The sequence below is a fragment of the Canis lupus genome, chromosome 23, assembly GCF_003254725.2.
Source record: "Canis lupus dingo isolate Sandy chromosome 23, ASM325472v2, whole genome shotgun sequence".
NCBI classification, from domain to species: domain Eukaryota; kingdom Metazoa; phylum Chordata; class Mammalia; order Carnivora; family Canidae; genus Canis; species Canis lupus.
Genome location: NC_064265.1, coordinates 8,795,489 through 8,935,615, shown reverse-complemented (window position 1 = coordinate 8,935,615; position 140,127 = coordinate 8,795,489). Strand labels below are relative to the sequence as shown.

The following is a 140,127-nucleotide window of genomic DNA, read 5'->3' as shown; positions in this document are numbered from 1 at the left end:
GGCTCCCCACAGAGAGCCTGCTTCTCCCTCTGCCTGTGTCTCTGCCTCTCTCCGTATGTCTCTCATGAATAATTAAATAAAATCTTTTAAAAAAGAGAGAAAAAGAAAGAAAGAAAGAAAGAAAGAAAGAAGAAAGAAAGAAAGAAAGAAAGAAAGAAAGAAAGAAAGAAAGAAAGAAAGAAAGAAAGAAAGAAAGAAAGAAAGAGGAACACAAGAGAGGTGGGAGGGAATGGGGCTAGAGGTTAGGGTGTAGGCCCAACTTGGCATTGCTAGGACAAACCCCATGCCCAGCTGTTACAAGCGAAAGTCTTGGCATATCTGGCACTAGGAATATCTCCCCAGGGCTGGCCTGAGCCCAGCTCCCCACCTATCATGGCCGAAGGCCTGGAGTAGAAGGCAGACTTTGCCCCAGGCCACAGTCTTGCCCAGTAAGAAAGCTCTTGGGGCAAATCTGGAGCCCCAAGGTAGGAGACCAGGTCTGAGCCTTCCCAGATGTAGAGACCTGTGGAGGAGGAGAAGCAGACCTGGGGTCACCCTGAGAGGCCGGCTCAGCCCTCAGAGGCCAAGTTCTGGCACACTTCTTGGGGTTCAAGCCTGACCCTAAGTCTGGTTGTCCCAGTTCCAATTCCGCCCACACCCCATCTCTGTCCTTGCCCTTTAGAAACTGAAGCCCTAAGGAGTTTCAGGCCAGGCAGGGGCAAGGGCGGGAGGGCCAGGCGTCAGAAAACCTTTGGGTCTTGCTACTACCTTACAGAGTGCCCTGGAACAGCTCCTTTCCTGTCTCTGGGTCTTAGTTCCCCTGTCTAAACAAGGAGGGGGTTAGGTTCCTTGACCTCTGAGGGTGTATAGTTCCAACTTTCCCGGGGCTCCATGATTCTAATACTTTGTGACGATAGCAGGGATTGTGGAGATTCCTGGGGTCAGTGGGTGGGGTGGAGCTGTGGCCTACACATGCCATCTGCTCGGGCCACATGGTTGTGACAGGACAGGGAGGCATGGTTTAACTTTGTTCCTCTCAGAGCCCAGAGAGGAAAAGAACCCCCCAGAGCATGTGAGGAGACTTGGGCTACAGGTTTTAGTTTTCCCTCTTCAGGGCTCTGGTGTCTGGTGTGCAGACTGGATGGCTATCTCAGAAGGGGGGTGGCAGGGGCTCCTGGGAGCTCAGTCAGTTAAGGAGCTGACTCTTGATTTCGCTCAGGTAATGATCTCAGGGTCCTGGGATCCAGCCCCGAGTCTGGCTCTGTGCTCAGCAGGGCGTCTGCTGCAGGATTTTCTCTCTCTCCCTCTGCCCCTGCTCCTGCTCGTTCTCACACACTCTCTTTCTGATATTGATAAGTAAATCTTAAATAAAACATAGGAAGGGGGTGGCAAACAGGTCTCAATTCACCCCACTTCTGAGGTGGAAGAGGAGGAAGTTCTGCCCCCCACCTGTGCCCCGTGTCCCTAAACCTCCCCCCACCACCAGGCCCCAGCTCTGGTTGTCCTGCAGGCCAGGCACCTGATAGCAGCTCAGGAGGCAGGGGGCAGGATCAGGGAGCCCAGGACAGAGAAGGAGATGAGCTGGGTGAAGGAGCCCAGGTCCCAGTGACTGGGCCTGGGCCTCCCTGCTGAGCCCTGGGCTGCTGGGCCGAGGCCAGGACCTCAGCTATATTTAGCATGAGTGTGGAGCAGAGCAGTGGGTCAGGGGCAGCGAGAGGGGGGACATGCTTCCCATTCCTTCCTTACTGTCCTCTGGGGACTGTCAGTACACCTGTCACAAGACAGATAAGACACAGAGAGGACAGAGACCAGAGAAGGGCTTGAGGGGTGAGAGGCCATGGAGGGGTGGGGGAGCTGAGGAGAAGCAGTGCCTTGATGGAAGCTGATTGACATGAAGAGGGAGAAAGAGAAGCATAGGAGTTTGGGACTGGTCGCCTATACTGGGGAAGATTCTCCATGAGCGAGGGCAAGGCAGGCTCTGCAGTAAGGTCTCTGTCCACTGCCTTCCCTCCCTGTGGGTGTCACCCTCACACTCTGCGAGGGGTGGCTGCTGGGGAACAGAGGGGCACCACAGCCAGTAAGAAAGTTTCACACCCCCTTCCCTTGTATTTCTTGCAAGCAAGGCCCCCAGTAGGGTCTAGGAGCTAGAGCCAGCCCAGCCTGTCCCTCACCCGCCCAGATCGGATTCCTTTTACACTTCGGTTTCCTTGTCTTTAATTGTGAATGGTTGGACTAGAAGGTCCTTGAGATCTCCCTGGCTCCCACTTTCTGAATCTTGGGGTATGGCACAGAAAACTCCCATCCGGGATTCAGAATCTGGCTCTGCAGACCCGTGAGATGGCTGGCAAACAACTGCCCCTCACAGAGCCTCGGCCGCTTCTACTGGCATAGGCTGCGGCCCCTGCTAAAGCTCCCCCTGACCAGAGGGATGGAGAGGAGTTGAGAGGCAAGAGGTTAAAGGCCAGACAGGTCTCCCGGCAAAGTGGCAAGTTCGCCCTCTGGTGTTAAGAGAGGGAATTTCTCCTCCATGGGAAATCGTCACCAGTTTAGGGCCCTGCCTCTCCTGGTGCTGGAACCCCATAAGGCAGGATTCCGTCCGGGGGGTTCACTAGGAGAAACTGACTTTAGTAAACAAAGGTGAGGATGGAGCATGTCCAGCTTGCCTCTTGGAGGTTTAACCCCTGTAGGGCTAAAGGACAGAGTTGCATGTACACTGTACGCTGCTTGCTCTCTAGCAACCGGGTAATTCTGGGGATGCAGGACCCACTTTAATGGATGGCTCCATATGCCCTAAGTTCAAGACTTTTCACATACCAACCATGCAGGTGGCAGAGTGATACCCAGGTGAGGTCTGGAGAGGGAGGGAGTCTCTAAACACAGGTCACCGCAGGACCACTCTGCCCCCGGGCCCGGCCCCCTGTCATTTCTCCCAGCTACCAGCACCATCCTCATCTCTGCCCCTTCTCCTCAGAAGGATGGCCAAAGCCCAGACGCAGGCAGCCCCCATGCCGACCCTCCCGACGGCCGCTGCAGAGGACCTGCCCCTCCCACCCCCCCCAGCCCTGGACGATCTGCCGCTGCCACCGCCCAAGGAGTCCTTCTCCAAGTTCCACCAGCAGAGACAAGCCAGCGAGCTCCGCCGCCTCTACAGGCACATCCACCCTGAGCTCCGCAAGAATCTGGCCGAGGCCGTGGCTGAAGACCTGGCTGACGTCCTGGATTCCGAGGAGCCCACTGAGGGTGACGTCCAGTGTATGCGCTGGATCTTTGAGAACTGGCGGCTCGATGCCATTGGGGACCGTGAGAGGCCGCCTGCCAGGGAGCCCGTGCCCGGTGGCAATGTTCAGGCCACCTCCCGCAAGTTTGAGGAAGGCTCCTTTGCCAACAGCACAGAGCAGGAGCCAGCCGGACCTCCGCCATCCGGAGGCGACGTTCGTGCAGCCCGCCAGCTGTTTGAGACAAAGCCGCTGGATGAGCTGACTGGCCAGGCCGAGGCGCTGGAGGCGGCGGTGAAGGAGCCCGAAGCCAGCGGCGATGTCCAGGGTACCAGGATGCTCTTTGAGACGCGGCCGCTGGACCGCCTGGGCTCCCGCCCCTCCATCCAGGAGCAGAGCCCCTTGGAGCTGCGCTCGGAGATCCAGGAGCTGAAGGGCGATGTGAAGAAGACAGTGAAGCTGTTCCAAACAGAGCCACTGTGTGCCATCCAGGATGCAGAGGGTGCCATCCACGAGGTCAAGGCTGCATGCCGGGAAGAAATCCAAAGCAATGCAGTGAGGTCTGCCCGCTGGCTATTTGAGACCCAACCTCTGGATGCTATCAACAGGGACCCCAGCCAGGTGCGGGTGATCCGGGGGATCTCCCTAGAGGAGGGGGCCCGGCCCGATGTCAGTGCAACTCGCTGGATCTTTGAGACTCAGCCGTTGGATGCCATTCGGGAGATCTTGGTGGATGAGAAAGACTTCCAGCCATCCCCAGACCTTATCCCTCCTGGTCCAGATGTTCAACAGCAGCGGCATTTGTTTGAGACCCGAGCCCTAGATACTCTCAAGGGGGAAGAGGAGTCTGAAGCACAGCACCCACCCAAAGAGGAAGTAGTCCCTGGTGATGTCCGTTCTACCCTGTGGTTATTTGAGACGAAGCCCCTGGACACACCTAGAGACAAGGTCCAAGTGGGTCACCTGCAGCGAGTGGGTCCCCGGGACCATGAGGGGCTCATATCTGAGCATCTATCCAGAGATGGCTCCTCAGCAGCATCCCACTCTCAGAGTGCCGCCCAGAGGGATGGGGTGAAGGGGGACGTGAAGGCCTTCAAGAACCTTTTCGAGACCCTTCCCCTTGACAGCATCGGGCAGGGTGAGCCTTCAGCCCATAGGAGTATGAACAGAGCAGAAGGAACTGATTCTACTGGGCAGTCCCAGGACGTAGGGTCCCCAGTATATGCCATGCAGGATGGCAAAGGCCACCTCCATGCCCTGACCTCTGTCAGCAGAGAGCAGATAGTTGGAGGCGATGTGCAGGGCTACAGATGGATGTTTGAGACACAGCCTCTGGACCAACTGGGCCGAAGCCCCAGTACCGTGGATGTGGTACGGGGCATCACCCGGCAGGAAGTGGTGGCCGGAGACGTAGGCACTGCCCGGTGGCTCTTTGAGACCCAGCCACTGGAGGTGATCCACCAGCGGGAACGGCAGGGACGCCAGGAAGAAGAAGGAAAGAGTCAGGCAGGTTCCCAGCCTGAGGCACTCCCTAAAGGTGACGTGCAGACCATCCGGTGGTTGTTTGAGACATGCCCCATGAGTGAGTTGGCAGAGAAGCAGGGGCCAGAGGTCACAGAGCCCACAGCTAAGGCCAAGCCCCGGTCCTGCACCTGGATGTTTGCGCCCCAACCCCTGGAGAGGCCAGAGGGCTCCAGGGAGCAGCACCTACAGGTTAGCCAGATCCAGGCTGGGGAAAGACAGACAGACAGACATGTCTTCGAAACTGAGCCTCTGCAGGCCTCAGGCCGTCCCTGCGGAAGAGGGCCTGTGCGATACTGCAGCCGAGTAGAGATCCCTTCGGGTCAGGTATCTCGGCAGAAGGAGGTTTTCCAGGCCCTGGAGGCAGGCAAGAGGGAAGAGCAGGGGCCCAGGGTCCTCCCCGAGCCCATCTCTGTGGGCTCTGTGCACAAGTTCACCTGGCTCTTTGAGAATTGCCCTATGGGCTCCCTGGCAGCCGAAAGCATCCGAGGGGGCAACCTCCCAGAAGAGCAGCCCACAGGCCCCTCGGGCAGCAGGGTGCCCGAGAGGCAGGAGACCAGGGCTGAGGGGACCCTGCGGACCCTGCACACTCTGCCCGGCCTCTTGCACCACGGGGGCATCCTCATGGAGGTCCGAGGCCCGGGGGAGCTCTGCCTGGCCAAGTATGTGCTCCCAGGCCCGGGGGAGGGGGGGCCCCGCGTCCGGAAGGAGGAGCTGGTGTCTGGCGAGCTTCCCAGGATCGTCCGCCAAGTGCTGCGCCGGCCAGATGTGGACCAGCAGGGGCTGCTGGTTCAGGAGGACCCAGCGGGCCAGCTCCGCCTTAAGCCACTGAGGCTGCCAGCTCCAGGCGGCAGCGGGAATATTGAAGACACAGACTCTGAGTTCCAACAGCTGCTGGCCTGCGGCCTGGGGACCTCAGTAGCAAGGACTGGGCTGGTGATGCAGGAGACAGAGCAGGGCCTGGTCTCGCTGACTGCCTACTCCCTGCAACCCCAGCCGAACAGCAGGGCCCCTGAGAGGGGCAGCGTGCAGCTGCTGGCCAGCTGCATAGACAAGGGAGACCTGAGTGGCCTGCATAGTCTGAGATGGGAGCCACCAGCCGATCCAAGTCCAGTGCCAGCCAGTGAGGGGGCCCCGAAGCTGCCCCCAACTGAGAACATCATCCATGTTCCCCCCCTGGACCCCAGTATGGGGCTGGGGCATCTCAGAGGCCCGGGGGGCACCTCCCACCTCCCACAGACCATGGAAAAGCCAGTGCCTCTAGCTGGGGAGAAAAAGCAAGAAGATAGTCACACTGGGCAGAAAGGGATGGCAGCTTGGGGAAAGTCCGAAGAAACCACTACTACCCCCCTGGGGCCTGGGGCCCCGGACCTCCAGGCTGCCATGCAAGACCTGCGGATGGCCACCGCCGAGGCCCAAAGCCTGCACCAGCAAGTTCTGAATAAACACAAGCAAGGCATTAACCCTGGAGCCACCTCGGCACCCCTGGAGCCACCTCGGCCAGCACCGGCTGTGGCCACTGTGGCTGCTCAGAGCCACACTAGGCCTATGGCTGGAGGCAACCCCAGGATCCCGGCAGCCCCCAGAAAGGTCAGTGGGGAACAGAAAGCACCGCCCAGAGGGCTGCCTGGGGGGTGGGTGACTATTCAGGATGGCATCTACACTGCTCACCCTGTGAGGACCTTTGAGCCACCTGGGGGTGTCCAGCCTTCTGAAAGAGAGCCCCTCTCAGTGCAGGCTCCCAGCCCACTCCAGGAAGGCCCAGGCCGGACTCTGGGGCCTGGGCGGGAGGAGCCTGGGGGCGGCACACAGACGGCCTCAGGACCTCCAGAGAAGGCAATGGCAAGAGATGGCCCAGGAGGGCTCCAAGCTGCAGAGACCACCCTGAAGGTTGCCTCTTTAGCCCACCCCCCTCTGGCCTCTGGGCCTCTGCCTGCGGGTGCCAGTCTGCACTCCCGTAATGCCTCTGTTCCCCCTCCTCCTCTTCTCCCAGCTGCTGTGACGGGACCTGACTTCCCAGCCCAAGCCCGCCTTGATGAGGACTCTATCCGGCAGGACTCCAAGCTTCTCCCCTCCCACGGCAGCCCTGCCAGCCAGCGGACGCCTGGGGAAGCACAGACAAGGACCCCAATACTGGAGCCAAAAATGCCCCCAAGGAAGAAGCCTCCGCTGCCTCCCAAACCTGCCCACCTAAGCCAGATCTGCCCTCCTCAGAGGCTGCCCACGCCCTCAGCTCTATCTCCCAGCTCCTGCAAAGAGTCAGGGCAAGGAGAACACAAGCCAGGTGAGAGAGACGCAACCACCCTTCGGCCAGCCAACATTCCCACCACCGCAGGCCAGGGATGCGTGTCTCTGTCTGGAGGCCCCAGTGAACAGAACCAGCCCAGCCCCCAAAGCGGCCCCAGCACCATGGCTTCCAGACCTACTGAGAGCCAGGCTGCCAGATGCCATGACCAGAGCCCTAAGTCCCCCAAGTTCTCGGCTCTCAGCAGCCACCCTCCCGTACCACAGGAGGGTCCCCATCCCCCAAGAGAGAGGCCCACAGCTGGTTCCCAGCAAGGGGCCCCTGAGAACACGGAGATTCTGCAGGGAAGCCAGCAAGAGCTCCAGGGCCTGCTGAGCCAGGTGCAAGCCCTAGAGAGGGAGGCCACAAGCAGTGTGGATGTGCGGGCACTGAGGAAGCTCTTTGAAACTGTGCCCCAGCTGGGAGTGGCCCGCCCGGCTTCTGCGGCCCCCCACAAACCCAAGGCCTCTGTGGTGCAGGCCTTTGGGGAGCTGACAAAGGTCAGCACAGAGGTGGCCCTGCTGAAGCAACAGACACTAGCCAGGCTGCTGGACATTGAGGAGGCTGTGCACAAGGCGCTCAGCTCCATGTCCAGCCTCCAGCCTGAGACTAACACCAGCGGCCATTCCCAAGGACCGTCCAAGGACCACAGTGCCTGCAAGAGCAGCGACACAGATGGGAGTAAAGCCAGACCTCACTGCTCCAGCCAGGGGGTCAGAGGGCAAACTGCAGTCAAGAACCAAACCCAAGTTGCAAGCCAGACTGAGGTCCAGAGTCAGGCCAAGGTCAGAAATCACACAGAGGCCGGGGGTCAGGCAGCCTCAGTCATCCCTTCCCCCAGGAGGCCAGAGACATTGAGAGAAGACTCAAGCCTCCCTGGAGCCTTGCCTTCCAACAGAGATCCATCTTGTTCCCCAACCTTCATCTCCATTGAGTCAGCAGTAAGGAAGCTTCCAGAGGCTCCCAGCCCCAGGGGCATCTTTGAGGTCTCAGTGAAAAGCACACACCTGGCACAGGCTGGACTCCACCAGAAAGGGCTCCAGGACAATGCTGGAAAGAAGGAAGTCACCCAGTGCCCTTGGCAGCCTGAGCCTGCCCCCGCCTTAGCCAGCCCTCTGCCCACAGGGCAGCAGAAGAACGTTCTGGAGCTGCAGACTGGACTAGATGGTTCCCGGTGCTATGAAGCCACAGGAACGGTTACCCAGCAGTGTGATGGGGTGGACCAGTGCAGGAGCCCGGTCCTCCTGTCCTCTACCACGGTCACGGAGCAGGCAGAGATGACCAAGGGCCCAGGCCCCCACCTCGAGCTCCACGCTTCACCCCTGCTCCGGCAGTTCCTGCGCAGCCCAGCCAGGCTCAGCGGTGCACTGGCAGAAGCTGAGACAGTGCATGCCCCCTGTGGCTACTCCCAGCCGGGGGCCCAGTGAGCTCCTCTGCCTCCACCACAGCCTCCCACAACCTTCCACTGGCACCACAGCATCACCCTGCAGGGCCCTGGGACCGAGGTGGGCACATCCTCCTGTGCACATGAAGCAAGGACCAAGAAGAAAGGGCATCTTCCTGGACGTACAGGCAGGTTCCCTCTCCTCAGTTCCATCAGTAGGCTCAGTTGTTGCAAAAGGTGGGGAAGAAAGGTTGGGAAGAGCTCCGCCAAGTAGCATGGGCCTGGGAGTAGCACGGGTGCTGGTTGCTGCTTGGAGGATGGAATATGTACAGACACGTGTGTTCCTCACACAGGCCTGGCCCACAGGTCGACCCTAAGAAGGAGCCCCCTGAGTGATCCTCCCCTCTCAGCTTTGTTTTTTCTATTATGAGTCAAAATGTTCTCAGCCATCTGCTCCTTAATTCTTGGAGAGGACAGGGACAACTGGACCACGGGATCAGTCTCTCTGTTCAAGGTTGGTCCGACGGCTCTAGAAGCCCCTTCATCACTAACTCCATCGTTCAGCGGGTCATCCTGGCAGCCCAAAGGTCACACAGAAAACCTCGGCAATCAGCAAATGTCCCTAAAGCCAAAGATGCTGCCTCTCCACCCATACTGCCCTACACTCTGCACCCCAAATGGAAAGGATACAGTCTGAATAAACACAAGTTTTAGTCTGTCGTCTGTGTGTGTGTGTGACAGTTTGCACGTCTGTTCTAGAGTCTGGGTTCCCACTGTGGGAGAAAAGATACCCACGACCTCCAGATTCCCCCTTTTCTTGGCAATAGCAGTGTTGCAAAACTCTGAAAAAGCCACCCCTTCTTTTACCACCTTGGCTGGGAAACAAAGAGGCTCTGCACATCCCCCTGCTCTTCTTGCTCCCTTTTCCTGCCTTCCCCAGCCCACTCATGCACAGCTGCCCCTCAACCTCTGGCCTCCCCGCCTGGAGGTTGTTTGTGACATCATCCTGGAGTGAAATCTGACCAGAATCCTACTCCAGAGTGAGAGAGTAGCCGTCAGGCCTGGGAAGGAGGGAGGGTCTCAACCCAGGAGAACTCCAGTGGCTAAGATGGCTGGGCCCTCTCTCCTGCTCAGGCCAGGTGCTGTGTGCAGAGCAAGAGCTTCTGAGAAGGGGAGTGGATGGAGCTTGCCCGGCAAAGCCAGAATGATTTAGTGCAGGGCCCTTTACACTCTTTCAAAAGGCACTGAGTGCCTGCTGCATGCTAGGCCTGTTCTAGGCAGCAGGGACACAGAGGTGAGGGCGTATGGGGTCATGATTTCAGGGAACTGACCTTCTAGAAAAAGGAGACAGAGAGACCATGAATAAACAGGAAACACCAGATGGTAAGGGTAATGCGCCTGACTAGGCCAATCTTCCACTCTAGGGCAGGAGAGTGTTAAAATACGGTGATGTGACAATGACAGGTGATTGCCTTAGAGGATATGACCAAAGCAAACCTCTCTGATAAACCTCCCCTGAGATCTGAATGACAAAGACCTAGTTATGTGAAAATCAAGGGGAGCCATGTGCTAGGCAAAGAGAAGATCACATGCAAAAATCCAACGAGGGCAATAAGTGTAGCTCCTCAATTTCCTGGATACCCCTCCATCTGCCTATCTCCTCCTCCATCCTGCCCCCCCACAGGGTTATGTGGGAGCTTGTCCACAGTTTGCTTCAGTTGAACAGGTAAGCTCCTATCCTAGTGCCAGCCCCAGAATCAGCCTTCTGTATACCATGTCCCAGGCCCTCGTTGCCTGCTCTTCGCATGCGTGAACTCCCCTGGGGAAGCAGGTCTCTGAACCGGAAATAGCTGGTTCCCTGTGGAAGACAGTGGTGTGTGGGAGCAATTAAGATACCAAATCTACCCCCTGGGGGCTAATATCTAACATCTCTCTGGGCCCCTGGCCACTTGTCCTCCCTCCTCTGCCCTCTGTGTGATCTCACTCAATTAAGGGCCCAGCAGCTTACAGCATGACTGTTCTCGTTCTCATCTATACAATGGGCACGATTACAGGGCCTACTCTTGTGAAGATGAATTACTATGTGCAGAGTGCTTGGAGCTCTCTGTCTAGCATCTGGAACTCAAACACGTTAATTTCTTAGTATTATTGGTAACTATTAGTTTTAATATATCCTTCTCACCTCCAGGTGGAGTTCCTGCCTTATTCATCTAAGTATCACCGGTGCTTATCAAAAGTGCCTGGAAGGCACTGTGCAAATGTCAAATAAATGAACGCACGGATGAAAGAAATGATTCGTGAATTCAGTAATTCATCCGACTAACATTTACTGAGCACGTGCTTCATGCCAGGTTCCATTTAGGAGGCTGAGGATAGAGATGGACAAGGCGGAATTTATCCCTGACTCCAGGGAACTTGGGTTTAAAGAGAGAAGACAGTGTATTAAAGCAGATAATTTTAGAAGGGAGCGACCCTGTGAGGGGAATCAAAACCAGGTCAGGCCATGAGAAGAGGACTGGCCGTTACTTTAGGTCGTGTGGTCAAGGGAAAGCATGTCTGAGGAGGTGAGCCTGGGGACGCCGGAGCCGGTCCCGACGACTGGAGGTGGCACCCTAGGGGGAAGAGGTAGGTGGACGGGTGGTGAGCACGCGGGCGGCAGCGTGCACCCAGGGGAGCAGCCGCCGCTCGGTGAGGCCTCGCCGCGTGCCGCGCACCTGCCGCCGCACCTGCCGCCCGGGCCCAGGCTCCACCTCCCGCCCGGAGTGGGCGGGGCTGGGAGGGGCCGGGCCGCGGGCGGGGCGGGGCGGGCGGGGCGGGCGGGCAGCGTTCCCCCCCCCGCCGTCTCCAAGGGGACGGTGACGTCACCCGGGCCGCGGGGTGGGGGCGTTCGGGCGGCTGCAGCCGTTGCCCGGAGACGCCGGGCGGGCGCGCAGCCAGGGGCCGGCTCCGCGCGGCAGACGCTGGACGCCGGTGCGCGCCGTCCTGGCCGGCCCTGGCTCGGAGCCTCCCTCCGCGGTCCGGGCGGGTGCGGGTTCCGGGCCTCACCCAAGTCGCGGCCCCACCCGGGGCCGACCTGCCGGGCAGGGCGCCTCCTCCCTTTCCGTCACTGCCCGTGGCTGCTGCTGCTGCTGCTGCGTCCGGAGTTGTCCACCGGTCCCCACCTCCACTGCCGCCACGCTGCCTCGGACCTCCGCCCATTCCCTGTCTCCTGGGCCGCTGCCACAGCCTCCCAAGTGGTCTTCCTCGCCTCCCCGGTCCGTCCTAACAATCTGCAGTTCACCTGGCAGCCAGAGCTCGTCTGAGAGTTTACTAGATCAAGTTGTTCCCCTGGAAACATCCTCCAGTGGCTTCCCAGCTCACTCAGTCTGAAATCTAACTCTTCTCTGCCTTCAAGACCAGAATGATTTGTCTCTGCCTTCCTCTCCCGACTGACTTTTTTGCCCCTACTCTCTTCCTCACACACATCTCCCTAGTTACATGCCTTGATTCTCACAGAATCTTTACAAAACTGATTCCTGCCTCAGGGCCTTTGCACTTGCTGTACCCTCTGCTTGGCAGTCTCTTCCCTCAGATCTTCAGTGGCTGGGCTCCTTATCACTCAGATCCCGTTTAAATGTCTCTCCAAAAAGGCTTTCTTGAGCCATCCCTCCCCTCTCCTATTGCACACACACACACACACACACACACACCTGCCCCCATCAAGAGGCCCTCCAACAAGTTATCATGTTATTTCAGGTTTTTATGAAGACCTCTCACGATAGGAAATTATCTTGCTCACGTATTTGCTTATTGTCAGTGTTCTCACTACTATTCCTGTATAGCAAATCACCTCAAACGTAGTGGTTTAAACAACAACCATTTTATAATAGTCATTAATTCTGTGGGTCATGAATTTGGACAGAACACAGTGGAAATGGCTTGTCTCTGTACCATAATGTATGGGGCCTCGCCTCAGCTGGGAAGACTTGAAGGTTGAGGTAATTTAACAGCTAGTGTCTGGAAACATCTGAAAGCTCATCCACTCGTGTCTGGCAGTTGATGCTGGCTCTTGGCTGGGATGTCAGCCAGAACACATGTGCACAGCCTCTACACGTGGCCTGGGCTTCCCCATGGCATGGCAGTCTCAGGGTAGTTGGATTTCCTACATTTCATCTCAAGGATCCAAAGGCACATGTCCCAACTAACAAGGCAGAAGCTGCACTGCCTTGTCTCACCCAGCCTTGGAAGTCACACAAAATCACTTCTGCTGCATTTTGTTGGTTACAAATGAGTCACAAGTCTGCCTCAACTGAATGCAAGGGGTATGAGACACTACCTTTTAATGAAAAGAGGCAAAGATCTAGAAGAACATGTGGCCATTTTTGGAGGGTGCCATGTCCATCCACATGGAATCTTCCCCCACTGGAATATCACCTCCATGACAAATCATTTCTCATTCGTTTATTGTTACATCCCCTGCGCGTGCTAGAATGGTACCAGAGCACTCAGTAGGTGCCTGACCCATGTTTTAGAGTGAATGAAGGAAGGTTTTTCTTTCCAGGAGGCATCGGAGCCCAGCTCTTCTCCCCATAAGCGTATTTCCTGCTCCAGTCCTTGATTTTAGCCTGGTCTGCTCTGGAGGAAGCCCAGTGTTTGCATTGGAAGATGGGAGTCAAGTACAGTTGTTTGTTTCTTTGGCGGGAAGGGGGAGTTATTGGAGATTGGGAAAGCCAAATGAAGTTCTGGCACAGTATTCTACTGTAAAGGCTGTTGAAAACCCAATCTGACTTTCCTCATTCTAAACTCTGGAAGTGCCCAAGAGAGGACTGCAGTTAGTCCTGCGGGCCACAGGGAGAAGGAAAGTGACCCAATGGAAATAGAGCTTTGGAGAGGTGCCTGGGGCAGCAGAGAGGGGGGTGGGGGTTGGAATGCCTAGTAGAAGCTACTGCGGAGATCTGGGCAATAGGCGACTGACTCTGAAGCCACCCACAAGCCGGTTGTGGTATGCACATTTTCCCTGCTTTGTTATTGGGGAAGAACTTTCCATCTGATCTTCCCACAGTCCTGAAGCCCCATACAGTTTCTTCTCTTTGTTTTCTCCCTTTTCCCTGAGAATTAGCCCAGACTTCTCTTCTTGATCCACCTCCTCACATCACTCAGCCCACTTTCCAAATCTCTCTCTGCCTTTCCCCACAGTTCCATCTCCACCGGCGCTCTGGGACTTGGGATGTCCTGTTGCAGCAACAAACATCCCGATGTCCTCCCCACCTCCGGTGACCCCTCCAAACTGTCAGCCCTCCAGCCCAGCCCTGCAGGGATTCTTCACCAGCTCTAACCACAAAATTCACATTCCTTAAGGTCATTCAGGGCTCTTCCGGTAAAGCTGCTACCTGTGTTTATAGCCTTTCTCCATCCACCCCCACCCCCAACCTCCTAATAGTCTATCCAGGGTGTGTCACCTTGGTTTTGCCCAGAGCCAGCTTACTCACTGGTCACAGCAGCCAGGGGGCCTGGAGCCCACAATACTTTTAAGGGCCCATGAAAATGTTTTAACATCCTCTACAATCAGAAAGGGAAAAAAGGGAATTTTTAGGTAGAAAAAAAAACTTTTTTTTTTTAAAGATATTTTATTTATTCATGAGAGACACTGGGAGGGGCAAAGACAAAGGGAGAAGCGTGGGGAGCCTGATGCGGACTTGACCTAGGGACTTCCAGGCCGATGCCCTGAGCCGAAGGCAGAGCCCAACCAACTGAGCCACCCGGGCCTGCGGAACAAACTGTCTTAATACTTATCATTGCCATATTAGTCTTCACACCACCACAGTCATAAAATCTATTTTTAAATACTTCTTGTATGGAGGAGGACTCCGCTCCGAGGCACCCTCTTCAAGGAAGCAAAAGCCATCTAGAGTGTCCTCCTCTGACCTCTCTCAACCCTGCGCGGTCTGGGAGTTTGGGAAACTCGACGGTAACTTTCGGAGCGGTCCCTCCCTCTCCGCACCGCACTGTGGGTACCTGCAAGCCAACAACCACCCCCACCTCCGCTTCCTCCTTCTGGGGACCTGGTCCCCACCTGCGGCAGAGCTGCCACCCCAGCCGCGCGCCCAACTTCCGAAGACAGTTCAGGCCGAGGCTCGAGCTCGGGGCCCTGGCGGGCACCCGGGCGGCCCCGGAGGGTGCGCGCGGGGCGGGGCCTCGGGGGGCTCGGCCGCGGCCCGGCGCGCCCGCCCCGGCGGAGGAAGGGAGCGGCCCCGGCGGCGCCCTCTTCTTCCCCAAAAGCTGCTCACTCCTCCTTCCGCCGCACCCCTCCCCCCGTGAGGGTTCGGACGGAAAAGTGCCGCGGAGAATTCCCAGAAGGTCCCGGATGTGAAGTCACCGGCGTGAGGTCACCGAGCCTGGTTCCAGGAATCAAGCCTGGGGGAGGCAGGGAGGTGCCCACGCTCGGCTCCCCCCGACCCCGCGGCAGGGGTGGTCCCGGACCAAGGGCTCCGCTCCTCCCGCGGCGGGGACTGCCGGGTGGACGCCCGCGGGCCGAGCCGTGTTAACCAGGATCGGTCTGACGCCGCCTGATAGGGGAGTGGGTGGGGACACGGGAGCGACCCCCTGGGGGCGGGGAGGGCCGGCGGGCTGGGTGAGGCGGGGCCTTCCAGGCTGGAGCACAGCTTCCCTATCCCAACAGAACTTTAAAGGCACCTACCCTTGAACCTGACGGTTGCGCGCCTGGGGATTTGTCCTGCAGACAAGACTGCAAGGATAAACTCCCAAGGTGGCTCGTGGCAGCACTGTTTGTTGATAGACCGGAACGTGACTGGGAGAGAATCAAGAGTACCGGCCCTACAAGCCTGAAGTTGTCCTTTACCAGGATGGGGAGGACGGGGAGGAGCCAGGCTTTTAGTGAACAGGGTGAGGGAGCAGTAGTCTCAACTACTTATGTGGGCCAGGAGTTCAGGGGTGATAGAGATCTCAGAGTTATTTGGAATCTGTAGCAGAGATGTTTCCAGAGGGAAACAGCTGATGCACTTGGATTGAGAAATTTGAGGAGGGATTAATAAAAGAGCCTTTTACACAAGGGTAGCAGGGTGTAGAGAAACCAACAGGACAAAGTAGGACCCCTGGACCAGTAGCGATGGGGACTTGACCATCTTTAGTTCTAATGGGGGAAAGGGGAGAGTTGCTGGCACCTGGGGACAGAGAGAGTGAAGTGAAGAAGGCAGTATCTAAACTTGTGTGGTTTCCTCCAGGGAAGGGGACTTGCTTTTGAGACACAAGTTTGGATGTTGCACACTGACCGGAGTGGAGAGCTTTGGTGGAGGAGTGTAGCTAGTCCCTGGCAACCCTACATGGAAAACATATATCCTGACCTCTCTCACCTCCCTCTGAACTCATGTCTGTGTTGGCCAGCGGTCAAAGCCCATGGAAAGCCAGACAGCTCAGCTCCCCCAGTGCAGAGCTGGGAGGAGGGTGGAGAACTGGTCTGGGCCAGCAAATGGAGGAATGGAAGAACCCAGCACAGGGGTCAGTGGTAGGGTGCTCTGCAAGGCCACGGCCGGAGAAGAGGCTGCTTAGGAGGTGAGCACAGGTAGAAAAGACGCCAGGGTCGCTGCCCTGGAGCCCTCTGATATTTGGGGAATGAGAGATAAAATAGAACCAGGAGAGGGTCCTCCAAAGCTGCATCGATTGAGACAGGAGAACAAGGAGAGCCATGCTCAAGGCCTAGTGACAACAATGTGTCTAGTCGGAAAGAGGGAGGGAGGGAAAGAGCAGGAGGGCTGGGATATATATACCCCTTTAGGTCAAGCAGGACGAGCGATATATATGTCTGTGGGGGCAGGGTATGAATAATGTACATACATTGCTTCTAGAAAAAGGCAAAAAGAAAAAGCCCTGTTAATATGCTTCTAGCAGAGACCTAGGATAGGCAGAGAGAATGAGACTCAATTTTTTATTTTCTTCCATTTTGGATATTTTTAACAAAGTACATGTATGAATTTTATCAAAGGGAAGAAAAAATAGTTGTTGCTTTTTTTAAGAGTCTTCCATGATGGATGCCTGGGTGCCTCAGTGATTGAACATCTGCCTTCAGCTCAAGGCATGATCCCTGGGTCCTGGTATTGAGACCCTCAATGCGCTCCCTGCAGGGAGCCTGCCTCTCCCTCTGCCTATGTCTCGGCCTTTCTCTCTCTCTCTCTCTCTCTCTCACAAATAAAATAAGTAAATAAAATCTTAAAAAAAAAAAAGTCTCCCATGGCAAGAGAGATATAATTTTACAGAAAGAGCAGATCCGTAGTTTTCCCTAATAATAACTGGAAGACAGTCTTGGGGTAGCACTGGGACTTGAAGCAAATGGACGGGATCCTGGGAGAGGCGGGGCTGAGGAGTGTTGCTGGAAGAATCTCCCTGTGTCAGTCCAGCCAGTGCCTTTAGGAGCAGTGACCTCGGAAATCTGGTTCGAACTATGTTCTGTTTGCACTGTAATCCCCTCCGTGACTTGCCCTGCCCCCCTGCTTTGCACAATCCAAGACTTCAGGAAAACTTAATCCTTCACATTTTAGTAACTTTTTAGTAATTTTACATGTCATGCTTTAAGTATTTTCAATCTTGTATATTAAAAAAATAAATAAATCCCCTTCCTTGGAAGAAATCGCATAAGCTTGGATGTAGTCATCTTGGAAGACAGTGATTGCTCATAATTCTCTCTCTGCTGAAGCTGTGCTTGGACAAGGTATTTCTTTCCTGCAGAGCACAGAATCCTTTGGAATAGAAGCGTGTATGTGTGTGTGTGTGTGTGTGTGTGTGTGTGTTTTCCGATTAAGAATCAGCTTCAAGTGGATATTACTTCAGGATCATGCGCTGATTCTTATCCCCATGGCGGATCCTGAGGACAGGGACCCAGCCTGAGGAGCCTCAGGCCAACTTCAGGAAACTTCTCTGAACCACTGGAAGTCGCATTGGGAAGCCCATGTCCCCTCCTTTTCCTGGAGCCCCCTCCTTGGGCTGGGAAGGGGTACTCCCAGTCTGATAGACTTGAGACTTTTCTGATTTGGGGTTTCCCCAAGAAAGAGGCCAAAAGAGGGAAGGGAGCCGCCAGCCTCTCTCCCCCATCCTGGGGACTGACTGTGACATGCTAATCTGGGTTCCACTTCCCTCTCCATTTCCCACTCCTAGAATAACTGAAACTTCTCAATATGCCCTATGCCTTTGAGTCTCTTCGTCTCTGTCCTGCTGAAAAGAAATTTCTGTAGGAGGAGAGACCTTGCGTGTGTTACATGCCACTACTAATCAGTGACTACAGGAGTGTCTGGCACAGGTTGGTAAACAGCATGCATGAATGCCCAAAAGGACTTGTCCACAGCACTACCTACATTTCAAGAAGACTCTACTAACCATCGTTCACTACAATCTCTGTCATGTCAGAACTTGGTTCCTGACGTTGGCGGCCTCCACTTAGTGGTATACCAGAGCTGGCACAAGCTCCTGGAGAGCTGCCTGGAGTGTGCCCATCTCTTCCCAACTTCTCTTGCAGTGCCAGTAGTTTGAAGTCAACCGAGGTAGGAGAATTTACACTGTGGAAATTGGCAAACGCTGCAAATCATGATTTCCCCCACCCCCACCCCCAACTGATAGTTAAACATTTACCAGAACACTACTGCCTCCGATCTTGTTTCTGCCACTTACAAACTCAGTGATTCAGAGGAGTCACATGATCACTCTGAGCTTCACTTCTCCAGAATATGGAGATCCCATAGTATCTACCTAATAGGATTGTCTGGAGGATTAAATGCAAATAAATAACATTCTGTAATGTGTTTAGCACAATGTTTAGCTTCTGGTAAATACACAGTACACTTTAGTACGGGTTCCGGGTATCTTTGGCTGCATAACAAACCACCCTCAAAACTTAGTGGCTTAATATGCACTTATTTTGCTCATGAATCTATAATATGGTCAGGACTTAGTAAAAGCCCATAACTGGACAGGCACAAAGGCTGGGATCATCTGAAGCCATGTCCACTCATATATGTGGCATTTAAGGCTGGCTGTCAGGGGCCCTTAGCTGGGGCTTGATCAGAACACCTACATATGGCTTCTTCCTGTAACCCAGGCTTCCTAGTAATCCAGTGGCTGGGTTTCAAGGGTGAGTGTCCCAGGAAACAGCCAGGCAATAGCTATATTTACCTTGGAAATCACACAGTTATCACTTCTTCCACGTTGTATTCGTGAGAAGCAAGTCACCAAGGCTGGCCCAAACTTCAGGGAAGAGGAATTAGATTCCTCTTTTGATAAGAAGAGTGTGAAAGAATTTATAGACATGTTTTTAAACCATCACAGCTGTTATTATTGTGACCTTTAGGATACTATAGCTTCTCATAAGTGAATTATCCCACTTCTTAGCTCTCTCCAGGAGGGCAGGGATCCATTGATTCATTAAGATCCTTCTCCCTCACTGCTCCCCAGGTGAACCTAGGGCCCTGTTTGGGGCAGAGTTCAGTAAATATTATAGAAGTTTATTTCTTCTTGCAGGATCTGGCCCTGGACATTTGTGCTCTACTGAATGACACCCCTGTTGGTCTCATAGAAACCAAGGTGAGAGACCTGGGCAGGGCACAGCCAGGAGGGCAGGTGGTTTTACCAGCAGGACCGTGACCCCGAGAGCCTCTATTCATCCTGGGGTTGTGGGTGACCACAACGGTAAGTTTGTGGCTTAAGCAAACTTTCTCACAAGCCTGCTGTGAAGATGGAATGGCAAATAACTGTCTGGGAGTCAGATCATGGGCTCATGATAGCATTTCTGTCTTGGTGTTAGGTGTCCCAGTCTGTCGACTGAAGTAAGAAAAGGTCTGTGGGTTGGGTATTTGGAATAGATGATCATATTATTTATAAAGCTGACCTAGAACCCAATTTCCTCTTCTGGAAATAGTTGACAGGGTCGCAAGCTTCTCTCATAGCAAATGGGGAAAAAAGCAGAAAGAAATCTCTCCTCTTCTGCTATGGACATGAATCAATCTCACAGTATCTTTGAGATCCACGGAACTAGGATCAAAGAGAGAAGCATGTGTGTGTGTATGGGATGCTTGGGGAGGACTTCTTCAGGAAAGACTCAGGAAAGAAAGACCCAGAAAAACCTTCATTTAAATGGTAGAGGCAGAAAGCAGGAGGCTGGACAATAAGCTGGAGGGGCTCAGGGTAATGTAGAAGTGCAGAGCAGTCAGGCCAGCCCATCATCCACCCCCATCCCTTATTCCTCAAGGTCCCTGTGTGCCACATCTGGGTCAGGAGTTCTGGTCAGACCCTTCAATACAGCCCCTGAACATATTGGGGCCGCCTCCTGCACTGATTCCATCACAGGGAACTGGGCTGCCTGTGACCATAGAATGACCACCGGCTCTGGACCTTAGGCATTTGTAAAATCAGCAGAGTCATCTAGAAAACACTTTCCTAAAGTGTGTTCATGAATCTCATGGCCAGCAAGGAATTTCAGAAAAAAAAAAAAAACAAAAAACAAACTATCTTGGGCTCATTTCCCCCAGAAGTGGACCCTGAAAGGCACCTGGGTGGCTCAATGGTTAAGCATCTGCCTTTGGCTCAGGGTGTGATCGAGGGGTCTTGGGATCCAGTTCTGCATTGGGCTACCCAAAGGGAGCCTGTTTCTCCTCTACCTAATGTCTCTGCCTCTCTCTGTGGGTGTCTCATGAATAAATAAATAAAATCTTTTTAAAAAAAGAAGAAGTGGACCCTGAGACAAATATTTGAGTAAAAGTGTTTCACTTGGGAGGTGATCCCATTAAGTACTAATGGAAAGAAGGGGAGACAGGGAAGGAAATCAACACAGGGTGCATTGACGAGTGTTTGCTGCTGTCAGCAACATGGCTCAGAGAGCCCCACTCTAGCCCACTCAGTTTAAGGTCCACATCTGGGGCATTAGCTCCCTGGCACTTCTAGCCTGCCCTGTGTGCCAGTTGAGCATGGTCCTGTGACAAGAGAAACACCCCAAGTTGAGTGTCGCATGTGTTTTCAGTGAGAAGCCATCAGCGTATGTGGGAATTGTGAGTACAACAAGACACAACTAGTACAAGACACAGCAATTTTGTTCTTGTACATTTCACAATGAGATAAGTGGGGCGTCTGGGTGGCTCAGTTGGTTGAGCATCTGATTCTTGACTTGGGCTCATGACCTCACAGTCATGGGAATCAAGCCCCGCGTAGGGCTCCACACTCATTGTGAAGTCTGCTTGAGATTCTCTCCCTCTCCCTCTGCTCCCCCCTCAGAAAAATAAATAAATCTTGGTGCAGCTCTTTCTGCCAACAGGTCCTGTCCCCATGTTTTAATAAAACTACTCTTTTTGTGAATAAATAAATCTTTTTTAAAAATGTGAGATAAATGATGATTTCCATAAAAATCCATTACTTTGCAATAATTATCATGGTTTTGTAGGTGCATCTGGGCTACAAGAACTTATGTGGCTAGTTTAGTTCAAGCTCATATGTAGTGAAGAGAATGCCATTAACTGTAGTTCAACTTGCTAAGTAAGATATTTTCAACCACGTTCATGTTATTGTTTACATGTTATATTCCCATTTTATTGTCACTATTGTATGGTAGTGTGGCCCCAAATCATAAAGACGGAACAGTAGTTCCAAAGACGTTCATTAAAGCAAAAAAGCTGTATTGGAAGTAGTAACAAAAGTGTGCAATATCAAATGCAACCATATATATATATATATATACCAGGATAGATGAGTATGTAAAAGGAGATGATTTTACACAAGTAGAAAAAAAAGCACAAATTAGTAAGAGATGTGAGAATGGATATCTGAAAATAGGATTTTTTAGCTGGTAATGCATTTCCTCTAGTCCCTGAGGCATCATCTATTATGAAACTTTGTTAAATAATGGCATGAGGCCCACTGAGACTTTTGCATCATCTTCACATCAGGCCCTGCAAGCTAAGTCAGAACACCCATCTAATCCTTCCAGAATATGGGTGAAATAATCATGTCTGTGTGATAATGATGCATCTTGCCACTAAAGACAGAGAAAAGATCAAAACCAGAGAAGCACCATTAAAGTTGTCTAACTTACAGTGAAAACCAACACACAGTTCAAACTGTGGCTTGTAAATTGAGTCATAGGCTACTGGGGAAAAGCAGAGCAAGCTTTTGGCAAAATTACTTGATCAAATAACACTTTCGGATGTCACATAAAATCAATAGCACATAGTGTGAAAGAGCAATTTCTATCCTGAGTGAGTGCTGGCAGACAATTGCTTTATTGTTGAATAAAACCACTTGTGGCCTTGTTCATTGTCGATCCAGAATTTATTCCATCCCTTCTTTCTTGATAACAGATTCCTGATTTTGATCCATGCACCAACGTCTCCAGTCTCAGGCAGTTAATTACAAGTAGTCTAAATCAATCATAACCAGCTCATTTCCCACTTTCCCAGTCTCCCTGGCTGCTTTAAGAGACCACAAAACCAATTCTGGCCAATGAAATACGATGGGAAGTCTGCTGAGGGTACATCTATGAAAGCTTTTGTTTTTGTTTTTAATAAAATGGGTATACATGCTGGTACCCTTCTTCCCCCTCTTCCTAACTTAACCATGGTCATGATGTCTGGTGATGGGCTGCCATCTTATAAATATGAAGCAACCAGCACAAGGTAAAGGCTGAGAGAATTCTAAGACATCAGCACTGGCATTACTGAATGTCAGTGGCTGCCTACTTCCAGCCTCCCTGTTACAGTACAGAAAGAAGTAAACCCCTGTATGTTTAAAGCCACTGTAATTTGGGTTCTCTAGTACTGGTAGTTGAAAGCATTCCTAATGGGTGTACCCCAGATGTGTCAGCTCTCCACATATTTTCAGAAAAACATGAGGGAAATGTACCTGATGACTCTGTTCTATTTATCATGAAATTCCCTTGCAAGATCAGATGAATGAGCTTCTGGCTTCCAGGTGGGGTTAGCTATGGGGACCCTAGCAGGAAAAGGAGATAGAAAAGAGTGAAAATGGGCATTCAGGCCCTTGGTTCCCTGCCTGTGAATCACCCTGCGTTGGATGAGTTCTTCAGTGGGGCCTGCTGGGCCTCCCAAGGTAGCCAGCCTCCTGTGCTCAGTTCTCTTCTTTCTGGTGACCATGCCCTTTCCCTTCAGGCCTGTTGATGCTAACAGCTCTGTGGTACCGTCCAGCTATTGCAACATCCCCCGAGGTGCTCCTACACCTACATGTTTGTAAATAGTCCTTGTAAACAAGCCTTCCCCAAATCATACTACTCTGAGTGTGCCTTTATCTGTTGGTATGCTGACTGACCTACCAGCATCCATCCATAGCTTTAAAAGAAAACACGCGCACACAACTTGCATCAGAGTACAAACCACACACCACGGTATTCACAAAGACCAGCTGTCAGGCAACAATCTGGCTCCTGATCTCGATATGTGTGAAAACAAGCAGCAAGAAGAGTCAATGCACTCAATTCATGGCCTCTCTGACTGTGTCTCTTCAAATACTGTGCAGAGAAATGGACAGCGAGTACAAGACACTGTTGAACTAAGCATGCTGGCTAGTGGGGAGAGATTCACATGAGGCTCTGAAATAAGACACGACATACAGCATCCTTTTGTGGCACTGGCAGCTCTTGGCTATCCATGGCTAGTTTGAGCAGCAGGTTCAATATCTTGATTGCTCTGAACCTTTGGCTTCAGGGTGGGACTAGAGCCATTTTTCATGTTGAGGCTAAGGTATCAAGGATTTGAAGACAGAACTGGGCTGGCAAAGGCTCAGCCTTTGAGAAGATGACTCCTTCCCTACATTTGAAGAATTTTCTTCTCTTGGCAGAGAAATCAATCAATACAAAGGCAACCACTAGAAAAATTAGAAACAGACTATAAACTTTCAAATCATCAGACAAAAATACAAACACATGTGCGCACATACATGCATATCAAAGAAGACCGAGAAATACACATGGTAAAACAGAAAACAGAGGAAGCATTAAAATGGAAAACATAGCAGAGATAAGATGACAGAATTAAGACTAATCTATTAGTTATATCAACAAATGTAAATAGGATAAACCCATCCTTACGACAGAAAAAAAGACTCTCACATTGAATTGTAAAACAATCTCCTATTGTATGTTGTATGGAAGAGATGTATCTTTACCAAAATAACTTAGAAAACTTAAGAAGATAATGTAAACCAAGTTATACAAGAAAATACCATCAGTCAGGGTTAAATGGAAAATGAAAATGTTAAATGAGACACAAGGAAGCTGAACAGGAGAGACAGCAGGACCCACATTAAGAATCTAGTTTTTAGGGCAGCCCTGGTGGCACAGCGGTTTAGCGCTGCCTGCGGCCCAGGGGGTGATCCTGGAGACTGGGGATCGAGTCCCACGTAAGGCTCTCTGTATGGTGCCTGCTTCTCCCTCTGCCTGTGTCTCTGTCTCTATGAATAAATAAAATAAAATCTTAAAAAAAAAAAAAGAATCTAGTTTTTAGATACCACTATGCACTTTTATAATAGCTTCAGGGATGCCTGGGTGGCTCAGTGGTTGAACATCTGCCTTTGGCTCAGGTCCTGATCCCAGGGTTCCGGGATCGATTCCTGCATCGGGCTTTCTGCAGGGAGCCTGCTTCTCCCTCTGCCTGTGTCTCTGCCTCTCTCTGTGTCTCTCATGAATAAATAAGTGAAATCTTTTTAAAAAATCTCTATGCTTCAAAATCAAGAATAAGATATGACAGTTCAGAATAACAATATACAGATAATACAGGTAGAAACTGGATTGAGCACAAGAAGACAGTTTAATCGACATTATCAGCTCATGACTTATCAAGAAAACAAATGGTAAGAAGGAATGTGGAGAATCTGAATAGTAATTAAATGTGATTGAACTTGAGAGGCCAAAAAACCCCAAACAAACAAACAAAAAAACTTCAAAATACTAGCAAATACAAATAACAATATCTCAAAAGAATCATCCATCATATCCAAGTAAGTTCATCCCAGTAAAGCAAATGGTTCAGTAATATTAGAAAATCTCAGGCAGCCCGGGTGGCTCAGTGGTTTAGCGTCGCTTTCAGCCCAGGGTGTGATCCTGGAGTCCAGGGATGGAGTTCCACATTGGGCTCCCTGCATGGAGCCTGCTTCTCCCTCTGCCTGTGTCTCTGCCATTCTCTCTCTCTGTGTCTCTCATGAATAAATAAATAAAATTTAAAAAAATATTAGAAAATCTCTAATAGAACATATTAATAGATCAAAGGAGAACTATATCTCAATAGATGCCGAGAAGACATTTGACAAATATCCCATCTCCATCCTTTATTAAAACAAACAAAACTGTAACAGACTAGCAAAATTATGTATGATTGAAAATTGTACAACTATTAGAGACGAGAAGAGAATTCGGGATAATGGCAGTTTCCAAGATTAATATGCAAAACATCCTTTACATAAAAAAATACAACTTATCAGAAAATATAATAGGAAGAAATTGCAATTACAATAACAAAGATAAGATATTTTAAAGACATCTGGGGTCTTTACATAGATAATACTAAAATTAGGGAAACTTCTATCCTGTGCTTTTGAATAGAAAGAACACAATATTGTAAAAATGTCAGTGCTTCATTAATTTATTAATTCAATATGATTTTTTTTGGTCAATGTGATTTTAATTAAAATATTCACTGTAGTTTTGTTTGTTTGTTTCTTTGTTTGTTTGTCAGGTGGGGAACTTGTCCAAAAAAAGTGAAATGAAGCTCAAAAGGGCAAATAAATATGAGCCAGTAATGTCCTGCAAGAGAAGAGTAACACGGTGGGGCTAGACGTATCAGAACACATTATGAAATTATAATTTGTAAAGCAATTTGGTACCCAGTGATGAAATAGAGAAGCCAGTGGACCAGAATAGAAAACCAGATATTTTATCTGTTTAAGTAAGGTGACGTTTAAATTAGAAGAAAAAAGTGGCTGAAAAATTAATCATTTTGGTAAAAAATAAAGTGGGAATGCTATTCCATTCCTGAAGTCAAAATAAATTCCAAATGGATAAAGGATTTACATATTAAAAATAGACCATAAAACTCTGGAGAAAAGAATAGATGAACTTATAACATTATGATAGGGGATGGAGCACATAAAACCCAGGGTCCCTAAATACTTAAGAAATTTGACTATGTAAAAATTTAAAACTTCTATATGGTAAAACATACTATAAACCAAGGTAGAAAACAAAGCCAGAATGAATGCATCATGAGTGACAGAGAGAAGGGCTCATCTCCTTAATCCTCAAAGATTTAACCCTATATGAAATATGTAAAGAATATAAACCAGCAATTTAGAGAGAAATGTAAGTGGCTTGTAAAAGTCTCCACTTAAAATAAATAAATAAATAAATAAATAAATAAATAAATAAATAAATAAAAGTCTCCACTTTACTCATACCTAGAGAAATGCCAGTGAAAAAACTAAGGCATCTTCTCCGTTTTGTATCAGAAGGGCAGAGATTAGTATGTTTGATCACACCCAGCACCAAGGAGAGTGTTGGGAAAGAGGCTCATTGGGATACCCTGGAGAGTGAAATTGGGGCAGCTTCTGGGGAGGGTAATTTGGCAATATCTGTCAAAATCCTTTGACCCAGAACTCACTGCTCAGATTTTTAATCCACAGATCTCCATTCAAAAGTCTTCCAGTTTGGACAAACAAGAGTGTTCAAGACTTGTACTTGAAGACAGTCCCCTTTCTTGGGTTTTGCTTCCCAAGACCTTAGCTCCGTGCGTCCCAAGCCCCTTTGTGAATCCAAATCCACTCGAGGGCTGGTGAAAGACAGGTTGCTTGGCCCCACTGCCAGAGTTCCTAACTTAGTGGGTCTGGGGAGACCCAAGAATCTGCATTTCTAACAAGTTCTCCGGTAATGCTGAGGCTGCTGGTCTGAGAGCCATCCCTTTAGTTTGTTGTGGGGGCTAGAGTGGGTGGCAGGATTGGGGCCTAAAGGGGTGAGTTCCTTTGAGAGGAGGAGGATGAGGCAAGGTGGAGTTGAGCAGGACTCCCCAGCCCAGGACTGGGGAGAGGAGGAGGTGGTGGAGAGGGCTGCTCAGAGAGGGACCTTTGGGCAGCTTAATTCCCATTCCCAGCCTCGCTAAAGACTCCTTCCACCCCCACCCCAACTCAGCTGTTTCTGAGATAGCAGCTACTCTCTGTGAATCCATGGGCTTTGGCGAGGAGCACATTAGCCACGAGCAGACAACATGGACTGAAAATCAGAGAGCCAGGCCATCCCTGAGGTGCCCCCATTCCTCAGTCAAGCCCCGGAGTTGGTGGGATTGGGGTAGCATACTGGAGAGCATCCCCAACGAGTGAGGTAGAAGTTCTCTGGTGGACTCAGCTGCTTTGATTTGATGTTGAAAAATAACATCTTTCAAAATATGGTGCTGAGAAAACTGGATATTCACAAGCAAAAGGGTGAAGTTAGACTCTGACCTGACACCATATATAAAAACTAACTCTAAACAGATTGACGACCTGAACACAAGACCGAAAACTGTAAAACTCGCAGGTGCAAAATAACATGAGGCTCCCTGCACTTAAGGATCAGGGTTGGAATAAAATTCTTACCCATCTAAGGAATCTAAATAGTTGTACATGACCTGTGAGCACCAGGTATCCCTCACTGGTCAGGCTGACTTCCTGGTGGAAGGCAGAGAACAACGGCATCCTTGTTCCCTGATTGCCACTCCCTCCCTCTCTCCTCCTTTTATCAACGTGAAACTTACAGCAAGGTATACAAATCTGAAGCGTAGAACTTGAATTTTTACATATGTGTGTATCTGTCTAACCACTGCCCTGATCCATATAGAGAACATCTCCAGCATCCCAGAAGGCTCTGTTATGCCTTTCCCCGTCAAATCCCCCAAAGGTAATGCTCTCTCTCACTGTTTAGTTCCACTGCTTAAACTTCATATAAATAAATGGAATTACAGTTACTGCTCTTTTGAGCTCGCCCTCTTTTAGTCAATATAATGTTTTAAAGATTCACCCTGTGGTGGCATGGGGCAAGCATTTGTTCTTTTTTATTGTTATGTAACATTCCACCGCAAGATAAATCAGTTTGTTTCCATTCATCTGTTGGACATCTGAGTTGTTTCCAATTCTAAGTTATCAGGGATAAAGATGCTATACAATTTTTGTAAGTGGCTTCTGGTGGGCGCAAGCACTTTGTTTCCCTCTTGGGAAAGCACGGAGAAATAGAAGTAGATGATCATAGAGCTTACCTATATTCAGCCTTACTAAGCACAGCCACGTGATTCCAAAGTGATTACATCAATTCATCAACGGAAAATGCATGACAGATTTGGTTAATTCTCAGTTTTCCCACATTTGACATTATCCTCTTTAATTTTAGTTTTTCTGATGGGATCATTCCTTTTTAAGTTTGAAAAATATTTATTTAAAACTAGTAATAATTGTTTTATTTACCTAAAATGGGTGGTCCAGGGATGCTGAATGTTTGAGAAATTTTCTGCACTCTTGTAAGTATTCAGAAATTCCCTGAGGATGTGTGGGTGTGTTCCTGCCTATGTATGTGCCACAGTCACAAATGGATGTTGCTCCAGACCCCACCCTCCTTGCCTTGGAACAGACCCTTCATTTCCCCATGAACAGGAAGAGCTTAGTTGGGATCCCAGAGGGAGATGTTTCCCATCACCAACAACATCTGGGGAACATCTGGTGAGCCCATCCCAGGACAGGGAGACACTTTACTGGAGAAAACACATCACTTATTTGATTATTTTTTTTCTCCTATATTTTCTTATTCTGTCCTTCCCTTCCTGCCCCTCAAACCCTATGACCCATTGGTCTCCCTGCTCTAAGCCCCCACTCCAGCCCTTGCCAACTCCCTGCCCTGGTCTCTGTCTTGTCCAGTTTCTCCGATACACTGCCCAGCAGGATGCAAACCTGGGCAGCCTGAGACTCCCCATTAACTCCAGGGCTCAGCTCAGCTCTGCCCAGATGATCAGCAGGCAGCATCTTCTAGAAAGTAACTCAAGGAATGTTGAAGCTGGTGGGGTTCTCTGGTCCAATGCCTCCATATTACAAGTTGGAAGACTGAAGTCCAGAGAGATAGAGAGGACTAGAACTCCACTCCACTGTAGGTCATAGAAACCCCTTTCTCCTGGGGACCTGATCAGAGGATTTAGAGGCAGGAAGGAGGCAGCAGCAGAAGAAAATAAAGGATTCCTTGGAACCAAAAAGGTCTGCAGCCAGCAGAAGCCACGAGGAGGACAGGGCTGAGTGTCTGAGGGGGTTGTGGTGGGTGGGTGGCCACCTGCCATCATAGCCGTAAGGGCTGAGTCACATCTAATGACTGATACCCAGCTCTGGAGCCTTTAAACTCCTTCTGAGCTGTTTTAGCCACACCAGTGGCTTCAATGTACCACTGTGTGCTGATGAGCCTTCCATTTCCACTTCCAGTCCTGCACACACCTAGAGCCCCAGCTCAGCTCCCTGTACCCATTTACCAGGTACACCAAATGTATTCAACAGGTTCTTACTGAGCACTGAAGAGAGTCAGACACAGCCCCTGCCCTCCCATTACCCCCAGACAACACAAAGAAATGCACAAGTAAACCACACAACCGAGTGCAATGTAGGTGCTGGCTGGAGATGAGCATCTTGGGAAGTCTGAATCAGGATGAGGAGGACACAGCCCCAAAACTGATGGCCAGCAAACAGGACTGGAGTGGTTATCAAGAGGTGTGGGTGGGAGGGCAGAGAGAATGCTGGCAGAAACTTAATGAGATTTAGAACAGAATACCTCACATGTAAATTAAAACTACGTGCAGCTGTACCAATATTACATGTACAGTGTGTAAATAAAAAGACGTGTATAGCTATTACAGACACTTAAATGGAGGAGCAGGGGAGTGGGGGATGGGAGCACAGAGAGAGACAGGTGAGGCTGCCAAGGTGAGCAAGGGCCAGATTATTTGGGCTTTGTAGGCCCCACAGAGTTGAGCCTTGAGGACACTGGGAAGTCACTGGAAGCTTTTCTTCAGCTGTCCAGACACCTACCTCTACAGTTCCCCGGGGCACACACACTCAATACAAACGCAAAGGACAAGAGCTATAGCTTCCTCCGACCTGCTTTCCTTCCATTTTTCTTCCCTGGAAAGGTAAAGGGCAAGCCGACCCCTTCTGGCCCACTCCACACAAGCACCTGTGGCTCAAGAAAGGCCCTCACCGACCTCTCCACCCCAGAGCCACCCAGGCAGGAGAGGTCACCCCCACCCCCCACCTGAAGGAAGGTAGAAAGGAATCCTGAGGGTTGGGCTAGTCAGTGACAGCATTCATCTAGGACAGTCAGAGAAAAACCCAGAATGCAGCGGGAGCAGGACTGGGAGGGGGAGGGTCAAGCTCCCACGAAGGCTCCCTGGAGGAGGCAGTGCAAGCTGAGACCTTAAAGGCTGTGAGATTCTGGTAAGCAGCGTTCTAGAAGGCAGACAGGCAATCCAGGCGAGAGGAGCGCTGTGTAGCAAAGGTGTGAAGGTAGAAACGCTCAAGGGAGACGCGAGGGGGGTAAGGTCTGGCCTGAGGTTGGGAAGAAGGGCAGGGGATGGTCTCCAGGCCAGGGCTCGCTGCCGGAGCATGCACACACTTCCCCCCGCGCAATAATGCAGGGAAAGTTGGCCCCTAGTCAGGAAAGGCCTTGGCGGGAGCAGAGAAGGCAGTGGGCCATTTTAAGTGGCCAGGGTCTGGCTCGGAAGAAACCTTTTTTTTTTTTTTAAAGAAGGGATGGGGTGGGGGTGGTTGGGGGAGACTGTTTCCAGGAATCCCCAGCTCAGGGCTTTTGCAGGGTCTCTGGTCCGTAGCAGAGGTGAAGGTCAGACCCCTGGTGACCTCCACCCCCTCCCCGCTACCTCTCTCCCCTCCCTGCTCAGGTTTCTCTCCGGCCATAGTTTACTTTTCTGGCAGATGGGGGGGGAGGTAAGGAGGGCGCAGAGGAAGGACGTTTAGATTGGATGATAGCAGCTGGCTCGGGCGGGGGGCGGGGGGGGTGAAAGCCTGGAGACGGCCTCGGCCCTGCCACCGCCGCCGGGTGGCCTTCCGGACGCCGCGCCGCCCGGGGCCTCAGGCTACCCATCTGCGAATGGGGGCGGTGGGGCGAGGGGGGATCTTCGCGACCCTGCTCTGCCGGCCGGGAGCGTCCGCCACTTCCAGAGCCGGGGCGGGGGCCGGGGCCGGGGGCGGGGGCGGGGCGGGGCCGGCGCCCGCGCGGGGTCAGAGTCCGCAGCCGGGCCCCGCTCCGCGCCGCCGCCGCCGCCGGGCCGGGCCGGGCCGGGCTCGCGGCGGGGGAGGCGGCGCCTCCGGGGCGGGGCTGCCGGGCGGCCTGGCGGGAGGCCGGGCGTGCGTCAGCGCGGCGAGCCCCGGAGTTTTCCACTGACGAGGAGGGCGGAGCGGCGGGCGGGGCCGGGCGCAGCCAGTCTCCCGCCGCCGCCGCCGCTGCCGGACGCGCAGAGCCGGGGGCTGCGGGGCCGACGGCTGCCGGCCGAGCGCGCACGGGGCCGCGGCGCGGGGGGCGTCCCCGGCCGGGACGCGGGGGCGGCGGTGCCCGGGGGGCGCCCGGATCGCAGGTGAGCGCGGCGCGGCGACGGGCCTGGCGGGCCGGCACCCGGGGAGGGGGCGCCCGCGGGGGCGGGGCGGGGCGGGGCGGGCTGCGCCCCCGCGCCCTGCCGGCTGCCCCCCGCCGCCCGGGGCCCGCGCCGGGTGGGGGAGGCCCGCGCCCAGCCCGCGCCGGCCGGCGTCGGGGGAGGGAGGCGGGGAGGCGGGGAGGCGGGGGTGGCGGGTTTTCCGCTCCCCTCCCCCGCGCCGCCGCCGCCGGGACCCCGAGAAGCCGAGCCGGGCGCGGTGGCAGCGCCGAGGCGGGCGCGGGTGTCGGGGTGCGCGCGGCCCCTGGAGTTTCCCTCCGGCCCAGTTGCCGAGAACTTTTCAGAAGTTCCTCGCGGGGCCGGAGCAGGTGACATTCGTCGCCTTCCCCCTCGGGCTCCCGTCCCCGCCCCCGCCCCCGCCCCCTGCGCGCGGGCGCCGCGCCCCGGGCCGGCGGGGGCCGGGGAGGGAGCGCGGGGGAGCGCGGGGGAGCGCGGGCAGGAGTGCGGCTCGTGAGTCACGGACCCCGACGGCGGGAGGGGGGAGGGACCGTGCGGCGCGCTCACCTGCCTGTCAGCCGCCGCCGCGCGCAGAGGCCACGGCCGTGAGTCACGGGCGCAGCCCCGCCGGACAGCCGCGGGCACACGTAGGCTCCCTCCCACGCACTTCTGGCTTGCCCGGCACCCACTTCCTCGCGGTCCTCAGTTTCCCCTCCCCGGGGCCCTTCCACAGGCGCGCACCTTGAACGTCCCCGCCCCAGCAGCCGCCACACTCTCAGCCACTCCCGCGCCCCGCACAGCACACAGTGGCCCGCGCTGCCGACCCGGGAGGAGCCCCGCGGCGCCCCCGCCCACCGCACACCTCGGCTCAGAGGTCTCGCGGCCCCCGGTGCCGGCCGCCTCCGCTCACCCCCGGATCCTTGACATCACTGCCTTCTTCCGTCTCCACGTCCGGAGGTCACCAAGGCTATTCCCCTTCCCCTCTGCCCTCCCCATCCTGTCATCGCTCACCTAGCCCTGGCTCGGTGCCCACTAGTCACACCCCCCTAGGCCGGAGCCTGAGCCATCTTTTTAAAATGCAAATCTGGTATTGTCACTCCCTACTTAAACCCTCCGGTGGCTTCCAGTGGCCTCAGGCTAAAGCCTGCTCCGCCCGCCCTGGCTCCCGAAACCTGCCCCAGGATGCCCCTCCCCCTCCCCCTGCTGGCTCTCCCTCACACGCTGTGCCCCCTCTGAACTCTTCCCACCTCCCTCCCTCCTGGAGACAGCTTTTACCCTCAGCCTTCCCCCTCCTGCCCCTCCCCTCTGACCACCATCCCAGCGCTCACCGAGGAGCATGCACGCTCCTTGCCCTTAAATTCAAAAGCTGCAAGAGTGCAGTCCTAGTGTGGCTCTTGCTCCCTGTGTGCCCAAGTGCCTGACCGTGCTTGGCGTGTCACAGGAGCTCCGTCTTTGTTGAATGAATAAATGAATGGATGAATGAATGAATGTGAATGAAGAGGGAGGGCCTTGCTTAGGTGGAGGAAGCAGTGGCTGTCAGGTGCAATTTCCCTTCTGCAGGAGCAGTTGGCCTCCTGTAGCCAGCAAACATTTGGCACCTACCCAGTGCCAGGCCCTGGAGGCCAAGGCTGAGGAACTGCCCTCCCCTGGGATCACTTTCAGAGGGATGGGGGGATGGGGTGTAGTAAGGCTTCCTGTCTGCCCTCTTTGTGCTGCCCAGGTTGTTTTGCTAGCCAATCCCAGTGGGGGCCGGGGGTACTCAGAGGTGTCCTTTCCTCCCAGGAAGTAGTTCTTGAGGGTCTGGGGCCACATGACTCCAGGTGTTGGGGGGAGCTGGCCTGACCAAGGCCTGGGGCTCTGAGGTTAAAGGACACATTCTTCAGATTCCCCGAGGAGATTGCAGGCAGCTGAAGGTGCCCTCTCCCCGATATCAGCCCTGGTGGGGGTCCTGGGGCATTGGGGCTGCTGAGCTCCTGGAAGAGGTGACTTCCCAGAGGCCTTGAGATAGGCCCCTGACCCCCAAAGATGATCCATTTTCCTGGTGCCCAGGGTGAGATGGCCTTCCCAGGATTCACAGCGTGGCCTGAGTGTGTAGATAGTTGTGGGTAGAAGAGTGGGGAAGTGTCACCCCCTCATCCTAAGCTGTCAGCTCCTCTGTGCAATGACAGGAGCTGACACCCCCACCCCCACCCCCACCCCCACCCCAGGCAGATCCCGGAAGAAGCCTGGCTCTCTTTGATTCGGGCTGGGGCCTGTCTCTGGGGCTTCTGGGGGTGTGGTATTTCTGTCTGAGCCAGCTCCTGGGAATTGCTTTTCCTTCCTCCAGGACCCTAGGAGAGGGCCGGTGATGGCCCTGGGAGCAGAGCCACGGTTGGGATCCTTATTCCTGGGTAGCTGTTCAGGGCCCCTCCCCCCTCCTCTGACTCACTGTCTGACACTTTTCTTGGACTCTTTCACTATCTCTCATTCCTTCTTCTGACTTGGCCTGTCCTTGTCTCTGGCTGAGTCTTTTTCTCATCTTCTGCCTCTGCCTCTGTCGGCCTCTGGATTCCCAGGTGGTACAGGGAAGCGCCAGATCGAAGTGCTGCTCCTTCTCCCTCTACCCCAGAGGGGTGTTGGCGAAGAGATTGGGTCCTCATTACATCCTAGGTCTGCAGACCCTGCTAGGGGTTCATCACTAGAATCTGTAGCATGGCTGTCGCTTTCTTGGGGTCCCTGTTTTCCTGTCTGCAGCCTTGGAGCATATAATGACTTCACCTTCAGTTTCCGTTCTGTAGACATGCCCGAGGCAGAGCCAGGGTGTCTGGCTTAAATCTGCTTCCTTGGTATCTATTTGTTTACTTCTGGGGAACAGGGAGCCTCCTGAGATGCCTATGTTGGCACCTGCCTGCAGTCTGGGCTTCTACTCTCAGAGTCGCCCCTCCTGTGGCTTAAACCCCCTGGTGGAGGCTTTAATTGACAGGATCAGGAGATCACACTGACCAGTCACCCCCAGAGGTCCACCTCTGCTGGTGTTGAGGTGCCTTCCCTGTGCCAGATTCTGTTCTAGGCATGGGTACTGAGTTGGCCAGGCAGTGAGGCCACAGCAAGACCTCGAGAGAAGGGCCCCGATAGGGGAATCCCTGGGAGCCCAGAGAGGCATGGAATCAGGAGTGAGGAGCGGGGGTTTCAGGGAGGCCCTCTTGGAAGTGACTATTAAGGGAGAGTAGGCTGGGTTCCAGCTTGTGCAAAGGCCAGGAGGCCGGCAGGTCGTAGCAATTAGGGGAACTGCAAGTTCAGCTGGAATATAGTGAGGGGAGAATGGGGAGGCAACAGCCAGGCCTACTTCAGCCTCTCGTGGAATTCTAGGCTTGATCCTAAGGGCCAGCTTTCCTAAGCACGGGGGTGGCAGGCAGAGATGTGGTTTAGGAAGATCACTGTGACTGCAGGGGGATGGCAGGAGCAGAAGCAGGGCATGTGGACAGTAGTGGTGGGGACAGAGACATAAGGATAATAGATTGAAAACTGAAGGAGACATATATAAAATACATAAAGCATGTGAATCTTAGGTGTGCAGTTAGATGAATTTTCAGTTTTAGACATTCATGGAACCACCAGCCAGATCACCAGAGAACTTTCTGAGAAACCCACCTGACCCGAAGTGCCCCCCACCCCTCACCGTCATTGTCCACAGTGTATATCAACCCTGCCCCCCCCCCCCCCCCCCCCCCCCCCCGCCAATTCTGACTTGTGTCATCCCTGAATGGGTTTGCCTTTCCTTGAACTTCATTCACTTATATATTCTTGTGTCTGGCTTCTTTCATTCCACGGGACATCACTGAGATTCACATGTTGTTGTGTCCGGGAGCTCCTTCGGAAGAGCTCCCAGCGTAGAATGACATGTTCCCTCAGCACTTAGCACTGTGCTAAGAACTTGACATGTATTGATTTACGTACACCCCCCAACCCTATGAAGTTCTAAGACCTAGAATCAGAGACACAGGGAGCTTAATAAGGACCTTGACCAGGCTCAAACAGTCCAGCCATAGCCAAGCTAGGGTGCAATGCAAAGGCAGGCAGTCTGGTTCTGGAACCAAGGTTCTTCACAGTGTGCTGATGGCCTCCCCAGTGCCCACTGTGTCTGTGCCTAGCCTTGTGTGCATTAAGTGGCCTGGCATGTACTTGCAGGACTGGGGGGCCTGGATGTGGCTGGAGGGAGAGGGAGGGGATTGACAGTGGCTGCAGGTTTCTGGCTTGAGTAACTGGGTGGGTGGCAGTGCCGTTACTAAGATAGGGAACACAGGAAGAGGAACAGATGGCACGGTGGGGGGGGTTGGTGGGGAACAGAGACAAGGGGTTCGATTTGGGGCCTCTGGAATTTTATGTTTCTAAGGGACGGCCAGGCAGAGATAAAAAGTGGGGATTGGGGTTTGGGCGTGTGATTCCGCATCCGCCACCCTGTAGACAGCATCTGGAGTTGGGAAAGGATGAGGTCTCCCTGCGGGGCTGGTAGGAGCAGGGTAAGTGGGTGTGGTTTGCCCACGGATGTTACTGTGTGTCTCTGTGGGTCTGCACGTGTGTGTATGTGTGTGCCTGGCTCTGGGGCATGAGTTCCCTCCTCTCCTGGGAGAGCCTGCAGGTCAGCTGGGAGCTGGGTTGTTTTTGTTTGTGGTTTGTAGGGGGTGCGGGTGCCAAGCCTGAGAAACTACCCGCTGAGAAGCCCCCGGAAGCACCTGTGCATTCTCTTCCCCAGCCCCAGTGTGAAGGTTAGCAAGGAGGGGAGTTTCTCTTGCTTCTCTCTTGTCTGGGAAGAGGCCGTGCTTTGTGCTTCTGGAGACTTTTATCCAGTAAGTCCGCTGACCGCACACCCTTTAGGTCTGGGATCTAGAGACTTGCTAGTAGGCTTGGCAAGGGGGGAAGGGGTGTTTAGAAGGGACACCTGAGTAGGGGAGTTCTGCAGCCTTTTGGTTGGTTTTTCCTGTTCTCGTTTCCTGTGATGACAGTGGGGGAGGGGCTTCCCAGCCCTGGGGCCTCCGCACCGTTTCCCCTTCCTCCTGGTGACCTCCTGGGGCCTGGGCCTGGGCCCTGCTGGACACCGAGAGACAAGGTAGCTCAGCCCTTAGAACTGCATCCTTTGTCCTTTGGGGATTCCCAGGGATAGTTGAGGCCGGGGTGGGGGGGTGGGGCGGGTGGGGCAAGCTAGGGTGCAATGCAAAGTCCACTCCTCCTGGCCGAGGCCATCCGGGTTGTAGGAGGCTTTCAGCCCCCCAAGAGGGAGGCACAGTAAGCTCTGTGACAGGAGATAGCAGGACATCCTCTTGACCGATCAGTTTCACTAAGAGTTGTTGGTTTTTTGTTTGTTTTTCAAGGGGGAGAAAAATAATTTCCATAGGAAGTTAATTCAAACAAACAGGGTTAGATATTGGAGATGTAGACAAATTTTTAAGATCAAACAGGAGTTGTCAGAGAAACATGAAGCCCAGCCAGGCCTGGAGGCAGGGGACTTCTGTGGGGCGGGAGTTTCTGAGGGAAAGTCTGAGTGGCTCTGTCACAGGAGAGGAGGGGCTCCGGAAAGTCCTGTGTCTGGGAATCGGGGCCAGTGTCAAAGCCAGCCTGTTTCCCAGAGTACCCTGGTCAACCTGGCCCCAGAGAGACAGGAGGGGAGAGAGAGAGAGAGAGACAGACTGTGTGTGTGTGTGTGTGTGTGTGTGTGTGTGCGCGCGCGCAGGCTGGTGTGTCTGTGGGTGTGCTGCGGGTTGGTGGTGGAGGAGGAGGAGGAGGAAGCAGAGCCTCCGTACATGGCTGTGCAGGCTGTGGCAGACGGCCTCACACACACAAAGGCACACAGATGCAAGCCGTGTGAATCACCCAGCCAGTGAGTCAGCCCCCAGGATTCCTGTCGGGGAATGAGCGAGGCCAGGCCGAGGTCTGTCAGTCCATCTGTTGGTCTGGGGTATGCGTGTGTGGAGGTGGGCTGTGGGAGGTGGTGGGGAAGGTTCCTGGTGGTGTCCTGGGAAGGCTCTTGCGCAGAGGTGGTGGGAGTCGGCAAGCGCCAGGATGAGGGTCTGGGCCTCAGTGCTCTGCCGGTGGCAAGAAGCCTCCTGGAGCTGTGCCCCCTGCACACAGAGCCGAGGGGGCCCGGGTCTCCTGGGAGGGTCAGGGCGGAGTTGACCGCGGCCAAGCACCCACCGCCTGCCCTCAGGCCTGCCGCTCAGAGCTTTCTCCTTTCCATTCCAGGCTGCCAATGCCCAGACCCCAGAGTACCCCCGGCATCACCATGACTGGGCCACTGAAGAGGAAGTTTGACCAGCTGGATGAGGACTCCTCCTCGCTCTGCTCCTCCTCCTCCTCTTTGTCTTCCCCGGGCCGCCGTTCTTGCTCCTGCTCTCCCAGCTCTTCAGTCTCCCTGGCCTGGGACTCGGATGAGGAGGGCCCCTGGGATCACTTGCCCTTGCCTGCCCGTGACTTCTGTGACTTCCGAAGTTTCACGCGTGAGTCCCCCACCCCTGGGAGCCACCACACCCCTTCTTCCTTCCTGAAGATGAAATTGGGAGGCCCCTGACGAAGCTATTCTGGCCTCTGGAGGTCGTGTCCCCACCTTGGCCACTTCCTGTAACACAGGGGTCACTCGGGAATGCCCTCTGTCCAGAGGCACGTGGGCCCAGCTAGATTCACCTTTGACCTCAGGACTCCCTGCCTAGCTCCCCAGGGTGGCCCTGGGGCCCTCTGGCTCCAGCTCCTCCTTATGTTCCAGTTTCGTTTCTCTAGCTTGCACACCTTGTCCTGCCAATTGAATCACTGGAGTCCCACGCCCCACACTTCTGCACTGTGGGGCCTGTCCAGCCAGTCCCTCTCCTGTCAAAATGCTGTTTGGCTTTGCCTGAACATAGTGGAAAAGTTTCTTCCCCAGTTATTTTTCAAGCTGGCGTCACTCTGATTTCAAAATGACCAAGACAGCCCTAAAGCAGTATTCTTCAACTTTGTTTTCCATTATCGCTGCCCCCAACCCCATGGAGCCTTTGTTAGACATATTTTTCCTAATTACCCCTGCCATGACATTTTAATACCCTGGCTATGGTGTCTTGTTTATGTAGTATATCTGTGTATCATCCATAGAAAAAAAGTATGATTTTTAGCACACAGGACCTGACAGTATGTTGACTAAACTGTGGGTTTATCTTGGCAAAATGAGAATGGTTTAATATTTATAAAATCCAATCGTAAAGTCTACCCAATGACTATGTCAGAGGAGGAAAAATATGAGAACCACTGTAGATGCTGAAAAATTTTGTTTTTAAGATTTTCTTTATTTATTCGTGCAAGATACAGATTGAGAGGCAGTAACATTGGCAGAGGGAGAAGCAGGCTCCCTGTGGGGAACCTGATGTGGGACTCGATCCCAGGATTCCGGGATCACGACCTGAGCTGAAGGCAGACACTCAAGCACAACATTTGATAAAATATAATGTTCCTTCTAGATAAGACCCTTGGTAAAATAGAGATAAGTAAATTCTATCCTAAGTGATGAAAAATATGTATCTCAACCCCAAAGTTGGCATTTTAATTGATGAGGAAATATTGGAAGCCATCCAACTAAGGAACAAGATAAAGATGCTGTCACCACTAATAGTTAACATTGCTTAGTAAGTGCTACCCAGTTCAGTTTGCAGTGAGAATAAGAATTCTATGTATTGGATCAGGACAGGCAAAATATTAAATTGAAATACAATTGCCAATATTCATTTGTTTTATGGTAACTACTTATGGTTCAACCCAATAAAAAGTAATAGTATACCAATATTTGTATAGAATATACCAAATGTGGGGATCCCTGGGTGGCTCAACGGTTTAGCACCTGCCTTCAGCCCAGGGCGTGATCCTGGAGTCCCTGGATCTGGATCGAGTTCCATATCAGGCTCCCTGCTTTGGAGCCTGCTTCTCCCTCTGCCTGTGTCTCTGCATATCTCTCTCTGTCTCTCATGAATAAATAAAATCTTTAAAAATATATATACCAAATGCATAGCTTACTAATCAGTATACAGTTCATAACTTAGAAAGGCAGTTCCAAATAACAGCCTTCTAAGCCTGTCACAAAGTGCAAGAAGCTATAAAGGAAAAGATCAATATATTTTAAATTTCATGGCCTTAGAAGTTATTTGGTAAAATGCCTCGAACAAAAATAAAAGACTAAAATATTTCAAAGATAAAATATTAGATGATCAGTGTCTTTAATATCATATATAAAGAGCTCCTACAAATCAATAAAAAAACTATAGAAAACTGCATAAGGAACCTATAAATGGCCAGTAAAGATGGGAAAGATGTTTAATCCCACAGATGCTGTCATTTGGATTGGTAAATAATGGTAAGCCTGTGTTGACCTAGGAATGGCATTCAAATTTACCATTCTGGCTCTAATCTCAGCCAGGCTGGCTCTTAAATTCAGATCCATTTCTTTTTCCATTGTGGGAGGTCAGAGCGGGAAATGTGAGGAGAGGCAATTGAGCGTCATCTTCCTGGAGGTTATGCAGTCCCTCATGGAGAACTAATGCCCTGCCCCTTCCCTCCCTGCCTTCTAGCCCTGTCCATCCTGAAGAGGGCTCCCCGGAAGCGTCCAGGCCGCGTAGCCTTCGATGGCATCACTGTCTTCTACTTTCCCCGGTGCCAAGGCTTCACCAGCGTGCCCAGCCGAGGTGGCTGCACTCTGGGTATGGCCCCCCGCCACACTGCCTGCCGCCGCTTCTCCTTGGCTGAATTTACACAGGAGCAAGCCCGGGCACGGCGTGAGAAGCTGCGCCTACGCTTGAAGGAGGAGAAGTTGGAGGCTCTACGGTGGAAGGTAGGGAGACCTTCTGCAGAGCCCGTGCCTTGGGCCGGCTTCTGAAGGCCTAGCCTGGAGGGGTGGAGCTTTGGGGTGGGGGCCAGTTAGCTCACTACATACGCATTTAGGGAAAGAGGCCCCTGGAGCCAGTATTGCTCCATCAGGGCCTGTTGACTGGATTATCTGCAGATAGAGTGGGATGTGGAAGGGCCTGCGTTTGCTGTGGGGGCTGGGGGTGTGGTGCCTGATGTTGTCTGACCACACTGCAGGGGGATGTGGAATTGATGGGACATCAGGGGTCAGTGAGTCGGGTGGGCTGTGGGGGGGGAATGGGGGGGGGGTTGTGCGCAAACTGGGGAATGGCAGGAACAGGAGATATCTTTACAGATGCCCTGAGGGTGGTGTTCCTGGCCTGAGGGTTCACGTGGTATCCGAGGTTCCCAGCCCAGAGTAAGCATGCAGGGAGCATTTGTCAAGTGACTAATGGTTGTGGGGGCCAAGACCCTCACGTCCCTCCTCTCTCCCATGCACACAGTTTGCGGAGTCTGGGGTACCCGAGACGGAGGCGAGCCTGCCACTCACAGTGGACGCCATCGATGACGCCTCTGTAGAAGAGGACCTGGCTGTGGCCGTGGCAGGTGGCCGATTGGAGGAAATGACCTTCCTACAGCCCTACCCGGCCCGGCGGCGACGGGCTCTGCTGCGGGCTGCTGGTGTGCGGAGGATTGATCGCGAGGAGAGGCGGGAGCTGCAGGCCCTACGCCAGTCCCGGGAGGACTGCGGCTGTCGCTGTGATCGGGTCTGTGACCCTGAGACCTGCAGCTGCAGTCTGGCAGGCATCAAGTGCCAGGTGTGGGCCGGGAAGGGGAGCTGGAACTCCAGGGCTCCTCCAGGCTCCGTGGGATCCCTGCTCACACTCTGCTTTCTCTCTGCAGATGGACCACACTGCGTTCCCTTGCGGCTGCTGCAGGGAGGGCTGCGAGAACCCCAAGGGCCGCGTGGAATTCAATCAGGCCCGGGTGCAGACTCACTTCCTGCACACGCTTACCCGCCTGCAGCTGGAGCAGGGGGCTGAGAGCCTGGGGGAGCTAGAGGCTCCTGCCCCGGGCAGCCCAGCCAGCCCCGCTGAGCAGGCCCTGGCTCCTGCTTTTCCTCTGGCCAAGCCCCCTGTGAGCAGTGAGCTGGGCGAGAACAGCTGTAGCAGCGACATGACCGACTCGTCCACAGCTTCGGGTACAAGTGAGGCCCCCAGCAGCGCCACGCACCCAGCCCTGCCTGTCCCTGGCTTCCAGCCTGACGTGGATGATGACAGCCTGGCCCGGGTCCTGAGTCTCAGTGACTCTGACCTAGGAGGAGAGGAGGAGGAGGAAGAGGAAGGGGGGGTGGGGGGCCTCGACAACCTCAGCTGTTTCCACCCCGCTGATATCTTTGGTACTGGTGACCCTGGTGGCCTGGCCGGCTGGACCCACAGCTATTCCAGCTCTAGCCTCACGTCGGGCATCCTGGATGAAAATGCCAACCTGGATGCCAGCTTCTTCCTAAACGGGGGCCTTGTGGGGTTGGGAGAAGGAAGCCTCCCTGGCACCTCGGTGCTGCCCAGCTCGGACGCTGGCCAGAGCGACTCTGTGGACCTCAGCTTGTCTTCCTGTGACTCCTTCGAGCTGCTCCAGGCCCTGCCGGACTATAGTCTGGGGCCTCACTACACCTCCCGGAAGGTGTCTGACAGCCTGGACAACCTCGAGGCACCCTGCTTCCCCTTGCCTGCCTTTTCTCCACCAGGGGACGCTGGCGCTTGCTTCCTGGAGTCCATCATGGGCCTGCCTGATGCAGCTGCCGAGGCCCTGACTCCCTTTGTGGACAGCCAGCTGTTTGAGGATACTGCCCCCGCGCCTCTGGTGGGGCCAGTGCCTGTGTGAGGACAAGGGTACCTCCCACGGTCCCGAGAGCCCCAAGAGCTGCCTTGTAGTAATAATGGGGACTCCCTGAGGTCTGTATGTTAAGGGTTTCCCTTTGGCTGGCTCATCCATGTGGGCACTCCTGATTTTTGTGCAACACTCTGGATTGATTTATTTATTTTTGTAACTTTCTGTGCTGGAGAGAGGGCGGGGAGGGGGCTTTCCTTTTCAGCCACTTGGCCCCCCACCCCCACCCCCCAAAGCCCATACAGTCTCTACTTCCACTTCCACGGTGTGTGCCAGGAACAGGAGGAAACAGGGCTCCTCTGGAGCTTTGCAGACCCCTTTTTGGTCTTGTGTGATGTTCCTTAGCCCGAACAATACAAGGCTGAGATCAGCCACTTCTAATGGCTTCTCCTGCTACCCTGAGCCCCAGACCCACCCAGGTGGCTGTATTTTCTGGACTGTGAAGACTATAATTTATTTCCATAATTTATTTGGAGACTAGATGGCACAGGCTTCTCCCCTCTGGATGGGGGGCCGTGCCGGGGTCAGGGTGGGGCACAGACCCCTGTAAGGCCCTTTTGCCTTGTAGTCCCACAACCCTGCCCTGCCTGGGCTTTGGTATAAAGCAGGTGTGAACCTGGGCCCTATGTCTCCTGGGGCAGATGCCTGGCTCTTGGTGGGTGGCTGAGGACAGCATTGCGGTAGGGGGCTGGGCCGGACTGCTCAACCGTGACCAAAACCCGCTTCTGCCCCACACAGCCCCCTCTGCTTCCTGTCCTCTGCCTCCTCATCTTCCTCCCTGAAGGCCACAGCCTTTACCTGGGCCAGTAATGTAGAAGGGAAGCAGGAGGCCCAGAGAGGGCAAGGGGCTAACCTTGGGGCCCGCAGCATGCCCCTGACTACTATCTCAGGGCTTTCTGGGCACTGCCTGCCTGCCTGGGCCACCTGCCCATGCTCTAAGGTCAGTTGGCTGGGGTGAGGGGTAGCCCCTTTGCAGCTCCTATGCCCTTCATTTGCTGGGGTTGAGTTTTGCATCCTTATTTCTGTATCGTCCTTGAGTGTTAGAACTATAATTTATTCATTTTTCTCTATGTCTGTGCCAAGAAGCCCAGGCTCTGGGCCTACCTTCTTGCCCAGGAGGCCTTGCCAGCCTGTGTGCTTGTGGGAACACCTTGTACGTGAGCTTACAGGTACCAATAAAGAGGCTCTATTTTTAACAGTGCGGCCTGCACTTTGAGGAGTTGGGAGATTGCGGTGGGGGGTACACCTTCAGGACGTAGCAAGGAGGGAGGGGGGATAGGCCCTGTGGGGCAGTGTGGACATTGAGGCTATGTTGGGGTAGGAGTGGGGGGCACAGCACAGTGGGCCTACTTCCATGCAGCCTGGTCACATCGGAGACAGGAAGCCAGCTGGGAGGTTGGCACTCCAGGTGGAGCCGGTTTCCCTCTCCCAGAACCCCTCTGTCTCCAGTGGTCACCTGGGATGGTGGGGAGCAGCAGAGCAGTCTCCGGAGACAGGGCTATCTGCTTAGGCTATTCCCCACTTGGTGACACTGAGCTGGGTGGGGCCTGACCCTGAGGGCAGGGTCCCCCCAGTCAGGGGCAGGCACCAGGATGTGGCTGGTGGAGGCCTTCTGTGGGGCTGAGCAGCTGAGGGCCCTGGGGACCAGAGCTGTAGGACCTCCTCCATCTGGGCCAGCCAGACCCGTCTGACCTGTCCCCAGCAGCCTTGTGGCCCGCAGGCCAGAGGAGCAAGCCACACCCTGCCCTGGGGAGTCCCAGCCAGGGCCTGAGGAGCAAGGTCCTTTCTCCCTTAGGAATAATGATTTCCAAGTGCTGGAAGTGAGGACCAAACAAGACCAGATTTGAGTCTCTTTCTCACTCTAATGCTGGGCCTTTTGCTCTGTGCTGGGCTCCCCTTATTTCATCTCAGTGGCTTACTGGGTAAGAGTATGGACTCAGAGTGCCAGGTTCAAATCCCAGCTCTTCTACTACGCAGCAGAGGTGACTTAGGCAAATCACTTCCTGTCTACTACTACTGTGTCTTTATGTCCTCAGTACTGTGCAAATAATAATGCTGCTCGTCTCAAAAGCTCGTTTAGTTCGCACATACGAGTGCCTGGGGTGTGTAAGCCTCGCGTGCATGTTTGTAACTTCGTTTTGTTTTCATAGTTCTGCCTCTACTTCTACATTTTATTCTTTATCAGTTCTGACACTCTTTGGGTGTCTGTCTCTTGCCTCTGGACATGCATGGACATGGCCACCTGGCCATGAGAGGACCCATAGCATGGAGCCTGACCTATGGGCAGCCTGTTCCTGTAACCAGCGTAGCCAGGGGACAGCCTTAGGCTTCTCAGGGTGGAGTGTCCTGGTACATTCAGTTGTCCTGTCTCCCCTCTTGCTGGTCCCTGGGAAGCCTCTTGCAGAGATTGCTTCAGCAAGCATAATTCAAACTCTGGGTCTCTCCAAGGGCTCTGAGGCCCTGCTTTGATTAGCCTGGCATTCTGGGCAGCAGCCCCTGAAGGCTCCAGTTCCCTGGCTGGAAGCCCCCATAGTCTCCTAACCCATGGACAGCCTGTGGCTGGACCGAACCTGCTGGCTTCCCTTCCAATGCAACAGTATCACTTCCTGGCTTTTTTTTTTTTCTTTTTAGATAAATGAAGACAATTTAAGTTTTACACCAATAAAAATGTGATTAATGTACAATCCTTTACAGCATCATTCTCCATACAGACAAACCTCTCTCTCAACAACCCGCCCCAAGAAACCAGATTGTAAAGCAGATGCTAGTAAAGGGACTGGTTTCCCATAGGAAAGGTGGTAGTAACCTGGAGAAAGCATTCCAGATCATTGACTCAGACCAAGAGGCCATGCATATGATCAACAGGATGTTATAAAAACAAGGCTCAGCTATCACTAAGGACAATTTTTTTTTTTTTTTTTTTTAGATTTTATTTATTTATGAGGCAGAGGGAGAAGCAGGCTCCTGCAGGGAGCCCGATGTGGAACTCAATCCCAGGACCCTGGGATCACACCCTGAGCCGAAGGCAGACAACCACTGAGCCTCCAGGTGCCCCAATTCTGTCTGTTCTAAAAGCAACCTCTACCTGTTCAGTTTCCAAACTGGTCACTGGACCACATCTCTTGAAAATATTGCCATAGCTGCATTCCACTCATAGTATATCGCTTTATATCAATTTTATCAATATGCTTAAAAATTAGAACCATTCTGAGTAACAGCACTCATGAATTCATGAGGTCATCATGCTAGTTACTTTTATCTAAAGATCATATTTAAACACCTAGTTATTAAACTTTAAAATATTTGCTATCATCAGCAGGGATTTGTATCATGGTTTGGGAACATGCAGATCGAGTCTAATTTCCTGCTACAGAGGGGGACACTGAGGCCCGAAGAGCAGAAGGTCTTGGGAAATTTATACTCCTGAGTTCCTTCCTCTAAGGCCAGACTGGCCCTTTATTGCCATCGTGAAAAACAAGGAGAGAGGTGTTGGGAGCTGCAGCAAGAGTGGCCTTCGTCACCCTCTTCCCAGTTACAAGTGACATAATTCATCTAATTAGGGACCACTGCTTTCATCCCCCAAGGTGCTGAAAGGGCTTCTGGAGGATAAATTTGTCAGTGTCTTTTATGAAATCTGAAGAGGGAACTATTTTTTCTTGGGCCGTATTTTCCTGCACCAGGCATGGGTAATCGATTGTGTCCCAAACCAGTGAGGACTAGCAGAGGCCAGCCGAGGACTTGGGGAGGCAACAAAATGTATGGACAGTGAGCCAATGGCCCTCACAACCTGCAGGATGGTGGTCTCCCTCACCCAGAGCCTCAGTGAGGACCTTTTGAGCTGGTCCTCCTCTCTGTGCCACAGCTGAGCAGGATGGTGTGGGCAGGGGGTAGGGAGGAGTGGCTGCTTCTTGAGCTCTGGGAGTCTAGAGACCAGATAGGAGAGGGGAGGCAGGGCAGCCCCGGTGGCATAGCGATTTAATGCAGCCTGGGGTGTGATCCTGGAGACCCGGGCGGGCTTCCTGTATGGAGCCTGCTTCTCCCTCTGACTGTGTCTCTGTCTCTATGAATAAATAAAATCTTAAAAAAAAAAAAAAAAAAGGATAGGGGAGGCATTTATAAACTGACATAACAATATTAAAATAGCTGTAGGAAATTTTTAAGGGCCACCTCTTAGTTCCCCTCTGCTCCCTTCCAGAGCTTGGAATAAAAATGCAGCTCAAAAGAAGGTGCTCTGAGCCCAGCATAGGCAAGGCCAATTGCGAACTTCTTTCTCAGAGCAAATTGCTTCTTGTGCCTTAAAAACAAAGCTTTGGGGGATCCCTGGGTGGCGCAGCGGTTTGGCGCCTGCCTTTGGCCCAGGGCGCGATCCTGGAGACCTGGGATCGAATCCCACGTCGGGCTCCCGGTGCATGGAGCCTGCTTCTCCCTCTGCCTGTGTCTCTGCCCCTCTTTCTCTCTGTGACTATCATAAAAAAAAAAAAAACAAAAAAAAAACAAAGCTTTGGGATGCCCCTTAGACGAGATGAGGCGTGATTCAAATAAACCACACACATTACAGAAATGGGTAAGAATATGTCATTTTTTAATCTCTTCTCCACTGACCCACTTCCTGACCCTTCCATGAAACCTGCGTAGGTTGATGGCTTCCACCCGCCCTGACTCCCACTGACCACAGCTATGGCCTCAGAGACCCTCGGGCCTTTTCCAAAATTTCTTCTCTGATTTTGGGGTAGTTAGGATGCTCTCTGAGGACCTGGAATGGAGAAAGGAAGAGTGTGCAGCATCAGGCCAGGGGTGCCCGTCTCAGCACCACGACCAGGCCACTGCACCAAGGTCCACCCCCCACCCCCCACCCCCAGTGTCTCACAGTGCCTTACAATGGCTTACATTGTGGCAGACTTCAATGGCCTCCACAAATCTCTTGTCCTTCAAGTAGTTGAAAGCGAGCTTGAAGCCTGTCAAGGGGGGCACAGGGCACACAGACAGTGGCACCCTAATGGCCCAAGAGCCAGGGTGCTGGTCCTCCTGCCCAGCACCCTCCTCGCCCATGTGCACCTTGGCCGGTTGCCTTACCAATAGCGGGGTTGGCATGATGACTGTACTTCCAGGCCAGTTCGTAGTTGGTGGCTGCGTCTTTGTAGGACTGCTCCTTCTCCATGATGAAGCCCATGTACTCATAGGCCTTGCAGCAGGACTGCAGGGAAAGTCACACCCGGTCCCAGCACAGGGGAGAACCCATGGCGGGGGCAAAGGAGGGTGATGAACCGCATTAACCCAAACCTCTCAGGGAATCCAGCAGCATCTCCCACCTTTGTGAGGGGTCAACTGTGCACCCCCTCCTGGCTACCCTGACCCCCTGCATGACCCCTTTCCAGGTCTGACCCCCAGGCTCCTTGATTTCTTGAACCCTTCCTATCTCTCTTCCATCTCATATTCCCCTCTCAAGTCTGCCGGACCCTGTGCGCCTCCTCTTGCCTTGCCCCCCCCCCCCCATTTCCACTGGGCCCTAGCTTGTCTGGCCCCCCTTCTGCCCCGCCTCTTGTCATTGGGTTCCAACCCGCGTTTCCTCGGCCCTGACGCCTAGGCACCGCTCCTGGCATCCCCGCCTCCCCCTGGCCGCGGTGGGGGGCCCCCTGCCTTGTTGTACTGCACGCAGCTCCGCAGCAGCTCCGAAGCCAGGTCGAATTTGCCGCCCTGGCAGTAAATGTCAGCCAGCAGGAGCCAGCCCTTCTCCAGGTCCTCGGCCTTGGCCAGCGCCCACGGGGCCTTGGCCAGCCGCTTCAGCTGCATGCGCGCCTTGGGGACCTGGTTCAGCAGCACGTAGGCCTGCGCCACGGCCACCAGGGCGGAGACGCTGTCCTGCGGGAAGCGGGCCTGAGCGCGCTGCCCCCCCCCCCCCCCCGCCTCGCCCCCGCCCGCCCGCCGCGCCCACCTCGGCCTGCACCATCTGGGCGAAGGTGCGCAGCGCCGCCTCCATGCTGGCCCTGTCCCGGGTGGCCAGCAGGCAGAGGCTCTGCAGCAGCCGCAGCTGGGTCTGGCCCGCGGCCGAGTGCGGGTACGACTCCCGCAGCAGCTTCTCGGCCGTGCGCACGCCCTGCTGCTCCGCGTCCCTCCTGTCGGTGGAGCCAGGCGTGGGGCGTCGGAAGGGACGGCAGCCGCCCTCGCCCGCCGGCGCTCACGAGGCCTCCCCCCTTCCCTGGGTGCTGCCCTGCCCCGCCCTCCCACCCCGACACCGCCGGGCCCTACTTGCTCTCAGCCACCAGGTTCTCAAAAACCTCTCCGCCCACGACCTCGTTGTCCGGGTTCAGACAGATCTGCACCATGTAGTAGGTGGCACTCTGGCCCCAAGTGCTGTCCTTGCGCGCTTTGTTTAGGAACTTCAGTGCGTCGTTGGGTTGCCCGATGTGCCTGGAGTGGAGCAGAGACATACCAAGCACCAGAGGGGGAAACTGAGGCCCTGGGAGAGCAGGGAACGCCGCAGGGCTGCTCCCCTGCCTCCCTGATCTGCGAGCTGAATTTCTGTGGAAACCCAGCGTTTCTGTTAAGAAGGACCACACCCTCCCACCCACCCCCACCCACCCCCACCCGCCCGGGCCATTGCGGAACTGCCCAACACCCCCCACCCGCCCCCCAACTCACCAGCAGTAGATGCCTCTGCAGTAGTTGAAGCCTGGCTCTAAAGGAACGCGGCTGGACACCCTCTTGGCCAATTCAAAGAAGGCAGGGGCATCTTCAAGTCTGCCACTTCTCCATAGCAGATCAATTAGTTTATTCAATACCAAAAAATTGTCTAAAATAAGAGAGCAGAAATCTCCAGGCTGTGAATAGCCTATAGCTATGTCCAGTTGGGTGCCGCGGGCTGGCAGGGAGAAGCCAGGGGACCAGCAGACACAGAGCTTTGGGACTGAACGGGGACATCCCAGCAGCTTCAATGTCTCCACTGGTCTCCAGAGTTGAGAGGATAACAACAATCATACTGAAAAGCAGTAATAATAGCAGCTAACACTCACAGAGTGACCTAGCAGGAAGTGCTTTGACCTAGATATTAACTACATAACCAGGTGCTTGTTTTTCCCATTTCACAGGTGAGGAAACTAAGACATAAAGAAGTTATCTGCCAAAGGTTACACAGCTGGTAAGTAGAAGGGCAAGAGTTAGGCGGCGGAGTCTGGCTCCAGGACCTGCACTCCTGACACGCGCAGTCGGTGGGCCTCTGCAGAGCTGGCGGGGGGCCTGCAGGGGCTCTACTGAGCCTTGGGTGTGGCCCCTGTCCCCAGCAAGAGGGGTAGTTTGATACTGCAGTGAGGGGGAATATAGCTCCCTTTCAGGGAGAATTTCCAGCCACCTCCGGGTGATGTGACCTCAGAAGCAGGCCACGCCCAGTCCAGGGGCTGTGATGTGGGGACAGACAGGCTCTCCTGGGTTCAGTGCCAAGCGCTGCCCGGCCTGAGACCAGGAACTGGCCCCTCAGACTTGGGAAGGGCCAGCATGTTCCATCGGGGCTTTATCAGTTTCCTGTCTCTCTGGAAACAATCAGAGAGGAAGGGGCTTCCTCTGTCCAGTCAGGAAGGAGGGGAGGGGGCCCATCCTTGGGGAGAGCAGCCCTTGCAGGGCGGGGTACTGAAGCAGGCCATCTCAGTGGGCAGTCTTCATGCAGGCAGTTACCTGGCGCTTTCTCCAGGACTTGCTGGTAGAGATTGATGGCATCTTCGTATTTCTGTTTTCTAAACATCAGTTCGGCCATCATCTATCAGAAAACACACAGTGCTCCAGAGTTCCGGACAGAAGTTCACATGGGCATGGTGGGGAGGGGGGGTGAGGATGCAGATAAGTAGGGAAAGTAGGAAAGGACTTCCAGGGTAGCCTCTCTGGGCACTGGGAGAAACAGCCACAGAAGGAGCCCAGAGGGTAGAATCTGCCTGGGGTTGGGGCAGGGCTGGGGTGAGGACAGAAGCGAAAAGATAAGCCCAGGGGTAGACCCCAGTGGGACCCTTTGACAGCCATCAGAGGTAGCCTCTCCACCCATGTTTGAGAACTGCCAGCCACAGGCAGTGGAGGCAGAATGAGGGCCCCCCCCCTCTTCTGTGGAGTGGCCCTGGCAGTTGTCTGGGTGTTATGGAGGAGAGAAGCCAGACAGGAGAGGGTTTTTGCCACACACTTCTTTAAACCCAGGAACCTGTCCCACCCTTGCCTTCACCAAGTGTGGGTGTGGTTTCCTCTGGAGTGAATCAACCTCATAGCCTCCCCTTGGGTTGGCTCAGGAGGCTGGGATGTTGCCCCCTGCTGCCAGCCCACCCCTCCCATGTGGAGGGCAGCAGGCCCAGTGCTCAGTCCCCTCCACCCGGCAGTCCCTGCCCTGGGGGTGGGTCAGCCAGGCATCTGAGTTAGGGGGTGGGAAAGCAGCGCCTGTGTGATCCTGGGGACCTGGGGAAGGCAGGGAGAAGGTTCTGTGGCCCCATACCACTGAGGCAGACTCGTGGTTCTTCTCGGTCTGCAGGATGACGGCACAGTGCTGCTCACACAAGTCCAGGTGCCCCTGGAGCATGTAGAGCTTCGCCAGCTCCAGCACCACCTGAGACAAGACCAGATATAATCAACCAGTGAACACGGTGGGAAAACTCAGATTGCTGTCTCACTCTTTCATAATCTATTTCTGTTAGTTCTGCCTTCAGAATATGTCTCTAGCCAGCCCCTTTCCCCCACCAATATTCCAATCATACCATGTGTTTTACTAACTAACCTCTGAAGCTTGGGGTCTGGGTCACTCGCACTTACCCTTCGGTTTGGCTCTGACCTAACCTCCTCTGGGCCAACTTCTGAGCCCCAGACTCTGGGGCAGGTACCTATATTCTGAGTTCCCACAGTGGGCAGGCCCACATGTGGGCATGGAGCATGGAGACCTGGAACCACAAATGTGCTCATCTGTCCCCCTGCCTGAGGCAGTCTACGGGCAAGGGCAGGTCTTGGCCCACTGTCTCTGAGGCCTAGCACATATGAAACATCTGTTAAGTGAGTGCATGTTGAATGAATGAATTGAATGAATGAATGGCTCTGCCACTAAGCTCTTCTTCCGCTCTCCTAGTGTAGGCTCCAGCCACCATCGCCTCATCTGGGCCATGCCACCCTTACGACTCTAAATCTCCTTGGGGAGACTGTCCCCTGGCAGTCACAGCTCTGTGGCCCCACCTCACAGGGGCCCTGAAAATGCCAAACTGACATGACTTTCAGCAGCGTCTTCCCCACCCCACCTCCCACAAGTCAGTTTTGCAAGTGAAGCTTTCCAGCCTTGTCCAAGGGCTGTGATGGCTGAGGGCCCGGGGGTCAGCTGGAGCAGGCTCTCCACACCGGGGGGCCTGGGGCCCTACATCTGCAGCTCCTCAGGGAGGTACAGGGAAGGACCTGGCCTCTGCCCTTGTCAGGGGACTCTGTAAGGCATCATGGCTTGAGAGAAGGTACAGGCTCTGGCTCGGAGGAGCCCACCTTATTGTCAATGGGCGAGTAGACGAGGGCATCCTTGTAGGACCGCGCTGCCTTGGCAAACTGCTTCTCTGCCAGATAGTGCTCCCCAAATTGGACACAGATGGAGGCTGCCAGTTGCTTCTGGGAGGGGATCATCTCTGGCTGCTCCAGTGGAACACGCTTCAGTATCCGAGACTGGAGGTCCATGGCCTTGGGAAACCAATAAACTCGGGATCAGAAACTCAGAGCCCAATGTGCTAGGCCTCAGGCCAATTGACAAAAAATCTCTACTTTTTGGACCTGTGGTCGGGTCAGCAGATTATCAGAAAGGGCATCTCAAGTGCCCTTGAACCAATCTGGGTCACTCCAGACAGGCCAGGCCACTGCTATGTACCCAAGAGGCAAGCTGCTCTGCCTCTGGGGCAGGAGTAGAAACAAAGGCACCCAAACAAAAACCCTATTGTACTGTACTTGTTTCCCTTTTTCCATCATGCCCTGATACTTACCATGTCTAATTTGCTCTGGCGGTCCTAAAGGTAGAACATGCACACAGTAGGTGCTCAGAGCAGGCTGGATTTTAAGAGATGCATTTGTTCTGAATACTGCCCCGCTGGGAGTTTGAGGCAGCCTCCGCACATATTTTCCACAGCATAAAATGATCAAGTGAGTAACCAGGGAGCACGGGAACAAGAGGAATTGATGATGCCACGATTAAGTTTTGGGCTTTCTGAGTGGGAATCCAGTGGAAACCAAAGGAATAAATCGTCTCGAGCAGTCAGACAGTGGGCTTTCCTGCTATTACTGAGGAATGTCCCCCTCCTCCCCCGGAACAAGTGGCAGGCCACACCCTTGCTAGAAAGAACAAGGAAGGTATGGGTAAGAATGGCCAGGAAGTGCCCCATCGAGGCAGCTTAATGGGGAAAGAGCTTCGGCCAGAGCAGGTCAGACCTGGTTCAAATCTCAGCTCCGCCACTTACTAAGAGTGTGACTTTGGGCACATTTTTTAACCTCCTGGAGCCTTATCTGTGAAATAGAAATGTCACAGTGCTTCCCTCAAATGGCTATGGCGAGAATTAATAAGAAAGCAAAAAGCCTAATATAGCACTACTCAATGCTCGGGAGCTACTGGCTTTATCCAGTATTGTCACCACAGCATCCTGTGGACACGGGCACCTTCTTATGCCCTGCCTTCTCCAGCCAAGCCCAGCCCAGGTGGCCTTAGGGCACTTTGGTGGATCATCAAAGAAGAGCGCAGTGCAGGAATAAATGGAAGGCAGAGGTCTGAGGTAACCCAGGTCCTCTTTTGAGTGCCAGCCCTGGAGCCTTCCAGACCTGCAGTCCTCGCCCTCCCTTTTATAGCTCCCGTCAGGAAATGGCAGATAAAGAGCTGGAGTCTGTTGTCTCTTGTCAATTACCTTGTTTAAAGTTTCCATAACATCTTCTTTTTTATGACTCTTATAAACCTTTGCCAGCAAGAGCAAGTACTTGACATCGTTCATCATGGATGGGATGTCTTTGACTGCAAAATGGAAACTCAAATAAATCAGTGTTCTGGAGCCCCTGGGAAGCTGGGGATGGGCGAGGGAGGGAGGGGCCTGGGCTCAGGACCCCTGCATCATTCTATCATTCTGCAGGAGAAGAGAGTGCGGGTGTGGGGACGGGGGCCAGTATGCTGGGGAAGTGACTTTAGGACGTGACCTCACCAGAGTCATGTTCCAGTGCCTGTTTCAAAACTTTTTCTGCCTTGTTGAACTTCTTTAACTTCAGGAGCAATTCAGCCAGACTACAGCACAGAAAGTCCTGCCCACTGATCTTCTGGGCAGCCTCATAATAATTAATTGCCTTTAGGTGAACAAGAAATGTGGCATTGGGTCTGGTTCTACCTTGGAAGGGCCTCATGTTGTGTTCCCCGCAGCGGCCACCGCACCTGCGTGTCCCTCCAGGACACAGAAGCCTGAGATGAAAAGGCCCTCCCAGCTGGCAGGGAGCTCAAGCTGAGCAGGTGTGTGTGTGTGTGTGTGGCAAGGGTAGGGCTGAGGGGGTGGGGGGGTGGAGGTGAGTGGCTTCAGAATTCTCTCCTTGGTACCTCATTCAGCAGGGAGCTAGGGTGGAAATGCAGCTCCCATCCAGACCCTCCCACCCACACACCCTCCTCTCTCTTCCCTGCTAGGCTGCCCACCCCCCCACCTACCCCATCCCAACCTTGCCTGACCTTGGCGTACTGGTGGGTCTTCACATAGGCTTGCCCAATCCTGCTGACCAGGGAAGCATCATGTGGGTTCTTTCTATAGGCCTCGTCATAAACTTCCAGGGCCTTCTCAGGCTGGTGGGGAAAGTGTCCAGAGGTTTCTCTCTCTCTCTCTCTCTCTCTCTTTCTCCCCGCTCCCACTGGAGACATGAGACTGAGGGGCTGCTTGGCAAGGCCATGAGGCTTTCACTCACCTCCTGAATGTTCATGAAAGCATCACCCAGTAGCAGGCTGGTGTGGGGACCAGGCAGATGTTCACAGAGCTCCCTGCAAAAGTAACCAAAAACTTAGCTCAGACCTATGCATCCTTCATGTTTCTGAACCCATCTCCTTCTCTTCTTTTCCACTAATTCATCCATTCATTCCTTTATCACTCAATAGTTATTGGAAGCCCACTGTGCATGAGGCACTGGGCTAGCTACCTTAGTCTAGGCGCTCATCTGTTTTCTGGAGCATGCCAGAGCTTCCGCCCTTCCCTCTGGCCTCCACTTCTAACACTGTAGACTTCTCTGCATACGCAGGCATCCTGCTTTTTCTAAAACTCCAATATGACCACGTCACTCCACTCTATTGGTTTCCCACTGCTCTTGGCTTCGCCTCCTTCACCCTGGCCCACCAGCACTGCATCCCACTGGGATTGCCTAGACAGAGTTTGTTTGAGGGAGGGGCTGGGAAGATATTTTTGAGGCCCCCATGTCAAATCGTAAAGACAGGGCTTCTAATCCCAGCTCTTCAGCATCCTGCTCCTCACATTGGCCACATCAAGCCACTAGACATTTCTTCAAGGAGAGGCAGAGTCAGGGGCCAGGGCAGGAGTGCAAATGAGAGGCCACACAGGACAGGCAAGCAGGACAGATTCAGTTCTCTGTCTTCAGAACTCAGCAATGAGCTGGCCTGATTAACTTATCACATTCAAGTTCTGACCCATGGGTAATTCCATACTTGCATCTGACACAGTTGGAGGAGGTGGCCTGAAGGTCCAGGTGGAAAAACACAACCTTCAGGGAGGAAATACTCACTAAAACACTGCTGGAAATGGAGCTGTCAGGGGGTCACCGCCTGGGGCTTACCGGTAGCAGCTGATGTAGAGCCGGGTGTCTTTGCGGGTCTGCAGGTAGATATTGGCCATCTTCTCCTTGGCTTCCGTGTACCAGGGCTGCTTGGGTGTGATGTTCCTCAGCATGCTCAGTGCCATGTCCACGTTCCCCTTGCTCAGGGCCAAGTCCACGTTGGCAATGGTGATGCGGATCTCCTCTGGTGTGCCACTGAACTCATTGATGGCATCTTGCATGACCTTGGTGGCCTCGTGCTAGGACACAGGAACCCAACAGACCTGTTAGCTGTCACAACAGGTGGCCTGACGACCCTTGGAACCTCTTGGAGGAGACTTAGTGATCCCTTTTCCCACTCCTGCCCCCAGAGAGAAATGAAACACACACACAGCCAGAAGTAGTCCTGCTACATGGAAGCCAGGGATAGGATGGCTCACATTCACCTGCGGAGAGGCTCCAATGGCAGAAAGGAGAGAGCCCTTCAATGCCCACAACCACTGTTCCTGGGGGGGGGGGGGGGGAGGAGGGACAGATACCCAGATAGCTGGGGGTACAGAAACCCTCAACAGCAAGAACTGGCCTATTCCTTAGCATCTCAATGTCTGTTGGTGATTCCTTCCCGTTGGAGACCTTTGGACACATCTCCTTGTACTTTCCTGCTTTTGATCAAAGATATGCTTATTTATCTATTTAAAGATTTTATTTATTTGAGAGAGCGAGTGCACACGCATGTGCATGCATGTGCTTATCCAGGAACAAGGGGCGGGGCAGAGGGAGGAGGAAGCTGGCACCAAGCTGAGGCTTGAGATCATGACCTGAGCTGAAGGCAGGCATTTAACCGACTGAGCCACCCAGGTACCCTGAAGGTTAATATTACAGTATTTGGCACATGAAAGTCTATTTGGATTTTTTTTTTCATTATATTTGTACCCTAGATTATTTTAACAAAGTTATTCTCTTTCCCCATTTTGGTGTTTTTTTGACTTGGATCCAGCCTTACCAAATGTTTCTTCCTCAACCTCTGCTTTGTTTGCTTGGTATGTTTGTACCATCTTTTTACTTTCATTCTGGGTCCTTTGGTGTTTGAAACCTAGACAGTAGGGGTTCCTTTTGTTGTTGGCTTAAATCACTCTTACTCTTTTATGTAATAGGTACATTATTTCATTTACAATTTTATTTTATTTATTTATTTTTTTTAACAATTTTATTAATACAGATTCATTCTCGGGTTTTCTGCCAACTTGTTTTTCCACTTTTTCTTGTTGTTTTCATTTGTATATGCTGCTGTGTTTGGCTTTATTTCTGCCCTTATGTGTGGTCCTGCTTTCTTATCTTGATTAATGTGGTGGAAATCGTCTAAGTTCTAGCAAGAATCACCTCTCTATCAAGAAACAGTTTTGGTAAAATTTTTTTTTTCACTCTATAAAGATGGAAAAAATTGGCTGCTTATAGTAACCCCACCTTCCCTTCACAGCCTCCTCCCTGAATTTTTTATGGGATACTATTTTTATTTTGACTTTAATAATAATTTTTATTTGAAGAACTTAGCAATTATGCTGGCTTTGAGTTGAAACGACTATAATTATTTCAATATAATTATATTTATTTAGGTTAGTCCTATGTGTCCTTTTAGAGCTTAAATTTTTTTCCCACTTATAAAAACTTTGTGTTTTGGTTGTCTGGATTATATCGACAAGTAGGTTTTCAAAAAAGTTTAGGGGTGCCTGGGCAGCCAGTTGCTTAAGCATCTGCCTTCAACTCAGGTCATGATCCTGGGGTCCTGGGATAGAGCCCCACATTGGGCCCCCTCCTCAGCGGAGAGTCTGCTTCTCCCTCTCCCTCTGCCTCTCCCCCCTGCTTGTGCTCTCTCTCTCTCAAATAAATAAAACCTTAAAAAAAAAGCTTAATTAACATCATAATTCTGGAGTTATTCAATTTTTTAGAGTATCCTTTATTTATTTTTTAATATTTTATTTATTTATGAGAGACATACAGAGAGAGGCAGAGACTTAGAGGGAGAAGCAGGTTCCATGCAGGGAGACGCTTAACCACTGAGCCACCCAGGTGTCCCTAGGGTATCCTTTATTGCTTTCATATATGAAAGATACCCTGGGAGACATCCCTCCCCCATAGACATCGTATAAATACTGTTATTGTCTTCCTGAATTTAGTATTGTTGAGTAAAAGTCTGAAGCCAGTGTTATTTTCTTTCTCACAGCAGCTAATATGCTGCTTACTCAGATGCTTGTTGGAACTTTCAATGACATTATGAATCCTTGATTCCCATAACTTTATTAGGATATTACTATTAGGAATTTCTCAGTCTTAATATTTTACTGCTATTTCTCCAGCACAGAGTGCCTTTGCATGTCACTGATTTGTTCTTCCCCAAAGGAACAGTTCTCTTGGTGTGTCTCTGACATGTCCTCTGTCCTGCATTTCTCCTGCAGGAACACTGATTTTGCTCTTGCTGGCTATCTGCTGTCTCTCCCTTTCTTATCCGTCATCCTCTCAAATCACTTCAATGACTTTCTCAACCTTTTCCTCCATCAGAGAGCCTCAGTGAGGGTTCAGCCACTTTATATTTTTAATTATGGGACTAAGGGAATCACTGCTTTCTGTGCTTAATTTCTTTAATTCCGCTAGCTGAACTGCTTTGTGGATCTCTGGTGCTCTGCTTTGAGCTGATTTTACAAGATTCTGTGTTCTTTTTATTTTGAGTGCAGAAAAGTTGTTTTGTTTTTTTTTTTTAATTTTTTTTTTAAGATTTTATTTATTTATTCATAGAGATGCAGGCAGAGAAGCAGGCAGAGGGAGAAGCAAGCTCCATGCAGGGAGCCCAACGTGGGACTCAATCCCGGATCTCCAGGATCACACCCCGGGCTGCAGGCAGCACTAAACCGCTGTGCCACCGGGGCTGCCCAGAAAAGTTGTTTTGTTTTGATTACTTCTTCTATTTTGTATAGTACTCTTTCTCCCAAAGTTGTCTTTGGATTTTGTTTCTTCTCTCCTTCTTCCCTTCTGCCTTTCTTTCCTTCCTACCTTCCTTCATCCCTTCCTGTCCTTCCTTCCCTCCTCCCTCGCCTCCCTCCTTCCCACCACCTTGTTGGACTCCTTCTGATCACCACTCATTCTCAAGTGAGATTTTCATTTCCTTTACTCAGGAACTAGGCTCGGGAGGGAGAGGGCGTACGGAACACAGCTCTACTAGAAGCATGTTTCCCCTGGGCTTTCTGTGGGTCTTCCCTTTTGGGGTAGACTTCGTGAGAAGCTGGGGTTGGGATGGAACCCCTGGCTCACAGGTAAGGCCACAGTTTGCAGATCTGTTATCCTAGCAAAGCAAGGGGCAGAACTGATTTTCCAGTTATTTCCCTCCTTACTTTCCTCTGGCAATGTCTCCTAGAGAGGAGCCCAGACAGAGAGAAGCAAGGAGGCATTTTAGCAGAGTTCTTGTTCATTGGCTCTGCCCTTCCAAAAGTGGAATACCCTTTCCTGGCTTGACAGTTCAGAAATTTCAGTTCAGAAATTTCAAGCAAATGCAGGAATCAGGCCCCCACTCACAGGACCCAGCTTCCTCCCCTCCCCCCATGGTAAGTTCTGAAAGGACAGAGACCTTGCTGGTTGCTCTCCTCTACACCCCCCTACCCCTGCTGCCACATGGTGCCTGGCATGTAGCTGGCCCTCAATCACCAGCTGAATAAATGGCCAACTGAATCAACTATTCTGGGATGTGGCTCTTCCCTAATTTTGTTATAGATGGAGATTCCTTCTCCACTTTTAGTTCTTGTGTTCCTCTTGGCAGACTTAAAGGAGGAAAGTACAACAAGCAGGCTTCCACATTCCCATCTTTGCCCAGAAGGCAATTTTTAACTTTAAGGAGAAAGGGCCTCATGGGCTGTTCCTTCTCCATGGCAGGATCATCACAGGCAGCCAGATACCCCAGGACTGCTGGGTCACAGAGATGGTCCTGGAGCTATGCTGACAAACCCCTTTCTGGTGAGCAGGTGAGTGAGTGAGGACAGTGAGGATCCGAGGCAGCATGTGGGGCTAGCTCCGCCCCCACCCCTGCCTTAACCCCTGCCTCTGTGCTCTCCACTGTTCTTTTACAGCAGCTTCTGTCTTTGCCTTGACAGACCTTCCAAGGCCCCAGGGCTGCCTCATACAGTTGAGCAAACTGTATACTACAAAACTCCAAGGGACACAATTCGTAAAGATTGTGGTGTGATGATAGCGTCCATTGGAGCTGTGCAGTGCCCACTCTGCACAACCACCTGTGGCTGCCCTGATGGGTCTCTGGGCTCTGCCTTTATGAAATCCTCCTGGGGACAGTGAGGTAGGCAGGGCACAGATCATGCAGGACTCAGTAGGGTTTGGACTTTATCTTGAAGGCAGTGGGAGCCACTGAAGCTTTAGGCAGGGGGAAGATGTGCTCCCAGATGAATAACAGCTCAAATAATAGCACAAACAAACATCACCCAGAATTCAAAGAGCCTGGTGTGATTACCCTGGACCTCCAAATGCCCCAATCCCAAGGGAAGAGAGCACGGAATTTCTTACCAGCTCCCCATTCATCCGGAGGGCATCCACCAGTTCCAGTAAGATGGATACCCGCTCGCTGGGCCGTACAGAGGGCCCACGGAACTTCTTGCCTTCTTCCATCTTCCGAGTTGGTAGTTTTATGATCATTTTCAGTGTCTTTATGGCTTCTGGATGGTCTCCAGACTTGTTGAGGGCCTTGGCCTTGATGAAGTGGTACATGGGGTGGTCTCGCACCTAGAGGAGCATAGTGCAGCACGGGACTCCAGTGCACTCTGCTGCTACTCACCGCACCCAGATTGGAGGAAGCTACAGAAGCCCACTGAGCCTACATTTGCCTTTGGCCAGCAGAAGGGTCTGAGGGATGGAGGGAGTTCCTGGGGCTACTCTCCCAGGGGCAGGTAGGGGCTGCAGCTAGCTGAGCTTCAAGGTACTGAGTGGGCGACTGGGCACAGAGGACCCCCACCTGGAAGTTGTGGCTGACGCCCAGCTCTAAGCAGTGGGAACACATGGCAAAATTGCCCTGCGCCAGGTAGATGTGGGACATGAGGAGGTGGGCATCCACGTAGGTGGGGTCCAGCTCCAGGCAACGCTGCAGGGTACTCTGGGCATTCTCTAACTCTCCTAGAAATGATAAACAGGCCTCTATATCCAGGGATCCCTGGGAACTCCCAGGACCCAGTATATAAAGGCAGAATGAAGTTTATATGTCCAGTTACCCGGAAATACCCAAGTCAGCCATTTTACCTGGGTCTGTTCTGTTTCACTCAGAGGTCTCTTCTTAAAATTAGAACTCCAGTTTTTCCCTTGATGCAGACAAAAGCCAGGAAACTCAAACCATGGTGTAACCCTTCCTTTCTCTCTGTAACCCTCAGGGAGATGGCTAAGTCACATCACTGCTCTATTTGGAAGCTCGGGGGAACACTTAAGTCTTGATTCCCACACCTCATAGCAGAACAAAACCTAACAATAATAGCAACTATAATAGCCCTGACTTATGAAGCACCTGCTCTAGGCCCAGTACATGCAAAGCACTTTTAGAAAGGCTGGTTTAATATTTGCCCAGCCCTACAAGGTTGGCAGTATTATCTGTGTCTTTTAATTGTAGGACTAGAACCCAGTGATGTTAAGGCACTCAGCTTACAAGGGACAAAGTTAGCATTTAAATCCAGGGCCATTGGCTCCTGAGGCTGAGCTATGAATGCCTTGGCAATATGGGGATAAGGGGTCTTCCTGCAGCCAGGCTGGTGGCAGCCCAAGGCTGGGGAACACTGAGCTGGTAGGAGAGTCCTTCTTCCTCTGCATTCAGGCCTTTTGACAGCTCCTGCTCAGAGTCTGTAAGCTGGCGATCGGGGAGCACCTGTTTCTGGATCCCAAACTCCCTGCTCCTCCTTGTGTGCTGCAGAAATGTGAAGATGTCACTATGGCAACCTAAGCAGCTGGAGACCTGGCTTTGGCCCTAGACTTGCTTGCTGGCAGGTGCTAGCACCCCTGGGGGAGTGCTCCTGCCCTTGCCTTGTACCCAGGAGCTCTGGAAACTGTGGGTAAGGATGAAGATGGGGGAACTCTCTGCACAGTGTGACCCACGCAAGGCAGTGCCAGAGGCCAGATGCATGCCGCGGCATTTGGGATTCTTCAGAAGCCCCGAGCACACCAGAGATTGGCCTGTCTTCCAGATGGATGGGAGTACAAGACCATAGGGGGAAAGCACTCAGAGAGGACTATAAGGCTCCCATGGAGATTTCTCCCACTTTCTCTCTTTCTCTAGGACCTGAGCCTTGAGATGGAAGAAGCTAGAAGGATATTGCTCAGGCTATCCTGAGGCTCTGAAAGCCGAAAGCTACAGGGTCTATCCTTCCCATGAGGCCCTCTGGGCCACCTTTTAAAAACTGCAACACTGCCATCCCATCCCTTCCCCTGCTTTAGTTTTCTCCGTGGCATTATTGTGTCTTAGCAAGCAACGCAATGTGTTTATTTGATATGTTAACTATTTCCCCTTACTAGAATCCAAACCTCATGAGGGAATCTCTGCTTGTTTTGAGGACTAGTCGATCCCAGTGTCTGCATGACCCCTGTGTATAATGGAAGTTCAGAGACTGTGACCTGGCTCAGAGCATGGAAGCCAACAGCAGCAGGCCAGGTGGGAGAGACCCCTGCTGGGGAGGGAAGTCAAACCGGTTTCAGGGGAGTGGAGACCAGAGATGGGTGTGTATGTACGCCTGTGAGACATCCCAGGCAGGCGGCCTGTGGATGCTAGCCCGGGGCAGTGTATTCAGATGAACAGGCTCACCTGAGAGGTACTTGACCTGAGCCATCACATACAGGGGGTCGATCAGGGCTGGCGCTGCTTTGACTACAGGATTCAGGATCACAGTGACTTGTTTGAGAAGCTGAGACACGATCTGGCCTGGTGACCGGGGCTGTAGGAACATGGGGCCTGGCTGTATGGTTTGTCCCATTGCAGACAGACTCCTAAAGCTCTTAGAAAACACTGTTTCAGTGAAGGAATTTTACTTTATTCCACATGTTTATTATCATCCACTCTGAGCCATCGAGTGCTAGAGTGTAGGCTCCAGAGAATGAGGCCTTGGCTTTGCTCACCCTTGTACCCCCCAGTACCTAACATGGTGTCAGGCGCACGGCCGTGAACTTAATATTTGTAGAGTGACTCATTCCTCTGCACTGGGGGCATATCTCAGGTGTGTGAGATATGACCCTTGCCCATAGGGGGATCTTGACTGGCTGTGAAAACAGGCAAACAAGTAAAGCAGACAAACAAGGAAAGAGTAATATACTCCCTAGAAGACATCTGGAAAAAAAGGAGCCTGATTATTCTCCAGGATAAAGGCAAGGGCATGGGGGCTAGGATGTGCTCTCACCTGCTTGGGGCAGAAGAACAAGTACTCCTTGGCGATGCATACCAGGAAGAGGGGGTCCAGTTTTTCAAAGTACTCACAGCCCAGGGGGAGGCCCTGCATGCTGGAGAAGTGCAGCTCTGCAGCCTCCTTCAGGAGGGCAGTGGCCTTCTGCCCCTCCTTGTGCTTCCTGGATGCCAAGAGGGCCTGGAGGAAAACCAGCACCTGTGGGAGGCAGGTCCAGGTCTTGGCACCAACACCGCCAGCTGGGTGGTGGGTGTGGGGGGCGAAGCAGGAGTCTAAGCCATGCTGGTTACTGGATTTTGGAAACTGGGTGGGAGGAGAGAAGGGACACGATCCTGGAGCAAGCCATTAGCCTCAAGAGCTCTGACCTCAGACTTCCCAAGGGACTGCTGCACCTCCTTCAGGAACTCCAGCTGCTGCTGAGCCTCCTCCAGGTGACCTTCCAGGATCTGGCACCAGGTGACCCCTGGGAATGGGAGAAAACAAGCATGGACAACTGGCTCTGACACAGAGCCAGCAGGTCAACAAGCCAAGGAGCACAGATGAGACGATGGAAGGAAGGGTGATACATGCTCATGGTTAGGAATTCAAAACAGGAGGCAAGATGGACAACCATACCTAGCTCCTGCTCGGTTTTACATGTGTCTCTCTCCAGAGGTAGCCACTATTAACAACTTGCGGTCCCTTCCTTTTTTTTTTTTTTTTTTTTTTTTGCGGTCCCTTCCTAATCATTCATTTGTTGGCGATGTGTACACATCTAAGGTATACGGCCCAGTTTATACACATCCACCTGGTTCTCTTTAATGACAACAGAATATTCCACTGTGGATGGGACACTGTATTTGATGACTGCCCCACTGAAGAGCACCTCATCTCACATTTGGTTTGCTCTTGATGTTCAAATGTTGTAGTGCCAGGGTAAACATATTTCTGTGTTCTAATTCCTGAAGTTGAGTTGATGGGTCAAAGGGCATGTATATCTAAAATGGTGATAGATAAGGCCACTTGTCCTCCAGAAATGTTTCAATTAATATTACTGCCAAGAACTTGAAAGTGGCCTTTCCCCACAACCTCGCAGACATGCTTTACTCTTTGCCAGACTAAAAAATGAATGGTAACTCATTTTAATTCACTCTTTTTTATTGCTAGGGAAAAGGAACATTTTTTTTTTCCCATATATTGAATGGCTTTTTTCTTTTCTGCTATGAATCTCCTGCACACAGCTTTAGCCTGTTTTTTTTTAAGCCTGTTTTTCTTTTTCTTTAGCCTGTTGTTTTCTTTTTTATATATTAGGATTATTAACCCTTTGTAGCAAAATTTTTCCATTAGTTTGCCATTTTATCTTTTTAGTATTTTTTTTAAGATTTTATTTATTTATTCATGAGAGACACACACACACACAGAGAGAGAGAGAGAGAGAGAGAGAGAGAGGCAGAGACACAGGCAGAAGAAGTAGGCTCCCTCTGGGGAGCCTGATGCAGCACTCCCTCCCAGGACCCCGGGATCATGCCCTGAGCTGAAGGCAGATGCTCAACCACTGAGCCACCCAGGCACCCTACCTCTTCAGCATTTTTCAGTGTCTTTTGCCATCCATTAGTTTTAAATTTTTACATAGTCCAAAAGGTAAGACATTTTCCTTTCCGATTTCTCAGTTTCCCTCAGGGAGCCCAAGTCTGATTGAATTTTTTGTTTAAGTATTTAATTCATCTGGAATTTATTTTTTTTTAAGATTTAATTTATTTATTCATGAGAGACACAGAGAGAGGCAGAGACACAGGCAGAGGGAGAAGCAGGCTCCATGCAAGGAGCCCAATGCGGAACTCGATCCCAGGACTCTGGGATCACGCCCTGGGCTGAAGGCAGATGCTCAACCGCTGAGCCACCCAGGTGCCCCTGGAATTTATTTTCTAACTACTCTTTACCCACCTCCTCCCAACATGGAGTTTGAACTCACAACCTCAAGATCCGAGTCATGTGCTCTATCAACTGAGCTAGCCAGGTGTCCTTGGAGTTTATTGAGAACGGTGGAGTTTATTAAGACCGGATAGTCAGATGCCCAACCACAAATTATTGAAACCTACCACAATATTGGTTTGAAAGGTCACCTTTGAAAGACCTGTTTCCGTGCCAGTGATGGGCTTCTTTATTCCATGTTGGCTTCAAGCTGACATTACTACTGTTGTTTCGTAATGTGTTTTGAATTTGGGAAGACAAATCCATCTATTCTTATTATTCATCCTTTAAAGATATTTCCTGGTCATTTCAGTGTATTTATTCCTGATTATCTTCTAATTACCATCTTGGTTTTCACTTATATCCATCCCACTATTTGGCTCGTCTGTGGAATATTTTACTTTGCAATCACATTTTTAATTTTCAGTAGCTTTTTTGTTCCCTAGAACCTTTTTCACAGTAGCCTGTTCTTTACTTATTGACTGACCTCAGGGCCCTTGCAAACACTGGAGGGGTTTTAGTGGGGGAGGGGAAGGGTTTCTGTATCCAGCTTTACCTTTTCTCCTCAGAGGGCCATGGCTTTGCTGCTCTACCTGGCCCCTCTTTCAAACTATTTGCAGATTTACTAATGGACTAGACTGATGAATATTAGCAGCTAGGGCAGATTTCCCAAATTGTTAAGGTCACTGATTTTCCCAGGCAGGTCAGATAAGAGGGGCACTCCAGGGATGCCAGGGTGGCTCAGCAGTTGAGCATCTGCCTTCTGCCCAGGGCATGATCCTGGAGTCCTGGGATCCAGTCCCATATCAGGCTCCCCACAGAGAGCCTGCTTCTCCCTCTGCCTAAGTCTCTGCTTCTCTCTGTGTCTCTCATGAATAAATAAAATCTTAAAAAAAAAAAAAAAAAGAACAGGAGGAACTCCAGGACACACCTGAGAGGGCTGGCCTGGGCTGGTGTGTGGGAAGGGCATTCTGGCCAATGGCCTTCCCTTCTGGCTGACAGGCTAGGGGTCTCCCCTGAAAGTGGAAGTGGGGAAGGACTGAGCCAGGTGGGGGAATGTCTTACGGGATGTGGCTTGCCTGGGGAGCAGCAAGTCTTTTTGTCCTTCCTGTCCCTGGTGGCAGTGGGAAGCATCAGGGGCTTGGTTCTGCTCCCTCCAGCCCCACCCCTCCTTAAGGGCCTCCTTGATTCCATTCTCTGGTTGTCAATAATCCAACCATATTTCGCTGACTGCCCCATGGCATGTTTTGCTCCCAGCCTCCACTGACCCTGAGCTTGGTTTTTGTTTTTTTTGTTTTTTTGTTTTTTTCTCTTTTCAACCTTTGTTTTTCCTGGAGCATTCTGGGAGAAAACGGGTCTACTCATTTCTTTAGCTGTTGCTTCTCTACCTATGTCGGCGTATAGGTTTCCATTTGTATGTTGTGGAAAGGCGCCCCATCATACAGTGTATGCCCACACTCACACAGCCTCTAGGGAGAATGCTTCCCTCTCTTCTGGATCCATGGAGGCTACCCTGCTACCTGCCTTCCTGCGCCTCCCACTCCCCACCCTGCCCAACCAGCACGGACCTGTCAAGGCAGCCACACTGTTCGCGTCCAATTTCATGGCCTCCGAGTACCACAAAGATGCCTCCTTCACTTGGTCCTGCAGGATGAAGAGGTAGCCCAGCTCTGTGGCCACATGGGCATAGGAGGATGTGGCCATGAATATGCGCTCGATGAAGCTGCACACTAGCTGTAGAACCGCCTGGTTCCTCCCACACTGCAAGGAACGGGCACATGGAAATAGGGAAACCAGTCAGTCCAACCTATCTCAACAAGGCCACACCAGAAATGGGGGACACTTTGGTAGGCCTGTTGGGTGCTGCTCAGGAGAGCCTAAGGGATGCCTGTGACCCATAGTCAGGTCTCTGCAGTTGACCGGCTGCCAAAGAACCTCACACTGGCCCCATCTGTGGAACCTGCCTCCAGACACAGGGCCCTCCAAAGGACCCATCTCCTGTTTGGCCACAATAATTGGTCCAAATCACCAAGAAGTTTTTCAAAAACTGAAGCTGGTGGAGAGAAGCTGTTTGTCTCCTGCTGATGGGAAGTGGGCCCAAAGGCTGTGAGCAGCCACATCCCCTGCCGGATGTGCAGAACAAGCAGAGAGTATCAGACACGGGTATGTGTTTCTGAGGGAGAGATTGCATCCCAATGGCATTTGACTCCACGGTTCTGGTTCCTAAGGCCCCAGAGCTACCCTAGTTTTTTGTAGCAATTCCTTCTAGTAAATCTTGCTTTGGGGCTGAATGGTCTGGCAGAGACAGATTATTTGGCAAGTTGGTCTGTTTGCTCCTGCCTGATGTCAGAGAGGTCCAGGCAGGCCCACCCTTCCAGGTCACTTCCACAGGAAGATTATAGCAGTTGGGTGCCCCTGCACCCTGAGCCAGAGCTGGGCATTGCTCTGCTGTGTGATAGCCATATGCTGCCCTCTACCCCCAATTAGGGGCCTCCTACTCTAAAAGCACTTCTAGACTCAATTACTCTGATCTTTTACAGCATCTCCAAGCAGCATTTGGGTCTCTAAGCAGCACAGAGCCTACGTGATAGTTATTGGCCAGAGGCAGACAGGGGCTGCTGGGTATGGGCCACCAGCCTGAGAGGCCAAGTTTGAGCCAGGGAGGGGAGGACAGGGTACCCGGGAAGCTTCCAAAAGGGTGGGCATAGGGCTTAAGAAGCATATAAGAGACCTGGGAAGAACCTTCTTACCAGCCTGCTAACCACAAGAATTTTTTTAAGATGGAGGCTTGGATTTCGGGGCTCTCTTGTCTCCAGTGCTTTAATCAGATTTCTAACATGATTGGCAGCCTGCAGGGACAAAACAGACAATGTCAAAAGCAATATACAAAAATGGGAATTGGGCAGAGGTTTGCAACCCTGCTGCACATTATCATCCCCTGGGAGATCTTAAAATATCTACACTCAGAAGCCAGCCCCAGAGATTCGGATCCAACTGGGATGGGGAGATCCCAGGCACCAGCCTTATTTTAAGCCCCACAGGTGGAGCTTTCAGGAACACTGTTCACCCAAGAGCTGGCACTGCCTCTCTGTCTATGGATTTGTGAAGAGAAGCTGCCCTTTCCGACCCCTACCCCCAACCCCACCCCCAGCCAGAAGCCAGCTGTCATGGTGCCCACACATGCCCCCCAGGCTGACAGCACACCTGCTGGGCTGGCTCAGGAGCAGATGGTCATAGCGGGGGCCCTGGACCTGAGCCTCTGCTCCATGTTGACATGAGTCACCACATTGGTGCCTCTCTGTCACTCCAAAGAATCCTCCCTATGGCCCTGTAAGTCAGTACAACTATCTGAATTTTCCAGTAGACAAAGGGTCAGAAAGGTTAGGTGATTTGCCTGGGGACATTCAGTAACTGACTCCAAAGCCTGCGTTCTTTCCCATGGACTCCTCTGCCCCATTACCCACTAAGAGTGAGGAGTTCTTAGTTCCTGGCTGCAAAGAAGTGACAGAAGGGAAACCCTGGATGGGGCAGGCCTACTCTGCTCAGTAGATGCAAGCAAATCAGCACTGAGCATCCAGGGCTGGGGAGAAGCATAAAGCCTAGGGGTTAGGGTGGGGGGGTGAAGGAGAAGTATCAATGCTAACTCTGCCCTGGGGCTAAACCTCAGGCCAGGCCCTAGGAAGGCCCACCCAGGGTGCTTAGGACAGGCCCATTGTCCAGTTCCTACCCAGAGATGGCCTGGGCCCCTTGCTGAGGGTTCCTTTCAAATATGGACTGTCCCCTCCATCTCACCCCTGCCCCCACAAAACCCATAGTCTCAGAACTGGGCAGAAGGAACCAAAAGCTTCCTCTTTGCATCGTGAAACCCTTACAGACTCCTGATCTGCCACTCTTCACAGAGGCAGTGCATTTTTTCAAAAGGCAATGTTGTGGCTGAAAACACAAACTATTCTGGAAAATAAAGACCTGTCTGGGCATTGAAGTCTTCATAAAGAATTCCAGATATTTCTGTGTTTGAGGACAGGTTTGGGTTTCTTTGGAAAAACTACAGGGCTTAGGAGCAAGTCTGAGGCTAGGCTCTACCTGGCCAATACCTGAGCAATTCCAGCCACTCCTTAAAAAATGGCATTTCCCAGGACCTGGGTGGCTCAGTGGTTGAGTGTCTGCCTTTGGCTTGGGTTGTGTTTCTGGGGTCCTGGGATTGAGTCCCGCATCAGGCTCCCTGCAGGGAGCCTGTTTCTCCCTCTGTCTGTGTCTCTGCCTCTCTCTCTGTGTCTCTCATGAATAAATAAATAAAATATTTTTTTAAAAAGTGGCATTTCCCAGGCACTCCCACTAGTCATCCCATTTAGTCCCTCTAACAACCTCACAAAGTGGTTGGAATTATCTCCAATTTATGGATGCTGATCCCAGGGCTTTTCCAGGTGAACCTGCCCAGGCTCACATGAGGTAACTCATGGCAAAACCAGACTTAACCTCACTGCCTGCCCAAAGCAGTCCTTCCGACCTTCTTACAGGGAATATGAGGTGAAGGAGATGGGAGGGACTGAGATCCAGGGAGGACCCTCAAAGGCCCTGGGGATGGTGGAGCTCAGAGCGTTTCCTCCTAGGCTGCACTTGTTTCAAGGCCCAACTCCTGAGTCTTGAAGAACTTACTGTAGTCATATTTCCTTCTCTTGCAAGCTCATGCATTGCTAGAATTTGGCAGGCATCGATATTACCGTCGTCTTTTTCTAGGATTCTGAAAAAGGAAGAGGAGCCACATGAATTTTGAGTATGCATAGACCAGGCTAGCATGGCACTGCAGCCACTTCTGATTGTCTCCTAATATCCTGTCTCCCTTTCTCCTTTTAATAATGGAACTCCTGGGCAGCCCCGGTGGCACAGCAGTTTAGTGCCGCCTGCAGCCCAGGGTGTGATCCTGGAGACCTGGGATCGAGTTCCATGTCAGGCTTCCTGCATGGAGCCTGCTTCTTCCTCTGCCTATGTCTCTGCCTCTCTCTCTCTCTCTCTGAATAAATAAATAAATAAATCTTAAAAAAAAAATAATGGAACTCCTGATCTGGCTGGGCACACAGCTACCCAGCATAAAGACCACATCTCCCAGCCTTCCCCTGCAGCTCAAGTGTGGCCCTGTGGTTAAGTTCTGGCCAACAGGATGTGACTGCAAGTGCCCCAGTGACATCCAGCTGTTTCCTTACAGCACATCTCTTCTTTCTTCTCTTACTTCTTTCTGCTGGCTGAAACATGGACCATGTAATCAAAGTCCTAGGAATATAGAACAGTAAGACAGAAGGGTCCTGGGATCCTAACAGAGTTAAGCTGCTATGCCAGTCCTGGACAACCTCCCAGACTCTTATCTGATAGAGGAATAACCTTTCATGTTATTTAAGTCCATGCATCTGGGGCAATCTGTGACAGAAGCCTATTCATATGCCAACTAACATAGACTTGATCATGGCCCTGTGGTCCCAGGGTGGTGAAGAGGTCCTTGATGGGTCATCTGCAGCTATAAGATGGAAAGGGAACCTTGCTTTCCAACATGTGTCATTGTGAAGACACAGTTTCCGGTCATACATACTTTGGGGTTTTCAATATTCTGTTTCTTTATGGGAAACTTCCTATTTTTCAGCCTAGTTAGGGATGGCCCTGCACTTCATAGAGGGTTACTCTAATTAAGACACAAAATCCCAATATGATTAGTTAGGCAGTCAACATTCAAACAGTTCTAATCCTTTATGCTGATTCTGTAGGTACAGGGAAACAAATACATTTGGAAATTTAAAAAAAAATTTTTTTTTGAAATAACCTACGGACTAAAGAAGAATCAGAATGGATATTAGAAAATTCTTAGAACCAAATGATACTGAAAATATCACATCCAAATGTGTAGATACTGCTAAAATAGTACCTTGAGGGACATGCACAAATCTAAACACATATATTCTAAAAGAAAATTGAGAATGGATGAGCCAAGCATCCCACTCAAGAGTTAGAAAACAAGAGCAGGATAGCCCCACAGGAAGGAGTTGGCAGGAAATCACAAAGAGCAGACATTAACACAGTAGCAAACAGATACTATAGAGACCATCAACAAAACTCAGAGTGGGGTTTTTAAAAAGACTAGTCAATGAAACAAATTACTTTGATGTTGATGAAGGAAATTTAAAGGGAGAAATAAATAATATTAGGGATGGAACAAGAAACACACCTAGAGGGGCACAGATTTAAAAAACAATAGGGGCAAGGTGCCTGGCTGGCTCAGTTGGTAGGGCCTCTGACTCCTGATCTCAAGGTTAGGAGTTTTAAGTTTTTAAAAATAAAAAACAATGGAGGAAGTTCTGTGAATGCCACTAGCTGCAAAAAACTCCATAAGGGCAGGCATCGGTTGTGGGACTCAGCCCGTTGGCACTAAACACTGTTCCCTGCAGGCAGGGCAGCAGGGCCTTGGGCGAGGGAGGCCACGCACACCACGGTTGTGGCCGTCAGCCAGGTGCTCCCAGGATCCCGCTGGCCGAAGGCCAAGCCTCCAAAGCAAGCTCTTCACCCAGTTCCTGCCAAGGACACTGGCCAGGTGTCAACTCTGAGACAGAGAAGCGAGGCCTGCACAGGCACCGCATGTGGGGGGCCCCAGTGCACTGAGCAGATCCCAATTACGTTCATTTGCTCCTGGGTGCCTCTCTCGGGGACTCAAATTCCAGTGATGATCATCAGAGGAATTGCCATCCCTCCACAGGGAAGAGGTCTGCTTGTGTTTTGTTTTGTTTTTGAACTGTGCTGTATAGTACCACAACTTAGTCATGATTCGTAGTGATGACTCGTGGTCACTCAGAAAAAAAGTAGTCTGTTAACTCTTTTTAGGGAGAAAGTTAGTAGCACACATTTTAGAATTACTTAATAAAACTAGTGAAAGCATTAGTTTAAGGAGATAAGCTTCAGTTATCTAGAAAATTCCATCCTCAAAAAACCTTCCATCTGACATCCCTCCCCCCAAGTGGTCTTTATTTCTAGAGACAGTGACAATGCTCCAAGGTCACCCACACTTGGTATCTGGCTTCCACAGCCCCAGGAGCTCCCCGGCTCTTGCTGTCTGGCTAGAAGTCTTCTCAGTCACCGATGACCTTTTTCCCTGAAGTTTTTATTACGGTGTATCATACCCATAATTTAAAAAAATTAAATAATGCAATAGTTCCTTTATGCCCCTCTAACCCCGCTCTTTAGAGGCAACTGCTTGTCAGCCTGTAATCCTGGTTGCTTTGGGTTCCTTGGGTCGCTCCTCTGTCTCTTTCTCCTAAATAACATGCTTATAGCTCTAGATATGCCTATTTCTTTGTCTATCAGGGGCCATGTCCTCCTGGCCTCCTCCCCATATGATCGCATCACTCTCTGTACCTCCTCTGTTGCCAATATTTACTTTTATGTCTTGTTGCATCAAACACACGCTGTCTCCCATGTCCCCATCTTGTAAGATGGGAACATGTTAGCACGCTTGGCTCGCAAAGAAAGGGAAGAAGCAGCGGTGTGGTGTAGTGGTGCCGGTGGACACCTGCCTCTCACCTGTGTCCCATTTCTACTGTCTGCTCCCAGTCCTGCCGTGCCAAGAACAGCTGCATCTTCAGGATCAGGGCAGGCAGGAAGCTCCCTGAGGTGACGGTGATCTGGTTCACCACCTCCAGGGCCCCTGAGTAGTTCTGCTGCATCATTAAGTATGTTGCCTGTTGAAAGCCCAACAGAAGAGCCTCCATCAGTGCCCACAGAGGGAGGTCCAGGGGTGTCAGGGTCTTGACCAGAACAGGAGCAGAGCCTGACATATGTGTGCTGCGGGAATCCCTCGAAGCCCCTGGGGAAGGAGTCACCATCACTCAGAGTGACAAATCAAAGTCCACACCAGTCCTGGCTTCTTGGACAGGTGAGGCCAGGGCTCCAGGGAGATTGGGGCACCCTGGCAGGTGTGGGATACAGCAAGACCACGTGCGGGCCACCCCTAGAGGGAGACCTCAGGCTGCTGGGCACCTTCCACTTCTACTTTTCCTTTTCCATTCACTGTCTTGAACCTTATCAATGAAAATTGCTCCCTGGGGCCCTGGGTCAGTTAGGGCTTGCAGGGAACACTCTGGATTGGGGGGCTGAAGTGGCACTTTTTCTCCATCGAGGATCATGGGGCTGGAGTTCTGGCCTCTGCCGGTCAGTGCCAACCACCAGGTCCGAGTGCGTGAGTGAGTGATTCAGTGAGTCATGGCCCAGGTGCTTGAGGGGCAAAGAGCAATGCTCCTAAAGGACTTGAAACATGACTCTGAAAACCAGAGCGTATGTTAGACCTTTGGCAACCTGCCCTCAAGAGACTTAATAAAAACAAGAGGAAGAGGCACCTGGGTGGCTCAGTGGTTGAGCATCTGCCTTTGGCTCAGGTCGTGATCCCAGGGTCCTGGGATCAAGTCCCACATCGGGATCCCTGTAGGGAGCCTGCTTCTCCCTCTACCTATGTCTCTGCCTCTCTCTCTGTGTCTCTCATGAATAAATAAATAAAATCTTTAAAACAAAACAAGACGAGGATTGTCCCAGGTAAAGATTTATGCATATGCGTGTTCACAGCAGCACTCTTTCTAAGTGTAAACTGGGAACAATCTCAGTGTCCAAACAGTAGAGGACTGGCTTGGCAAATGATATTAGGCCCATACAACAGGGGATGGGCTTGATGGCACGGTTCAAAATGACAGTTACTTATGACAAAATCTTACATGAAGAAAAGGAAGTCAAATGATAAGATGCCCTATCATGACAACTCTATGCTCCTATTAAATGACCACAATATCTCCCGCCCAGTGGAGGGCACTCAGTGGGATCCCCTTCAGGACCAGGAGCAGCAGTAGCTCTCCGGGGAGCCTAGCCCTGGGGCTGCCCATGGCTAAAGGAAGCTGCCTCGTGCCAGGTCACGTCCTTTCCCAGGGGCAGCCCTCATCCAGCCTGTGGTCAGGGAGGGGGTCAGTGAGGGGCCACCCAAACTCTAGAACTCTGAGTTGGCTGAGACCTTTGCTATGGCCGCATCACAGCGCAACTTCTCCCCCCACAGGTCCTGCTTCTGTCCCTCTCCCCACAGATGCTGGTCCCAAGGGTGCCCCCTGGTAAACCTGCAGAAAGCCAAGTGAACGCACACTCTGAACCGCACACTCTGGAAAAAGCCTGAAAGACCCTAAAATGTCCACATGAGTTGTTTGGAGTGGGAGGGTGAAGGGTGTCATTTTAATTCCTCTTTTGACTTTTTCAGCCTTTTTTTCTTAATGAGTACATATTCATTTTCTAAGAAGATATATAAGAGGAGAGAACGAGAGGGTCAGCTTTTCTTTCATAGATGGATTCAGTGGCGGCACATGAGAAAAAAGGGACTTCATTTAAATTGAGATAAAAAAAACACAAATCACATATCTCCCTTCTCTTACGGCCCACTGAACTGAGCAGGTGAGAAGAGAAAGCATGATAGAGAAAAAAGGACATCCCCTGAGATGACCCCATGCAGAACAAGACAGGCACTCAGACAGGGCGAGCCAGACTGTGAGAACCGAGTGGGCCCTGAGCTGTTGTGTGACTCTGATCCTCTGTGTGTGTATGTGTGTGGGAGGCCTGCTCCTCATCAGCCAGGTGAGGCCCTGGAGACAGAGGGTCTAGCCCAAAGTCACCTGGTGGGTCTTTGGCTCCAGTGGTCCCGGTGGGGATCCTCCTCCCCTCCCCTCTCCCTGCCACTGCCCACCTTTCCCATCAGCCCCAGCACATCTTTCGCATCCTGAATTCCTTGTTCCAGGAACTTGGTGGATTTCTTCACGATATGGGACTTGTCTGAGGTGAGGTCCACCCAGCCTCGGAGCACAAGGCCCTGGGATCAGAACAAGATGGAAGATAAAGTCATTGGTCTCACAGAGCCTTGACCCAACCTGCTCTCCCGCCTAATGTCCCATCCCTGTCACGCTGCACCCCGAGACCCTGCCAGGCACAACTATTTGCAAACCCCAGGGCAGCCCTGCTCCCTCTCACCACCAGGAATTCACTCTGCTCCTGTCCTGGCACAGCCCTCCCAACCAAAACCTTTCACCTGATTAACTACCACTAGTCTCTAAAATTCAACCTAGGAGGACCCTCCTGTCGAAGACCTTCCATGATATTCCAGACCCCTCCCTGGGACCCCCGGGGCTCTGCTACCTCTACTGACCACTCTCACCTGTCTTGTCATTGCCTATTTACTCTACACTGGGGTCAGGAGGCCACCATAGGCCACTGTGCATGGCCACTCCTGCTCCCTCCACACCTTAGCCCAGTAAGGGGAGGTGGGAATGCCTTCTAGGGGGTTAACAGGAGTCCTTCTGAGCTCTAGGGCCTCTCCGACTCTGCTCCAGCCTTCATCTAGCCTCTGCTGGCAGACAGGTGGCCAGACCTGCAAGGTGAGGTCAGAGGGGCACTTGGATAACATTGCCCTGAAGCATCCCTCATGCCTTAGACTGGTGTTTCTCAACTCTTTCCCATCGCTCCCATCCTAAGGAGCCTTTTCAGACCTTTTCCCTAATCCTTTTCTCTCCCTCCAAGACTTTTTAATATCACACATATAATATTTATTTATGCAGTGTGTAACTCTGTGTTTTATACATCAACAGTAAGATTTCTTTTCACTCCCTCCTTGGGGTACCAATTTTCACCCCTTTGCGGAGGGAGATCACCCCTGCTGAAGTGGTGACTACACTGAACCTAGATTGAGGCTTCAAACTCTACCAGGAGTCCCGACCTACCACATGTGAGATCTACTGTATGCGCCATCACGGATATCCAGCAGACCATTGCTAAGAGGGAGGGTAGGTCCAGTGCAGCCAATTCCTCTTATTTTCCCAAAGAGCCAGGAAATCTGGGCTTTTAGGTAAAGATCTTTTGCTTTCTAAATGTCGGCAACTAATTCAAGATTTAAAAAAAATATAGTACAGGCCACAGAACAGCTGTCTGCAGATTGGACTCTGGACACATGCCAGTGTGCACTTGGCTAAACCCTGACACAACGTGGGTGGGGGCTCCTGGGAGCCCTGGGATGGTGTCAGTGCCCAGGTGCGGACCTCTCCCAGTCCCAGGGTGCTCCGCAGGAGCTCCCAGTTAACTGGTTCAAAAGGACCAGTGGGGATGTGTTTGGACACTGCTTTCTGCAGCTGTTGTCCTCCTGATGCCCACAGCAGGTACCTCTCTGGAGTTGTTGGAGAGCTTCAAGTTGCAGTCGATGTACTCTCTGGCCTTGTCATAGTGGCCTATGAGCCAGAGGAAGAGGCCGGCATAGTACAGGGCCGTTGTGCTGGCGGTCTTGCGGATTTCCTTCAGGCTGCTCTCAAGCTCCTGAATGGCTTCTTGGTCTGGGAATCCGAGACGGGGAAGAGGGCGAGTCAGAGTGAGGAGGGCCGCCTGGGCCTACAGGATGCATTGAGGGCCCATCCTTCAACATGTGGCAGACTACTGTCAGCCTGGGGCCTGGAAACCACAGGAGCCGCTGCTGCCTAGACTTGGGTTTGCTGTCTGAGGGTTATCTTTTCTCCCCGGTACCCAGCAGTTTGCCAAATCCCCCACCTCAGGCCCACAATCCATCCCGAGAAGGGAGAGAGTTGTTTAGAGTGTGGAATTATTTATATCAGCTTGATTTGTTTCCACAAGGTCTTGGCGAAGGAAGCAGGATGTCTCCCCAACTCCTAGGATTTGGAAGGAGAGGACCTCTCCCATTGTCATGCTCTTTACCAGTGGCTCCCACGCAGCTGGATCTGGGCACAGGCCTTCCTTGAGGACCCCAAAGGGAGGGAATAGAAGCCACTCCTCCCTGGCTACCAGCCTGTGCAGTCACCAGTGCACCCACCTCCCGTGGCAGCCCTTGAGGGTGCTGCATCTCTGCAGTGGGGTTGTCTTCCCCCAGGGCACCAGGCCTTGTTGGGCATGGCTGCACTCACCGATGGTTTCACAGCGCTTGTGAGCATAAATGAGGGCCATGATGGAGCACAAGGACACATCTGGATGATTCCGGATGCTCTCCAGGTTACTGATGGCATCCTGTATGTGCTCTGCAAAGAAGAGCCCACCTGGTTATGCTCTTGGGCTCCAGGCCCAGAGGGCAGGAAGTCTATGGCCAACACAGGGGAGCCCTTGTCAGAGCTGACCCAAGGCTTGGCACTACCTGACTTCAACCAGAATCATTGGGTTAACTGGTCCAAAACATTTCTAATGACCCAAGTTCCCTGAAGGGGCTGCTGACACCATTGCCCATGCTGCCAGGTGCTGGAGGGGTTGGAGCTCAGATATACCTTTGAGTACTTGCAGGATGTGAGGCCAGGATTTAGGGCTGGGGGTCAGTTCTGAGAAAGGCCAGCAGGGTATTCCCAGCTAGCTGCTCAAGAGCCACAGGTTATACTTATCCCTCCATGTCCACTGTGGTTGGCCATGGGCAGCTCAGCCAGCCCTCAGCCCAGCACTACCTTCTGAATGTCAGCGAGTCAGCACCTGCATGAGGCTCACCCCTCCCCCTGCTCCTGTACCATACCTGTCTTGACCCATACCTACCACTTCCTCCTTTTCCTGCACTACCAGCTCTCAGTTTCCAAGCCTGGGATTCGTCCAATAATCATTCAGTCATGTCTCCCCACCCACTCACTTTCCAGATAGGGAAACTGAGGTGCAGAGCAAGGGTGGTGAGCTCTCTGATGTCTCAAAAGTCAACTAGATAATGTATTACACAGCCATCTGGGGGATTAACCTGGGTGTAAGACTCTTTCCATGGCAACACGGCTGGGGTATAAGCAGGCATCCAGGTAAAGCCAGAGTTGCTGGGGCTAGGCAAGTGCCGGAGGCCATGAGGCCGACCCTGGCAAGTCCTTACCTTCCCTGAGGATCCCATAGGTTTTAAAGAACTGCAGGACAGGGTCATTGCTGAATTTTTCCAGGCCCAAGGCCGCGGCCCGCTGCACATGGCGGAAGTACTGTTCCTGGCTGTAGTAAATGATCTCAGCCTGTGGGGAGGAAGACATAGTTGCAACAGCCCCAGTCCCTTCTTTCTGTTCTGAACCACTTTCTCCCTGACTCCCTGCTCTTCCTCCATTCTGCAGAAGGAAGGAGGGAAAGAGAACATTCAGGCTTCATTTTGCTCTTCATCAGCCCCAAGAGTAGCTCCATGCAGTTCCCTGAGAAGGAACTTGGAGGGTTCAAAGTGATGGAGAATTCAACTGAGGCTTTGTCTTAGGAAGGGAATGAGGGAAAAGAGAGAGCACCAATAATAACAGGTACACCACTAGTTAGAGTTGTAAGTTACTGTGTGTTAAACACTTGTTGGGAACGGTATCAAGGGCTTTACACCCACTATCTTATGTATTATTCTCTCCATATCCTTCACAGTTAAAGAAGCTGAAACCCAGGGAGACTATGGCTTGACAAAGGTCATGCAGTATTAGGGGCTGAGATTTCAAAGTGAGGTCTCACTTCCCCTAAGGTTTGTGGGTGCTGGGCTTGGGGAGAGATGTGGTTGGCTTGTCAGTCTTGTGGGCCATATGAAAGAGCCCAGACATCATCCTCAGCGTAACAGGAATGGTTTTAAGTTGGAACGGTTTTAAGTCAGAGGAGGGATGTGTTCAGGTGTGTGTGTGCATGTGTGTGTGTGGTGGTGGTGGTGGTGGTGGTGGTTCTGCTGCTGGTGCTGGTAAGGGGACTGCTGGTGAACAGAGAGCTGAAGCAGAGAACTGTTTGGGGTGTGTGTATGGGGGATACTGTTTCAGGTGCCTGCAGAGAGATGGTGTTGATCCTGGGCTAGGAGATGCAACGCCGTGGGTGCTGTCAGGGGACTTGTAAGAGCTGACATTTCCCGCTGATAGACAGGACCCGAGATGGGGACGGGGAAGAGTGAAGGCTGTAGGATCAAACAGTGGTGTGGTCTATCGAGGTGGGGGACTCAGAAGAGGCGGAGGCAGGGGAAGGGGAGATGACGGCAAAATGACAGGGATGGGTTTTGGATACGCTGGGTTAGGGGAGCTCGAGGACAGGACTAGGTGCGGATGCAGAACTGGAGCTCAGGGTGCACGAAGAACACGAGAGGGGAAAGATTCGCTCGCCAGGAACCGAGCGGCCGGAGGGGGCCAGGCCCTTCATTAGCGGCCGGCCCGGGACAGCGGAAGGCGGGTAAAGGGGACAGCAGGAGCGGTCCACGAGGTCCCAGGAGAGCCGCGGGGCGCGGGGTCTCGGGGCTGCGGGCAGGGAGGCCCGGAGGGAGCCGCCAGGCCGCGCTCGGGCCACGCACCATAAGGGAGTCATCGTTGCTCATCTCCGGGCGCCCGCGGCTCCGAGGCGGGGTCGGCTGCGGCGGCGCGAAACCGGATTCCCGAGTCGGGGTCCTGGGCGCGGCTCTCCCGGCCGGAAGTCGGCGGCGCGCGTCCTTGGACACGGAGGCGCGGGCCCGTTGCTAGGAGCGTCGGTGCGCGGTGCGCGGTGCGCGGTGCGGGAGGGGCGCCCACGTGACAAGGCGCTGGCAGTCGAGCGCCGAGAGGGCGATGCGCGCTGGTGGCGCCGGCTCGGGCCGCGGGGAGGGAGGGCCCAGCCGTCCGGGACCCGGGCGCCGCCGCCATGGGCCTGGGCGCCAGCGCCGAGCAGTCCCCGGGCGGCGCCGAGGGCTTCCACCTGCACGGGGTGAGTCAGCCCCGCGGCGCCGGCGACCTTGGCGGGGCGCCCGCGGCGCCGAGGGTTCGCCTGATGGCCGGCTCCGGGGTCTCGGCCTCGAGCGTGCGCCGCGGCTCCCTGCCGCCCCCGCCCCGCCTCGGGTCCGGTGGGGCGGCCCCCGGGATGGCCCTGGCGGGGAGGAGCGCACCGCGGCCAGCCCGGACTGCCTGCTGCGCTTAGGTCGTCTGAGGGCTCCCGGGATGAGCCTGCGAGGCCGAGACCCCAGCCGCCGCCCTTGGGTCCGGGGGGGGGGGCACGGGAGCGACCGGCGGAAACCCGCGGGGAGACGTGGCCGGGGGAGCCGCGGGAGGCCTGGGCGCGGCGGGGGCGCGGGGGGGCGGGGCGGGGCGCGGCCGAGGGGGCGGCCGAGGGGCTGTCGGAGCTCCGTGCCCGGCGCGGGGCGCGAGCGCTGAAGGGAAGGACCGGGCCGAGGGCGGGCTGTCGGGTGGGCGTCCGGGGCAGCTCCGCAGGGAGGGCGGGAAGCGGAGGACCCGAGGGCTTGGCGGGAGGAGGCGCGCGGCCTCGTCCGCAGCGCCGGGGACCTGCGCGCGCCGCCCTGGCAGGCGCTGTGGGCGCTGTGGGCGCCGGAGACGGGCCTGCCCGGGACCCAGCGTCCCGCGTCTCGAGGCGCTCGCGGTGCTGCGGGCAGGGACAGGCGGGGCGCGCGGAGACGTGGCGCGGGGATCGGTGCGGGGATCGGTGCGGGGGGCAGTGCGAGCACCTGCGGGCGGAGCCTTCCAGCGGGGCGGGCGCTGAGCGGGTGGCGCTGGCGGTGGAGGAGGAGCCCGGGAGGAGGCTGCTGTGCAGTCACGGGCGGCCCGCAGGGGGCACAGGCCAGACTGTGTGGGGCCTCGGGGCATTTTCGTGGACGTTGACATTACCTACTAAAAATTTTTAAGGCTTTTATTTACTTATTCATGAGAGACCCCAAGAGGGGCAGAGACATAGGCAGAGGGAGAAGCAGGTTCTCTGTGGGGAGCCCGGTGTGGGACTCGATCCCAGGACCCCGGGATCACAACCTGAGCCCAAGGCAGATGCTCAACTGCTGAGCCAACTAGGTACCCATTTTTTTTTTTTTTTTTAAGATTTTATCTATTTATTCATGAGAGACACAGAGACACAGGCAGAGGGAGACGCAGGCTCCATGCACCGGGAGCCCGACGTGGGACTCCATCCAGGGTCTCCAGCATCGCACTCTGGGCCAAAGGCAGGCGGCAAACCGCTGAGCCACCCAGGGATCCCCTCCCCCCCCCATTTTTTTTTAAACACTGAAGAACACGTGTGCAGCCTTCTATAAATACTGGCGTTCTCACTATGCACCAGGCCCTCCCTGAGATTAGAGGCGTGGAGGTTCCCCGGGAGATGGTCCTTACAGGGCAGCGGAACAGAGCAGGCTCTGGGTTGGACTTCCTGAGGTCAGATTTCTGACTAATGGAGTACTTCTCCGAAGTATTAGTACAAGGGCTAAATGCAGGGTAGCGCAGTCCCCTGGCACCGAGCCAATCCTCAGCAAGTGTCAGCTGTTGTCACTTTAATTACACTAGCTTCCCTGATGGGGGAGCACAGCGGAAAGTGTTATGAAAGCAGCAGGCATTGTGGGGCTGTGGGGGTGGGGGTGATGGGAGCCCCCAGGAGAGAGCTGGACAGTGGGCAGCACTTGTTGGGGAGGCAGTGGGGGGCGGTGGCAGCCACATAGGTTATTTCTGTGCTAGAGCCATAGTGGGTGATGGCAAGGCCCAGGGCAAGGGCAGTGGGGTACAGCCAGAGAGGACGGGTCATGGCAGAGGGTGGGGAGAGGGCTGGGGGATTGGAGGCCTGAGCCTCTGGGCCTCCATAATGACAGAGGGCAGCTGACCGCTGGCTGGGTGGCATCGGCCTCAGGAGCAGGGACCCTCCCAGAGGGAGGCCTAGTGGCATGGAAGTGGTCCTGAGCAGGCTGTCCCTGAGTAACTGTCCTATGGCTTTCAAGAAAACGCCTTGTTCCAGCTGTCCCATGAAGGGATGTGGCAGGGCTCAGAGCTCCCCTGTCGCAGGCCAGTTGGGCTGAAGTCAGTTTCTGGGCTCACTGTCATTGGAAGCCACAGCAGCTTCCGGGAGTGGCAAGCAGGGGGCTTGTGTCAGTTGGCGGTGACATGGCCAGAAGGGAGTCCTAATTCCAGGGGCGAGTCTGCCTTGGTCCCAGGGCTCTGAGCAGGGGAGCTCTCCTTCGGCTTGGGGACTCCCAAGACTACAGGCAGGTGGGTGGTGGGCGGCAGAAGCCGCAGGGCCTTCCTATTGTGGAAGCATCCAGAACCTGAGGCCACGTGAGCCCCGTGTCCTCTGGGCTGAGGCCTGACCAGCAGGATATCAAGTGCTCACAGCCAAAGGCCTGAGGGTGTGGGGCCCACCGCAGGGTCTGGCTGGGGATAAAGACTGCATTGTTCGAGTGAGGCTCCGTAAATGGGGCCTTTGAGAGGGATTTCCACCCCAGCTGGGAGGCCTGGTTGCTGTGTTTTTGGAGATGGCCGGGAGTTCCTGGATTTGGGCAGGAGGCACTCTTGGGCTGGGAGTGGACACCAGGCTGTGAGGCAGGGATCCGGCCCTGCTCCCTGTGAGGCTCCCTCTCACAGGCTCCCTGCTCAGGCATCCCTGCCGGTAGGGCTGCTGCCCTCAGCCACACTCCTCAGCTCCCACGCCCGCCCAACTGAGCCTGGATCTGTTACCACAGGCTCTGGGGCCCCTTGGGATCTGGCCACAGACTGCCTACCCTCTGTCTTTCTGAGCGCAGCCCTGGTTCCTTCTGTTCTGGGGCCCTCCCTTCCTGCCCACATCTAACCCTTTCTGGTAAACCTTCTGGCTTCCCCACGCCCCGAGCTTCCCCACAGGCCTAGGCTCCGCTGTGCCTGTGTGGCCTACTAGAAGCCCCCCGGGCTGCCCTGGGCTCTCCTCCTCTGAGGCAGCTCAGGAAGCAAGATCAGACAAGAGCCGTTTCCTACAGAGGAATGTCTGTGCCCAGGAAGGTAGCAAGAGGATGGAATTACCTTGACAGTGGCCACGTGTGACCTGCCTAGGGCAGTCAGTGTAGTGCCCGCGTCCTTGCTGGGACACGGGAAGTGGTGATGGCTGGTCTCTGGAATCGGGGGCTGGGGGTCTCTCGGGGTGTCATGAGGTTGGTGCAGTGACTGTGGCCTCCTCTGTGAGACAGGTGCAGGAGAACTCGCCAGCCCAGCAAGCGGGCCTGGAGCCCTACTTTGATTTCATCGTCACCATCGGGCACTCGAGGCTGGTGAGGCTCCCCCGTGCTGTGTCTGCCTTGCTTGTGTGTGTGTGTGTGTGTGTCTGTGTCTCCTGTCCCACAGCAGGCCCCACCCTGCTCCTCCCTCCCTCTCCTTCTGGAGGGAGGCCTAGCCCATCTCTCTTAGGCCTGTGCTCAGCCTGATTGGGGCCCTGCCCTGCTCCTGACCTTTCTGAGGTGTCTGGGCAGTGAGGGGACTCTTGGAGCCAGCCACCAGGTTTAAGGGGCCTGCCTCTCAGGGCATGAGAGGTATCAGGGTGGCCAAGGGGCATTTCAGTGAGGCGCAGCCCCACAGTGCTCTGGACCAAGGAGGCTCTTTGTCATATTTCCAGGGGGCTGAGGGAGGCGGGGTTAGTGGGGCTTAGGGATGGTAGGGGTTGCGGTGGTCACAGGCCCAGACCCCTACCCTGGTCCATGCCCACACCAGAGCCTGCTGGGCAGCCGGCCACTGAGGCCCTGCCTCGTCTCTCAGACCCAGACTTGTCTGAGGGGCCCCAACCCGGGGTGTGGGTGGGGAGCCTTGGAGTCAGCCCCGCTGCCCCCACAGAACAAGGAGAATGACACACTGAAGGCTCTGCTGAAGGCCAATGTGGAGAAGCCTGTGAAGCTGGAGGTGTTCAATATGAAGACCATGAAGCTGCGCGAGGTGGAGGTGGTACCCAGCAACATGTGGGGTGGCCAGGGCCTGCTGGGAGCCAGCGTGCGCTTCTGCAGCTTCCGCAGGGCAAGCGAGCACGTGTGGCATGTGCTGGTGAGTGGGCGCCGGGGAGGTGGTGCCTGAGCAGGGGGGAGGCAGGAGGCAGGGGGTAAGAGTAGGGTGTGGGAGCAACTGGGAGGTCCCTGAAGGCTGCCCATCATCACCTGAACCGTGTACCCTGCTTGTTAGCCAGGTGACTTTGGGCACCTTCTCACCCTCTAAACCTTGGTTTCTTGTTTTGGGAGGTAGGATAGCATCTGCTGGAGGGGTGCTTGTACTGCCAGAAGGCTGCTGCTGCTAGTCTTTAGGAATTGTGTCTTTTCTGGAATACTCTATAGTAGACCAGTATTGAGTCTTTTCTGGTGGGTCCCCTAAGAGCCCTTCTGGGCCTTGGGCTAGTGCCTGGGGGCTGGGTCTTCATGAATCTCAAGCGACTGAGTTGCACAAGTGTTGCCATTAGTGTCTGTTCTCACACACACACACACACACACACAAACACACACACACACACGAGATGTACATTAATTGATGGTGCCCACAATCTTGAATGCTTGGTCCCAAGGCTTGGTGGAAGGAGGGTGCTCTGAGCCGGGAATGGACCGACTTGATTTCTAGCCTCTGTTGCTCACTGACTTCTCATAGGAGACTTCTCCACCTCTCAGCCTACCTCAGTTTGTCCATGAGTGCAGTGGGGGTGATGATTCAAATCCCTTGACATTTCTCAGGGAGATTGGGAGTGGTAGTTTCCCAAGGGAGGAAGCGTTCCTTGTACCCAGTTCTGCTCGCTGCCCCCACGTCCAGCCCCTACGCAGGGTCTTCAGCCACATACCTGCAGCAGTAACGGCACTGCAGTTGGGCGCTTACTGTGGGCCACCGTGTGATTTTCATTCTTCTCCTATATTCTATTTGTAATCCCGGCAACCCTACGAGGAAGTACTGCATATCCTACTTCTAATCATGAAACAGACACTACGGGGTTAAGTATTTGTCCCTAGTCCCAGTTAGAGGTTGGTGGAGTCCAGGACTCCAGCTAGAGGTCTACCGGGTCAGATTCCAGAGCTCAGGGCTGTGAGCAGTGCCGTGGTGCTGCCCTCTGCTGGGCAGGCCCTGCACCTGGGGGAGGTCTGGAGGTGAGGGAGCAGAGTAGGAGGTCCTGGCCTGGAGACAGATGACAAGTGCCCTACTCAGTACCTGGAGAGGCAGCCTCCTCCATCCTCCCCGCCACCCACCCTTGCCTCCCCACCTGGAGGAGCAAGATAGGTAGGTAGTTGGTGATTCTTTCTCCAGGACGTGGAACCCTCTTCACCTGCCTCACTGGCTGGCCTGCGCCCCTACACAGACTATGTGGTTGGTTCAGATCAGATCCTCCAGGAGGTGAGCAACCTTTGATTTGCCCTCCCCAGGCCCCCTGGGTAGGGTGTGGAGATGGTTGCTGTCCTTGAGGAGGGCCTCGTGTTGAGGCATCCAATTCCAGTGCCGGGAGCGGGACTCAGGCGCTGGCTTTGTCGTAGTCCGAGGACTTCTTTACACTCATCGAGTCCCACGAGGGGAAGCCCTTGAAGCTGATGGTTTACAACTCCGAGTCCGACTCCTGCCGGGAGGTGACTGTAACTCCCAACGCAGCCTGGGGTGGAGAGGGCAGGTACTTCCTCAGTCGGAGGGCTGCAGGGTGGGGGCCCGGGACTCTGGCTGGACCTGGCCACTGGACATGGACCCCCAGAGTCCCACGGTGGGGGTGGAGGCTGGGCTCTGGGTCCAGGGATCCTGAGGTTGACCACTGGTCCAGGAGGCACCCTTTCCTGCCCCTCACTTCCAGTAGTGGGTGGGGTTGGCAGGCCTTGGAAGGGCTGTGAGACAACCTCCTGGATTGAATGTTTCTGGACTTTGGCAGTCTGGGGTGTGGTATCGGCTATGGGTATCTGCACCGGATCCCAACCCAGCCTTCCAGCCACCACAAGAAGCCACCTGGTACCCCGCCACCTGATGACCTGCCACCTGATATCCCACCAGCCAGACCCACACCCCAGGACTCTCCTGCCCCTCCTGGCCCAGAAAGAGGCTCCGGGCAGGGTGACTACATGGAGGTATGTGGGCAGCATCTGCCAGTGGGGAGAAGAGGGGGAACTGCATATGGGCAAAGGGGCCTGCCACCTGGGGAGAGGACTCGAGGTCGCTGTCACCAGGGGCCCATTTGCAGAGCCCTTGGGAGGCCTTTTCTTGTTTCTGGGACCCAATGGAAGTAGGTGGTTGCCCACCCCCTGCCCCAGGACAGTGAAGCCCACTTTAGTTCCCCTGCCACTTGGGTCTGGAGGTGAGGGTGATGACAAGGCACTAGTTGTCATTTTCCTTTCATGAGTAGGAAACTGAGGCGTGGGTGGGCAGAGCCTTGTGCCGTGCCTTGGTGAGTCTGGTAACATTGGGCCAGAGGCTGGGCATCTAGAGCCCCCCCGCTGGGCTGGTGGGCCAGCTCTGTAGGGGAATGCCAGACCTGCCTTCCTGCCTGTTGAAAAAGTCACCTGAGTGCCATGACACACTGGCCTGGTGCCTGGGGTCTGGACTAGGAGGCATGCGACGATTGCTCCCCAGGCATGCTGGAGTTCGGGGAAGGCCATCTCTTCTGGGTCATTGGAGGGGCCCAGCCAAGGGGGCCCCTGGGGCTCCTCAGCAGAGCAGGAAGTGCTCTCCCTCCTTGTCAGTACTGCAGGAGGGGCCCGTGATTCCCTGGAGGGGAAGGGGCAGACCACCAAGGCTGTGTGCTCCTTCGGGGAGTGCGGTACTTCCATGGCAAGCGTGGGCCAGGGGTTAGGTCGGACTCTGTCCCGGCTGCCCCTGCACTGTTCCCTTCTTCTCCCCGGGCCCCCTAGGCCCTGCTGCAGGCGCCCGGCTCCTCCATGGAGGGACAGCTTTCTGAGCCTGGGAGTCCCAGCCTCGGCGCTCCAGACCTTGGGGGACTTCCATGTCCCATGGAGACTCTTCAGCCTCCACCTCCAGTACAGCGCGTCATGGACCCAGGTAGTGAGAGTGGGCTCTGGAGACGAGGCTGAGGACCCTGCCACGCCGGTGCTGAAGTGGGCCCCGGGTTTAGGGGGAGGCTTCAGTGGCAGTCCCAACACCTTCCTCAGCCCTGCTGACCCCTCCTAGCTTGTATGGCCCAGATGGCTGCAGAGGAGCCAGTCCACTGTGCAGATCTGGGGACTGGAGTCCACGGAAGAGAAGTGGCCTGCCTGAGGTGATGCAGCATAGTGGGAACAGAGCAGGGTATGGGCCCTCTGCCACTGTGCTATTCCCATGAGGCCCAACCCTAGACTCCTTTCTTTCCTCAGCAGCAGGCAGTGGGGACCTCTTTGGGGTTGGCGGAGGCACCCCCACAGGCTGAGATTACAGTTTGAGGCTGGGCCAGGTGTCCCAGGAACGGGGCTCAGTGAGCCCAGGGTACCGGCCTTCCAGCAGTGAGGGTTTTGTGCTGGTGAAGACGTGCACCCTTCCCCTAGGCTTCCTGGACGTGTCGGGTATCTCCCTCTTGGACAGCAGCAATGCCAGTGTCTGGCCCAGTCTGCCCTCTTCCACAGAGCTGATCTCCACAGCTCTCTCAGCCTCCGGGCCTGAGGACGTCTCCAGCAGTGGTTCTCACGAGCGTGGTGGTGAGTGGCCCTCACCTGTAGAAGCTTTCCAGGAAGACCCTGGATTAATGGCAAGGCTGCCCTGAATTTCTCAGCCGGGTGGGAGGCTGGCGTTTCGGTGAAATACAGCCACGTCAAAGTATCCGGACACTAGAGCTCCCGTTCCCCATCAGGACCTGGGGTGGCAGTGGGGGGTTAGTGGTGGCTGCCTCAGGCCAGGGTGGCCTGGGGTTCTGCAGGCCTCCTCAGCAACCCCCTGTATGTTTCAGGTGAGGCCACATGGTCTGGATCAGAGTTTGAGGTCTCCTTCCCGGACAGCCCAGGCATCCAGGCCCAGCCAGACCACCTGCCTCAGCTAACCCTTCCTGACAGCCTCACCTTTGCAGCCTCACCAGAAGATGGGCTGTCTGCTGAGCTGCTCGAAGCACAGGCTGAGGAGGAGCCGGCAAGCACAGAGAGTCCAGATTTCGGGGCAGAGGCTAAGGGGGCAGCCAGCCAGGCCCAGCTCTCCACCCCCGAATAACACCGTAGGCTGTGTTGAGGCCCCTGATGGCATCTCATGAGGCCTAGATGTGGGGAAGCAGCTTAGGCTACACTATGCAGCCCAGTCCCTCCCTGATCCCGGCCCAGCACATACAGCTTCCTAGGCAGTGGCTCCCCGGATGTGCAGTGACTTCTGCAGGGGAGGGCTTGTGTGTCCACATAGACCCTCCTGGTGTCCAAGAATGACCTCCCAGCATTAATTCTGCCTGATGGTCCTGGCTTTGGGGAATCTTGGGGCAGTGGGGGGCTGGGAGCAGTGCCCAGATGAAGTTTTGCAGGAGCTGGGGTAGGAGAGGAAAGGATTCTGCTGCTTGGGTGGTGCAGAGAGCTTCAGGGGGTAGGAGGAGGCAGCGTGGGCCTGGAGGAAGGGCATCTTTTGGCCGCATAGCTTGAAGTCCAGTGCTCCTGCTCTGGTCACTCTGGCCGCCCTGGAGACAGCAGGGTCCACACAGGGTCAGGTGTGCACATGGAGCGGAGGAGCAGGGAATAGGTTGGAGTGTTTGCCTGACATTTCGTAGGGCTTGCCTTCAATCTCGTACAGCTCAGCTAGCCGTGTGTGTGCTGGAAGGCAACCCCCTGCCCTGGGGACCCCTGAAACCCCCGTGACTGTCCTGTCATGTGCTCTCATCTCTGTGCTACACTCCACAGTTGGCTCAGGGTGACCTGCACCATCCCAGCTGGAGAGAAGCAGTAAGCTTGTCCACCTCTCTGGAGAGACGGGCTGGAAATTTAGGCCCTTCAGCAAAGACTCACTTGTTCTTGGACTACAATGTTCTTCCCCAGGGCCTCCACCCCACAGGACCCCATATCCCTAGTGGTGACTTCTTTTGGCTCCCAACCTTAATTAAGACAACCATCTCTTCTAAACATAAAGGGCATCTGGTCAGTCCCAGTGGTGAATAAAAATGGCAAATTTAAGTTCACCATCCTAAGTAGACTCTCAAAGCTGGTCCTGACTTTATACATAGCTCTTTATACATAGCTCCCACCCAAAGGGGGAATGAGGGGCCTGGGACTAGAAGCCATTCTAGTCTTTCCCACAGTATGGGAGGAGGCTGTTCCCTCCACCACAGGTGCCCCGAGAGGCTGAGACCAGGCCAGGTCTTCGGCCCTACCTGGTTTATGAAGGAAGAGGAGGGCTCCATGCAGGAACAGCTCCACCTCCCCTCACCTTCCCACATGCTGGTTGCCATGAAAGCTGCCTCTGGCCTGGTCTTCTAGTTGCTACCCAGTTAAAAGTTCCGCCTCTGCCGCTTGATCTGTAATGTGTGCACTTAACAGGGCATTCAGAGTTGTTAGGCCCATAGGACAAGGACTGTCTGCTTTGGGGGGCACAGACCCAAGTATATGCAGGGAGGGCCCCCAATAAGCAAACACTAAAGATTTCTAGCACTGCCACTGCTTTTAAAGGCAGCCCTTGTTGAGCCTACCAGAGCAGCTGATACGCCTGCAGAACAGGGAGCCATTGTGTCTGAAACCGGGGCTGGAGCTTGTTTCTTGAATTGTCTGGGAGCCCAGTATCTGCCTGGAGGAATCCAGGAAGTAGAAGACAACCTCCACAGGACTAGCCGGAGGCCAGCTTCGTGAACTGCAGCCTGGCAGCCTGGCCCAAGGTCCCCCTCGCCCTAGGATGCTGGCTCTTCCTTCCCTCCTTTTACACACTCCCCACCCTACACAGGGGGATACAGTGGGTACTGACTCTAATTATTGCCAGGATAAACATGGAACCAGACGTTTCTCTGTAACCTGCTATGAAGGAAAATGACAAGTGATTAAGAAATAAATGTGTACTACACTGAAATATTGTAACTAAAGCCTTTATTTTATACAACTGTGAAATACAGATTTTTACCCTTTTGGCATTGCAGACTCAAATTCTCTGGAAACTTACTGGTTTGACTGGAAGGAAAAAAAAAAAGTAAAAGCATGCTGAGGGTCAGATCTGTGACAGGAAGGGAGCATAGATGCCCCTCACGGCTCGGCAAACGGGATGAAATGGCCCAGCAAAACCCATTCTGTTAGTCCAAGGGCCCCTCCTGCAAACCCAGTGGAGGGCTGATAAGTGAGTTGGGGGTTTGTTTTACCATTAATTCATAACTATTGCTAAAAAATGTGCACCAAAAGCACACTGTTGTATTCAACAGATAGAAAGAATTGATAAAAAAGAAGCCGGCTACTCTCTAAGGGAGAAAGACTCATTGGAAACGTGGCGTGTCTTTGCTCACTTCTTCAAAGTGACCAGTCCACTTTCCAAAGGAGGCTGACCAGCAGTGAGGGAACCCTGTCTCTATGGTTGTGCGGGTAAGAATATCTCAGTAAGTCTGGACCCAGGCCCATCAGCTGCCTCCAGCTGAACCTGTGAAGATGTAGAAAAGACAACACCTTCCTCCCACCCCCTTCCCCAGTCCCTGCTGTGTGGAGACCGACCACACACACTAAGCTGGAGAGGCAACTGGACTGGAATAAACTGCCCTCTGAAGGCACTTGTGCTTCTGGCTTCATACAGGAGGCTTGTCTTACATGGTTTTATGGGGCTGGACCACTGTTCTGTTCTGAATACAAATGACCTTGGGGAGAACCCAAAGTATTTTTTTTTCTGCCAAAAGTTGAAGTGTTTATCCCCAATAAGTTATATTCTGTACAAGACTCAAATGATTCTATGAAAGCTTTAGATTGTTACAAAGAACAATGAAAAGAACTCTGGATACAGGTACCACGGCAAAAACCTGCATATAAAACTCTGGAGAAAGAAATATGTATATTCCTGGATGTGAATATCAAATTAACCCACTAGGATATGCTTGTTCTCGGACACCATACATTTTAGGTAGCATTTGAATGAAGCTTGCATGTCCTCATGGTCTTGAGTTTTGATGGTGTCACACTGCTCACCCAGAGCAAAAGCTGTGGTGTCACCTGGCTTGGCCCATACACAAACCAGGACACAGTGGAGCAGGGAAAGCACTGCACCTGCCTGTGGTGGCCACACAGCTGGGAGCACTGGGGGGTGCAGCATCCCTGGGTGCTGCTGGGCATACTCCCATCTGGCGGTCCAAGTGCTACGGTCCGGCTCCCAGAATTTCTACACGTTTTCCTAAAAGAATGCATCTGAGATGCAATATTAAAACAAGCCCAACAAGGATAATTTATTACGAAATGGGCTGGGTTTTGAATTGTACAATAGCATATTCCTATTAAAAATAACTGTCTTAAATGTGAGAACAACTTGTCTGTTTTTCATGGCCGACTTGGAAAAAGCCTTCATAGGTGCTGCATGAATGGAATGTACTCGTTTAGAAAAGCTCCAGAGCGTGTGGGTTTGAAGTCAAAACACAGTGACAGATGTGGCTCTACCTATGTGTCTCTAACAAGTGCTAACAAAGATAAGGTCCTTTGAAAGAAAAGGAAGAAACCCAGTCTGTGCTGGCCTGTCGTCTGTTCTCTGTATATCTCACAAGACATGTCCGCCTTGGGGGGGGGGAGGGGGTCTTCTGCTCGCACTCTCTGCCTCCCTGGGGACAGCTTAATCTACACATGGAGACTGGTTTCTATTTTACATCTCAATTAGTCACTTCAACTGAAAGAGAATCTCGGTCCATACCAAATCAGCCATTAGAAGTCTTGCTCCCATTGGGGCTTGGTGGGCTTCCTAGGACTACTCTTGGGGCCAGAGAGGAAGGTCAATAAACGAATACCCAGGAGCACTCGCCCACACTTCACGTGGATTTCTGTCGGTAATGGAGGGTGAGGTCGCCACCACTCTTCCATATGAAGTGCTTCACTGTTCGGAGGTCCATGTTTGGATCCAAAACCTGAACAGCAAAAGATAAAGAATAAAAATGTCAAAGCCTCTACTTTGTAATATCCAAGACCTTTACTGTGAACTCAGGGACACTGGTGATCCAACCTGTCCTCCCCTCGCCCACACCTGGTGCCTGCTCTTGCCAACACAGCTCCCATGCAGGCAGACATGAACCCGGATGCTGAGAGACATGTGACTTGTGCAGCTAGGCCAGAAATCCCAACCTCAGCCATTCCTCTGAGGAAATGCCTCACAGGGAAGTGCACCTTTATTTAAAACTGCTCCCCCATTGCTCCATCCACCTCCACTTCAACACAGCAGATACTGCTCTGCAATCAAGGTGATCATGTGTCTTTTTCTTATCAGGGTAAAAGAAAAGCCACCAGTACCTTCACCATCTGTGTGTGTATTTAAATCTCCATGTCCTTTTCCCAAGAATCTCCCTGGGGTAAATAGAAACTTTAGGGTGGGCTGCGGAGTTCCTCCAGAAGGGGCCTCACCAATAGGTGGGAGAGACCCAGTATTCCTTAGAGCCCTCCCCAAAAGCAGAAGCACCCCTACGGGTAATAGATGGGGGAACCATAATCACACTACATGTAATTTTCTAAGCACTGGCACTAGAAAAAACGGGGCTATGGTCCTCAAGTGCATTTACCTGGTCCTGGCACAAAAGTTCAATTTTCTCTTCTGCCAACACAGCAATATCCTCTTCTTTTTCCTGTTCGCCTGGTTTTTCATTATTAGAAGAGCTGGTGGTTTGTGACTCGTTATCCAAGTTGATGATTTTTTCATAAACATGTTCCATTACTTTCCGGACTTGGAGCATGTCACTAGCAGAGAGTCTATCTCTAAAAAGCAAGGGCAGACTGTGCCATCAGGAAATCACTGGATATTGTCTCTTACATATTCTTTGGTGTTCATATTTGAGTGGTTTGTTTTTCTATTTTTTTTTTTTTAAGATTTTATTTATTTATTCATGAAAAACCCAGAGAGAGAGGCAGAGACATAGGCAGAGGGAGAAGCAGGCTCCCCAGGGTAGCCCAAAGCAGGACTTGATCCCAGGACCCCAGGATCACGCCCTGAGCCACCCAGGTGCTCCTGGTGTTCACATTTGATAAAGATTAAAGCACAGAAACATAAACCAAGAAATGTTTTTAGTCATTGCCTTAAATCTAATCTTAGAATTGCCAGCACATTTCCAGGATTTCCCTAAGACACAGATTATGTGTGAGATTAAATACATGTTCTTAAAATTTACATACACATCAAAAAGAGCCTCCTGGGTTTTATTCCCTTAAAGACGTTCCTACAGCATGGGCAAACTAAATGTTCCTGGGAGGGAAGGCAGCCCTCAGTGTTTATAAGGTTCCAGTGCCCTAGGTGCACATTTTTCCTGCAGCTCTCAGCCCTACAACCAAGACCTCCTGCCTGAACTCTAGGCCACAAGCTCAATAGCTGGCTGGGTATCTCCAGATGGACATCCCACAGGCACCTCAAACTCTATTGATGTGTCCCAAACTAGATTCATCAACTTCCTCACCCCCAAACCTACTTCTCCTGCATCGCTGACGTCAGTTATAAATGGCCAACCAGGCAGCCCAGGTGGCTCAGTGGTTTAGCGCTGCCTTCAGCCCAGGGTGTGATACTGGAGACCCAGTATCGAGTCCCACGTAAAGCTCCCTGCATGGAGCCTGCTTCTCCCTCTGCTTGTGTCTCTGCCTCTCTCTCTCTCTGTCTGTCATGAATAAATAAATAAAATCTTAAAAAAAAAAAAAAAAAAAAGGCCAACCTAAGTAGCTCAGGCTCAAACTCTGAAAGCCATTTTAAACTTCAGTTATTAATCTAGTTGAAGTGCTATCTAGGACTTGCTTTAAAATAATCCAGGGTGTGTCTGTCTGTGTGTATGTAGGTGGGTGGAAGGGAGGCGAGGTAGAGGTAGAGATGAAGCACGGGTTAAGCCATGTGTCGAAAGCTCTGTGGAGCTGTTTGATAGGATGATGGGTGGGAGGGTTCATGCTCCTCATCTCTTTTTTGTATGTTTGGAAATTTCCCTAATAGAGGGTGATTTGACTTGCTCGAATATATATCTAGGACCCCTCGAATTTCCTTTTCCACTTCTGGCAACCCTTGCAACCTCTGCTATAGCACCAGTCCTTGTACATTTTCAGGATCTTGTGCATGCTACCACTTCAGTCCTTGCACATTTTCAGAATCTTGTGCATGCTACCACTTCCACATCCCCAATCAAACCATTTCCTGGACCTGGAATACCTCTCTCTGGAAATTCCATCCATCCCTACATGGCCAGCTCAAATTCCAGGTCTTTAAAGGCTTTCTGGAAAGCTCTAGCCCACAATTCATTTCTTTCCTCTAATCTCACCATTCCCTAAGTATCCATAAAAGCAGTTCTTATACACAGATTGTGTCCTAAAGTATGCTGTAGCAAGAGACAGAAACTAATGTCATGTCATCCTTGCACAGGGGCCATGCTAATCTTATCTTCTCTGTATTGTTCCAATTTTAGTATATGTGCTGCCGAAGTGAGCAGGAGAAAGAAACAGTCTTACTTTTTTGAACATCTGTGGCCTACCACAGGAGGTCCCTGGTAAATGGTACTTTCAATATTACAAAACTAGCTTTCAATCTCTTTTACTATAAAAGCAATTATAAAGAATAAGAAAGCTCTGGTAATAATCAGATCAAGGCATCACATGACACGACAACTACTTACTTTTTTAGAGTTTTTGCTCCTGAAGATGCATGAGGTTGGAGGTAGAAAGGAATTTTGTTGAATTTGGGCATATTTTTCTGAAATATTAAAAGTAAAAAGAAAGGTATGATCATTGCTATTAGCTGATGAAGGAAAATGATGTCAATAGAAAAACATGATTTGCAAGTTAATAGTTATTTTACAATTAAAACTGACTTTCTAGGAGATTTATAGTAAGCTATCAAATTATCCAAGTCAGCTGTAACGAAATATATCAGAAAAGTATCACATGTAGTTTTGTAATAAAAGATATGTGAGACAAATGATATGTCAGTGGCAATATGAACTGCAGGATGGCTCTTCTCAAATAACAGTTCAAGATATGAAAGGAAAACAAATTTTATTCTAACTCTTAAAGCTGTAGAAATAAAAATCTCAATTCTACATTAAAACATTGAAGCTGATACCTAAGGGCCCAAACAAAAAAGTTCAGTGTCTTGAGAAAAACCTGCAACATTCACCTTTGAGCAAAACCATATACTCTATGCTGGTGAGGCCCATCATCCAGTCGAAAAGGCCACTCAGGTCCTCCTACTTTATTTCCCCTCTGCCATCAGGTCTGAGGTTTTAAGCAAGAGTGGAAACTTCAGCCAACCACCAAGAAGATGTCTACCATGAAGTAAACCACATCCTTAGATGAAGGATAAAATTAACTGGTCATCTTTTCTCTGGGTATTAGTTCCTTCCGAGTCTCCATGTCATAACCTGTCTGGATGTCTCCTCTCAGGAATAAGCCACAGGCCTAAAGTCAGCAATGCATCCGAGGTGACTTTCACACTCAAAGGAAGTAGTGGTTTTATGGGGAACTCGGACTTAGAGAGGAGCACAGAATATCCATTAGGTGTCACACTGGCTTTAAGTTCTTGGAGGTCTATCAGGGACAGAAAACAAATTTTCTCAAAGTTCTAGAGATTAAATCTCTTTTCATATGGCTTTAGAAATATATAAAACAGGTCAACAGCACATAAGACAGTCTAGAAACAGACCCATGTGTATATAGAAATTTAGTATATGATAAAGATAGCATTTCAAATTAGTAGAAAAAGGACAGATTATTCCAAAAACTTGTTTTGGCACGCTGGCTATCTATTTGGAAAAGTCAGCATCCTACTTCACACCAAACAGAATAAATTCTAATAGATTACAGATCTAGACATACACAATGATCACAGATGTACTAGAGAAGAATACATTTTTGCTACTTTGGATCAGGAAATACCCAAGCAAGACATGAAACTCAGAGCTATAAAACATCCTCTGATTACATAAAAATTCAAACTTTTTGCTTGGAAAAAGACACCAGCCATGAACCAAGTAAAACTTCAATTGAGAGACACAGATAATAGTCAAAGGATTAATATTCAATATGACAAAAATCCTACAAATCAGTAAGAAACATAAATTACCCAAAAGAAAAATGAGTGAAGAACAGAAAACAAGGCAACTCACAGAAGAAATACAAATGGCCAATGTGAAAAGATGCTTAACCTCACTACACATGAAAAAACAACACCCCACATTAAAATAAGATTTTTGTCATCTTTTAGTAAAGTTTCTAAGTACCCAGCATCAGTGAGAGTGTAGAAGAAATGGGCACTCATACAGTGTTGGTGAGAGGAAATGCTGCTATAGCTTTTGTCGGAAGCAACTTGGTAGTATCTATCAAAATTTAAAACATGCATTCCCTTTGATCCAGCAATTCCACTTCTAGGAATTTATACTAAAAAGCACATGAAGATACATGTACAAGGATGTTCACTGAAGCATTGTTTGTAATAGAAAACATTGGAAACAACCTTAATGTCCATCAATAGGAGACCAATTAAATAAATTATGGTACATTTATACAAAGACATACTATGTAGTCATTAAAGGAATGACCCATATGTACAGACATAAAAAGATGTCCAAGATATATTTTTAAATGAAAAACAAAACTAAACCAAGTTGCAGAACAGTATGTAGAACAGATCTTGTGCAAAATAATGAACTGTGTATGTATACACACAAAGGTACATACACACAAACCCTAGTAATATCTGCTTATGAACACACAGAAAAAAGCCCTGAAGATTATGCCCTGAACTAGGACTAGTTATCCCCGCTAGGGAGAAGGACAGGAATGAGTGGAAGAGAGGAATGACTGGGAAAGTGATGGGAGTTTCACTTTATTCATTTATTATTTTCTTTAATAAGCACATGTTACGTGTTTAACTAAATCCAACAAAGATATAAACAGATTCATAACTAATTACCAGTACTTCTTCTGCAACCTTGGGATGGCAGGGAAGCAGAGGAGGACTCCACTTGGCAGCCTAGATTTTACTAAGTAAGACTGTACAGTCTAAAGCTGCTCTTAATTTCCTTCATGATTTGGACAGAACAAAAGGGCAGAGCAGCAGTGGAGGACACTTACATCCACAGTGATGTCAATTACCCATTGTGGCACCGTCTCATTAAGAAGCATCGACTCAGTCTCACCCCCGGAGTCTCGGCAGAGCAGCCTAAACATAACCCGTCAGGTAGTCAGTGACACAAGAAGCACAAATGACAAACCACTGTCAGCAAATATTACAGGGAGGGGCCCTAGAGTTCATTTGGGATAACCCCCACTTGACAGCTGAGAAAATGAAGTGCACCCAGGCAGAATGACTCACTGCCTAAGAGGGGGAGCAGGGTCTAACACTCAGGCCCCACATTCTGAGGCCACATATATACTAGAGCTGCTTCTCTGAGTCCTCAGGTGACGACAGGAACACTGACTGTAGGCAAAGCATTCAAGAAACATCCCCTGCCAGGGCTACAGTCCATGGTACTGGCCTCCACACATCATAGGGGTCAGTTTTAGTCATCACACTCTCAGGAAACCACCATAAAGGAAGAGAATTCTGAGCTTAAGGGCAAGACGAGCATTTTTTTTTTTTATTTCTGGCTCTACAGAAGCCTCTAGTGAGCTCTCCCCTGTGATTCCACCAGGGCCTTGCTGGCAACCTAGCTGAAGCTCTAGGCCAGCTTCCTGGCAGGGCCTCACAAAGGATGGCCTCACACCTAAGGTTGGGCACCTTAGGTTCGTTGAGCACATATGGCCCAGCCTGAGGGAAGTTATCTACTCTGATGCTGTTCTATGAGCAGGGACTTCTGGTGATTCCTTGACCCTAGCAGTTACATTGGCTAAGTGAGAGAAAGTGACAGCTTCCTATAGAAACCACCAGAGAAGCTGCCTTAAAGCAAAGTATCGACCTAAGTTTAACATGAGAGGCTCAGCTCTCAATTAGAATGTGGTCTAATAGCACCAGACACATAAATATCTCATGGAGATGGAAAAGCTTCCAAATCCCTCATATCCCTAGAGCAAGTTACCATGTTTGAATCAGTATTCTCAGCAAATGGGATGATTTCTTAGGCAGGGTCTCTAGCCTTCTTTATCCATACCTGAACAGTGTGCGTCCTCCAGCTTCACCAAAGATCACCGGGGTATGGGGGGGCACTTGAAAATATCCATTTCCCTTCTGTACCCGGTTCTCCTGCTCCCCATTTACTAGGAAAAGATGCAGATTGTGTCAGTATTTATTTATTTTTTTTATGTTTTTTTTTTTTAATTTTTATTTATTCATGATATGCACACAGTGAGAGAGAGAGAGGCAGAGACACAGGCAGAGGGAGAAGCAGGCTCCATGCACCGGGAGCCCGACGTGGGACTCGATCCCGGATCTCCAGGATCGCGCCCTGGGCCAAAGGCAGGCGCCAAACCGCTGCGCCACCCAGGGATCCCTGTGTCAGTATTTAGAACTAGTGCTAAAAACACGGATTCTAGATATTTTGTTTCCACAGGCTTCGAATACTGCAAACTTTTTAAAACTTAAAAGTCTGATAAATCAGCCAGTCAAATAATGACAAAAAAACAAATCAAAGTTAAATTTCTACACAGAATAAGAAGTAAAGCAACTTGTGATGTACTTTATGGGAAATGACTGCATAATTTTAGAGAATTTTAATAGAAGAGATTAATATTTGAGATTTGAAACAAAAAGAGAACCATCTACTTCAGCCATAGCAAAGTCTAGGACAGCCTGTTTGTGAATGTTTATAAATGTGTGTGTGTGTGTGTGTGTGTGTGAGAACACCAAGCTCAGAAAAATTTCTTGGGCCAGAAAAAAGTTTATGCTTAATGAAGCCATAACTAATGGCAGAGGTACTGGTGAAAAATAAAATCCTCAATGAACTGAAAATCTCTTTTTTATTATTCTCTGCAGATTTCATTTCACTCTGCTTTCTTTATAATCTTTTGACCAAGTACGGTTGAGTCCCACTCCAGTGCCACCTTGTTCATAGGCATCCCTAGTGAATATGGAAGCAACCTCACTCTCTGACCCTACAGCACTTTCAGACCCTCTCTTGTAGCAACAACCAACACTTCACTCTGACCTAATATTCTATCTGCTTCTCTGAGGAGCTCCCAGCCCTACCAGAATGTTATTCCCTAATGGATATAGTCCATACCCATGTATTTCTATCAACCCCGCGTATAACACCACAGGCCTCTGAGCACCTGAGCTGCCCAGTGAGTAGAATATACACAACTCTGGACAGTCCATGATTATGGTGCTGGTACAGCAGATTACCACACAGCCATCTGGCTAGGAGGTGGGTGGGTCCTGCTCTGTCTTTACTATGGCAGTTTGATTTTAAGGATGATCTGGAATTTCCTGTAACTTTTCCCTTACTCCAATAACCAAAGCCTGGATGCCAGGGGATGCTGACTATACTACTGGTTTTTGACCTTCATCGTCTACTTGGGTCTCTGAGGGCATCCTGTCTGTCATGTTGCAGACAGAGAAGGATGAGCCAAGAACTGGAAATGACATGCCCACAGCTACACAGCTGATAAATGGCAGAGCCCATACCAAAACTTAGCTTTTTCAAGCCTCTATAGAAAGACCTTTCCATTGAGTTTCTCTGGCTCAGAGCCTACTGTACAATTCTGATGGGGAGGGGAGTGGGCCAGGTGACATAAAAGAAAAGCCACCATAGCTGGGGGTCAGTGGCCTCTCTGACAGGGACTCAGACGAATGGCTTGCAGAGAAGTATGCCATCCTTGCACAAGAGATTTAAACTCCAAAAATCATTACAGATGAATCAGTCAGCCAGAACGAAGTCTCTGGCCAGAGGTCCTCATCACTGTTGACCACCAGAACTGGGCAATCTTCAGCAGAATCTTCAGAGAATTCAGAGAATATTCAGCAGAGTAAGCCCTTAGTAGGTGGGACTCAAGGACTCTTCAACCAGCTGTGGGTAACATATGAGCTGTGAAATTTTTAAGTTTTTTCCCTTCTTCAATCAAACTGAACCAAACTTACAAATTCACAACATGTTCTCTGCTGCCCAGAGAAAGTTACTGTCACTGCCTGTGGCACACACAGCTTTTCACTGTCCTCAGTGACATTAATTCTTACACATACTTGTTCACTTATCCTGACACTTCTGAGTTGGAATTAGATTTTTTGAAACGTTTAGAGCCAAAATCACGTAGATCTTCAGACTTGGTAATGTCTATTTTTTAGGCCAACATGAACTATAACTAGGTAAGGACAGAAATGGCTTTCACTGTAGCTCATTAGCTAGCTCTGGAGATAAGTCTAGCAGGGCCACAGCTACTCTTAAAAATATCTTTGGAAGAAGGCTGCTAAGCTGCTTGCTTTTAAGGGCAAAGGTCATTTGAGTGTGTAGGGTTTTTTTAAAAAATCCCTCTTGAACAGCTTCACTGATTGAAAATGCTCTTGGAATCTCAGTACAGACTGGATGTTCTTTGATATGTGGGAAGGAGGGTGATAAACTGAGCATACACACAACTATTATGTCATGACTTAGCAAATGCTTCTTAAATGTTTCTTAAATGATCTTGAAACAATAAACACTCCCAGGTATCTTAAACTTCTAAGTAATTTTAAAGCAATTATCCTGATATATAAATACGAACCATGGTTTACTTCATTTTCTTCTTCATCCATTGGATTCACATGTGTTCTAGGCCAATATTCTAGGAGTGCCTGGAGTAAAAGTCCTCCTAAGTTCACTGCAAAAGAGTTAATTAAAATGAAAAGAAATGGAAAAGAGTTATTAGTCTTAGCCTAAAAACAGAGAGATAGGAATAAAAGTTATGTTTCCACATGTCCTGATATTAAATTCTTAACCCAATGCCAACGATGTTCAAAAGCAAGACTTGAAAGATTTTGCCACGTCTATTAAAATGTATCTCAGAATTTTTTTTAATCTTAGAAGGTCTAAAGCAGTGATAATATGGAACAAACATATTCCATCTGGTTGTTTAGATATAGCTATTATTTAAAAATGAACAAACAAAAACAGGAATTACATTCTTTAAGGAACTATTTCCATATAGAGCCACTAAAACTATATTTATAGACATCAGGTATGCGTACATGCTACATTCTCAGAATAATACCAACCAAAGATATAATCAACAGAATATAATAGACTCTTAGGAGTTTCTTTTCACAATACACCAAAATTAACTCAAAACTGATTAACGACTTGAATGTCAGACCTGAAACCATAAAACTCCTAGAAGAAAACATTGGCAGCAAGCTTCCTGAGTTTGGTGATGATTGTTTGGATCTGACACCAAAAGCAAAAACAACAAAAGCAAAAGTAAGTTAGTAGGACTATATCAAACTAAAAAGCTCCTGCACAGCAAAGGAAACATCAATAAAATGAAAAGGCAGTAAGGGGTTAATATCCAAAATATATAAGAACTTAATACAGCTCAACAGGAAAAATACAAGCAATCCAATTTAAAAATAGGCAGAAAAAATAAAATAATAAAAAATAAAAATAAAAAATAGGCAGAAAGGGCACCCGGCTGGCTCAGTCAGAGGAATATGCAACTCCTGATTTTGAGATTGTTAGTTTGAGCCCCACATTGAGTACTATTAAAAAATAAAATCTTCAAAAAAAAAAAGGGGGGGGGGGGCAGAAGATCTGAATAGATATTTTTCCAAATAAGATACAGATGGCCAAAAAGTACATGAAAAAATGCTCACCATCACTAGTTATCAGGGAAATGCAAATCAAAACCACAAGCTATCACTTCACACATGTTAGAATGGCTATTATCAAAAAAGACAAAAAATAACAAGTGTTCATGAAAATGTGGAGAAAAGGGAACCTTTGTGCACTGTTGGTGGGAATGTAAACTGGCATAACTACTGTGGAAACGAAGTATGCAGGCTCCTCAAAAAATTAAAAACAGAACTGCTATATTATCTAGCAATTCTACTTCTGGGTACTTACCCAAAGAAAATGAAAACACTAACTTGAAAAGATATATGCACCCCCATGTTCACTGAAGCTGTATTTACGATAGCCAAGATACGGAAACAATCAATATTTATCAATGGATGAATGGATAAAGAAAAAACATATGTATGTACAATGGAATTCTATTCACCTATAAACAAGAACAAAATCCTGCCATCTGTGATAACTTAGGTAGACCTTGAGGGCTGTGTGGAAGAAGTGAGACAGAGAAAGATAAATACTGTATGATCTCACTTATACATAGAATCTTAAACCAAAACCAAAACCCAAACACCAAATTCAAAGATACAGAGAACAGATTGCTGATTGCCAGAGGCAGGGGATATGGAAATGGAGGGAGTCAAAAGGTACAAACTTCCAGTTATAACAAATAAGTAACTTCCATTAAACAAATATGATATAATGTAGAGCATGGTGACTATAGTTAATAATACCGTACTGAAGTTGCTAAGAGAGTAGATCTTAAAAGTTCTCATCACAAGGGAAAAAACTGTGTAACTATGTACTGTGGTGACGAATATTAACTGGACTTTTGCAGTTAATCATTTTGCAGTATATACAAATATTAAATCATGTTGTACATGTGAAACTAACGTAATGTTATGTCAATTATACCTCCTTTAAAAAAAAAGAAAAACAACAGAACTGTTTCTTAGCTTCAGTTTTCCTAACAGATTTCCAGAAAGGCTTAAGGGCAGAAAGTGTATTGTGTGTTTATTAAAGCTAAACCACAGATTGTGAGAAAAATCAAGACCCCCCATTTTTGTTTTTTTAAAGATTTTATTTATTCATGAGAGACACACAGAAAGAGAGGCAGAGACACAGACAGAGGGAGGAGAAGCAGGCCCCATGCAGGGAGGCCAATGTGGGACTCCATCCTTCTTTTTTGGAAGGAGGAAGGGAAGGCAAGACACATAAACTCACATTTTGGATCTGACCCATCAGGGCTGCTGAAGCCAGCATCTTTTGCAGAAACCCAAGCAGCAAAACAATCACTCTCATCCAAAGTAATAGTCAACATCTGTCAAAAGAAAAAACTGTTAGTGGCGTTCCTGAATTTCAATACATTCTCCAAATAAGTCTTTAAGGCCCTATTTATCTGTACTATTTCATTAAAGTGCTAAGCTGCAGATTGAGACCCAAAATGATTCACTGCAACTACAATTTAATTTACTGGGATACCAAAAGGCATTTAAAAAAATTTATTTATTCATTCATTTATTTATTCATCCATTCATTCATTCATGAAAGATACAGAGAGAGAGGCAGAGACATAGGCAGGGAGAAAAGTAGGCTCCCTGTGGGAAACCGGATATGGGACTCAATCCTGGGACCTTGGGATCATGACCTGAGCCAAAGGCAGATGCTCAACCACTGAGCCACCCAGGTGCCGCCAAAATGCATTTTAAACTTCATTTTACAAGTATTAAGATGAAAAATGTACTGCTTTCACAATTAAAAACATAGGACTCTATAACTAGTAATACTTAATTTTGAACTGTATTAGAAACTTTCAACTATTCCAAATTGTATAAATATCAGGTGCTAACTTACCCCTGTTTTTAAGTCTACTGAGAACCAATTTGGCACATATACCATCTTAAATCTTTTCTTAATTTCATCTTCAAAATCCACTTTGCCCAAATCTTCAACTTTACAAGCCTATACAGTAATAAAGAAAGTATGATAATTATCAATAACAAGTGGTGAACTGATTCTGACTTAGGTATTCAAAATTTTACATTTTCACATCTGTGTCTAAATAAAATGGAGTCTAAAAACATCTTGGATGACACTGACATCCACTTAGGCCTCTCAAATCCTTGCTAATATTTCTACCATAAACATACAATCTCCAGCTGCAACACTGCTGCTACCTGGGGTCTCTGGGGTTTCCAAAGTCAGTTCCCCACAACATCTCAGCAAATCTTTGGCCTTGCCACTTCCCTCACTTTGCCTCAGCCCAGGACTCCTCAAAACAGGAGAAGCCTTGACAAAATCCCCTGAACTCTGTGCTACCACTCTTCCTGGCAGGAGGAAAAAAGTGCCCCTCATTGCTGCTCTGGACCCCCTCACTTCTTGGGGACCCGGTGCCACCATCTACCCTCTCATGTTTCTCCTGGCTTCTCCCCATGAGTAGTGAACACACTCCAATTCCTCCCACCTCAAAAATACCCAAACACCAAAACAAGACCTTTGCTTCATCCTCCCATCCCTATATCCTCTCTCACTACTGCCTCTTCCTGCCCACCTCCCGAGAGTCAAGTTTCATTCAAAGACTGCTTCCCTACCTCCCAATCACTACTCTATCTGGCTTTTTCTCTTAGGACTCCCTTAAGACTGTCCCCAACACTATCCTCCCTACTGGTTAAACCCCAGGTACGTTACATTCCAAATCAGACGTGAACTCTCCTCTGCAGGCCAGTGCCAACTTGTGGTTACAAGCCCTTTCTGGAAATGCTTGCTTAGGTCTTGAGCCACCATTGGCTCTTGGTTTTCCAACCCCTTTTTATTATCCACCTCTTTTCTAACAGTTCCTAAAAGGGTGATGGCTGGTTTCTTCTCTCTTGAGTATAGATGTATCCCTTGGAAACTCTGATGTTCCCATCACTTCAGTTATAATCAATGAGCTGCTGACTGTGGAGCCAGTCTCTCCAGCCCATCTCATTTACTGGCACATGACGTCATACCTACCTAGACATTTACATAAACTCAAACTCATTGTCTTTCTCAGCATGTCCCCTTCTACGAACTACCCACTTTTCCTCTTACATTCCACCCCCCTCCCCCCCCACCGCCCCCTGCCATTACTTATCAAACTATCTGACCCAGGAACCTGGGACTTACTCTGCTGCTTTCTTTTATACTCCCTTTTATTCAAGCTCCCTCTTAACCATAGGCCTAAATATCTTTCTCATCATTCTGGGTTTTTCTCCATCCTAGTCCACATGAATACTTGATCTCTCACCTGCATTAGTAGAACAGTCTCTTAACTATTATATGCCAGCCACTATGTATAAATACTTCTCGAATATCTCCTTAACCTTACCAATAATAGGTGCCACCCACATTTTAGGAATAAAGACAGGGGCTTAGAGAGGTTCAGCATGTTCTGGAGATCACTTGGCTAGTCGCTAGCAGAGCCAAGATCAGAATGTAACTCTATCTTACTCTGAGCCTATGTTCCTAAATAATCCTGACTCCCTACTTCTGTTTAATGTCATGTCCATTATGCCCAATCACTTGATCTTGACACTCCAGGGTCTAGTGTCTAGGTACTAAAAGCTGTTAGGGACACAAAAATGTCAATTATGGAACAGACCATGTCAGTGCCCCATCTAAGAGCTGCCTCCCATTCAGACAGCAGGACTCTACCAAGGCTTTGGCTAATTCGCCCAAGAGAGGATATCAGACCCCCAAGCCATTCAGCCCACCCTGAAAGAGTAGCTTGGCCCAATTAGATTGTTTTGTTCTGGAGAGCATCAGGTGCTGGGCAGCATGAAGCCCAGACACAGGGCAGAACTAGGGCTACGCAGTAGTGGAGTAGCAAAGTTCCTGCTGACAAGGTCCTCAGGGCTGCTCTGGTTCCTCCCAGTCTCCACAGGACCCCTCTCTGAAACAAACATGAGTCTTTAGTCCCATGAGAAGTGTATCTCTATCATAATAAAAACCAATTGGACTTTTGGAGTCTGCTGTAATTTAATTTTCCACTCAACTAATAAAGCCTCTTGTTCTGCCAACCATGCTCACCAGGCAACTGCTTCATTATATGACTTTTTGTACACCTGCCCCACTGGGAGGGAAAGTGTTATTCAGGTCAAAGTTTCTTTTTTCGTTTCTTTTCTTTTCTTTATTTATTTTTTAAAAGATTTTATTTATTCATGAGAGACACAGAAAGAGAGGCAGAGACAGAGGGAGAAGCAAAGCAGGCTCCTCACAGGGAGCCCCATGTGGGACTCAATCCCAGGACAGGGATCACGCCCTGAACCAAAGGCAGACACTCAACCGCTGAGCCACCCAGGTGGCCTTTTTTCGTTTCTTTATAGATTTTATTTATTTGAGAGAGAGAGAGAGAGAGAGAGAGAGAGAAAACGCACCCCAGCAGGAGTAGAGGGAGTGGCAGGCAGAGGGACAAGCAGACTTCCAGCCAAGAAGAACCTGACATGGGACTCAACCCCAGGATTATAACCCTAGCAGAAGGCAGACACTCAATGGCTCAACCAACTGAGCTACCCAGGTGCCTCTAGGCCAAGGTTTCTATTCAGAGACAGTCTCTTCTTCTCAGAAAGAAGCTGTTGGTCTTATTCTTTAGATATAGACATTTCTTCTAACTAGGAGTGTAATCAAAACACCAGAGCTTTTCAATTCTTTCTTATAATGTATCCAACATCTGTCTCTTCCTTTAGATCCTTATGTCATTATGCTGAAGACATGGCCTTCCAGCTTCTTCCCCTCACACAGACCACTGTCACTCTGGGCATGGGACTTTTCCTGCTCCAATAAGATCTAAGATTAAGATTCTTTAGGGAATAGCAAAGAAGGCCAACTGTGTGGCCTGAACTCAAGACTCTCTGGGAAATGACTTGAATGGCACCTTTCACCCTTGCATCCCCAGTGTCCCCCTACATTCACTCTAGTCTCCAATTACACAAAGCTCAAAGTCACTGAATGAGCATTATCTTCCCTCCTGTGTCTGTCACTCACTCCCTCTTCCTTAAAATGCCCTCCTAATAGTCATCTGCTGGAGTTCTGTAAGACCCTTCTTAAATGATTTCTCCACCACGAAGCTCACTTGATTTCTCTAGTTGTAAGTAACTGCCCTTGTCCAAAAACTACCCTTGTAATCCATCTGTTTTTATCTGTAAGGTGTTCCCATTCCCCATTCCCTCCCAGAGGGGAGAGGGGATCCCAGTACAGACATTCTGTCATCTATGACTCTCAACACAGTTCTCTGTACCTGATATTCATTCAGTCCAGGAAATATGTGTTGAACAAATATACCACCACCACCACCAAGAAAAGCAAACCTTTTGATTTGCCTATAAATTCTTTAGTGCTATTTAGAATGTGGCTGAATGGTTTAATACATCTAACTATCCCCCAGGGAACCATCTTAACATGACCCAGAGTTGTAACTGATGCTTACAGTGATGTCTATAAATCCTAAGCAACGGCTAAACTTATTTTGTGTAATCTAGGGGTTCTCAATCAGGGTGATTTTGTATCCTCCTTCTTCCTTCCTTCCGCTAAACATCTGGCAATGTCTAGAGAGATTTTTGGTTATCAAAACTTAACTTGGGGGTGGAAGGGGAGATGGTTACTGGCACCTAGTGAGTAGAAGCTAGGGATGATGCTTAACATCCTATAATGCACAAGACAGATCCCAATCTACCCTGTCCCCTCAACAAAGACTTATTTGGCTCAGAATATCAATAGCGTCAAGGATGAGGAACGGTGATATATTTACTGTAAGGTAAGGCAGCATTTAACACAGAGGAAATGGTTCCAATTTTAGGTATTTAAAAAGATAACTATGGCCTTATTAATATTTGTAAAAAAAAAAATCCACCCCCAAATTAAAGTATTACGGCAGATCTTAATTTACATACTTATTACTCTGGTTATTTCATATGTGTTTTATAATAAAAAATAAATGGGATACATGATCCAATAACTTATATTTAATACAAAAAGATACTCACCTTCAATACATCCCAATATGCCACATTATTATTGGTATCTTTGGTTAATATATGTCTCTTATCATTAAGAATGTGGCACTGAATAATACTCGCACCCCCTAAAGGAAAAAAAAACAACACAAAATTAGCAAAACTATTCTCTATTTAAATTCACCATATGGCAGTAACTACTAACTGGCATGTAACAACAGAAATCATTTTACCCACCAGAATGAAGGTGAGTCAAAAGATACACACATAGTAATATATGTACGTATAATTATATCTAAGGCAGTTTAAGGCCAACCAAAGAAAAACTGTCTGGTTTAAAAAACAGACTATAGATGAAAAAACTACCTCCTTCGAAGGCCTGCTAGTGGAAAATTGTTAAGGATGAACAGTTTTACCCATTGGGAAAAGTTCAAATGATGACAGGAAATCTCTGAATCAGTTCCATCTCTAACTTTTGCCACCTGCATGGACATTTGATTCTAAAGGTAACAGCATGGACATGGATGGAGCTGCAGATGAATGCACTGGTCAGTATTCTACTCTACATTCGAGCATTCAATTAAGAATTGCTACTTCCAGCAGTGCTCTAGCTGGAAGTGGAAGGTCTGGTCAGGGACCAGATCTGACTTTCTCTGCCTTGTGCCAAAAGACAACATTCAACTCTCTCTATATTTTACAAAATGGTTCTTGGCTCAACCAAGACCATGACTAATCTGATGCTGGACAAAGAAAGTCCACTTTTTAAAGTTACTAAATCAAATTTTTTAAAAAAAATTTTTATTGGAGTTCAATTTGCCAACATATAGCATAACACCCAGTGCTCATCCCGCCAAGTGTCCCCCTTAGTGTCCATCACCCAGTCACCCCAACCACCCCCCCCCCCGCCCACCTCCCCTTCCACTACCCCTTGTTCATTTCCCAGAGTTAGGTGTCTCTCCTGTTTTGTCACTCTCACTGATATTTTCACTCATTTTCTCTCCTTTCCCTAATTCCCTTTCACTAATTTTTATATTCCCCAAATATAGTGTTTGACTAAATCGCATTTTAAAAATACTTTTCTTCTATTAGAAATAAACCAATATACTTGTCTTCTGTTCACCTCAGAATTACATTTAAAGAAGGTCATCTCCTTTATTTTTGACAATCCCTTAGTAACTATAATTAGCCTTGGTAAGAGGTATAATACCTTCTACCTTCCTTACTCATCTTTATTATTATTTTTTTTTCTTACTCACCTTTAATAACCTGGTCAGGCTGCGTACAAAGTGGTGTTATAGGATTTGTACAGTCATTGTCATAATCTCCAGAGGCTCTAAAATTATGAATTCCCTTCAAGGTCTAAAGGAACAAAATTAATTTTTTAATCATTTTGTGCTTTATAGGCCTTGCTGATCTGTTTAAAGCAGCAAGAAAAACAACAAATGAGAAAAACCAAAATAATAACATCAACCACAAAATATTCAGTCATAAAGTACAATTGTCTACCGTGATTTTAAAAAACAAAACAAGTGTTAAGAAGGGAATACTACTACTGTCTTTTTGGAGGGAAAAGTAGGCACTCTTCCAGGTAAAGCTATGTTGATCTCAAATTGGCAAAATTAAATTTAGACAAGACTTAAAATGTTTTTTACAAGTACCAATAAAGCCCATTTGGTGTATAAATAGAAATAAATGGAAACACTCTCCCTTTTGTTATCCCCATATAGTCTGGTAAGCAACAAAACTTCAATCTTCCTTAATTAACATTTAAGAATTAATAGCACTTTTGATGACTTCTCTCTGCTTACCCTCTATTTCTGTCCCTGTTCTTCATGCTATGAGGAGAAAGGAAATGAATCTAAAAGCACAATTTTCTACTTTCTCTAAACACTTGGAAAACAGAACCCTGGTACACCTGGGTGGCTCAGTGGTTAAGCGTCTGCCTTCAGCTCAGGGCATGATCCTGGAGTCCCAGGATGGAGTCCCACATCGGGCTCCCTGCAGGGAGTCTGCTTCTCCCTCCACCTGTGTCTCTGCCTGCCTCTCTCTCTCTCTCTCTCTGTGTGTGTGTGTGTCTCTCATGAATAAATAAAATCTTAAAAAACAAAACAAAACAGAATCCTAACAAGTGTACCAGTCATGTTGGTACAAGTATTCCCTGCTATCCAAAAGTAAAGTGTTGGGACGCCTGGGTGACTCAGTGGTTGAGCGTCTGCCTTCAGCTCAGGATATGCTCCCAGAGGCCCGGGATCAAGTCCCACATTGGGATCCCTGCATGGAGCCTGCTTTTGCTCCCTCTGCCTGTGTCTCTGCTTTTCTCTGTGTCTCTCATGAATAGAATAAATAAATAAATCTTAAAAAAAAACAAAAACAAAAGTAAAGTGTTCATATGAAGCCTTTCGAAAGCTGAGATGGTGTAAAGACAAAGAAGCAATCACCAGTTCATAAAGGCAAAAATTCTCTTCTGATTTCTTTTGGTTAGAGAAAATGGTAATATAGGTCCTCTGCAAAAGTGAAGTGGCATAAAGTGAACTTTCCAATAGCAGGAGAAACCTGTACCTGGGCTACTTGTTTTCAAATGCAGTTTTGTGAGGTCAGACATTGTGCCAGTATTTATTGGTATTATCATACAACACTGCTTATTCTAAAGACACCAAATGTCTATCTTGGCTCCTGACTACTATCTTAATTTTAGTACAATCTTTATATTCATTCACACAGGCTTTCAGATTTTTGACACTGTTCAAAAGCATGCTGAGTGTCAGGTTCATCCTGACATTTGCTACTGGTATGTGGCAGGTCTGTGATAACAAACTACATGTTTACAAACCTTTGCCAGGGACACGGTGGTTTGCTTACCCATTTATTTACTGTAGACTTAGTCGTGGCAACCCAAATTGCAGGAGGGGGATCAGCTGATCTATCAAGCTCCATCTGAAAACAAAGCACAAAAACACTGCTTTGTGGAATGCTGACTCTCCTGAGCTGCCGGGACTAGCTATATATTATTATTAGGCAACAACATCTTCATTCAATGTTTGTGTGCTGACTGTACTAGAGTATGTGCTAAAGGCTAGGGTTGCATAGGATAATGAGGGACTCTCTTTGCTAAAGGAAGCATGGCCTTATAAAAGTGTAATAGGGGTGACTTCTCACCAAAAACAGTGGCTGAAAGTTTCCAGTGTGATTTTAAATTAATTAATTAGTTAGGGAGTCTAAATGAGTACAGTCAAAAGGATGACTTACCATAATTTTGTTTTTGTTACTCTTTTGTTTTTATGTTCTTTTTTAATAACAAGGAAATGTCTTTATCTCTTTGAAAATATTTGTAATAAAAAAAATTCTAACATAGCAAAAAGTGCAAAGTACCCACATAATTCACCTCCCTCACTTAAGAACAGTACACCTGCGAACAGTTTACTATGTGCCTTCTGTAGTTTTAGAATAGTACATGTATAGGAATACATATCCATACCCATTTATACAGCATGCACAGGAAATCACTCTACGGTCAGTTATCCACTATTCTTCCAGTGCCAGGAAACTGAAGGCTGGAGTCATGGGACAGGCTGCACTCCTAGCAAGTAGGAATCCTCTTCAGTTCAAAGTGACATTTCTTGTAATGCACAGTTATGTCACCACTAAGTTTTTTTGAAACTTTTCCTCCATAGCCAAGAGATTCTGGAAGCTACAGGACTCACACTGCAGTGTTTCTCCTCCCTGCTGTCTGCTCCTTGCAGCCTGCTTCCTGCACACAGGCTCTGATTTCAGCCTTAAATCCCTCACTCTCCTAGGACTATTGGTTTTGTCCTCTGCGATGTGCCACCTATTTTAAAGAGCTGTATTCAGGAGCACCTGGGTGGCTCAGTCAATTAAGTGTCTGCCTTAGGCTCAGGTCATGGTTTTAGGGTCCCAAGATCGAGCTTCTCTGCTCAGCGGGGAGTCTGCTTCTCCCTCTCTCTCTGCCCCTCCCCCTGCTCATGCTCTACCTCTGTCTCATTTGCTTTCTCTCGAAAATAAATAAAATCTTTAAAAGGAAAAAGAGAAAAAATAAAAAAAGAAAAAAATTAAAAGAAAAAAAGAGCTGTACTCAGACAGGATGTGTGTGCTCGCATGCCACAAGCATCCCCTCAACTGTTTCATTTGACTTCTTTTTTTTCAGCTCTCTTCCTCTTCTACTGTGGTTTGGGTTTCAGATATCACTTAATTTTTCAGGTATTTGCAGTTTTATTTCATGCTTTCCTTGTTTTTGAATGATTTTTGTGAAAAGGATGTAGTGCTATCTTCATGCCTTCATTTTAAATCTCAAAATTCTTTTCAGTATGGTTTGAATGTGTAATTTTGTGATTATCAGGGAGGCCGAACATCTTGTCATATGACAATATGCCAATTTGCAGTCCAGGGTTCACTTTCAGCAGGTGTCAGTATGGATGGCTTTTCAAGTACCCTTTCACCCTACACAGTAGATGTTGATTTAGCAATCGGGACTACTCTGAGATAGGAACCCTTCGGAGTATGAGCTGGCTTGGTTCTCTCTTCTTTTGAATCACTCTTCCACATCCTCCCTCTTGAAGCAGTGGACACACTCGTGCTTTGCTCTGCTCACTCAAGTTGAGTGTTGTCTGCTTACAGATACCTGAACTTATCATATTCCTTCATTAAAGACAGGTCAGGAAAGCCAGGTGAGTTCAGGAGCAATGTGGGGCAATTGCACTAGGATTTGCTAGTGGGACAGCTACTGGTCTCTGAGGTACCCAAGAAGTCACAATTTCTTCTACAGGTAACTAATAAAAATCTAAATATATTCTTTTATCTATAACTCCACAACTGATTCCTGTTTTAATACAGATTTTGCTGGATTTGGCTGGTACACGTAACAGTTTTAACCACAAAACTAAAATATAGGACATACCTTGAGAACTGGTGCTTTTTCTTCACAAATTAGTACCCGAATGTCAGGGTTTCTAAGGTCTGTACAATAAATCTTCCTGTCCCTTCCTCCAGAATACACGTGCGTGAAGGCGTCATTGACTTGCAGAGCCCAGACACCTTCATCATGGACTCGGTATGTTGCTATACATCTCTGCTGGCCAAGGGACCAAAGGCGAATTGTCCCATCAGAACTGCCGGAAAGGCACTGAAAGCAGAGAAAAGTTAAAGTGAGAGAAAGTTCTGGCCAGAAAGTTCCTGCTTTGCTGTGCTCTGCCCTTGGTGCCTCTCCTGACTCTACACTGTCAAACACACACCTCTAACAACCTGCATTTCTACCTCAGATAAAGACTTCTGAAAAGCATGCACTTTGGCTGAAATGACCAAAGGCAACAGTGTATGCTCAAGCAGGGGAAAAGTCTGAGCAAAACTGCCGCTGTCCTCTCCACCTGGCCACATGTAGAATCAGCTTCACCTGGGAACTTGTAAAAATGCAGATTCTCAACCTAAGGAGGCAGAAATTCTGGTGGGCCCCAGCAATCCGTATTGTGATAGGCTCTCCAGGTCATTCTGGTATGCTAAGGTCAACAAGCTTTGCAACAGGCCACAAGCCTTTTAAAGGCCTGGGTCATACCTGTGTCTCATCCCCTCCGCATGGCAATGGATTCCTGATGGCCTCCCAGGTCCCTGAGATTCTACAAATAGAGGAGGCAGCAGGAACATCTAGTCCCAGGCTTACCACTCCCTATTTGTGACCTTGGATACTTCCCATCTGAGCCTCAAGTTCAACATCTATTAATATAAAATGTGGACCATCAGCATTTAGAGTTAACATTAGTGATTCTGACACTTTCTAAAGGCTCAGGAGCTGACACAACTACACAGAAGTTGCTGGCACTCAAATTAGGGCCGAGCACACTATGAGTCCAAGAGAAAGAGGCTAAATCAGCCACCCCACATTCACACTCAGCATGCCTGGTGTTCACTGCCAGTTACCGTGGTGACTTGCAGAAGAGAATAAAAACTTACTTCTCTGGGGAAAAAATGGCCTCAAGAAGAAGTAACTGCTGATGTATGAAATTAAGTAGGCAAAGCGCTTCAAAGATGAGAAGTTAGTTGTGGGCTTGGAGATTTGCAAAGCGTTTCAATAGATGAGGTCTTCAAGAATATTAAGATTTACTGGTATGACGTGTGACTGGAAGGGGCCTTTAGAACTCTGGACGTGTTTAATTAAACGAACAACCACTAGGAGACACCCCCTGTAAGTTGCCAGGAGCATCAGTGTTTTATTACCCTCTTCCAACTGGTTTACAAGGCAACCAAGAGCCTAAGCAACAAAGAACTGCCTGGAGTAAGTTACAAGCAGTAAGTTACAAGCAGCCCTCCAACATGTCTGTGGAAGGACCCCTGCAATCTGATGGAGAGAGGGCAAGGAGGGGCTCCCACTTCCAGGAAGAGCTGCTACTCTGAGGTGGCAAAGCTGTTAGCATATCCTTGATCCCTCAGATTCTAGGCCATGAATCTACAGGAGTAAGGTCTGACAAATTTAGGATAAGGAAAGCTAAGGTGATGGGTTGGAAGTCCTCATAGCTTGGGCAAGTTGCAGCAAGGAAGTCCCAAACCCAAAAGCATAAGCTGAAAGCAGATAAGGGGACACAGAGCTGTATCAACTCTGATACTGAACAAAATAATCTCTGATCGTAATTGTATTCTAAATCTGCTAAAAAGCAGGCCCTGAAGTAGACAATAATTACTTTTAAAGTACAATGCTGGTAAACTTCTTTGCAGCATTTGGTAGTACAGTTGAAGGATGTGCCTATTTAATAGGAAAGAGTGCCTACTACCCTGTAGGACCTAGAGTAATCATCAAACATTTCCCACTACCTCCACCCTTCCACTGGATAAACGTGAAGACGCTATCATTAGGAGGTAATTCTTAGAACTAGGATGGAAGGCCCTGAATGGTTCTGCTACACAAGACTCAGAGGCACAGAGTCTACAGTCCTGATCAGGTTGTTGTGCTTTTGCCAATAGAAATGAGAGGGGAGGGCAGCCCGGGTGGCTCAGCGGTTTAGCGCTGCCTTCAGCCCAGGGCCTGATCCTGGAAACCTGGGATCGAGTCCCATGTCGGGCCTCCTGCATGGAGCCTGCTTCTCCCTCTGCGTGTGTCTCTGCCTCTCTCTCTCTCTGTTTCTCTCATGAATAAATAATAAAATAAAATCTTAAAAAAAAAATAAAAGAAATGAGAGGGGACAGTGTATTGAGGCCTGGCTGCTATGACCAACATACATGTTTCTGGGATGGTCACTTATACACAATTGTGACTGCCAATACACAGGAGCCAAGAGGGCAAGGTAAGCTGGGGCAAGGAGTAACCTGATTGCTTAAAGACCCCTAGACTTTTTTTTTTAAATAAAGATTTTATTTATTTGACAGAGAGAGAGTGTGTGCACACGCATAAGCAGGGGAAACGGCAGGAAGAGGGAGAGAGAGAAGTAGGCTTCCTGCTGAGCAGAGAGCTTGATGAAGGGCTCAATCCTAGGACCCTGAGATCATGACCTGAGCTGAAGGCAGATGCTTAACCGGCCGAGCCACCCAGGTGCCCTAGACCCCTAGACTTTAAGCTAGGTTCAGCAGGACTTCAGTTACAGGAAAACCCTGTGAGGGACACACAAGGATGTCACTGGCTCAACCAAAACAACAGATTATCCCAGTTCCTCAAGCAATTGCCTGAGCAAGTACAAAGGACGAAATGTCATGTGGCTTGTCCCGGAAATGTTGGCACCAATCAAAACAACTGCAGTGGCAATAGATCTCAAACGGTAAGATTTGCTAAATAACAATACAACAAAGGAAGGAGATGTCCATGGGATTCACTGGTCTATTAGACATATCTTATCACAAGTCCCTGACTTCCAATGTCATCAGAAATCCTACATTATTAGAAGCTTGCAGGGCAACTCTGAGGGATATAGTACATACTCTGGTCCAACAACGATTAATTATTTCTCTCATATGTTACAAGATTTTGAGAATCAGTATGTAAAGGTTTCTTTTTTCCTCCTTTGACCCAAACCAAGTAGTTATTATTGCTGTTTTGTTGATCAATTCCCTAATACAAGTATGCTGTGTATTGGTGGTTAAATTTACAGTTAGCCTCTAGCTGCCAATAAGGATAATGGATGGAGGAGGAACCAGAGGAGGATGCTACCTGCCTAATTATGCACTCTACAGCCCAAGAATAGCCTTTCAAGGGGTCTGCTTACAGTAAGTGGAGCTGACTTCATATGAAGTACATCTGTAACCATACATGCTATTTAGATTATCTTAGTTTTGTAAAAGCACATTCATGACTATATATATAGGAAACAAGGCAAGGAGTCTAGAAACAAGAGGAGTTTTAGAAAGTTTGCCAAGCCCACAGCCTCCTTCTGAAAATCATCTTGTCCACAGTTCCCTATTTTAGAGCAGTCCCATGAAGACCATATGACACAGTCAAATTCTGAACAAAGCCCATGGAACAGGCAGGGGCGGCCATTTCAAGTGTAGCCCAGCAGCCACACCGCCAAACAGTGAGGAGCTGACTGAACTGGACTTCTTAGACTCCCATGAAAATGGGGCTGGCAAGGATCTCAAGAGCATAGAAAATGCCATGGCCTCAGACAGGAATATACTTACTACTTCTAATCTTCTTACCAACTAACTATACAAACTAAGTATTATGGTCCCTACCCCTACTTTGCAGATGAGCAAACTAAGGACTGACTAGTAACAAGAAGTCCTCTTCTCAAGCCCCACAGTACATTAACATCAAGACCCTTCCGCATTTCCAAAGACCTCTATTGGCATCTTCAAGCCTCTCTTTGCCTGGTTCTGAGGATGATTTCCTAGTTTTGGCTGGTTTTCCAAACCTTCCTCTCACCTCTGGAGACAAAGGTTTCTTTAATTCCCGTGTGAGACAGTTTCTATGATGTAATTTCCACGGTAGTGACAGCACCTCTCATCACATCACCTCCCTATTCTCTTTCCCAACCTGCTCACAGTCAGTTCCAGTTAGCTCTGGGCTTCTCCCTTGCCCATAACAAAACATGGCTGGAGGAAGCATGGATATAGAGAAGAGGTAGGCCATAAGGGAAAATGGTCCTCGGTTTTTGTTTCTATTATCTATATTGACACAAGATCATTTTCCTACTGCTACAGAACAAATTGAATTATATACCAACAAAGTACCAGAGTACCAGTACATGTTTTAACATTACTGAAATATTTTTCTTTGAAACGCCGACTCTTAAATATTTTGTTAGATGACTCAACTTACAGACTGTATCTACATAGTCAAATGACAGGATTCGCACCAAAGTCAGACAGACTCATTATCAGGAAATTTCCCCTTAATACATTCACTAGTAGAAAGACTTCAATACCAAAACGTCCTTCCGCTTTACACAAAGTAAAATTTTAAATTATTTTTATTCTATACACATCAAAACTGCATATATGCGTTGGCATTAGAATTATTCTGAGGGCATTTTCTGTTTGACCTTTATTTAAAAGTGATGCTCAGGGGCAGCCCGGATGGCTCAGCGGTTTAGTGCCGCCTTCAGCCCAGGGCGTGATCCTGGGACCCGGGATCGAGTCCTGCGTCGGGCTCCCTGCATCGAGCCTGCTTCTCCCTCTGCCTGTGTCTCTGCCTCTCTCTCGCTCCTCTCTGTGTATTCTAATGAATAAATAAATAAATAATCTTTAAAAATAAATAAATAAATAAATAAATAAATAAATAAATAAATAAATAAATAAAAGTGATGCTCAAAGGGTTGCACAAGGGGAGGTAGGTGGGGGGTTGGGGTAACTGATGATGGGCACTGAGGAGGGCACTTGATGGGATGAGCCCTGGGTGTTATACTATATGTTGGCAAATCGAACTTCAATAAAAACAAATGGAAAAAAAGAAAAAAATAAAAGTGATGCAAACAGAGTAATTTTAAAAGGTGGATAACTATTATATACAATGGAGTATTTTAAGGATTTAAGAGTAGACCACAATCTATAATATATGTGGCTTTGGGTTTAAATCAACCTAGGCAACAAAGTGGGGAAGTTTCTGGTAGAAGGAATTTTGGACAAGATCATTAGGTAAACGTCCACACTGCAAGTGCGTACCTGTGTACCATCTCTGTTCAACAGCAGTGCTTTGACATTGTCTGTGTGTCCTTTCAGCTTCATTAGTTTTGCACATGTTCTTGGATCCCATACCCTTAAAACCTGTGCATTTTAACAAAATATTACACAAACTGAGTATATACACGAACAAATTTCAATAATAAATGAGAAGTCAAATGACAACCATTATAGTCTGAGAAGGAAATACTGTTCTGCCAATGACACTGTCTGAGGCCCCCAATCTTTTTAAGTAGGAGGAAGCCTTTTAAATGTCAAAACACGAAGAGGCCTCCCCCACCCAGCTACCCCGCCCTCATCACCACACATGACAGAAATTAGTTATATTCTTCTTTCTTCAAATAAAACTTTTCCCTTAGCACCCTCCAGGCAAAACCAGTTTGTATATTTAGTAATTACTCAGATCAAATTATTTTGGTATCTTTGTGTTTCAGTGTTAAAATATACCCGTTAGGCTCCCCCTTACCTTCTCAGTAGACCCTGATACAATGATTGTTCCCAGTTGATTCATTGCCAGGCTATAAATGGAATCTTTGTTCCCACTTAAAGAAGAAGCTATTAAGGATAAACGAAGCTAAATGTTAACAAAATCATCAGCTGTTTGGCAGAGAGTCAGCAAAAATTGTAAGTTTAATTATTTGGTTTAGAAAATCTTATCTTTGTGAGTGCTCTAAGGAAAAGAAATCTAGCTATGATGAAGGTCATTTTCAACAACACTGTTATCAAAATTTACATCTTATCTAGATTTGAGCATACACAAGTGCTCAATAAATATTTGCTAAATTGAATTGCACTATCCTTTAAAAACTATCCACATAAATAATGTACTTTTAAAGATATACTTGTGCCAATAAATATAAAAAATATATCCAAACTCATCATTTTCAAGGAAACACAAATCAAAACACAAAAAAATTATTTTCACCTACCAATCAGATTTTCAATGAGGTAATAATTCTCAAAAAACAGTACAATGGTACTCTCATACATTGTGGGATAATTACAACTTATTTGGTACAATTCTTGGAAGGACATTAGGCAATAGGTAGCAAGAATCATGCTCATGCTCTTTGATTCAGAGCTTAGTTTCACTGTGGTGAAAAAAGTTGCATATGAAATTGTCTATATAGTATGATCCTAATTTTCAATAAAGAATAGAAACAAAAATACTGAGAAGTTATGAGTAAAGGAGTTAATACATATATTTAGAAAACAACTGTAGGAAGTACTCAATAAAAGTTAGCTATCAACCTGTGGTGATAATCTCTCTAAACAATTCTAAGCAAGATAGATCTGTTGTAGAATCTGTAACCCTAAGCCTTGGGACAATTCTGACTTCTTTTGCTTTGTTCCCTCTTGTTAGTGTCTCTTTGAGGCAGATACTACATGTAGAGAGAACTAAGTGATGTGTCATGACAGCCCCCAGCAGGGACCAGCTGCTGAATCACTACAATAATACACGGTGAAAAATCAAGAACAAGGAGAGAGTAGTGTTCAGAGCTTTGCATACTTCCTGAGGAAAAAGGAAGAACAATATTCAAGAAATTATAAACACCAGTGTCCTAATGCACCCTTCCTGGCTTATCCTAGGTTATATTGACTGTTTTAGCTTTGTCATTGTGAGAATTCCACAGTCATGACAAATTGGACCTATATGTAGGGATCTAGATAGTTCAGATCTGGAACACAGACTTCCTAGGCCAGGTTTAGCCAAAAATGTGCTCCTAAGAGTCCCTTCTGCCACTAAGGCCTAGAGGACTCTAGTAGGTTAAGCCAACTGTGAGGCTGAGTTTCAAATCTAGACTTGTTTGGGTCTGACCTGGTAATCTAAGATCTCTTAGTTGATGAGACACCTGTGGTCTTACCCTGCTGTGAATGTCTCTGGATTGCCTCTGGAGGAACCTAACCTCTCTGAACTCTTTTGAAATTGGATGGATTGTTTAGAGTGGCTCTGATAGGGTCCCACAAAACTGGTATTGGAGGCCTTTTCTTTCTTTCCTTTGGGTATGTTCCATCCTGGCCATCAACTCAAGGGCTCATAAGACGTAGTAACACTTTTAAGAGTCAGAGACTGCCTACTTTGTCAATTAATCGGCACCTTTATCAACAGTGTCTACTGAGATTGTAGCTTTGGGCCAGGGGCCAGGCAATGCTGTGGGAGGTACAAAGTGGTGATAAGAGACAGATTCCTCTGCCCTGTAGGAACTTACACTTTACCAGGAGCTAAGACATGCACATGTACAAAAATAACCAGGTTACACCTGGAGAAGTTACCATTTTTAGACTGCTGTGAGGAACTAGCTCCTTGTTGTTCAATCACACTCTTGGGGGCTAGAATGCTGTAGGTAGAAGCACTCTCAAAATATAAATCACTGTCTTAATGTAAGCCTATCAAAGATGTTTCATAAGCCATTCTTTATTTATGTCAACTTGAATCACTTAAAAAAATTTTTTTTCAAACACCTTACTTGTGACAGTGTTATTTGAGGCAGTCAATGCTGTTAAAGTATTCACGTCCCAAAGGAATATTTGTCTGTCCAATCCAGCCGAAGCTACCAGTTCTTTATCCTTAGCATATGCTAAGGCCTTGACATAATCCTGTAACAGAACATACATAAAATGATCTACTAGATCAGTAAGAAAATGAGCAACATAAAGTAGCGAGATCTCAGTATTACACTAGAAACACAGAAAATTACGTTTGTTGTTTTACCTTATGTGTCCTTAGTGTTGACATGCAAAATCCCTTATGTGCATTCCACACTTTCACTGTCGTGTCAGAAGAAGCAGATATTACTAGAAGAGGCAAAGAATAAACAAACCCCCGAGTAGTAAGACTTTTTACCATCTTAAAGACTTAGAACAATGCAACATACTTTCAAACCAATGTTCATAGACACACATATGCTGAATATTTATAAAATTCTTTTTTTTTAAATTTTTAAAAAATTTTTATTTATTTATGATAGTCACAGAGAGAGAGAGAGAGAGAGAGAGAGGGGCAGAGACACAGGCAGAGGGAGGAGCAGGCTCCATGCACCGGGAGCCCGATGTGGGATTCAATCCCGGGTCTCCACGATCGCGCCCTGGGCCAAAGGCAGGCGCTAAACCGCTGTGCCACCCAGGGATCCCTATTTATAAAATTCTTAACGTTAATTCAAGTATCTATTTTTTTTAGATTTTATTTTTATTTATTTATTATTAATGAGAGACAGAGAGAGAGAGAGAGAGAGGCAGAGACACAGGCAGAGGGAGAAGCAGGCTTCATGCAGGGAGCCCAATGTGGGACTCGATCCCGGGTCTCCAGGATCAGGCCCTGGGCTGAAGGGGGCGCTAAACTGCTGAGCCACCCAGGCTGCGCCCCAATTCAAGTATCTATTAATGTTCACACACAAACATACACACACACACATATATATTTAAATGCTCTTCCTAGAACCTACTGTATTTTGCCTAAAACATTTTTTCATTTATTTATTTTTAAGCTTTTATTTTTATTTATTTGAGAGAAAGCAAGAGAGGGCGCGCACGAGTAGGGGGAAAGGCAGAGGGGAAAACAGACTCTCTGCTGAGCAGGGAGCCCGATGCAGGCTCCATTCCAGGACCCTGAGATCATGACCCGAGATGAAGGCAGATGCCTAACCAACTGAGCCACCCAGGTACCCCTCAAATATTTTTTTAAGTAGGCAGGGCAAACTTTTTTTAATGCTCCAGTTGAAGGAGCAACTTATCTGACATTAATAAGGCTACAAGAATACATATTGTTATGAATCTATTTATATATAGTTTGAATGCAGGCAAAACTAATCTATAGTGTTTAGGAAAGAGTTATCTTGGTGTTTGAGGGAGTGACTGAAAGGATAGTCCAAGGGGGCTTCTGGTAATCTGTATCTAGATATGAGTGTTTACTTTATAAAAGTTTACTGATCTGTGTTCTCAAGGTGTGTGCGCTTTTCTGTATGTATGTCAAACTCAATAAAAAAAAGTACATAAAAAATGAAAAGCTTATCAAATTGAATGAAAAACTTCCAGACGCCCAATAATACAAAGAGGTACTTACATGTTTTCCCATTACAACAAAGTACAATGTCGTTTACCCAATCAGTATGGTGTTCCATAGATGCTATATATGGATCTTGCTAAAATTGAAAAATTGTAAGAATGTTATTAGTTTATATTACAGGATGGAATATATTACAAATTATAGATATGTTTACATTCTTCAATTAATGTGACAACCTATCTGAGAGAGAGAGAAAGTGTACACATGATCACGTGCACAATGAGTGGGTGGGGAAGGGCAGAGGGAGAGAGTCTTAAGCAGGCTCCACACACAGAACAGAGGCTCCACACACAGAACAGAGCTTAACGCGGGGCCTGAGCTCACAACCCTGAGATCAGGACCTGAGCCCAAATCAAAAGTCTGACGCTTGACCAACTGAGCCACCCAGGCGCCCCCAGAGTAGAATTTCATCAAACATTTGTTGCTTCCATATAACAGACATGAACAGACGTTTTGTTTCAGGAGTTTTATTACTGATGAAAGCCTAAGTTTCTAGGACAAATGCTTAATTTTTATTTCTTAAGTTAGTGAAGGCAACAAGATATGGGCAAGGTACTGCATATGACACAGTGTGCTGCAGGCAGGAATTTCTTAGGAAGGACAGGATGTGAGCAGATTTGCAGGCTGGAGGGATTTGGATCAGGGTGATGGTGAAGGCTCACAGCAGACAGCAGGCCCAGAAATGAAGACTTTGCTGATGACGTAGTGAGGAGCTGAGCCTGACTGCAGAGGGAGATGAACATTTTTGCTCTTAACTTCCTAAGGTCTTTTTACCTTTTGAATTAAATGCTTTCCTCATAATATCGATAGTCCTTCAGGGAAGAACTGGAAGCTCAAGGTTAAAGAGGCACAACCCATGCCACCGTATCAATTCAGTAACTTGAGATTCTTCCATTCCTCTCTTGGCTTAATTACCAGGAGAGGCCTTTTAAAGAAAAGCATTTAGTTACATCCTACACCTAACACAGGCAAGTTCATGACCCTTCAAGGGTGAAGAGAACAGCTCTCTGTAAGTTACGTGAGAAATGATGCTACTCAGTCTTGTCATGAAACGAAGACTGAAAAAAGATGTATAAGGGCAGGATAGGCAGCTTTCTAGATTCTTTCAGGCTTAAGTTCTTGTGAGCAATTTCCTTAATTTATTTGAAATACTGTCATTTCCCAGAAAGGTGACATTGTGATTCAAATGTGAGATCCAAAAAGTATTTCAAAGCCATAGTATTCTTAGTTCCCATGTTTTTGATACTGGGCCACCACTATTTCCATTGGTTAAAAAATTTAAAGTCCCCTGGAACCAAAGTCCATTTGAAGAAACATTATCCAGCAACTGTGTAGAGCAGTGGCTCTTTTTCAGACAGGACGTCAGACTTGCAGAGCTTGCTAGAGAGACACAGACTTTTAAAACTACAAGGTCAAACACCAGCGTTCTGAAGTGAGACTGGGATATAATTCTCTGTCACTTGCCAGCTATTTAACCATGGGTTTCTCTGAGTCTGTCTTCTCATCTATGAAAGTGAATCATAACAGCTGCCTTGAAGAGTTGTTGTGAGAATTAAAACCACATTGGATAGGAAAGTGCTAAGAGTGTCTGGTATATAGCTAGGAGTGCAATAAATGCTTTCTCCTTTCCTGAATCTTCCTTCCTATGTCATTCAAGATACAGGCATCCGAACAAAATACAAAAAGGCTTCCTTTCCATTTGACTAAGGATTTATTTTTACATAGATTTAAGTCCTTTCTCTGTTTAAAAAAACAGACTTTGAATCTCCTGAAGAAGTGAGCATGTTGTCTTTATATTTTTTGTATCAACCTTATATTATCTAATAAGGCCCTATGGATTTTTGGGGTACCCTAATCACTTTTAAATAAAGAAATCAAATGTTTGTTCCAGATTAATTACAAATGTAAAAAAGCATATTCAATCTTTTTTTTTTTTTTAAAGCACTAAAAAGGGTTACCAAGAACCTTTTGGGGAACATACTTAAGACAGAAAAATAACTTGCTGAAAGTAATCCTCCTACCAGACAAATCTCTTTGTTCCTTTGTAGCAGAGAGTGCTTATCAAACACCCAGTTTATGGAGTTTAGCTAAAGTGGTTTTGAACACCCTCCCAGGGGTGTTTTTCTCAGAGGCTTACAGGATTCTGGTTATAGTGTAAAATAATTCACTGCTCAGAAATTAAACCTGAAACTGTGAAAGGTGCCATATTAGACTAAAATTTACTGAGTATAGATTTAAAATGTAAAACTCAATCCCTGCCTTACCTTGTGCTGATTGACACTCCATATTCTTATGATTGAGTCTCGACCGGCCGTGAAAAGTCTGTTCAGTGCTGGATCCAGTTGCAGGGCATTGACTCCATTTCGATTGTACTTCTCCACTTCATCTCGAATAACATAGGAAACCTGATAAATAGGTCCAGATTTGCTTTTTATGAAGTTGTAAGACATGCAATAGCTTACCTAGTAGCCCATCTGAAATTCAAAATCCCATGTTTTCCAATATAAAACTTGTTTTTCAAGTTTTTCAACAAAAACAAACAAAAATGTTAGTTTATTCCGTAGAGACTGAAATACTGAGAAATGGAGAAGAATGACATTAATGGGATAGCCTAGGCCAGGATAAGCAGGTATAAAGCTAACTTACTGCAACTGCTTCCTAACCAGACTCCTCCCTACTCTTATCTGTCTTGAACCTATTTTCCACAAAGCAGCTGGGGAATCTTTTAAAAATGTAAATTGGAATGTGTCTCAACTCTGCTCAAAAGCCTTTTCAGCTGTTTACTGTCTCAGATTCATGATTTGATCTGAACTCCTTGACTGGCCTCAAGTGCCTTCCTCACTTTTGCCACTGATCTTTGCACACTTGCTAGAGATTTTTGCATACTGTGCCTCCAGATCATCATAGGTGCTGGCCCCTCTGTGCAGAAGCTCTTCCTCCCACTTGTGGCAAATCTACATGTATTTAGATGATGCTTCCTCAAAAAGGCCTCATCTGACCTGCCAAACAAAATGAAGTTTTGTGCTCCTATAATATGCTCAACATTTCCTTCAGAGTGCTCCCCTCTGTTTTGCTCCTGTTGGTAGCCTGTGTGCTCCATTGAAAACCCTAGAGAATTAACCAAAAGCAATTACAAGTAAGAAAAAAGCAGCCAAAAGCAAAACGTTTCTAATCCAATTAAATATCTAGTTAAAAAACTGATGGGGGTGGGAGGGTTTGGGACTCACAATAGGAACAAGAATAAATACCTAGAAGCACATTTTACAAGGAAGATACATAACCAAGGTACATAAAAGAACCACCTGAATAAAGGAGACATGCCATACTGTAGCAGAGGAAGGTTCAAAATTAATAATTGTTTCCTTAAATTTGTGAATTTAACCCAACTTTGGTCAGAATCCTATCAGATTTCTTTCTAGAAGTTGAAAAATACAGAGTACAGTATCTCTGGGGGAATACCTAATCATTTTTAAAAATGAAAGGATTTTCTTTAAAGATCTTAAAAGGTGAAGCTACTAGAATTACAATGGAATACCACAACAGGAACATAAAAAAAGGATCAATAGAATAAAACAAGATTTGGGAACATATTTTCCTATTACAAAGTTTTAATTTTGGGATCCCTGGGTGGCGCAGCGGTTTAGCGCCTGCCTTTGGCCCAGGGCGCGATCCTGGAGACCCGGGATCGAATCCCACGTCGGGCTCCCGGTGCATGGAGCCTGCTTCTCCCTCTGCCTGTGTCTCTGCCTCTCTCTCTCTCTCTGTGTGTGTGACTATCATAAATAAATAAATAAAAAAAAAATTAAAAAAAAAAGTTTTAATTTTGATACAAATGTAGTGTTTCAAATCAATGGGGGCATGACAACCTCTTTAATAAATTATCTAGGAGCATCTAGTGATTCTACTGAGAAAAATTATATCCTTTCTCCAAATCTTAAATCAAAATGAATTTGCATATGAAGTAAAGATTGGAATTTAACAATTCAATCATAAAAATACTTTTTTAAAAAGACAAGCAAATATGTATAACCTCTACATAGAGAAGGTTCCACTAATGTGACAAGAAACAGGGTAATCTTTTCAAAGAAAAAGACCAATACTGCTCTGGGCAAACACAACTCAAAATCTTCCATATGTACACAACTGCTCACAGCGGCATTATTCACAACAGCCAAAAAGTGAAAACAACTCAAATGTCCACCAACTGATGAAGAGAATAAATAAGATACCGTATATCTGTGCAATGGAATATTATTCAGCTATGTAAGGCAGTGAAGTACTGGCACAGGCTTCAACATTGACAGAACCTTAAGAACATGATGGTAAGTTAAAGAGACCAGTTAAAAAAAGCCACCTATTTTATGAATCTATTAACATGAAGAGTCCAGAAAGGGTAAATCTACAGAGAGAGAAAGTAAATCAGTTGCCAGGGGCTAGGAAGAGAGGAAAATGGGGGTGAATACCAATGGGTGTGAGGCTTCCTCCCAGAGTAACAAAAGATTCCGAAATGGTGGTCAATGTACAACACTGTGTTTACTAAAAAGCACTGAATCATATACTTTAAATGGGTGAACTCATGTAAATTTTATCTCAATAAAGCTGTTATTCAGGGAAAAAAATCTGAATGTCAAAAAATAAGATGAACAAGGTTAAAAGGTAAACATCCAACTGGGAAAATAGTGAAATAAATATGAAAGATAAAAATTTACTCTTGAGAACATGCAAAGAGTCCTTACAAAACAGTAAGAAAAAGTCAAAGCTTAACAGAGGAATAAAGATCACAAAGAGGAAATTTTTTTTTTTTGAGGAAATTTTTTATGTAGAAAAGAAAACGGCTAACAAACACATATATAAAAACATGAAAAGGCCCAGGGTTCCATGCACAAAGACAAGACTATTGTTTTTGGCCTAGTCTTTTGGGTATGGGTAACTATGGGAGATATTTATATTGAAACCAGCTTAAATTAAAAAGAGAGAGAGAGAGAGAATTCAACATAAAGATATAAGGATATCTATCAGAACCCAAGGGCAGGAAAGATGGTCATAAGACTCATAAGAGACATTTAAAAAATATTTTCGTGGCAATTCTCTGAAGCCTTCTAAATGTTTTTCACTTCATTAAAGCCCAAATTCCTCACGTGCTTTGGATCTACCCTGCATCTTTACACTCACCTCAAACTAACCACCGCCCCCCTCAGCTTCTTTCATGAGAATCACCCCAAACTCTGTTCTGTTCCTCAAATACATCAAGCTTTTTCCTACCTATTCAGGGCTTCTGAATTTACTGTTCCTTGTGCCAAGAACATCCCCCACCTCTATGATCCCCACAGGAATACCTCCCCCTGGCTTTTACCTTGTCTGGCTCATCCTGCCCCTTTAGGTCTTAGCAGAGAAGTCACCTCTTCTGAAAGGCATCCTCCGATCTCCTTCCACCATTACTTACCCTATTTATTTCTTCCACGGTTCTTACCACACTCTGTATTTCTCTTTTTTTGCTATATCTTTTCCCTTAGAATAAAAGCTTCAAGAGAGTAAGGAACTTGTCTGCCTTGTTCCTTCTACCACTGTACCTCATTATAGTGTCTGGCATGGAAAAGACACTTAATAAATATTGTTGCATGAATCAGACACTGGAGAGCCAGCAGGAGCCAAGAAGGCGTCAATGTCAATTTCAATCTCTCTCAATCTCTTTTTCTCTGGGACTCTAAGGCCCCTTGTCTACTTCTCTCAGTACCTTTCTAAGTGGAAACTATGTTGCACGTAGGAATCTTAATGTTCAAATTTCTGGGAGATTATCTGATTGGTCCAATGGGAAAGATCAGAGAATAACAACAGATTGTCAGGTCCTCATCCCAGGTGGAAAGTAATTCTTAGCAAAACAAATTCACACCTACCTCTTCAAGGGTATCTACTACAGATCTATGATTAAAAATGGTAAAGAATTAGAAGTATTCTAGTTGTGAATTTTGGCACACATTTTATAAATGAGAATGCTATTTAATCTTTAAAAACGTTGATGTAGATCTAGACTGACCAATACGGGAAGAAAGCCATGATGTGTGTTTTTTTTTAAGTGAAATATGTATGGTCCAATAGAGTAGTGTATAATAGTTATCGTAAAAATCTTGCAGAATATTAAATGTATGTTTTAAAATAATACATGTTTGGAAGTATATACGTCTATAAAACTACCAGTAGTTATTCCATAGTGATGGAATTATGGTGACTTTCACTCACTTGTGCCTTTTTTATATGGTATGGATGTTTTACAATGGATACATGTTAGTTTTTTGAATTTATAATTTAATTTCTGTCTAAGTAATTCTTGCCTGTATTCAGAAGATCAAATACTGTAGTACTGAAAGGATCATGCCCTGGGCCAAAGGCAGGCACTCTAATGAAAAACTATCTCCCTATTGTCTGGGTAAAACTCCCGTACCCAGTCTTAATTCCTAGGGGTAACTAATTTTAGCTCCTGGTTGCTTCTGAAGAGTTACTGCATTTCTCAAAATATTGTGCTTATCCTACAACCTTCTGGCTTATACATTTTAGACAGTATCTATTTACTCAGGCTATGGTAGACTGGGATCTAGCTCTGGACTAACTCCTCCCTCTACTCTTCTGATATAGATGTATCACAATTTTGGAGTCAATAAATCACCAGCACTACACTGTTTGACATTGCAATTGCTGTCAACTGACTAGACAAGAACTATATTATGAATACATTTCCTTTCTTTAAAAAAAATTTTTTTAAAGATTTTATTTATTTATTCATGAGAGACTCAGAGATAGAGAGGCAGACACAGGCAGAGGGAGAAGCAGGTTCCATGCAGGGAGACCGGTGTGGGACTCAATCTTGGGACTCTAGGATCATGCCCTGGGCCAAAGGCAGGCACTCAACCACTGAGCCACCCATGTGTCTCTACATTTCTTTTCTTAGAGAGCTTTTTGTTTTCCCTGGTATTCTCCCTTTCTTTCCTTCTTCAATGCCTTCCTCTACTTTAACTCCCCTTAATTGCAGCACCACATGAGACATTCTACCAAGACCCCAGACTACCCCATTTGCCCAGAAAGTCTTTCCTCAGAAACACACATCTTTTCACTCTGGTCCAGGCGGGCTGCCCTCTCTGTCTGCTACCACAGTTATCACCTTTGATGCTTCCCTTTACTGCTCTTCTGGGCTGGGTTATAGCTATTGTTTCCTGATTTCCAACATCTCCTTTGTGTGTTCACTCCTCAGTTTTGCTGAAGCACATTCCCAGGACCTTAAGAAACTAACACAGGAAACGGTACACAGGAGGTGACTTAGGCCTCGCAAGCCTAAAAAAGTCTTTACCTTTACACTTGATTTGGCTGAGTGAAGAAGTCCACGTAGGAAAAACGCCTCCGCTTCTAAAGGCATTGCTTTGACTTCTAATCCAGCACCCAGTGTTGCCACTGAATTTAATGCTGTTCTGTTTTCATTCCATTCTAATCTCATTTTCATTCTTTCCTGTACTGCCACATGCCCACCCTCCTCCTCACTCCCAAGTCTTTAGAATCTTCTCTATTTCTTGCTGCTTTATTTATTTCTTGGTCCATTTATCATTAACTTTGCTATGCATAAGAAAGCCCTTTCGATCTAGAAGCTTGTGGCACTTCAGCTCTGGAAAACTTTCTTGTATCAAGTCATTAATAATGACCTCTGTTTCTCTGCTCCTTTTTTTTTTTTTTTTTTTTTTTTATTTTATTTTATTTATTTATGATAGGCACACAGTGAGAGAGAGAGAGAGGCAGAGACATAGGCAGAGGGAGAAGCAGGCTCCATGCACCGGGAGCCCGATGTGGGATTCGATCCCGGGTCTCCAGGATCGCGCCCTGGGCCAAAGGCAGGCGCTAAACCGCTGCGCCACCCAGGGATCCCTCTGCTCCTTTTTAAAGCCCCATCAGTCAGATGTGAAACTGATCTCTCACCTTTTATGTATTCTATATTACGGATCTTTATTGTTTTGTTTACTTTTTTAAGACCTTTACTATTTTTTAACTGCTATTAATTTTTTTGGGAAATTTTAGCATGATGGACAAAATAGTAACGGTATCTTCAAAAAGGAAATGACTAAATTATCCATTCTAGGTGGTCATTAAAGAATGAAGATAAAAAAAAAAGAAAAAAAAAAGGAAAAAAAGGAAAAAAAAGAATGAAGATGAACTGTATATGCTGATACGTTCTAAGACATGTCACATTAAAAACTTATTGTTTGGAATGCCTGGGTGGCTCAGTCTGTTAGATGTCTGCTTTTGGCTCAGGTCATAATCCTGGGATTGAGCCCCACGTTGGGATCCCCGCTCAGTGGGGAGTCTGCTTCTCCCACTCTCTCTGCCCTTCCTCTGCTCATGTTCTCTCTTTCAAATAGATAAATAAAATCTTTAACAAAATTTATTATTTATTTGAGAGAGAGAGAGTGTACACAAGGGACAGGGAGAGCAAAGGGAGAGGAAGAAAGAGAAAGAATCCCAAGCAGGTTCCATGCCCAACATGGAGCCGAATGAGAGACTTGATCTCATGACCCTGAGATTGTGACCTGAGCTGAAATCGAGAGTTGGATGCTTACTCGGTGTCCATCGAAAGATGAACGGATAGGGATCCCTGGGTGGCGCAGCGGTTTGGCGCCTGCCTTTGGCCCAGGGCGCGATCCTGGAGACCCGGGATCGAGTCCCACGTCGGGCTCCCAGTGCATGGAGCCTGCTTCTCCCTCTGCCTATGTCTCTGCCTCTCTCTCTCTGTGACTATCATAAATAATAAATAAAAATTTAAAAAAAAATAAAAAAAAAGAAAGATGAATGGATAAAGAAGATGTGATTTATGTATACAATGGAATATTACTCAGCCATTAGAAACGACAAATACCCACCATTTGCTTTGACGTGGATGGAACTGGAGGGTATTATGCTGAGTGAAGTAAGTCAATTGGAGAAGGACAAACATTATATGGTCTCATTCATTTGGGGAATATATAAAAAATAGTGAAAGGGAATAAAGGGGAAAGGAGAAAAAATGAGTGGGAAATATCAGAAAGGGAGACAGAACATGAAAGACTCCTAACTCTGGGAAATGAACTAGGGGTGGTGGAAGGGGAGGTGGGCGGGGGGTGAGGGTGACTGGGTGACGGGCACTGAGGTGGGCACTTGACGGGATGAGCACTGGGTGTTATTCTATATGTTGGCAAATTGAGCACCAATAAAAAATAAATTTATAAAAACAAAAAAGAGTTGGATGCTTAACCAACTGAGCCACCCAGATGCCCCTAAAAACTTGTTAAAGAAAAAAAAAGGGGGGTGTGTCAGGCTCCCTGCTCAAAGGGGAGTCTGCCTCTCCCTCTGCTCTTCCTCCTTGCTGTGAAAAAGAAAAAGAAAGCAAGAGAAAAGAAAAAAGAATGAAAGCTCTAGGAAGACTTTTGTGCTCAAGCACAAACTCCTCAGTGTTTAAAATTGAGCCTGTGGGTGCTTCACCAATATTTGTTGAAAGAACCGCATCCTATTTTTATCTACAGCCAATTTTTTTTCTTTTTTAGATTTTATTAATTTATTTGAGAGAGAGTGAGGAAGAGAGCACATGGGTAGGCGCAGAGGGAGAAGGAGAAGCAGACTCCCCTGCTAACCACAGAGCCCAACACAGGGCTCGATCCAAGACCCGAAGATCATTACTTGAGCTGAAGGCAGACGCTTAACCAACTAAGCCACCCAAATGCCCCTGGAGCTTTCATTCTAGTGGAAAAAGAATATAAGAGAAGTCATAGCAAGTTAAGTGAAGTTTGCTTTTCCCTCCCAAGATACAGGTAAGCTTTGCAGGCAGAAGAAATGGAAGTAAGTGAAAGAAAAACAAAGTGCTGAAGATAGAAATAATGAATGAGTGAGCAAAATCCTAGAAAAACCTCATTTAGACAGTCAAGAGTACAGGCAAAGGCAGAGAAGATGAAGACTCCTACAGGACCCTTTTGCCTTAGAAAGGTGGGGGGAAGGGAAGAGCAGAGGGCACCTTTAAGAACTCTGCAAGGTGCAGGAAGCCAGACCTTCAGTAGGAGCTATGCATTTTGGAAGAGACATAAAGGGACTGACAGGAATACGGGGGTGCCCCAACAGCAAGTATACAATCAGGTTACATTCTTAAGTATTTGTAGCTGGCTTAGTAAGCACTGTTTGATTAATTTCTCCATCTGGGACCCAAAATAAAGAAATCAGATAGTAGGGATGATCCATGATCTCTATGTGATCTGTCTCTGTATTACAAGCTAAAATACCCCTAGAGTTACTGGTAATGTGCCAGAGGGTATAAGCAATCAGAAGAAAAACTATCCTTGATTATTTTAATTTCATGATAATCAGATTAATTTTTTGTTGCCGACATAATAAATTACCACAAACTTAGTGGCTTTAAACAACTCTCATTTATTATTTCACAGTTCTGAAGGTCATAAGTCCAGGATGAGTTTGGGTGGGTCCTCTGCTCTCACAAGGCTAACATCGACAAGTGTTGACGGGTCTGAGTTCCTTCCCAGAAGCTCTAGGAGAGTTGACCTCCAAACTCATTCAAGTTGTAGGCCTGAAGGTCCTGTTTCCTTGCCAGCTATCAGCCAGGGGTCCAACCTTACTCCCAGAGGCTGCCTGCAGTTCTTCTCATACTATCTCTGTGCCCCCTCTTAGAAGAAAGGGTCCCTCTAGTGCCTCAAATCTGACTTTTGCATCCACTAGGAGAACATTCTCTGTTTTTTAAGGGTTCACAGGATGAAACTGGGCCTGCTGCGATAATCCAGGAAAATCCTTTCTTTAAGGTCTATAACCTTAATTATATCTGCAAGTCCTTTTTTATCATGCAATATAACATATTCACAAATTCCAGGGATTAGGGCATGGGCATTTCCTTTGGGGGTGTGTGTGTAATTCTACCTAACAGTAACAATTTTTTATATGAAAACAAATATGGATATATCATGGAATAAGTACAAAATTCACAATCTCTTTACGAAAAGAAAGGATACTTCGAAGCCTTTCAGACTCACAATGGAGGCACTCGGCTATTTCCCCAAGCCCTCCCCTCTTCCCCAGTGCATGCTGACTCACCTCCACTAGGATGTCTAACAGGCATCTTAATTGTGCATTGCCCAAACCAAGCTCCTGACAGTCCTCTCCAAACTAGCTTTTCCTTTAGTCTCCCTCACTGAGGGCTGTTAATGGCAACTCCATTCTTCTAAGTCTCTTAGGTCAAAAACCTTGGTGCCCATTGTTATTTCAGTTTGTTTCATCTCATATCCTGTCAGTAAGTCTAGTCTTCCAAAATGTAACTACTTCTTACCACCCTGTGTGCAGCACTATCCCACAGCATCTGGATTTCTTAAATAGCTACTGGTCCCCCTGGTTCTACCCTCCCTCACCTTCAGTCTGTTCTAAATACAGCAGCCAGGCTGGTCCTATTAAAATATATATATATATATATATATATATCATATATATTCCTCTGCTCCAAATTCACCAACTGCTTCCCATCTCACTCAACAGCAAAAGCCAAAGCCTTTCTATGACCTGTAGTGCTCTAAAAGATCTGGCCTACAGTTACCTCTCTGATTTCATCTCCCGTTCCTCTTCCCACACTCCACACCAGTCACGATGCATCATTAGCGTTCCACAAATAAGGCAGATACATTCCCAATCAGGACTTTTGCATCTGATATTCTCACTGGAATGCTCTTCCAGATGGCAATCTCATTTCCTTCAGATCCTTACTCTAAAGTCAGCTTCTCAGCATGGCCTTCTCTGACCACCACAAGTAAAATTTCACTTCTCCCTTCTTTTACTGCTTATCACTAACCATTTTTTTTTAAACCTTTAAAGCTTATTTTCCGCCAACATTATACTATGAAAATTTTGAACACATACAAAAGCTGAAAGAATTACACACCAAATGTCCATATATCCACATCTATTCTACAATTGACACTGTTGATATTCGCTTTATCCCATACCCATCCAACCATTTGATCTGTTATTTTCAATGCCTTTCAAAGTAACTTGCACATCATCAATACCACTTCCCCCTAAGTACTTCAACATGTATATCATTATCTAGTTTATTATTTATTTATGGCTCCTTTAAGGTAAAATTTACATACAATGAAATGTAGAAATCTTAAAGTACATATATACGTCTAACAAATATATGGATCTATAGAATACAGACCTCTACCAAGACACAAGGAACATTATTACTACCCTAGAAAGTTCCCTCCTCTGCATCCCAACCTCTACACCCCATTCCTAGGCAATCTAGATCTGACTTTTTTCATCATAGATTAGTTTTGTCTGTTCTATAACATTCTTTAAGTGGAAGTGGAATCATATAGCTCTTTTGTGTAAGGCTATTTCCAGCTATCAGGCTAAATCAGGCTAAATGTGGCCAAGAAAAATTGGCCAAATATTAGTAATTCTCACATCGGTTTTCCCTGTTCAATCTTGTGAACCATTACTTTCTACTGTACGTAATTTCAAGAGTGATTTTTTAAAAATATTTTATTTATTTATTCATGAGAGATACAGAGAGAGAGGCAGAGGGAGAAGCAGGCTCCCTGTAGGGATCCCGATGCAGGACTCAATCCCAAGACCCCAGGATTATGGCCTGAGCTAAAGGCAGATGCTCTGCCACTGAGCCACCCAGGTGTCCCACAAGAGTGCTGATTTTAAGAAGTATTCTAAAAAACAATCTTGCAGATAAAAACAGGACATCTTCTAGTGTGACTACTCCTAGTCTGGGGTGGGGTGGGGTTAGTAAAAAAAAAACCACCCATGGTCCTAATCCATGCCAAAGCCTATTTTTGTAAACAAAGTTTTATTGGAACACAGCCACCTATTCATTTAGGTATGGTCTATGGCTGCTTTCACGTTGTAATCACAGAATTGAGTGGTTATGACAAAGTATCGTGGCCTGCAAAGCCTAAAATACTTACCACGTGACTCCTTAGAGGCAGTTTACTAACCTCTGTTCCAAGGGATGCCACCACATTGGTATAAATTTTTTACTACCCATCCTACATAAAAAGTAACTCATTTTGGACATACAGCTAATTTGAGAAGCCAGGATTTGGCTTCATTCTACTTCCTTTAAAAAAAAGTCTCAAAGATTAAACAACCAACCCAGAACTGGGATTCTAAATCAGAAATAAGGACCCATTATTTAAAAAAAAGAATCGTGTCTCCATTTGTACTTAAGCACTGTTCTCTTTTGCAAAAAAAAAAAAAAAAAAAAAAAGAAAAGAAATAAGGACCCATACTGAACTCTGAATAGAAATAACTAAATATTTGGCAAAGAAAGAAGGTAAGTACTGAAGTACTGATAGAAGAGACTTTTGCTGGTTACCTCTCCATCCCCCATTTCTGCTCCCAATATTTTCCTCAACGCAAGCAAATCCTAGAAGAAAATGTACAAGAGCTACTTATGAGACTATAGCCTTGAATACTGCATGAAAGGACATGAAGACTGGAATGGGACAGACACCATGCCACCAAGAGGGAAAGCCTAGAGCTGGGAGTTTGGGAATAGAAGATAACTCATAAGCAGCCCAATAGTAAAGCTGACTTTATAACACTTCTTAGATTAGAGTCACAGTAAACCTGCTGGTTCAGGATTTGCATGAAACCAGCACTACCTCTTTGACTTTTCATTTACCTGAGCCAATGCCATGTCTTTTATTATGTGAGCCTGGTAAGTTGGACTTGGGGTCATTTCCAAGGAAAAGAATCTCGTTACAGAAGGCCTAGTATGTGTATGCTTGAAACATCACTGGGTACTAGAGCATGATTGTTGCTCCTATACCAGAATAGCAGTGACAACCTCATACCCAGAATTCTGTAGCAAGTGAGGGAAGAGGCCGTTGAAGGAAAGATGGAAAGAGAGAGAGGAAGAAGGACAGAGAAGGAGGAAGGAGAGAAAGGGAAAGAGAGAAAGAGAGTGAGCCAGCCAATAGACTTTGGATGCTGGAAAACCATAACAGTAAGGGATCACCAAAGAGTGAAATGATTTGTTTTGACACCTTGATTATCAGGAAAAAAAATCTACAGCACATATCTGAATTCACACATTTGAATGTCTCATCATATTTCTGCCAATCATAAATCCACTCCTTCCCTTCATACTCACCTCCAGGCTGCTTAGAAGTTGAGGACAGTAGGACATGTGTTCATTCTTCATTATGTCTATAATTAATAAGCAGTATATCTGGACCCCTCTCCACTGGTTATTTATAAATATTATAAGTCTCAAGGGTTCTTTTTGGCCTACAATTTAATAATGAGGCTCAGGGCTACTGCCTTTTGGTATAAGACACTGATTGCCAAGAGGCAAAATATAATTATGTAGCCATATATAGTTTTTCTAAAATGTTTTTTATTTATTAAAACAAAGAATGTTGTAAAAAGCTCAAAAATATAAAAGTTTACATATATTTTAAAATAAAATATACCCCATTTTTTCCTTACCCATAATCACATAATCTAATACATAGAAATAATCACTGTTAATAAATAGCCTTCCAGACTTTTTAAAGACACATTATTTCCTTTGTGAAAATGGGACTATGTTATGTTGACTTGTTTTTTGACTTCTGGACACCTTTCCTTTTTAATAATACAGATCAAGCTTATCTTTTTAACAACTGCAAATTAATCCACTACATAAGTGTACTTAATTTATCTGCCAAGTGACTATTGATGGACATTGAGATTTTTTTTTCACAATGACAGAAATCCTAAAATAAACACTACTGAACAACTAGAGAAAGATATACGCATATGCACTTTAAAATTTTTAAATTTTATTTATTTAATAGAGAGGGTGTGCATGCATGTGAGAGAGAGGGAGAGGGAGAGACAGACACAGAAGCTGAGGGACAGGCACAGGGAGACTTTCCACTAAGCAGGGAGTGCAACGACAGGAGCGTGACACATAGCGCAACTGATCCCAGGACCCTATCCTGGAATCACAAGACCAGAGCCTCTGAGCCTCTGAGCCGAAGGCAGACATTTAACCGACTGAGCCACCCAGGGGCCCCTCATACACGCTTCTCTAAAACAATTTTTTAGATGAGGAATTGTTTGGTCAATGGGAATGTGTATTTAAAATTTTGACAAACAGCAAGATACTGAACAATATATACTATGACTTTGTGTAGCGTAAAAAAGAAAAAAAAATCATATAAGTTGGTACATATGCACAAAAGGTATAGAACATTGGTTTTCAACCAAGGGCAATTTTACCCCCTAGCAAACATTTGAAAAGTATTTAGTTATTTTTGGTCAACACTGGGGATATGCTAATATCTAGTAGACAGAAGCCAGGATGATGAAAAACAACTTACAATGCATAAGACTCTCCCCACCCCCCTAAAGAATCATGCAGCCCAACATGCCAACAGTGCTCAGAGTACAAAACAAACAAACAAAAAAACAAAACTAAAAACTGGTCTAGGATTATATATCACATCATCTACAGTAGCAATCTTTGAAGAGTAGAGGACAATTATTATTTACCTTTGTATTGTTTGTGGAGTTTTTTGCACTAACTTGTGCATTAGTTTGAAAAACACTTCCATAACAAAAGTTCTCTTTCACACTGAGATACAAACAAAAGTTCTCATTCATTTGGGGAATGTAAAAATTAGTGAAAGGGAATAAAGGGAAAGGAGAGAAAATGAGTGAAACTATCAGTGAGGGTGACAAAACATGAGACACCTAACTCTGGGAAATGAACAAGGGGCAGTGGAAGGGGAAGTGGGTGGGGGTTTGGGGTGACTGGGTGTTATGCTGTATGTTGGCAAACTGAAGTCTAATTATATATATATATATATATATATATATATATATTTTTTTTTTTTTTTTAAAGTTCTCTCTCACACTGAGATACAATCAATCTCCGTAGATTCTCAGGTTGGTCCTATACCTTGGGGACAAATTCTGAAAGCAGCTAACAAGATTTACTGAATCTTTTTTTTTTTTTTTTAAGATTTTATTTATTTATTCATAAGACACACACACACAGAGGCAGAGACACAGGCAGAGGGAGAAGCAGGCTCCATGCAGGGAGCCTGATGTGGGACTGATCCCCCGTCTCCAGGATCACATCCTGAGCCGCAGGCGGCGCTAAACCGCTGCGCCGCTGGGGCTGCCCGATTTACTGAATCTTCTCTTCAGAGGCTAATCTTAGTTCTTTTGACACTCTTCATAGGAAATTGTTACTTCACCAATCTGATTGTTAGACCTATCAAGAACAACGTACTAAGTGCTGAACCCCAAACTAGTTTTGTACTCTGACCAGGAAAGAATGGAATTATTTCCCTCATTCAACATGTAATGGCTCACATTCAGCTATTAAAAAACTCAATTTTTCCATACACACTGTGGTGAATTTACATTTCCTCATCTTATACTTTTATATGGCCTTTTAAATTTAAATGCAAGAAACTGAATGCCTGATTAACTCTCCTTACTACCCAAGGAGTGTACCACTTTAGTGTCTAGAATACAATTAAGACAATTTTGATTTACATTTTAGTGCACAGCACACATTCTCACCCACCTGGCTTGGATGCTGGGATTCTGTTACTGATGTACTTAAAAATCACCTAACAGGGTAAGCTATTTTAGATTCTTATTAATTTCACTCAATTCGGAGATACCTAGTGAATGCCTGGGACATTGCAGTGATCAATGATATCAATAAAACAAGTAAGTGAACTGCCCAGAAGACAGTGGCCTACAGCCATTGCTGGGGTTACCTGACTGAAGGATCACTTTGTCCTGTTTACCTACTCAACAAACTATTTCCACCTGTGGAACTACATATAATGCTGTGTTTCATAAAGAGATCTTTATTCCTATACTGTCACAATTTTTTGCCTATCTTCGTGACTAAACTAAGTGCTCAGTAAACGCTTAATGAACAGATGCACAGTCACTGACTCCTATATACAATATACTTGCAGGCAAACCGCTGTAATAGGGCTTTTACTCCTTGCACCGCTGAAAATAATAGGCAGCACTAACTCTTGAGGGTATCCCAAATAAAGGTGGATTCACGAAGGCATAAAGAAAGAACACACAGAAGGGTTAGATAACTCTTTACCCTTGGATAATAAATCTTTAGAAACTGAAAAGAAAGAATCGAGGATGCACAATGAAGATGAAAAAAATTAATAAAAATAATTTCCCCACTAATACCAGCACACTCCCACGTCGTTTCCATCTCAAAGGGACAAAGCTTCCGGAGGGGGAAAAAAAAAAAAAAAAGCGGAGGGCTCCCACGTGCCGCATCCTCCGCAGAAACCCCGCAGGGCCCTCTGCGCCCCGCTGCCCCGCCACGCCCCCGCACAGGCGTTTAGCCCGCCCGCCAGGGAAGTGTCCGCAGGCCTCGGCTCAGACGCCGACAGGGAGAAAAGCAAGGGAAGGAGGAGGCAGGTGGGCGGGAGACGAGTCCATCCAGATCCCGCAAACTCAAGCCTGCGAGAGAGCTAGGGTCGGTCAAGCCCGACCTCGGAACCGCTCACCCAGGGGTCCCGGGACAGGGCTCCGGAGGGCCCAGCCAGGCGCCCCCCGCCCCTTCCTCAAGCCGTTAGCGCCGCGGCCCCACCCCTCGCCGCCGGCCGCGCCCCGTCCCGCTGGCCCCACGCCGCTACCCTAGCCGACCGCGGCTCGAGGCATCGTTAGCTGGAGGTGGGCGCCGGGCGGCAGGCCGCGTCCGGGGGACCGAGGAGCGGGACTCCCATACCTGCACTTTCCTCCGCCCTGCCGTGTTCTGCCGGTGATGGGCCGCCATCTTGCATGTTGACACTCCTACGTCACTTCCGGAAGCGTCTCCCACCGGGCGGATGTCCCTCCTCTTCCCCTTTAGCCAAGGGCAGGTGGTGAAACCGAGGTCGAGCTGCTCTCGTGTAGTTAAGGCTGTTGTGGCCCTGGCCGGTGGCTCTCTGGTGAGGGAGAAGCACCTAAAGGCCGTTGCGGGGTATAGGGCCGGCGGAGAGACAGCCGCTTTCCAAACCGAAGGAGCGGTTCGACTTCAGCTCTGTGGTCTTAAACCATGGGTTGTGCTGCTCTCCGGGGCGCCTCCTCCAGGTCCAGGCAGGCATAATGAAGACGCTCAAAGAACGGACGCTGGGGGTGCCCGGGTGGCCCCAAGGTTTAGCGCCTGCCTTCGTCCCGCCCAGGGTGTGACCTGGAGGCCGGGGATCGCGCCCCACGTCGGGCTCCCTGCATGGAGCCTGCTTCTCCCTCTGCCTGTCTCTTTCTCATGAATAAATAAATAAAATATTAAAACACACACACACACACACACACACACACACACAAACTGGATGCTGCACGTGGAAGACTTAGACACCCCTCAACCCCGCCCCAACTTTCCTGGGCAGCCCAGGGAACATACAGATTTGCCATGAAGTTCCTAAAAACGGAGAATTAGATAAATTGGCTCTAAAGGAGAAATAGAAGGGTTTGCAAAGAAGGTGGCCCAATACCTACAGGAGATGCAAAGTTAATATTTAAATACGAGATAAAAGGATGTGATAGGAAGATGAACATTAAAATTGTTTCTAGAGACAAGTTTCTAAGTTAATCCTGGAGGAGTTGGGGGCTAATACCTGGTTTAAATCACCTGTTATACTGGAACAGTTAGATCTGGATGAAAATTCGACTTCAGGATGCTTTCCTGGCACTAATTATAGGTGCCAAGGACAGTCAGACTCCTTGTGAAAGTGAATTCTATAGAACTGCACTGCCATGTACAGCATCAACTAGGCACCTGTGGCTCCTGAGCACTTGGAATATAGCTAGGTCTGAGGCACCTGGGTGGCTCAGTCAGTTGAGCCTCTGCCTTGGGCTCAGGTCATGATCCCAGGATCCTGGGATGGGGTCCCACATCAGGCTCCCTGCTCAGTGGGGAGCCTGCCTCTGCCACTCCCCCTGCTTGTGTTCCCTCTCATTCTCTTTCAAATAAACAAAATATTTTTTAAAAAGAAAGAAATACAGGCACCTGGGTAGCTCAGGGGTTGAGCATCTGCCTTTAGCTCCAGGTCCCAGGATGGAGTCCCTCATCAGGCTCCAGGTGAGGAGCCTGCTTCTCCTTCTGCATGTGTCTCTGCCCCTCTCTCTGTGTCTCCAATGAATAAACAAAATCTTAAATAAATAAATAAATATATATATATATATATATATATACATATTGAGTTCAAACAGATATGATGAAATTAAAATACCAAATTTCAAAGAGAGGATAAAGAAAAGAATGTAAAAATATTAATAATTTTTATACTGATCTCACTTTGAAATGATGTCTTGGAAATACTGGTCAAATAAAATAGTAAGATATTTCTTTTAAGTTTTTATAATGTGGCTGATGGTGTATTTGAAGATATATATGTAGCTCACATATTTCCACTGTATTGTGCTAGTATAGAGTCAGACAAATGCATTTTTAAATTAATAAAGAATTGTGAATTAGAGGAGTAGGAACTGATAGCAGAAAGCTTTAAGCAAAATTGGCAGTGATAACTTGTAGATAAATTACGTATACTACATTTTCTTACAGACACATTCATTCATTTATTCATGTATTCATTCAATAAAATACTATTTAGCATCTATTAAGTGCCAGGCAATATATTAG

General features: G+C 48.6%; 5 protein-coding genes, 1 long non-coding RNA gene and 1 other non-coding gene across 22 annotated transcripts in view; 3 read left to right on the top strand and 4 right to left on the bottom strand.

The window, feature by feature from the left end:
• XIRP1 (xin actin binding repeat containing 1) overlaps positions 1-9,103 on the top strand; it is a 9,761-nt gene extending 658 nt beyond the window's left edge. Inside the window, exons 2-3 of one of the 4 annotated variants that reach the window (XM_025461242.3) lie at positions 2,951-6,305; positions 6,709-9,103. In XM_025461242.3, coding sequence (XP_025317027.1) covers positions 2,955-6,305; positions 6,709-6,717 — 3,360 coding nt within the window. In that variant the 5' untranslated portion in view covers positions 2,951-2,954 and the 3' untranslated portion in view covers positions 6,718-9,103. Of the gene's footprint in view, positions 1-2,950 lie in introns of all 4 variants that reach the window. The other 3 variants (XM_035704860.2, XM_025461240.2, XM_025461241.3) reach the window with 3 other exon arrangements.
• Positions 9,104-10,693: 1,590 nt separating this feature from the next.
• On the bottom strand, positions 10,694-11,828 carry LOC118352054 (uncharacterized). The gene is made up of 2 exons (XR_004808509.1): positions 11,429-11,828; positions 10,694-10,995 (listed from the first exon to the last, which is right to left on the bottom strand). It is a non-coding gene; the product is annotated as an uncharacterized LOC118352054 (long non-coding RNA).
• Positions 11,829-29,706: 17,878 nt separating this feature from the next.
• CSRNP1 (cysteine and serine rich nuclear protein 1) lies at positions 29,707-42,926 on the top strand. Of its 10 annotated transcripts, none has more exons than XM_025461245.3 (5): positions 29,707-29,842; positions 37,225-37,478; positions 39,567-39,826; positions 40,344-40,658; positions 40,744-42,926. In XM_025461245.3, exons 2-5 carry the CDS (start codon positions 37,232-37,234, stop codon positions 41,722-41,724), a joined length of 1,803 nt encoding a protein of 600 aa, XP_025317030.1. In that variant the 5' UTR covers positions 29,707-29,842; positions 37,225-37,231; the 3' UTR covers positions 41,725-42,926. The 10 variants fall into 10 exon arrangements, with proteins under 10 accessions (XP_025317030.1, XP_025317033.1, XP_025317031.1 ...); XM_025461248.3 differs by having other exon boundaries at positions 29,834-29,941; XM_025461246.3 differs by lacking the exon at positions 29,707-29,842 and adding an exon at positions 29,880-29,903.
• Positions 42,927-46,291: 3,365 nt separating this feature from the next.
• Positions 46,292-78,355, bottom strand: TTC21A (tetratricopeptide repeat domain 21A). Its single transcript, XM_025461252.3, has 29 exons — positions 78,145-78,355; positions 76,738-76,867; positions 75,815-75,925; positions 75,066-75,232; positions 73,603-73,725; positions 71,415-71,572; positions 68,514-68,598; positions 66,608-66,706; positions 65,426-65,618; positions 62,273-62,370; positions 61,905-62,105; positions 61,316-61,445; positions 59,492-59,649; positions 59,047-59,262; positions 54,508-54,746; positions 53,632-53,704; positions 53,402-53,512; positions 52,893-53,031; positions 52,605-52,708; positions 51,211-51,399; positions 50,192-50,302; positions 49,396-49,477; positions 48,370-48,520; positions 47,977-48,138; positions 47,663-47,843; positions 47,368-47,589; positions 46,804-46,924; positions 46,618-46,685; positions 46,292-46,483 (listed from the first exon to the last, which is right to left on the bottom strand). The coding sequence occupies exons 1-29, from the start codon at positions 78,166-78,168 to the stop codon at positions 46,406-46,408; spliced, it is 3,924 nt and encodes a 1,307-aa protein (XP_025317037.1). The 5' UTR covers positions 78,169-78,355; the 3' UTR covers positions 46,292-46,405.
• A 12-nt stretch (positions 78,356-78,367) lies between these two features.
• GORASP1 (golgi reassembly stacking protein 1) lies at positions 78,368-88,495 on the top strand. 3 transcript variants are annotated; one of them, XM_025461254.3, is made up of 9 exons: positions 78,368-78,530; positions 81,745-81,825; positions 82,382-82,585; positions 83,819-83,905; positions 84,043-84,173; positions 84,423-84,615; positions 85,396-85,543; positions 86,023-86,172; positions 86,421-88,495. In XM_025461254.3, exons 1-9 carry the CDS (start codon positions 78,468-78,470, stop codon positions 86,672-86,674), a joined length of 1,311 nt encoding a protein of 436 aa, XP_025317039.1. In that variant the 5' UTR covers positions 78,368-78,467; the 3' UTR covers positions 86,675-88,495. The 3 variants fall into 3 exon arrangements, with proteins under 3 accessions (XP_025317039.1, XP_048955997.1, XP_025317040.1); XM_049100040.1 differs by lacking the exon at positions 78,368-78,530 and adding an exon at positions 79,345-79,618 and having other exon boundaries at positions 81,745-81,821; XM_025461255.3 differs by lacking the exon at positions 78,368-78,530 and adding an exon at positions 79,346-79,618.
• Positions 88,496-138,787, bottom strand: WDR48 (WD repeat domain 48). 2 transcript variants are annotated; one of them, XR_003141844.3, is made up of 20 exons: positions 138,235-138,787; positions 122,711-122,851; positions 120,444-120,522; positions 119,097-119,179; positions 118,852-118,981; positions 116,850-116,938; positions 116,366-116,467; positions 111,189-111,413; positions 109,136-109,210; positions 107,533-107,635; positions 106,307-106,404; positions 102,159-102,266; positions 101,529-101,625; positions 99,244-99,339; positions 96,699-96,804; positions 95,683-95,770; positions 93,228-93,304; positions 91,152-91,344; positions 90,296-90,506; positions 88,496-88,593 (listed from the first exon to the last, which is right to left on the bottom strand). XR_003141844.3 is itself a non-coding variant. In XM_025461253.3 (19 exons), exons 1-19 carry the CDS (start codon positions 138,280-138,282, stop codon positions 90,411-90,413), a joined length of 2,034 nt encoding a protein of 677 aa, XP_025317038.1. In that variant the 5' UTR covers positions 138,283-138,787; the 3' UTR covers positions 88,496-90,410. The 2 variants fall into 2 exon arrangements, 1 of the variants encoding a protein (XP_025317038.1); XM_025461253.3 differs by having other exon boundaries at positions 88,496-90,506.
• Positions 92,941-93,044, bottom strand: LOC112668933 (U6 spliceosomal RNA). The gene has a single exon (XR_003141956.1). It is a non-coding gene; the product is annotated as a U6 spliceosomal RNA (small nuclear RNA).
• Positions 138,788-140,127: the final 1,340 nt, after the last annotated feature.

Excerpts from the sequence above, each read along its gene's own strand:
- CSRNP1 (XM_035704856.2), top strand. The coding sequence starts at position 36,894 with ATGAGCGAGGCCAGGCCGAGGTCTGTCAGTCCATCTGTTGGTCTGGG. Across the intron at positions 39,827-40,343 it reads TGGAGGCTCTACGGTGGAAG|TTTGCGGAGTCTGGGGTACC; the intron begins GTAGGGAGACCT and ends CCATGCACACAG. Across the intron at positions 40,659-40,743 it reads TGGCAGGCATCAAGTGCCAG|ATGGACCACACTGCGTTCCC; the intron begins GTGTGGGCCGGG and ends TTCTCTCTGCAG.
- TTC21A (XM_025461252.3), bottom strand. The coding sequence starts at position 78,168 with ATGAGCAACGATGACTCCCTTATG. Across the intron at positions 66,707-68,513 it reads GAGAAGGAAATATGACTACA|GCTGCCAATCATGTTAGAAA; the intron begins GTAAGTTCTTCA and ends TTGTCCCTGCAG. Across the intron at positions 48,139-48,369 it reads TGCAGAGGCATCTACTGCTG|GCACATCGGGCAACCCAACG; the intron begins GTGAGTTGGGGG and ends GCTCCACTCCAG.
- GORASP1 (XM_025461254.3), top strand. The coding sequence starts at position 78,468 with ATGGGCCTGGGCGCCAGCGCCGAGCAGTCCCCGGGCGGCGCCGAGGGC. Across the intron at positions 85,544-86,022 it reads ACAGCGCGTCATGGACCCAG|GCTTCCTGGACGTGTCGGGT; the intron begins GTAGTGAGAGTG and ends CCCTTCCCCTAG. Across the intron at positions 86,173-86,420 it reads TGGTTCTCACGAGCGTGGTG|GTGAGGCCACATGGTCTGGA; the intron begins GTGAGTGGCCCT and ends TGTATGTTTCAG.
- WDR48 (XM_025461253.3), bottom strand. The coding sequence starts at position 138,282 with ATGGCGGCCCATCACCGGCAGAACACGGCAGGGCGGAGGAAAGTGCAG. Across the intron at positions 122,852-138,234 it reads CAGGGCGGAGGAAAGTGCAG|GTTTCCTATGTTATTCGAGA; the intron begins GTATGGGAGTCC and ends CCTATTTATCAG. Across the intron at positions 116,468-116,849 it reads TATCAGGGTCTACTGAGAAG|GTTTTAAGGGTATGGGATCC; the intron begins GTAAGGGGGAGC and ends TAAAATGCACAG.